General features: G+C 41.5%; 4 protein-coding genes across 7 annotated transcripts; 1 reads left to right on the top strand and 3 right to left on the bottom strand.

The window, feature by feature from the left end:
- The first annotated feature begins 7137 nt into the window (after positions 1-7137).
- LOC112249878 (growth arrest and DNA damage-inducible protein GADD45 alpha) lies at positions 7138-11434 on the top strand. Its single transcript, XM_024419590.2, has 4 exons — positions 7138-7326; positions 7538-7639; positions 7884-8097; positions 9287-11434. Exons 1-4 carry the CDS (start codon positions 7277-7279, stop codon positions 9392-9394), a joined length of 474 nt encoding a protein of 157 aa, XP_024275358.1. The 5' UTR covers positions 7138-7276; the 3' UTR covers positions 9395-11434.
- A 9812-nt stretch (positions 11435-21246) lies between these two features.
- LOC112249868 (guanine nucleotide-binding protein G(I)/G(S)/G(O) subunit gamma-12) lies at positions 21247-89988 on the bottom strand. Of its 2 annotated transcripts, XM_024419583.2 has the most exons (4): positions 89880-89988; positions 89699-89745; positions 24263-24374; positions 21247-24028 (listed from the first exon to the last, which is right to left on the bottom strand). In XM_024419583.2, the coding sequence occupies exons 3-4, from the start codon at positions 24341-24343 to the stop codon at positions 23903-23905; spliced, it is 207 nt and encodes a 68-aa protein (XP_024275351.1). In that variant the 5' UTR covers positions 24344-24374; positions 89699-89745; positions 89880-89988; the 3' UTR covers positions 21247-23902. The 2 variants fall into 2 exon arrangements, with proteins under 2 accessions (XP_024275351.1, XP_042176637.1); XM_042320703.1 differs by having other exon boundaries at positions 89699-89988.
- A 3995-nt stretch (positions 89989-93983) lies between these two features.
- On the bottom strand, positions 93984-97626 carry LOC112249851 (protein Dr1). 2 transcript variants are annotated; one of them, XM_024419574.2, is made up of 4 exons: positions 96786-97626; positions 96353-96516; positions 95829-95882; positions 93984-95777 (listed from the first exon to the last, which is right to left on the bottom strand). In XM_024419574.2, exons 1-4 carry the CDS (start codon positions 97003-97005, stop codon positions 95736-95738), a joined length of 480 nt encoding a protein of 159 aa, XP_024275342.1. In that variant the 5' UTR covers positions 97006-97626; the 3' UTR covers positions 93984-95735. The 2 variants fall into 2 exon arrangements, with proteins under 2 accessions (XP_024275342.1, XP_024275340.1); XM_024419572.2 differs by having other exon boundaries at positions 93984-95882; positions 96786-97623.
- An 8343-nt stretch (positions 97627-105969) lies between these two features.
- Positions 105970-126362, bottom strand: LOC112249834 (gelsolin). Of its 2 annotated transcripts, XM_024419564.2 has the most exons (17): positions 126217-126327; positions 125104-125181; positions 119542-119726; positions 119002-119156; positions 116174-116335; positions 115684-115833; positions 114446-114532; positions 114079-114300; positions 113599-113814; positions 112481-112614; positions 110354-110444; positions 109926-110096; positions 108757-108934; positions 108381-108496; positions 107884-107961; positions 107159-107219; positions 105970-107027 (listed from the first exon to the last, which is right to left on the bottom strand). In XM_024419564.2, the coding sequence occupies exons 3-17, from the start codon at positions 119720-119722 to the stop codon at positions 106867-106869; spliced, it is 2163 nt and encodes a 720-aa protein (XP_024275332.1). In that variant the 5' UTR covers positions 119723-119726; positions 125104-125181; positions 126217-126327; the 3' UTR covers positions 105970-106866. The 2 variants fall into 2 exon arrangements, with proteins under 2 accessions (XP_024275332.1, XP_024275326.1); XM_024419558.2 differs by lacking the exon at positions 125104-125181 and having other exon boundaries at positions 126217-126362.
- Between the last annotated feature and the right edge of the window lie 12550 nt (positions 126363-138912).

The following is a 138912-nucleotide window of genomic DNA, read 5'->3' as shown; positions in this document are numbered from 1 at the left end:
GGAGACATGAGGCGTGGGGAGTTATGATGGAGGCATAGGGCAGGGGTGAAGGAGGTGTGAAAGAACATGGAGACGTGGAAGGGTTGCAGAAGAACACAGTGTCAGGGGTTAGTGTTGGAGGAGTAAGAGGATAGTCCTGGTGTAACATTAGTCAGACAGTAATGTGTCAACTATGCTGTCTTTGTGGTTTTAATCAGTGTCATACACCATCTATTACTCTCAGAATACATAGGAGATGATTTTACCATTAATCTTACTAAATATCTCTGATATAAATAGAGAGGGGAACAGTGAGGAGCGAGACCAAAAAAGAGAGAGAAAGACACAGACCGACAAACTGAGACAGGGACAGAGAGTTTACCCTGACCTTCTTCCGTCCAGCCAGGAGAAGCTTGGCGTATCCCTGCATATCCTTCTCTGTGAACTCAGCCATACAGACACTAGTGGCTGCCCCTGTTAGTAGGTCTGCTCCATCCAAGGTGTTTGTCTCAGGACTGGGGCCCTCGCTCAGATCTATGAGGGTAATGTAAAAATGTAACATTTTTCATCATTAGCAATTATTTACAGGCTTTAAAAAAAATAAGTTTTACTTAACATAATATGTCCAGTAGACACAAAACATCTTCCTCGGTACGTGTGGTGTGGTGTCCTCTACCTATTAGGGTAGGGGCCTCTGAGCCTTCACTGCCTCCTGAACCATATTGTCCCTGAGAGTTCCTCAGCTCTACCATGTCTGAGCCAACAATACGCTGAATGAATCCAGGGAGATTTAAAAAAAGGGTAATGTTAGAATGAGTTTGTGGGTGGGCACAGCGCCTCACAGATAATGCAGATAATCCAAATTCCACAGACTGGGATAACAAATGTTTGTTGCGTGTAGTTTGGACCATCTTGGCCAATTTGTGATATTTCAAGAGCAATAAGAGAAAGGGGTTTCACCTAATATAAGAGCGTGAAGAGATGTTCACCTACTCCATTTTGGCTGAACAGCAGTACAAGTAGATTCCAAAGGAGGCCGGCAGAGCCCTTATCATGCAGGCTTCTGCCCTCTGGTGGACAAAACACATGGCATCTCCTTTGTGCAGGTCTTCCCTTTAAAGGAGAAGAAACTCAAATTAAAAGTAATGCACAGATAAGACTCATAAACCACGCTTCTATCCAGTTAAGTAAAGTCATACCGTATACAATTTTGTTGACATGGTGAGATCTTTTTGTGTCTGTAATATTAATTATGAAAGAAATGGTGGAAATGCCTTTATGCAGAAATATTCATATAATAACCATCATGCCGAAGTAAACTTGGAGTCACAAGGATATGGTGTGTGGTCTTCCCACTATGACTCGGGAAACCATACAGTTTATTAGGCTACAGATTAAATAAATGATGGGGAACTTCACAGGGTGTTGAAAGTACACAGTGATCTCCTTTCCAATAGATATCGAGGGTATTTTATTCTGGTGACATGATGATTGAAGCTTGACTGCCGTTTTGTAAATAAAAATAATCTTGCTCTTCTCCATAATAATCTCATCATGTCGACTAGCCGAGCTGTTGGCTAGAGCACACATGCAAAGACCAGAGTAGGCACATTTGCTATTTAACAACAACAGTTTTTGTGACAAAACTATCGGTAGAGTTGAAAATGCGATGGAAACAGTTTGAATATTTATTAAAACATAAGCGAAAAAAGTACATTTGGCGTACAATACATCATCACGCAATGCCATTACTGTAATAACAGCAATTAGAAACACACCACTGGTGGGAAAATACTTTATGCAGATTTTAGAATATTTGCATGAAAACCTGTCGACAATTGGATGGAAACCTAAATTAGCTACTGACAAAATTATGACAGTAAACAGTCAAGTTTTCCATGCGTTTTAAGTGCCTGTTTTTAGTGTCTCAAGAACAGTTTTGTGAGTTGTGGGGAAACATTTTTTTTTTTGTGTGAGTAGTTATTTGGTCAGTGTTTTCTACTTTGCATGCATGACCAATACATAATCACATACAACGTAGTATGCAAGTGCGGATATCGGGTTTGAGACTGTAAAATACCTAGCCAGCGGCCCAGGAAATTATCTCATGTCCCGCTGCTCCCGTTTCCCCCAGAATTATCTGCAGACAAAACAAACAAACAGCCTCTCAGTAACACAACAACAGAAACGTCTAACACTCCGGCTCAATGTTGATAAGAACAGCTCAGCAGCTCCACCAATCCAAACGAATCAGCCTGGATGCCTACTGTATTCACTATAATGATTGCGACTCCTTCCTCATAACCTGCTAATTCAACACAACAATTCTGCCCCGAAGATATACCCTACTCCATACTAATACTTTCCTGCTTTTTTTAACCTAGAACTGTACCTCCAGACTGTGTAGTTCCACCTTCCCTGGGTCTCCCTGCATGGCCAGACCTGGACTGACCCGGATCAACTGTTGGCATCAGAGCAGTGATGCCAATTTAGCAATTTTGTTGCTAGATTTATCAACTTTTCAGACTACCCTGGCAACTTTTTTTTTCAAACAGCACCTAGCAACAAATTTAGCTACTTTAAAAATGTATTTGGAACTTTTAACAACATTTGAAAAGCTAAAATGCATGCATTTCCCTCTAAATAACACAAAAACTATTTTTTCTGTCACAACACGCATGCCTGACTGCAAAAGTGCATGGTGAGTGACGTCAGCGGCAGGCAGGCAGCAGCAGGCCAGCAGCAATTTCAGCAAATTGCAAATCATTGTTGGCTGACTGCAGCAGTAGTAGCACGGGTTCGACGAGCCAAACCCAATGCATATAGTTGGCCACGAATGTTTGATCTTGAACAGAACTTACAACATCAATCAGCATGTTTCAATCAAAATTGTACAGATGGCAAGTCAATTTGAGTAACGTTATCGTGTATTCCACGTAATTACGCAGTTTTACGTTATCAAGCAATGACATCACAAAGTCATTTAGCAACAAATCAACCTGCCTCTAGCAACTTCCCCTGAAAATTAGTTGGCAACACTGGTCCAGAGCACGAGGTAAAGTGTATTTCAGAGGGGCAGTTGCCTTAGGAACTGCTGCATGCTCTAAAGAGAGAATATGCATTATTATCATAATTAATAGTATCACCTTCATGGGGGATATTGAAAGTGCTGTAATGAGTGTTCATTAGACTTGAGGATGACCTGTTAACATCATTGTGCTCTTTTGTTTTTAGTGGTATACAGCCCTACAGCTAAGTAAGTGTATACCATTATGTGACCCCTGTTTCTAAGAGACAAACCTACAATATTTGGGTGGAGATTATATGTAACTCAAGGCTTACCTGTGTCTGCTGTTCTCCAGGTGGCTTGTGGGGCAGGTTCAGTCTGTTCAGCACCGTTGATGTACTGGCTCAGCTCATAACTACTGGAGGACAGGCCTGACGCCTTGAAACTTGCCAGAGTCCCAGGAGCATAACAGGTCTGGAGGACAAGACCAGCCAAACCAAGATAGGAGAATGAGTGCGGATGGAGAACATCATACAACCAAGTTCCTAAAATAAGTATTAAACAGAGTGGGCAAACAGCAACACAGATCTGTACAATATCTTTGTCAGAAGAAATTCATATAATTTATTGATCATAATATTTAAATGTTTACCTCTGTACCAGCCTCCCCATTATCTCTAGAACGACCTTAGCTTGTTTGATTGCCTTGCGGAAGGAATAGCTACACTGTTTGTATTCGGTCATGTTTCCGGTCATACAGCTTCCTCAATTGAGTTCCCTGAATTCCTATCGGACCTTGTAATAGCAGATAATATTCACATTTTTGGTGACTTTAATATTCATATGGAAAAGTCCACAGACCCACTGCAAAAGGCTTTCGGAGCCATCATCGACTCAGTGGCTTTTGTCCAACATGTCTCTGGACCTACTCACTATCACAGTCATACTCTGGACCTAGTTTTGTCTCAAGGAATAAATGTTGTGGATCTTAATGTTTTTCTTCATAATCCTGGACTATCGGACCACCATTTTATTATGTTTGCAATAACTGTATCCATTTCCATGTTTTTCTTTAAGTTTATGAGGATTTGTCAGGACGGTCAGCACATGCCACGTTGCGTCAAACACTGTTGACTGAAAAATCATGCAGTGGAGAAAAGAAACAGCACTGCTGCCTTACATATAGCCGGGCTGGTATAATAAAACCTCCGTATTGGGAAAGGAAAAAGTTAGAGGACTCCAACAGATGGGAGGCCCATATCACTAGTGTATTTGGGGCGGCAGGGTAGCCTAGTGGTTAGAGCGTTGGACTAGTAACCGGAAGGTTGCGAGTTCAAACCCCCGAGCTGACAAGGTACAAATCTGTTGTTCTGCCCCTGAACAGACAGTTAACCCACTGTTCCCAGGCTGTCATTGAAAATAAGAATTTGTTCTTAACTGACTTGCCTGGTTAAATAAAGGTAAAATAAAAAAATTTAAGGACACACATATCTATGAATGATCAGTTAGGCAATGTTTTAGATATTTCAAGATAGGCTTCCTCAATACAAATCTCTGTAGACCTGAAGCCTATAAATAGTATTCAAATAGGATATTCGACTCCTTCTGCACTATTCTGCACACAACATCAAATAACTATAATGATACAAATGGTTAAATTCAAGTGAACAGAAACGTCCACACTACCACGATAACCACAATAACAGTAGAGAACGACAACGCTAGCCGTTGTTGGGATCACTTTTCAATAGCGCGTTCTATTGAAGCATTCTAGGTGCGTGAGGAATAGATGATAGGAGGGGAGAGGATGTGAGGCAGAGCGCACGGTGAGCTTTCCTGAATAACTGGGCATGTGAGCATATTGGTGTCATTCAACATTAATTATAGGACGGCTTGGGAGAGAGCACATCTCAGTATCAGAAGGCCATATTTCCCCAAGCCTCCTTCACTCACGCCGCCAAACTTACCCTAGTAAAACTGACTATCCTACCGATCCTCGACTTCGGCGATGTCATCTACAAAATTGTTTCCAACACTCTACTCAGCAAACTGGATGCAGTTTATCACAGTGCCATCTGTTTTGTCACTAAAGCACCTTATACCACCCACCACTGCGACTTGTATGCTCTAGTCGGCTGGCCCTCGCTACATATTCGTCGCCAGACCCACTGGCTCCAGGTCATCTACAAGTCCATGCTATGTAAAGCTCTGCCTTATCTCAGTTCACCGGTCACGATGGCAACACCCATCCGTAGCACGCGCTCCAGCAGGTGTATCTCACTGATCATCCCTAAAGCCAACACCTCATTTGGCCGCCTTTCGTTCCAGTTCTCTGCTGCCTGTGACTGGAACGAATTGCAAAAATCGCTGAAGTTGGAGACATTTATCTCCCTCACCAACTTCAAACATCTGCTATCTGAGCAGCTAACCGATCGCTGCAGCTGTACATAGTCTATCTGTAAATAGCCCACCCATTTTTACCTACCTCATCCCCATACTGTTTTTATCTATTTACTTTTCTGCTCTTTTGCACACCAATATCTCTACCTGTACATGACCATCTGATCATTTATCACTCCAGTGTTAATCTGCAAAATTGTAATTATTCGCCTACCTCCTCATGCCTTTTGCACACAATGTATATAGACTCCCCTTTTCTTGTGTTATTCACTTGTTAATTGTTTACTCCATGTGTAACTCTGTGTTGTCTGTTCACACTGCTATGCTTTATCTTGGCCAGGTCGCAGTTGCAAATGAGAACTTGTTCTCAACTAGCCTACCTGGTTAAATAAAGGTGAAATAAAATAAAATAATGTTATCTGATACATCCTGACAAAACATACCATATGAGTGACCTGCTAATGTAGCCTACCTTTCTGGACCTTGTAAACGGTCAATAGACCCATAACTGATCCAAATGGTTGCATAAGCAGGCCTAGGCTGTATGCAGTTGTTTCGGCATGAAAGACGCATTCAAAACAGGACCTTTGAGCTGTTATTCAAATTAGCCTATACATCACTGCACTAACAACATAGGCCTAACCAACTGTGGAGCATTGCGTGCCCGGGGACTGCAGAGTGCAGCCTGGAGGAACGCACAGATCTGACATTTCATAATCTAAATGTTCATATTTATATTATAGCCCTAATATTAAGCTAATTAATGGCCTAATATCTACTTAATATTTAGCTTCTTACTACACATCTCTATTCGCTCTCTTCCAGCTGTTCTCGTGCGACATAGGACTAGGGTATACGCAAGCCTCTCTGCCATTCCTCTACTCTTGAAATCCCAGGAAAGGCTATATATAGGCTACAAACGCTATATGACATTTATTTTGAACATGTTTTATACTAGGCATAATAGCCAATTCGAGGAGAGAAGGAGGCTTGCTCTTGTTAATAGTGGAATGTAAAATATGCCTACAGCATAGGACAAATTAATTGTCGGGGAAAGGGGAAAGTTGAGGAGAGAGGGTGCATTGAGATAATTTTGACCGGTGATCATAACATTGTTGCATGTAATTGCGAATGGTTGCACCGGACAGACACAAATAAGATTCAAAATAATTGACAAACATTAGAAAAATGGAAATCACTTGAAAGCCACTTGACAACAAGGCAAGCAATGACATGCTGTAAATACACAGGCTAAACGGTGTTTGTTGTTGATACATTTAAATATGAGTTTCAATATTATTTTTCATTACTTGTACATTGAAGTGTTATTTGCAGTTGTCACTGTGACAATGAACACACCCCGAAAGCCCAGATATCTGTGTTACCACCATATTAATAGGCCTAGAGGATGCATTGGATCAGTTGATAGACAGGTGTACAAAATAACCTTACACTTTCCTCTAGAGTGGATGTTTGCCAACAAGTTATTGTCATGTATATTTTCATCGTTATAGTTATCGTTCTTGGTGTGGATAGCCTACCATGTAAGCACGGAAATACAGTGAGCCACTGATCATTATAACTTTACTATTTTCGCCACCAGGTGTCGCAGTGTACCTCTCTGGTTTAATGACGTGGTGATAAATTGCGGGGCGCTGCGCATTCGCGGGAACCACTTTAAACATTAGCATGTAACCAATGGGATTGGATATGCAAATATGAGGCGCTCGAACTCCTGTTTCCGCGTTAAATTCGGGGATTGGGAAAGGTGAGAAGAGAGTCAGATACACAAAGACGAGACGTGCAGACACACACGGACACTAATTTGACTGGGACGTTACTGGAGGGACCATCAGTGAATATTCTGATTTCCACGTGGATAATTGTCCTATGTGCAATATGACTTTTGAGGAAACCAGTGGAGAAAACTCTATAGAAAGGTAAGATTATCTTTGCAACTTGTTGAATTTGTCACCGCTTGAGCACTAACTGTCAAACTCATCTCCCTGTATGCACGAGTTTGCCCAATCTAACTAGTTAGCAAGTTACAGTAACCTATATAGTTACTTTCTATATTGACGCAAACTGACTAAATAACAATACAGTCGTATACTTGTCTCAGTATGGTTACCTATTGTTTTGCACCCACAGGATGGATTCGGTGTCTAAAGCATTGGAGGAGGTTATCACCTCCGCGTTACCCCAAGGTTGCGTCACTGTAGGAGTCTACGAGGCAGCAAAGTCACTCAATGTGTAAGTGAAGCACGTTGAGAGAGATTATTAGTTACAGGCATAACGTGAACGTGAACTACTATCCAAAAATACCTATATTCTTAACCGACTAAATACGAGGAGTGAATGAAGTAGCTAAATTATTTTTCAATAGATTATTCTTAAATTATTAAGCAGTAATCCATCTACTCTGAAATAAATTCATGACTATTACTGTAATGTTACTTGATTAGCTAGCTAATTGTATTGACATTTAATTCACCAGGGACCCGGATAATGTGGTACTGTGCCTCCTGGCCACAGATGAGGAGCAGGTCGTGGACGTGGCTTTACAGATCCACTTCACCCTGATTCAGGCTTTCTGCTGCGAGAACGACATCAACATCCTGCGGGTCAGCAACATGAGGCGCCTCGCTGAGATACTTGGAGGAGTGAAGCCTGGAGAAGAGCCCATGGACCTGCACTGTGTACTAGTTACTGTACGTTTCATTAGATTGTTCCATATCGCTGGCTTTTCATCTACTTAACAGTGCTGGACTTTGATATCAGTTCCTCAGGTGGGGTCTCTGCGGGTGTGGTTCATTATACCAGCTAGGCTATAATAAAATGTTTCATGGATGCTAAAGATTTGCAGTTCAGGAGCTTTGAGTACAGCATGAAAAGCCTAGCCCTAGATGGATGCAAATACTTGATTTTAACAGCCACCACATCTGGCTTGGTAGTTATATCTTCATTCATTGCTCGGCTCTTTGAAGGTTGATCCAGCTGACTGCAGCCGCATGATCTGCAGTGGGTCTGTGATGTGGCTTTCCTAGTAGTCTGACGTAGCCTACGCTGGCTGCAGTACTGCGAGTGATCTGACTCCAGTTACTAGGGATGCGTCCAAATGGCACCCTATTCCCTACATAGTGCACTACATAGTTCAGGGGTAGGCTACCCTGTTCCTGGATTGCCGGAGGTACTGCGGGATTTTGTTCCAACTAGGCACCACACGTGACCAACTGAGCTAATTGATCAGTTCAGTGATTACCTAAGTTCAACACCTCGTCTTCCAGGTCAGTTAAACCAAAAACCTGAAGTGCCTGCGGCACCCCAGGACCAGGGTTGCCTACCCGTTATATCGAGAAAAGGGTGCCATTTGCGACGTAACCTAGACGTTTGTGGCCGAGTTAGCATAGCGATGTGTACTCTTAACTGCTCTTCCTGTGGGCCACTAGTACTTTTTCAAACCCACGTTCCAGGAAATAAAGCTTAGCTCATAGGAGAAAGAGGATGAATGATGGCACGTTTACAGAGAGACTCTTAGAATGCAGAAGTCAGCACGGAGACATTTTTATGCCCTGCTCATACACTTCCTTAGTAGTGATCTGATCTGTGAGGCCCACTATCAGGTCATATCTCACGCTGCAGAGAACCCTTATCTGATTATGGTTGTTAAATTGTGTATTCTTCTATTTGATGCATATGTTTAGAAAGCACAGCAATTGGCTAGATGTGTGGTTATTAACTGTGTGTGCAGTTATAATTACCGCACTTGTATAGAACCCTCAGGTCTAACTGATTAGGGCTGTTCTACATTTCTACGGCCTACATGTCTGTATTTTAATGTATACGTTTATAGAAAGCAGCATTGGCCTAACTGTTTTTGTTTTCCATTTCTTTTCACAGAAGTCAAGCACGTGCAAGGACCCAGCTCTGAGCAAAGTGAATCGCTTCTGTAGAGACAGTCGAATACTGGACCAGTGGGTCCCCATCATCAACTTACCTGACCGATGAACAAGCAGCATGGACTCCATGTGACCACGCTGTACACTTTATATTGAAGCACAGCACACTGCACTAGATCTGTGTAATAATGCCTTGGTTGGAACTCATGAACAAACCTCATTCAACAGAGGGAAGGAGAACAAGAGAACCTGCTGGATCAGTGTGGATTTTATGCTGAATATTTCAGCTGAGGTAGAGGGATTTAGCATTCTGGATTCCAGGACTGCCAAGGTAACAATGGTATGACTAATGCGAAGGTAGCGATTGGTCGTTGGCATGACTTGATCCTCATGCCCAGGCGCTGCCATTACAGGAAGCTGACTCATGTAAGCACACAGCAGAGCAGACATACACACGTAGTGGTGAGCAGAGCAGAGTGCACAAGGCAGCAGGGGATTGGAATCTCCTGGATGCTCAAAGGACTGACTCCAAGGACCATACTCAAGGACTGAACTTAACCAAACTAGAGTTTTCTGAACTGGACCGGAGTAGTCTGGACTAGTCTGGGACTACAGGATGGAAAATGCCTCAAGGAAAGTGGATCAAATTTCCATGTAGGTATTATCTGCATGTTAAAGGTTTATGCAATTTTATCAGTAACTTACTGCGTTATTCAACATTATGATACTGTATACAGTACATTACCATAGAATGCACAGTAAAATGCCATATGTTTGTTTTACAGCACACGCAGACCTTTCTGTAATTTCAACAGTAAATGTGTTTTACAGTATTCATATTGTGAGAAGTTGTTGTGGACGGGAAAAGAGTCTCTGGCTCATTAACATATTATGGTGTGCCTTGTAAGAGGCTATATTTGTTGCACCCGTGGTGAGAATGCTGAGCCCCCAAAGAATACAGTAATATACTGTATTTTAGGGATTCTACAAATCTTGTCCTGAAACTCTACAGTAGCCAATTGCTGCCAGTCATATACTGTAATTCAGAATACAGTACCAATACCTCATTTTTGGAGCGCCAAAAAACGTTGGAACACTCATTAACATATGTTGATGCGTGTCTTGTAAGAGGCTATATTTGTTGCACCCATTAGTGAGCGTACCAATTTACGTGATACAGTATGTGGTAGTGGTTCCCTAACAATGCAATGTATATAGGGGACAGATCAGTGTCAGCAAGTCTCAAACCTTTAATAGTTGAGTGGCGATCTATTTTGATCTGTTTTGCCCTTTAGTCACTGTCTGTTTAGAAGCCTTTGTTAAAGCATAAAGTGCAAGTAATATAAAACAGCTAGTATTCATTAATATGCTGTAATATGCAAATGCCAACAGCCAACCTGCTTTCTCTAATCCCTTGTAATTACAGTAAAATACTGTATTTTCTTACTGTTACTGTGTTTCATTGCTCTGACATCAAGTTACCATGAATATCTCTATTGTATTGGCACTATCCAGAGATTGTCAGCAATATATCATAAGATATCTTGTTGTAATTATAATTATTTTGAAGACCAATGTATCTTTAACTACAACATTTTCAGTAATGGTTAAAAAAAATGTTTTACTTGCTATGACTGTGATATGTATTATTTTATTTTTTTAATCAACCTTGGTTGAATGCACTGACTAAGTTGCTAAGGACAAGAGTACCAAAATGCTAAAATTAAAATAAAACATTTGCAAAGAACACTGGGTAATGTGCCGCTGCATGGGGAATTCCAGTAATATACTCTAAATTAGAATACAGTAACATTTTTGGTACTGCAAAATCTATTACCATAATGTATTACAGTAGTTGTACTGTAAAATAAATTACAGTAAATTAGTGTACAGGAAAGGTTTTAGTGTGGAAAAAATACATCACAACTGTAATTTATATGATCTTGATTATTTCTGAAATTGTTATTTTGAGAATTATTTAAATTAAGAGGGAAGGTCTTGTTTAGGTCATTGTCAGCACAAACCAATGTATTGACTTAAACATTAACTTTGTTTTGTTTAATTCAATGTTTATGTTAATTTAATGAATTGATGTCGCAATGTTCATCAACAGCTACCTTTGCAGAGAAATAAACAAAACTGAACTAAACATTTAATTGCTTTGCTTTTTTGGATTTTATGCAGTGAGTTATGAGCATCACTCAGCGGGTTTCTGAGTTACCTGTTAGGGACACATGAGTCCGGACTTATAATGCTTCTCTGTAAAGGCAGTGGAAATCAGGGCCAAATCAGGGCCCGCTGCAGGTGTTGACTAACAGCCTCCGTTCAGGGGAATGGCATGCAACGCTTTCAAGTGACCTCACATATTCAGCTGAGTAAAGAAAGGATCGAGGATGTGTGCACGGTTTAACCTGGTGCAAAAGGCTAGCACTTAGTTTAGCTTATATTTATAATGAAACATGCACCATGTCTTAACAATGCAATGCATCCCTCCATTGACACCAGTGGTAAACACTACAGCGTGTCTGTTATTAAAAGCCCTTGTAACAACCGTTCCACACTCTGCGCTCACATCTTAACAAAACATATCATTAACCATCACTCACGAAGGAGAATTCCCATACATGTAGCTTCCTTCTGTGAACAGCAGCATCTGTGTGTGTGATCACAATGACAGCCCTTGCTGTCACTGGGCCTTCTATTCAAACACACAAGGGAATAAACAACAGCCCCCTGACAGGGCCAAAAACAGCCAGAGAGGAAAGAAAATATATATTACTAGCCAGCACTCTCAGAGGACACCAGAACTTAATGTGTATGTGTGTGTGTGGAGCAGAGCAGGGGGACAAAGCCCTCAAAGAGCAGCTGATGAAACGATGAGTGTGTGACTATGAATCAAGGCTCATTTAGACTCACAGTGAGAGTACGGGAGGGTACTACTGACTTCATAATAGCTATAAATAGACCCTATGAATGGAGGTGATGCAGTCACAGTGACGCACTGATAGGAATAATAGTGTTACTATTTAGAAAGCAACACAAGCGGAGCTGGCTGTTAACCCCCTGTTGTCAGGGGGGGGGGGGAGTATAGAGTGAGTGAGAATAGAGGAGAGTTGCAGGTCTGTCCTTCTAGCCCTATGTGGAATGGAATGCAGGGGTGTATGAATAGGGTGGCTACTACCTTCTCCAGAGGTAGCGATCTAGTGGTTTTACAGGAGTTAAAATACTGCAAGTCAGGAATGGTGCGTCAGTCAGGTGGGTGACTGGAGGTTAGGAGAAGGCCAGTACACTGCAACCTCACTCCTCTGAACTTTAACTCCTATTTTCCATTTCCACAAGAGTCATGAAAAATAGCTGGGCTGGGGTACCACCAGTGAAAGTCAACACATGACACTGATGACGGGAATTCAGCAGGGAGGAGCAAGCAACGACAAATGAACAGAACAGAACCCTACTATCATTTTCTGATGAACTCTGAATGCACGGTTTATGCAGGTTTTCACTATGGATCTATAGGCCTAAATCGCAATGCCAACAGAATGGAAACATTTGATAAAGACACTGATCTGTAGGGTTGGGAATTGCCAGGGACCTCACAATATGATATTATCACAATACTTAGGTGCCTATATGGTATGTATTGCAATTATATATGTATGACAATTCATTGCGATTCTATATGTATTGCGATTTGATACTGAGATTTACATTGCGATTTGATGTTCCAAACATATTGCTCACTACAGTATATGCCTGCTACAAGGGGAACAAGAGAGAGCCATGAGAAAACTAGTTTTGATCAGTCATGGCAATAAAAATGTCTCACCGTTTAAGCAATGGTAGGAGAAATACCAGAGTTTTGGTGCAATTACAGACATCTAGCGCTAGCTAACGTTAACTACCTAGCAACCAAAAAAGTAGTGGGATAATTAAGAACAGTATCTTGCAGGATTCAGTAGTTCTCATTGAATCCAGAAAGAACAAAACCCTGTCTTCAAACATCTACATCAAAAGGTGCAAAGTTTGGGCAAAGAGACAAAACATGCACATCAAATTAAGATGGAAAACCACTTTTTGTGCAGTATTAATTTACCATCGTTACAAACGACTTAATATAATTGCAGTATTGTACATACAGTAGGCTGGTCATCTAGGTACCTGTAGACTTTCCATCACCAGGAAGAAAAACAATGCACAATACAGTAATTGAGTACATTGTGATATCAAGTGGTTTGTGATGATGTGGCTCAGTTGGTAGAGCATGGCGCTTGCAACGCTAGGGTTGTGGCGTGGGTTCCATTTCTACAGGCGACCAGTAAGAAAATGTAAGCAGTCACTACTGAAAGTTGCTCTGAGTAAGAGCATCTACTAAAATGTAAAAGGAATGAATGGACCATTTCAATTTACACATAGAAATAATTTGTATTTGCAAAGTATTTCAAGAAGCTGGGAAACATATCAAGCAAGTATTATCAGATTAATTGTTTTGTACATATAAATGTCAGGTAGACACTCAAATACATTTTGTTTAAATGTTTTCACAAAAGTAGTGCACTGGCCCCTGACTAGCCCTGTATTAGCTATTTAATTTCTTTCTGCAAATTATTCTTTAACTTGTCTCCTTCCCTTCATCTATACTGACTTGAAGGGGATTTAACAGGTGACATCAATAAGGGATCCTAGTTTTCACCTGGATTCACCTGGCCAGTCTATGTCATGGAAAGAGCAGGTGTTCCTAATGTTTTGTACAGTCGTGGACAAAAGTTTTGAGAATGACACAAATATTAATTTTCAAAGTCTGCTGCCTCAGTTGGTATGATGGCAATTTGCATATACTCCAGAATGTTATGAAGAATGATCAGATGAATTGCAAAGTCCCTCTTTGCCATGTAAATGAACTGAATCCCCAAAAAACATTTCCACTGCATTTCAGCCCTGCCATAAAAGGACCAGCTGACATCATGTCAGTGATTCTCTCATTAACACAGGTGTGAGTGTTGACGAGGACAAGGCTGGAGATCACTCTGTCATGATGATTGAGTTCGAATAACAGACTGGAAGCTTCAAAAGGAGGGTGGTGCTTGGAATCATTGTTCTTCCTATGTCAACCACGGTTATCTACAAGGAAACACGTACCGTCATCATTGCTTTGCACAAAAAGGGCTTCACAGGCAAGGATATTGCTGCCAGTAAGATTGCACCTAAATCAACCATTATCAGATCATCAAGAACTTCAAGGAGAGCAGTTCAATTGTTGTGAAGAAGGCTTCAGGGTGCCAAAGAAAGTCCAGCAAGCGCCAGGACCGTCTCCTAAAGTTGATTCAGCTGCGGGATCGGGGCACTACCAGTACAGAGCTTGCTCAGGAATGGCAGCAGGCAGGTGTGAGTGCATCTGCACGCACAGTGAGGCAAAGACTTTTGGAGGATGGCCTGGTGTCAAGAAGGGCGGCAAAGAAGCCACTTCTCTCCAGGAAAAACATCAGGTACAGACTGATATCCTGCAAAAGGTACAGGGATTGGACTGCTGAGGACTGGGGTAAAGTAATTTTCTCTGATGAATCCCCTTTCCGATTGTTTGGGCCATCTGGAAAAAAGCTTGCCCGGAGAAGACAAGGTGAGCAGACAAGGTGAGAAGACAAGGTCAGTCCTGTGTCATGCCAACAGTAAAGCATCCTGAGACCATTCATGTGTGGGGTTGCTTCTCAGCCAAGGGAGTGGGCTCACTCACAATTTTGCCTAGGAACACAGCCATGAATAAAGAATGGTACCAACACATCCTCCGAGAGCAACTCCCAACTATCCAGGAACAGTTTGGTGATGAACAATGCCTTTTCCAGCATGATGGAGCACCTTGCCATAAGGCAAAAGTGATAACTAAGTGGCTCAGGGAACAAAACATAGATATTTTGGGTCCATGGCCAGGAAACTCCCCAGACCTGAATCCTATTGCGAACTTGTGGTCAATCCTCAAGAGGCGGGTGGATAAACAAAACCCCACAAATTCTGACAAACTCCAAGCATTGATTATGCAAGAATGGTCTGCCATCAGTCAGGATGTGGCCCAGAAGTTCATTGACAGCATGCCAAGGCGGATTGCAGAGGTCTTGAAAAAGAAGGGTCAACACTGCAAATATTGACTCTTTGCATCAACTTCATGTAATTGTCAGTAAAAGCCTTTGACACTTGTAAAATGCTTGTAATTATACTTCAGTATTCCATCGTAACATCTGACAAAAATATCGAAAGACACTGAAGCAGCAAACTTTGTGTCATTCTCAAAACTTTTGGCCATGACTGTACACTCAGTGTATAGCGAATAGGTTGCTTATCCCAAAGTTCTCTCTGTCAAGGTAACACAATCACATCTCCACAAAGGCCCAATATCATCCATCATCAGATGGGAGAGTGGCGATTACATCCATGTGGTCCAACAAATATAGCCAGAGCTAGTTTCTGCCTGTAACATTAAACCCTCAGAGAGAAGGAGAGCGAGAGAGAGAGACCACTCGTAGGCACAGGGAGCATTATTGTCGCTAGTGAAAGTCTACACACACCTTGCAGTCTTCACATTTTGCTGTCCCAAAATGACATCTGAAAAAGGGAATACAATCAATTTTTTCCTTATCGATATAAACAATCTACTCCACATTTTCAAAGTGAAAGAATAATTATAGAAGCGTTAAAAAATGTCTAATAATAAAAACAAACAGATGTCTTGATTGCGCATGTCTTCACACCCCAGAGTTAATACTTTGTGAATCATTTTGAATATGATTCTACAAACTTTGCACAAAATCCTAAGGCAAGATTTATCCATTGTTTTTGGTATTAAAATGTGTTTAATTGCCCAGCATTTTTTAAAATTATATAGCAGAGTTTTTTTTCAGAAGACTGGGGGTTTCCCTCTAACTCCTTACTTGGGGTTTGCTCCTTTCATATTTATTTTGATCCCTGCCAGTGACTAGCATACCTATAACATAATGCTGCCACCACACTACTTGAAAATACAGGAGGGTTTCACTCTGTTATCTTGTATTGGACCCAAACCGTTTTTTTTTTATTCAGGCCATTTCTTTACCATGTTGTCTTGAAGTATTACAAATGGCCTTGTTGCAAACAGTAATGGATGGTTTGGAGTGGATTTACTAACAAAGTTGGTAGAATCTTATTCAAAATTATTCACAGCTGTAATGGCTGCTTCCACCAAACATTAACCCTGGGGTGTGAAGACATGTGCAATTATGATCTCTTTTTTTAATGTTGTATAATTTTTCTTTCACTTTAAAAATTGTAGGTTGTGGAGTGGAATCCAATTTAGTAAAGGTTTTGATATAATTTTAAGGCAGCAAAATGTGAAGACTGTGCAAGGGGTGTGTAGACTTTCACTTGGCACTGTAACATAACAGCCCTGCCTTGACTTTGGGACAGAGAACAGTACAACAAAATACAGCAAAAAATCTGAGCAAATGGGAAGGATTACAGTTCAGTGATTGACCTGATACTAGATAAACGGGTTTGTCTATTAGTTGTGACAATTAAACAATCTATACTCTCAAGTTATCCTCTAAAATGTATCTTATCATTGTAATAAATGTATTGTTTTTTTTACACACAAGCAATTTTTTTGTGCCAGGACAAGTATGTTTATAATTCACTCAAAAATCATCTAAATCATGTGTTTAAAGACCTTTATTAACATCTACAAATATAAGGCGTCAAAATTGGGAATATAATGCAAAAATTACATGACACAGGAAAAATATCCACATGGACAATATGTACCAGAGACCAAATCCAGTATCGGTATTTGTCACAGAGAGAAAAAAAAATGTTTTGCTTTAAAACTGTAAAATCCTCTTGTAACATGAATTGAGTCGGCAAAAATCAAATGGAACACCTACATCAAAATAACATATAGGGGAGAGCGAGGTAAGTTGTCAAACTGTTCATACCTCCAACACTAGAGGCGCTATCTAAAAAAAAATTGCTACTTAATCGCTACTTTGTGTGACTACATGTTCTATGGTCAACTTCCTGTTCACATGTGGTCAAGGTCACTCTAATCTGAGGTGAGCACAAGTTTATTATTTTTCCCCTTCAAAAGTAAAAAATTGGCACTTTACATTTTATGCAATAAAACTTTGTTAGGTATGAATGTTAAAAATGATAATTTTGCACTGAGTAGAGGAGACAATAATGTGTCTTTTGATACTTTAGCTGCAGTCCTATGTTGAGCTAACCTTGAGATTTAGCCAACAGTAGCACACGTCAGTTTGGGGCAAGTTGTTTTAATGACTTTGGGGCAAGTCTTTACATGTGACAACTTGCCCCAGTACACATATACACATAGAACAGGCTTAAAAAATGGTGATATTGTGTAATCAGCTCTGATAGTAGTATTAAATGTTACCATAAATTGATTATTATATATACTGTACATATAGTTTAGAGCAGCATACATATCCCTGGACTACAAAAGACAGGCTCTGGCTTGTGTGTGTGTGGTGTGTGGTGTGCGCGCACCTGTATCTACTAACACACTACATGTCTACTATATGAGACAGTATATCCACACACACACAGTCATGAATTTAGTGTGGTGTTATGAATTGCAATGCGGCAACAATGATAGTAGACAGGGAGGTGGGCATAGTAAGCCGGTAATGAGTATATAATTGCAATGAGGAAATGTGTTTTTGAAGGAAAGAAGAAAGGAAGGAAGGAAAGGAAAGAAAGATGGTTAGAAATGATAAGACAGAATGGCAGCACACCACCTGACACAATGTTAAAGGCAGTGAGGCAGGTGAAGTTTCAGAACAAATCAATCAGGAGTACAGCGAAGGATTTTTTACATAAATTACCGTAATCTGACTCTGTATTTTCAAAAGGTTACCAGAGAAGAAGGTGAAAGTCAGACAGCGATGCCAACAACAGTGGTTGGCTATTCAAAGCCACGATTCACCTGATTTGGAGATGCAGCTTGTTCAGTATATTACTAGGTCAGCTGACATTTATTTTGGTCTGTCGCCAAGTGAGGTCAGAAGACTTGCCTATTTGTTCGCTGTGGCCCCCCCCTGCTGAAGTTCGTGCCAATGTGGGCAGAAAAAGAAAAGACCAGCTTAGAATGGTTTACAGGCTTCTTAAAGCGGCACCCAGCGGTGTCATTGAGAAAGCCAGAGGCAACTAGCCTTGACAGGGCAAGTAGCTTCAACAGAGAAAATGTTAATGCTTTCTTCGACAATGTAGCAGAAGTGCTACAGAGATATCAGTTTGGACCAGGAGACATATGGAATGTCGATGAAACTGGGGTGACCACTGTACATACACCTGGCATAGTGGTGGGCAGACGTTGATTCAAACAAGTAGGGTCCCTGACCTCCGCTGAAAGGGGAACCCTTGTCAGACTGGCCTGTGCTGTCTCAGCCACAAGGAATAGTATACCTCCATATTTTATATTCCCCTGTGTCAACTTCCGCGATCATTTCCTGATCAACGGGCCACCTGGCAGCAAAGGAGGGGCAAATCCCTCTGGGTAGATGAAATATGTGCACTTTGTTGACTTCCTGAAACATTTTGTCCAGCATACGAAATTCTCAAAGGAGAAGCCCTATTTACTCCTTTTGGACAAAACCACGAGTCTCATCTGTCCATTGATGGACTCAATTATGGACTCAATTATCCCAACCCATTGCTCTCATCGGCTTCAACCCTTAGATAGGTTTGTCTACATGCTGCTAAAGAGGCACATGAACACTGCTTGTGATGCCGGATGAGGAACAATCCCGGGGAGACAATGTTACATTTATGACATTCCTGGGATTGTGGCAATCGTCTATCCTCTGGCTGCAACCCCCTTGAACATTCAGGCTGGCCGGGGTACAACCTTACAACAGGGATGTATTTATGGAAACTGTGTTTGCACCATCCTACGTTAAAGATGGCCCCATTCAGAACCCAACCCTACCAGGCCCCAGCACCAACCCTGCCAGGCCCCAGCAACATTCCAGCCCTGCCAGGCCCCAGCAACATTGCAGCCCTGCCAGGCCCCAGCCAGCCCTGCCAGGCCCCAGCAACATTGCAGCCCTGCCAGGCCCCAGCAACATTCCAGCCCTGCCAGGCCCCAGCAACATTCCAGCCCTGCCAGGCCCCAGCAACATTCCAGCCCTGCCAGGCCCCAGCAACATTCCAGCCCTGCCAGGCCCCAGCAACAGCCAGGCCCCAGCAACATTCCAGCCCTGCCAGGCCCCAGCAACTGCAGCCCTGCCAGGCCCCAGCAACATTCCAGCCCTGCCAGGCCCCAGCAACATTCCAGCCCTGCCAGGCCCCAGCAACATTCCAGCCCTGCCAGGCCCCAGCACTATTCTAGCCCTGCATAGCACGAGCTCAGACACACCCAGTTCTTATGCTAGCACCAGCTCACCCTTGCCCAGCAATGCCATTCCTGACAGCGGACTACCATCTCCAGAGGATATCCGGCCATATGCAAAAAGCTGGCCCCCGAAAATCAGCTTGCAAAGGAAGAAAACAGCACAAAACAGCAATTCTAAATGACACCAGTAAAGCAGGTACTAGAAATGGAAAAGAATAAGGCACAATCTAGCAAAAGGCTGTTTCCGAAGAAAGGGAAGCAAGGGGGAGGAGTCCAAATCTGGATCTGCAAAGAAAATGGCAGCTAAAAAAAAGAAAAAAATCATAGAAGAGTCATCAGATGAAGAGGAGAGCTTCTGCCTCGTCTGTGTGGAGACATCTTTAATCAGCCTTCCAAAGGAGACGTGGGTGAAGTGTGTGAGATGCAACAAATGGGCCCATGATGCTTGCACAACAGGCCAGGCAATTTATGTGTGCCAGAACTGTGACTCTGAAGATGAGTCTGATTAGTCAGATACAGATGTATGTCGGCTAGGCTGTTGCAAAACTGTGAAGATATGTAAGATATATAAGATATGTAAGATATGTAAGATGGAATGAATGCAACATATGTGCCCAAGACTTCCTTCTTTCATTTGTATGTCATTGTTACCATTGTGATCCATTGTGCCCAGTAGATGTTAGACATCATGAAAAGTGTGACAACATACCTCGCTCTCCCCTACTGTATTATCATCAATTTATCGTCAAGGGAAAGAAGGGAAAAAAAGTGTTAACACACATATAGTCAAGATTCGACTGTAGTTCAGCATGTCGTTGCAGTGACATTGTGACAGTGAGAAGAGGCAAGTGTAGAAACACATCATACAGCAACACGCAACTTCAAGCGAGCCTTCAAAGCCACAGAATATAATATCTTGTGGAGTGAGCGTAACATAAATAGTAGAATGTGAGATCTTTGGTTCTGGGTTGCCGAGATTGCCCAGAATAGGGAGACAAATAGCATACCATGTGGTGTGGGAACGTTTTAATTGGTGCTGCAGCCTGTCTCCGTGGCGGTCAGTTGACCATCCAAATAGCAGTCAGTCTCTATTATTTGAATAGCTAACAAAACAAATGACAGCGTAGATGTGCTCCCTGCATCCACTGGGAATGTAGTGATTCTGTTGTTCACAGTATTATCCTAGTGTTGTTTGAGGAGTGTGGCTGAAAGGTAGTGGTGAGATGCCGAAGCAAGACTACTTCAATATTAAGGCCCTGGATGGTTAAGCTGGGTCCTATTCATTGGGTGCAAAGTGAAGTGAACTGGGGAGGTACTACCTGAACTTGTCTAATAAGAAACTATAGTTTTAGCTACAGTGTGCCCTACTGAACATGACAATGGTTACCGAGTTGCTTTTGCCAGTCGCGTGCAAAGTCACACAGGTACACTTACACAAATGCATACTCCCACACACACAATAACAATTATTCAACCATTGTGACCATCATGACCATTGTGAGAGCATAAAATAAGAAATGATTATTGTGTTGTTATTGTAAACATGGAATGTTAAAACTCAAGAAGAAATTATAATAACAGTCTACACAAAGTTCACGGAATCCCTTTCAGGATAGAAGTCGTACATTTATCAATTTAACATTATCCGAATGAAACACTAAAAGTACTGGCAATAAAATACAATCAGAAAACCTGCACATTTCTAGCCTGGTACCAGATCGGTTTGTGCTCTTGCTTATTCCCTAGTTTTCACAATTGTTTGCCAAGAAAATGAGTCACAAGGAGTTTGCATGATAGCACATACAGACTGGCACTCAGGCTAGTACAGTATGTTTCCTCTGATGCTGGTACATTGGATAGATGTCATTGCGATGGCACAGACGGATCTTACCTCCTCTGCTTCAGCTATGTAGCGATAACATTATGGACCAACATCTTTTACATCAACGTAAGGCATATTACACTCATTTAAAGGGTTACATAATATTAGTGTACCGTGGTCTGCAATACTTCATATTGTTACTACATTATCTATCTACTGTACCACATACAAGCGAGACAACTATGCAAAGTCACAAAGGTTGGTTTCTAAGGCAAAGGTTAGTCTGAGTTTCATAACAAATACATAGAAGTGGGATAGTCTGAATTGATACCCCCCCCACCCTCTACCCACGCCTGAAAAAAGAAAATGATCTCTGACATTGTCTTTGCAGAAACAAAACAATGCTTGTTAGACATTGTGAAGTGGTCATCCTTTAACCTTCTTCAGGCCCTGTGGATGCAAGCTAGATGCTTTCCCTTACAGAATGACAGGCACCCTTTGAGAGTGTGTTAATTTGTCACAGAGGCCATGACCTTTTGGCCAGCCTGCCCCCTCTTGTTTTAATGGGACATTCACAGGCCAGTCCCAAATGGCCAACTTTTCCATTTAGTGCACTACTTTTAACAAGGGCCCATAGGGCTCTGGTCAAAAGTAGTTCACTATATAGGGAATAGGATGCCATTTGGAACAAAGACATACAGTGGTTTACCAGCCCATCAGCACTGGTTAGTGTACTCCTGTGTCATGGGACTGGCTGATTTACATAACAGGGTTATTCCAAGCTTATCAGTAGCATTCAAACTAGACTGATTGTTTTCCAAAGAAGCTACTGTGTGGGGACTGACTGACGCAATCAGGAGCTTAAAGGTTTAAACTTGTGTGGTGCAACTGCAATGCTTTAGGGCCATTGACATGATTTATGCTCTAGCTGATGTGCAATGTTAGATGTTTTTATAATTGCATCTGTACTTACAATATTAATCAACAGTATGATACTGTATAAACTGAATACAGTAGATTATCATAGAAGGCACAGTAAAATACCATGCATTTGTTTTACAGCACACTAAGACTTTTCTGTCATTTCAACAGTAAAACATTGTAGAGTGCAGAGTAAAATAACGTAAATTGTAAGAGGCTATATTTGTTGCACCAATGAGTTAGAATGCTGTACCCCTACAGAATATGGTAATATACTGTATTTTAGGAATTCTACAATCCTGACTGGCCAATTGCTACCAGTCATTTATAATACATTACCAATACCGTATTTTTGGAGAGCAAAAACCTTTTGAACCCTAACTGGTTTATCGTATTGTTGTTTCTCACTCATTAATATATTTTGAGGAGTGTCTTGTAAGCGGCCATATTTGTTGCACCCATTGGTGAGAGTGCTGTACCAATTTAAGTGATAGGTGGTAGTAGTTCCCTAACAATTAAATGTATATATGGGGTAGATCAGAGTGGCAGCAAGTCTCAAAACCATTAATGGTTGAGTAGCTAGCCCTGTCCTTTGATCTGTAGTCACTGTCAGTTTACCCATAGATTTCCAGTCAGTGTGCTGATGCTAGTTAGCATTGACTCACGAAACTACCTTTAAACGTCCGTCATACTGGACACAGAGACATAAAATGGTATCTACGGTTAAAGAAACGTTTTACTTGCTATGACATGTGTTTTTTTTTATCAACCTTGGTTGAATGCACTGACTGTAAGCTGCTAAGGTCAAGGGTGCCCGCTAAATGACCAAAATGTAAATCTAAAAATAAAAACTCGCAAAGAACACTGGATAATATGCTACTGCATGGGTAATTCCAGTAATGTACTGTAAATTGGATTACAGTAACATTTGTGGTACTGTAAAATGGATTACAGTGAAATGGATTACAGTAGCTGTACTGTAAAATACATTTGCTGTCAGTAAGTTGATGTATATTTTAAAGGAACTGTTTTAGTGTTAACATGACAAAGTTGGGAACCCCCATTTCAAACCCAGCTGGTCTTTAGTCTGCATAACATACGGTAACAATCTGAAAGAACACCAGTCTCTGTTGAGAGGAGCCTCATAATGAACTATCTATTTATGACTGACTGAACTATACTAACCCCTTTTTTTCTGGGTCACAAATGAATTGTTGTATCTGATGGAGAGAGAGGACCAATGATTCTGATTCTACCAAAATGGCACTAGTTTAAAAGAGAGAGTGAATGAGTCCCAAATGGCACCCTATTCCCTTTATATTGCACTACTTTTGACCAGAGCCCTAAGGTAACATTTTGAAATCAACCTAAAGTACAAGGAAACATGGGGAGTGGGACTGGGCTGGCCTTAAGGCAAATAGTGTACCGGTATTAACGTTGTATATTTCTCCCTATAAAATAATAAAAAATTTAAAAAGCAAAGATAATTCAGCTGTTCCGCTATACTATAATATAGTGCATGGCTTCTTGTCTTTGAAGGGGTTTTCAGAGGCTGGTATACCCATGAGTAGAGGGTCGTATTTACCCTGTTCTCCACAGTAGTGCATCAGGTCTGCTGAGGCCTTGGACACCTGCAGGAGAGAATCATACAGCCGGTTACAATTGGCAACACAAGGAAACACTCACACAGAGAGAAGGTCAGAGAAGGCAGGTCTTGCTAGCCTGGCTGATGCAACCCACGCGACTACATGGGAGGACTTTGAGAGCTGGTGTCAGCCAGACTAAGTACTTGCAGGATGGAAAATGTTATGTCATATACGTATATCTTGGTATATATGGATATATGGGCTGTTTGAGAAGCGTACCTTAATTCTCTCAATGCTGGCTTCTATTCTCAGCTGCTGGACTGCCCTCCTGGCACGGGCAGTGTTACTGGAACTCTGCATCTTCGAAAGATATGTTGGTCTCCACACACCTCTGTTAAAACACATACTGGATTCAGTCTTCACCTACTGTGTAACACCATGGAGAAGAATGAATGAACTGACTGAATGAATGAATGAACATTGTATTGTTATTGGGTATACCGTCCACAATTTGGGAGTAGCGGCAGTGTGTGATTGGCTTTATCTGGAAAAACTAAAGAAAAGCACAAGACATAATTGAATCACCAGTTGTACACTGATATAGGGCAGCAGTACAGCCAGTCCCTGTATAACTGTGTCATAAAAGATATCCCAGTTACATCAGCTGGCTCTTCTTACGTCTTTGCACAAGAGATGGTGTGTTAGAGAGTTACACAATATGGTTAAGTGTCAGGAACATAACTTTGAAAAGCTGCCAAACACAATATACAAAAAAAACAAGCCTAGGAGCAGCTGTTATTCCACTGTCTTTCTCCAGAGTAACTACCCAAAAGTGACAGTCGGAAGTTAATCTGCAATTTACTAAACCAACAACCTACAAACAAGCTAGTGGACGTAATCACATAAAGATTGGCCAAGATGGACACTGTTGCACAATCTCACACATCATGGGAAGTCTACATTGGTCCATAGCATTAAAGACATTGCCTGAGAGGACAGTCTGCTATAGTGGGTCTGTATATAGTAAGAAAGAGATTGCTTGGGGTGTTGGCACTGTTCAAAACACCCAGTCTGCCAGGTTTCTCTCTCACCTTGGAACCTGTGGATTCAGATTGACTGAGTGGGAATCTTGGTTAGAGATATTAGGGCAAGATTTCGCCTACTTGCGGTATTCTACTATCTCAGCCTGGTCTCAGGTAGACTAGACGTAACACAGACTAGACGTAACATAGTAAACATAACACCGGAAGACTCAAATAAAAGGGGAAAAGAGGGAAACCTAGTCAGTTGTACAACTGAAATGTGTCTTCTGCATTTAACCCAACCCCTCTGAATCGGAGAGGTGCGGGGACTCCCTTAAATAGACATCCACGTCTTCGGCTGGGAACAGTTAGTATGATTATGTTACGTTTGGTATAGTTAGATAAGACATTAGGTTACCTAACCCTCTAGAGTCTGTCTAAACCCGGGGAGATTCACTACATGGAACAACATATCGTCCAAAAAATTATTAAACAGGAAGTTTGTTCTAAAGTGTCTGTCCTATATCTGAGATTTTTGTAACATATATATATATATATATCCCCTTATTTTAGGCACTAAACCATATACTGTATACTTCTGCTGGTACTTCAGATGAGTCTTTTGAGGCTTGTGGGCGCTCTAGGGCAAAACGGAGAACATTGTGTTCGTGAGAGTCTCAGCCTTTAGTCGAGTGGTCATAATCGTGTGTAGGGCAAACCTTTCGGACGCTACAGACGTTTCTGTGAGAAGATTGAATTTCGGGATGTCTCAAGGTCTGACAAACACCGCTCTACCTTTCACCGCAGATGCAGAAGGGCGATATCGGCAGATGCGGTGGATTAATTAGATTTCCGCAGGGGCATGACCATTGTAGGCCAAGGGTTAAGGCTAAAGTAGGGCGGTTGGTCGGGGTGGGTGGGTGGACGCACAGGATAACATCTATCTTAGGGGAAGAGTTAGCTAACCTGCTAACACTTTAACCTAACTCCTAACCTTAACCCCTAGTCTAGCTAATGTTAGCCACCTAGCTAATGTTAGCCACCTAGCTAATGTTAGCCACCTAGCTAATGTTAGCCACCTAGCTAATCTTAGCCACCTAGCTAATGTTAGCCACCTAGCTAATGTTAGCTTTAGCCACTTAGCTAACATTAGCCAAAACAAATTGGAATTCGTAAAACATTTCATGCATTTAGCAAATTCGTAACATTGTACGATTGAAATTCGTAACACACAAAATGGATGATGGACATCCACAAATTAATACATAATGTACGAAACGGTGTCCCAGATTTACATTTACTATTTTTCGTCTACCTCTGAGTTCAGGTTGACTATCTGCACATGATGCAATTTTGAAAAAGACATACAGTATCTCTCGGTCAACAGTACAGTACATGAATGAGTCGGGCAAGGTAGACTAGCTCAGCAGCTGTGTTTAAGTCAGGGAAAGGAACATATGTATTACATTATAACAACAATACCATTGCACACACACACAGTGCAGTTAATTTGAGAAGAAGCCTCAATTATAACCTTTGTATTGAGGTCATCAAACTGTGATTCCACTTCTATTACAATAGCTGAGAGGTTTACGGAGGACGAGGATGCCCGTAAGGAAGCAGAAACAATGAAGTCATTGGTAGCCAGCCACAGTACAGCTGAGTACAAAGTGGATGAAGAGACCTCCATCGGAAGCATACATCTCACTAACCACCCCACCAACCCACTCCTTTCCTTTCCTCCTTCCCTTCATCCCTTCACAGGAAGCTGTATCCCCAGCCAGACAGCCAGTTCAGTTTCCCTCTGAAGTATAAATTCTTAAATATGTTCCGGTTTTAAAAATAGAGCCCGGCGGAAGAAGAAAGAGCTGCAGAGGTGGTTACTCAAACAAACCGACAAGAACATAAAGCTTAAGACCACGGGGAGTGAGTACAGGAATAGCATCACAGGATCCTGACCAATAAACATTTGAAGACCATAGTCTCAACAATCTTTTCTTCACGTGAGAGGATCTTCACTGAATCATTGACATAATCAAAGATACTTCATCCTCTTCCACACTACAGGTTTCCTTAAAATGTATACAAGTCTCTTTCATCCTCATGTCTGCCTTAGTGCCTTTTGTGTGCTTTGCTTGGGCAGACACTGGAGTGGTTTAATGCGCATATGTCTGTGTTCTTTGCACAAGAGCAGGTTTTAAAAACACACCGATGGAGTGAACAATGGAAGAATCCCATTATCCGAGGGCTGGGTCAGACAAGGGCTACTAGCCCAGTGTTTAGTGTCTACAGCTCTGCACGAGACACAACGGGACCCTGGCAGCTCTGCATGAGACGTGTGACGCTAGCAGTTAGGGCTTGAAGAGTAAAGAGGAAGTACATCACTGACAACCTGAAATGGTCCCTTCACAGACAGTTTGGCGAAGAAGTCGCAACAGCGTCTCTTCAACCTCAGGAGGCTGAAGAAATTAATCTTGGCCCCTAAGACCCTCTTGGCCCCTAAGACCCCCACAAACTTCTACAGATGCACCATTGAGAGCATCCTGTCGGGCTGGAATCACCGCCTGGTATGGCAATTGCACCGTCCACACCCACAAGGCTCTCCAGAGGGTGGTGCGGGCAGGCCAATTCATCACCAGGGGCACACTACATGCCCTCAGTCACCCGAGCCACGGCCTGTTCACCTTGCTACCATAGAATGTGGAGACAGTACAGCTGCATCAAAGCTGGGAGCGAGCTTCGATCTCCAGGCCATCAGACTGTTAGTCACCGCTAGCTGGCCTCGGCCCAGTACCCTTAACTGAACCTTAGTTACTGTTCTAGCCAGTTACGACCAGGTACTCTACTCTGCACCTTAGAGTGCTGCCCGTTGAAGTCATTGAAGACTGGTCACTTTAATAATGTTTACATACTGTTTTACCCACTTTATATGTATATACTGTATTCTAGCCATGGCTCATCCTATATACACTGAACAAAACTATAAACTCAACATGTAAAGTGTTGGTCAATGTTTCATGAGCTGAAATAAAATATCTCAGAAACGTTCCATACGCACAAAAAGCTTATTTCTCTCAAATGTTGAGCACAAATTTGTTTACATCCCTGTTAGTGAGCATTTCTCCTTTGTCAAGATAATTCATCCACCTGACAGGTGTGGCATATCAAGAAGCTAATTTAACAGCATGATCATTACACAGGTGCACCTTGTGATGGGGACAAAAAAGGCCACTCCAAAATGTGCAGTTTTGTCACACAACACAATGCCACAGATGTCTCTAGTTGAGGGAGCATGCAATTGGCATGATGACTGAAGGACTGTCCACCAGAGCTGTTGCCAGAGAATGTAATGTTTATTTTACTACTATTTTAACAGCCTCCAATGTCATTTTAGAGAATTTGGCATTGCGTCCAACCGGCCTCACGACCACAGACCACATGTATGGTGTCTTGTGGGTGAGTGGTTTGCTGATGTCAACTTTGTGAACAGTGTGCCCCATGGTGGCGGTGGGGTTATGGTATGGGCAGTCCTTAGCTACAGACAACGGACCCCTTTAGCATTTTGTTGGTGGCAATTTGAATGCACAGAAATAACGTGACAAGATCCTGGGGACCATTCTTTATTATCTGTGACCAACAAATGCACATCTGTATTCCCAGTCATGTGAAATCCATAGATTAGGGGTTAATTAACTAATTTCAATTGACTGATTTCTTCATATGAACGTTAATTCAGTAAAATCAATGAAATTGTTGTATGTTGCATTTATATTTTTGTTCAGTGTAACTACTGCTTTAAACACCTTTTCTATTCATATACTGTCCATACTGTCTTTACAAGCCATTATATGTACACTACATTGCCAAAAGTATGTAGACACCTGCTCGTCAAATATCTCATTCCAAAATCATGAGCAATAATATGCAGTTGGTCCTGCCATTGCTGCTATAACAGCCTCCACTCTTCTAAGAAGGCTTTCTACTAGATGTTGGAACATTGAATGGTAGCAACGCAGCAGCCACAAGGGCATTAGTGAGGTCGGGCACTGATGTTGGGCGACTAGGCCTGGCTCCCAGTTGGCATTCCAATTTATCCCATAGGTGTTCGATAGGGTTGAGGTCAGGGCTCTCTGCATGCCAGTCAAGTTCTTTATCACCGATCTCAACAAACCATTTCTGTATGGACCTCGCTTTGGGCACGGGCATTGTCATGCTGAAACAGAAAAGGGCCTTCCCCAAACTGTTGCCACAAAGTTAGAAGCACAGAATTGTCTAGAATGTCATTGTATGCTGTAGTGTTAAGATTTCCCTTCACTGGAACTAAGGCCCTTAGCCCGAACCATGAAAAACAACCCGAGACCATTATTCCTCAGCCACCAAACTTTACAGTTTACACTATGCATTCATGCAGGTAGTGTTCACCTGGCATCCACCAAACCCAGATTCATCCGTCAGACTGCCAGATTGTGAAGCGTAATTCATCACTCCAGAGAACGTGTTTCCACTGCTCCAGAGTCCAATGGCTTCTAGCTTTACACCACTCCAGTCGACGCTTGGCATTGCACATGTTGATCTTAGACCTGTGTGCGCCTGCTCGGCCATGGAAACCTATTTCACTAAGCTCCCGACAAACAGTTCTTGTGCTGTCGTTGCTTCCAGAGGGGGGTTGGAACGCGGTAGGAAGTGCTGCAACTGAGGACAGACGATTTCAGCACTCAGCGATCCCGTTCTGTGAGCTTGTGTGGCCTACCACTTCGCAGCTGAGCCGTTGTTGCTCCTAGACGTTTCCACTTCACAATAATAGCACTTACAGTTGACAGGGGCAGCTCTAGCAGGGCATACATTTGTCAAACTGACTTGTTGGAAAGGTGGCATTCTATGACGGTGTCACGTTGAAAGTCACTGAGCTCTTCAGTAAGGCCATTTTACTGTCAATGTCTGTCTATGGAGATTGCATGGCTGTGTGCTTGATTTTATACACCTATCAGCAACGGGTATGGTGGAAATGGCTGAATCCAGTCATTTGAAGGGATGTCCACACTCTTTTGTATATATAGTGGATATATATTTATATTCAGGTCTCTGACAATGCTTATTCTGATATTTCTTCATTTTCATGAATTATGTGAGTATTTTGTATTGCTAGGTGTTAGTGCATTGTTGGAGCTAGAGACACAAGCATTTTACTGCACCTGCGGTAACATCTGCAAATCTGTGTATGCGACCAATAAACTTTGATTTGATTTGATTACTTGAGGGCAAAGGGCTGGGTGCTGCTGTGTGCAACACTCACAACCAGATTTATGATTCATGATTTTATGAGGATCCCCATTAGCTGACGCCAATGGCTGACACAATGAAAAAGACATTAGACAAAAATACTTTACAATTTACATACATTTTAAAAATTAAGATAGACATTACAGACATATAAAACAATTATAATAAAGAAATACAATTAAAAACACAAATTTACACACATTGAGAAAAAATAAACAATACAAATACTGAGCCTGCAGGACTTGTTTGGTTTACTGTGGTGTTAAAAATGCAGAGCATCTCTTTATTACAGACATACCTCTCTCTCCCAATCTTTACAACAACTGATTCAACATTCCTTGACCATGACAATTTACAGTCTAAGGTAACACCAAAACGTTTAATTTCCTCAGCAGTCAGAGACCAGATTCAGAGGTCTAAAACTTAGGGAATGATTTGTACCAAATACAATGCTCTTAGTTTTAGACACTATGTTCAGGACTGGATTATTACTAGCCACCCTTTCCAAAACTGACTGCAACTCTTTGTTTAAGTCTGCAGTGATTTCACTAGCTGTGATGCTGAAGTGTATAATGTTGAATCATCAGCGTACATAGATACACAGGTTTTGTTTAAGGCTAGTGGTAGATCATTAGTAAAAATAAAGAGTAAAAGGACCATGACAGCTGCCTTGCGGAATACCACACTTTACATTAGAGAAGCTTCCATTAAATCATCTAATCTGTGTTATATTGGATGATATGGTAGAGGATGTACAGCCATAACACATTTTCTCAATGATAGATTATGTTTAATAATAAAGGCTGCAGTAAATCTAGTCAACTCAATGACATGTGTTCAGTTGTAGCTATTTAGAGAGGCTTTAAATCTAATCATACCTTGTATCTCCTTGAAGAAAGTACTGAACAGTATTAGTATGTACAGTATTAGTGTGCCCAAAATATCCCCCAATACCCTATTTAGTGCACTACCTTTAACCAGAGGCCTATGGTTCCTGGTCAAATGTAGTGTACCTAATATGGAATAGGGTGACATTTGGGATGCAGATTTAGAGTCGTCCTGTGCTCTGATTTGCAGCTGGGTGTCTTTGTGCATCATGTTTTTGTACTGGATGGACTCGGACGCTCCACACCTGGTCAGACCACCTAAGGACATGGGCCACAAGGACACAGTAAAATGCGCACCTGGCACAACTAGGCTGGCAGCAGAGGTGGCCACCACCACCAGACCACACATACAGTACACCTCTGAGCTGGCAGTGTAATTTCCCTGTGGCTTTGGCACAAGCTGAAAGCTGTTGTCCTTGGCCTTGCTATGCATCAATAGCAGTAAATAAGTAAAGGAAGGTAGTTTGGCACAAGCCGTGCTGATTGGCTTTCCTCTAGGAACAGCCTGTATGCGTCCCAAATTGCACCTTATTCCATATTTAGTGCACTACTCTGACTAGAGCCCTTTGGCTCTATGGCACCCTATTCACTATATAGTACACTGCTTTTGACCAGGGCCCTTTTACCCTATATACATGTGGCGCAATACTTTTGACTAGAGCCCTATGGGTCCTGGTCAAAATAAGTGCACTATAGGGAATAGGGTGCCATTTGGGACACACACCCTGACGGACAGAGGAGGTACCTTCCAGGCCTCGGATGTATCTCCCAGGCCTCGGATGTATCTCCCGGCCCCGAAATAACTCTGTCCTCCGTTCCCCTGTCGGCAGTGCTGGAGGGACTTAGTCAAGGGATTCACAGATTCTCACTGACAAATAAATAGCCAGTCAACAGGACCACCCCCCTTCTCTACTCTCCCATCCAGGAAAAGGCAGCCAAGACTCAGGGATTGGGAATGTCTGTCTGTAGGAATGCCATAGCTAGCATCCCATCCTGCTCCCCAGCCACCTCTCTGGACCTGAGATTGGAGTCTTTAGTAATGCCAATTAAAACCATGTAAGTATATACCACAACACACTGCACCATTGATACTAATGACCTTCTAATGATATGTATAGACTGCTCTGAGACCACAGAGGCACTGCTTTCCTGTGCCTGTAGTGTACACAGGTGGGTTCTCGCCACACCAGAAGAAGCAGAGGTCGAACGAACGGCAAGCTCTAAACTGTGGTGTGAAACTATAATCAAATGGTTGAGATATTTAAGGCCTCGTTTGTGAAATTATGGTTATTACTATGATTACTTGTAGGTATTACCAATTACTATATTGCTAATACACTCTGAAATTTACACTGGATTTATTCAGTGATTGAGGGATGATTGTAAGAAGAGAGACTTGGCGGGGCTGTGAGATTGATTTATTATCTATTATAAACTGGGTGGTTCGAGCCCCGGATGCTGATTGGCTGACAGCCGTGGTATATTAGGCCATATACCGCAGGTATCACAAAACAGTTATTTGTAATGCTCTAATTACATTGGTAACCAGTTTATAATAGCAATATGGCAGCTCAGGGGTTTGTGATATATGGCCAATATACCACGGCTAAGGGCTGTATCCATAAGAACAGCCCTTAGCTGTGGTATATTGGCCATATACCACACCCCCTCGGGCGAGAACAGGAGAAAAAGAAGGTCCATTATTTGTCCTCTCCACTATTAAAATGCCTAGCAACAAGATGGCCTGGCTTCACGCCTGGGCCTAAATATGTGCCTGTTGCCAGATACTACAATGAGCTCTGAGGCCTCATGGGACATTACATTCCCACAGGGACAATGCAGATGTGTTATCAGTAGGACTAGACGCACCAGAGTCAGACACTGTATTACTGACTGCTCGTGAGGTGTAAAATAGTGGAAGCAAAAATAGGGGCCGGGAGATTTCTTACAAGTTTAACTGCGCTCTCGTGTGCTAATCTCACACAGCCTGACGCTATCTGGGACTGGAAGACAGACTGTCCGAGACGAGAGCAGGCAGTTTGTCAGGCGTGCAGAGAAAGACAGGTTCCCAAACATAGTAGGACTATTGATAACTCAATGACGACCAAAGTAACAAGAACGACAGTCAAGCAGGGTTTGAGCATTAATTGTAGGAGTCAACATTGGTAAGTAATAATGTTTATGGCAGATTTACAGTGCAGTTATTTGTGGTTCAAACTGACTTGGACGCCTAAGGTGTATAGTCAGCCAAGATGAAAGGCGATATGCAACAAAATGAATGCCTTTGGCGTCCCTTTGTTATATTAAGTAGAAATTGTGCAGAAATATAGAATTTTAAAAGCCTGTTATATTATATAAAGTGCCCTTTAACATTGACCACATGAAATATTCAGTAAATCTGATTTTTTTTGTATGAATTAACACTTACTAAAGTGCTCAAATTCAGCATTTTGCCATGTCCCTCTGTGCATCCTCTGTGACTTCTAGGAAGATTTTAACCCACGTAACCCCACATTTCTTCCCATTTTACCATAATTGTAAAGCCCTAATGATTTTGTTGCTTTAACCAAGTCCTTTCTGAAGATTATTGTTTATTTAATGTGATTAGAGACTAATTTTAAGGTAAAAAAAAAAAAAAAAAACCTGTCCCTCATTTTAAGGTCAACCCTGTTGAACTAAACCCTTTTTTCAAAAGAAACATTTAATCTAATAGTCTAATCATAGTGTTGTAAAAGCTGGTGAGCTGGTTCTAGTCTTTTTGGCTTGTGTAACGGTCGTCGTCGTCGGTGGAAGAAGAAGAGGACCAAGGTGCAGCGTGGTATGTGTCCATATCTTTTAATAAAGAACTTGAACACTGAACAAAACAATAAACCGACAACCGAAAACAGTTCTGGCTGGTGCAGACACACAACAGAAAACAGAAAACAATCACCCACTAAACACAATAGAAAACAGGCTACCTAAGTATGGTTCTCAATCAGGGACAACGATAGACAGCTGCCTCTGATTGAGAACCATACCAGGCCAAACACAGAAATAGCAAATAGAAAAACTAACATAGACAACCCACCCAACTCACGCCCTGACCATACTAAAACAAAGACATAACAAAATAACTAAGGTCAGAACGTGACAGCTTGTGTTTGGTGGTGGAAAACTGAGCAGGACGAGCATAACATGTCAACTCTTTTACCCATAGATAGACAGGCTAGAAATGTTATCACAATTGTATATTTTTTTTGAAGCTCGCATTCAATTGTCCTTCCCTGTTGCACAAAAACAAACTTCAATTCCCCATCACAAGGAGAATTATGGCTGATTTAAGATGAAATCTTATGGTTAACCCTGTTATTTTATTTGGCACTTAAGTCGTTTTTTAAAATCTAACCTCGAGATGGTAAAAAAAAAAGATTTAGTTGAACATGTGGTGTTTATGACAGAATGTTAACATTTTGTGAAATATATATATATATATATATTATTATTTTTATTTTTTCAGAAGGTTACACTACTCAAAAGGCACATAATTGGTGGAACGACCCACCTCTGTCCCAAATGGCATTCTATTCCCTATTTAGTGCACTACTTTTCAGGTCAAAAGTAATGCACTATATAGGGAATTATGGTGCCATTTGGAACATAGACTGGGTGTTTTATTTACAGTCTACTCAACAGGATAGAAGGCTTCTTTGCCACTGAGTCACTTGCTACAGGTTTCACTCTTGGCTCCAGAGAATAAGTCTCCTCTGTTCTCCCACTGAGCTCTGCAGAGACAAGTAGCGAATTAGGTGTGTGGGTAGTGTCAAATGCAGGACAATAATGCGGACAATAGTCTTTTCTCACCCTTTCCTCTCTCTCTTTCCACCTGCCTTGCTTTGACTTTCTGTATTGCAGCAGAGGTGAGCTGTGTGTGGCCATCCCACACAACACAGACAGAAAGTGATCAAAGCTTTGTGAGTAAGATGTCTTTGATGTAAGATTTCCTAAGATACAGCCGCAGTCCATCAATGGCTTCCAATGCATGTACACCCTGCAGAGAGAGGGAAGGTGAGCAATGTCCATGGATTAAGGCTTGCTATGAAGTGGATTTACTCTCCATATAGTACATCTGTGAGCCAGTCAATAGAGGGTGGCAAGCAAAAGGCAAGAGCCAGGTGCGGTTACACATTGACATACATGTGCATCATTTCCTTTCAGGAAGCACACTGTATATTTTATCCTGATTCAATGTATTTGTTTTCATTCGATCATGATCAGTGTCTGCTCAAAACTGCGGCCATTTGTAGCCTAGCTGTAAATATGAGATAACCTCTGCATATGCACTTCTTTCAGCAGGCAACAAGGTGGCATGTAAGAGAGAGGGGTAGAGAGTCTGTCTGGCACAGTGTGTATGACCAGATGCAACATCAATGAAACGCTCCACCGTTTGGTTCTATTAGTAGATGCACGCACGCGTGCACAAGCACGCACACACACACACACAGTGGAGGACAAAGGGGGAGGAGAGATGTCATGCAAACTAAACCTGTTGCATGCCTTCCATTTACTTTGAAGCAGCGTAATGAAAAGGGACTTGCACGCAACAGTCTCTCCAGCTCCATTAGAGGCTTTTCATCTCCGCTGAGACCAACCCAAATGCTTACTTTAGAACAATCAGGACAATGAAGCAAATAAGACAGGTTCTCTTCCTCTAGAAAATCTCACAAGCTGGTAAGGGTGGTGGTGAGGGACATTCATTTTCACGTGTCAAGCCATGTTGCTTACTTGCTTTAACGTCATTCTGCATACTTTCCTAGCCGCTACAATTCATAGACACACTCTAGCTGTCATCTTGTAGAAAAATCCCCCCCCCCCCAAAAAAAGACTGCACAAAGTGCGGGTGTTCCTTTTCTTGCAGAGAGAGAAAGAAACACCCTCAAGACATGGTTCAGAATTACAGATAAGATCATGAACCTTTAGTCACACTGTCTGCTCTGGCACATCTTAACACTAAGCCTGTTTTTATTCTTATGTCTTATTCACAGCCAAAATAGTCAAGCCAAATGACGGCAACTGCAGAGAAGTGTTTGACTGTCTCTCATCCTTTTGTCAACTTGCCCTAATCATGTGTTCTGGCGTTGGCTTTATGAAAGATGAAAGTGTCTGTGAGCCAGGGCTGAGGTGAGGTCAGAGCTCATCTTTGTGTGTGGCAGGTTATCAGAAGTCAGGTGGCTAGTAACAAAAACAAACGTTGTGTGTGTTCGTGTTCAGGTAGCTATGACAAATACTGCACATCTTGAACAGAGCCCCTGATTGGCTGAAGCTCTACTGATCTAACACCCAATGCCGAACCTCAATTTCCAGCTTTCTCACATTCCTTCTGAATCAACCTTCAAATATCCGAGTGATGAACAAAGATTTGGAAGTGAAAGAAATACCTAAACCATACCGGTCAGTCATCCTAAGCCAACAAAAATCTGAGCTTTCGTGTCTGACTCTTGCTGACACCTAAAGTGACACAGAACAAGCTCACAGGATCTTAATAGCTCTTCTCAAGTGACAAGTTGTCATGTAACTTTCAAAATCGTGTAACTCTGTAACAACCACGCCATTATGAAGCAGCTGTGATGAGATCATGTCGCTATCACTTCTTCTAATACGAACAGTGAGTATCTCAATCCAAAAAATGACTTAAACAGTGAGGTGATGCTAGCCTGGTCCCAGATCGATTTGTTCGGTGATGTCATACAACGACCATAGGAGTTCTGTGACCAGGCTAAGATGCTGCTGCTTGTGGATGTTTCTTTAATTCCCTTTTTTATTTTCTTCCCAGCAGTGATAAACACTGTTGGTCAGTAAGAGGAAATCCATGTTTGTGTGTGTCCATGCAAGCAGGGCAGTAAGTGTTGGTAACTGCTTACTGTGTCTGACTGTGTATTACTTTGCTAGACCAGACTAAGGCCACTGTTTCCTATTGAGTAAGAGAGTTGAAAGGGCTGAGGCCTCTCCATACTACTGGTCTGATACAACGGACTGTGAAAACCTGCCTTGGCTGGCTTGCTTTCTCCACCCTCTCAGAATTGGAGAGAAGATCTTGCATGACTGCTCAGCACACAAAGCTGTCTGGAAGTTAGAGTAGTTGGACCGTATATGCTAAAATCCCACAGAGGAGTAAGAAATTAGCTAAGCGGAACCCCTCTTCACACTCACATGCATGCGTGTGCCCGCACCTATAATACCAGTCGTTAGATATTACTGCAGTTGGAGCTAGAATCACAAGCATTTCTCTACACCCGCAATAACATCTGTTAAACACGTGTATGTGACAAATAAAAGTTGATTAGATTTGAGTCAAAAGTTTTTAAACACTTACTCAATTGCAGGTTGTTGTTTTTTTTACTATTTTCTACATCTTAGAATAATAGTGAAGACATCTAAACATTGAAATAACACGTGTAATCATGTAGTAACCAAAAAAGTATTAAACAAATAAAAATGTTATATTTGAGATTCTTCAAAATAGCCACCCTTTGCCTCGATGACAGCTTTGCACACTCTAGGCATTCTCACAACTAGCTTCACCTGGAATGCTTTTTTTTAATAGATGTAAATACATATCCCAAAATTGTAAATAATAACATTATGAATTTTATATTAGAATATTTCATATTAAAATATATGCAATAACAATGAATTAAGATTTTCATTTGATGAACAGGTATGACATTTACTCTTATGGGTGGCCTAAAATAATTCTCAAAGCCACGCCCCTAATAGGCCACGCCTGCTGAAAATAACTCACGGATTACATTTTAAAAAAGAGCTAGCTGCTGTGTCAACCTAACTGATGTTTAACAAAAAAATAACTGATGGTTAAATGAACCTGTTTGTATAACCCAACATGTTTGGTTATCCACGCAACCCAACTGGCTGGGTCAAAATAACCCAGTGTGTTCAACTTCTGTCCAATATTTACCCAGCGCTACGTTGCAAACAACCAAATTGGGTTGTTTTCAATCCAGCATTATTTTTAGTGTGGGTCTCACTGACCGACGGGCAACGGCTCGCCTGTGTCTAGACAGAGCAGAGTGCCCCGACTGCAGTACTAGCTCACTGGATAGGAATCCAGCTAACCCACAACCCCTCATTGTTATACTACTACCTTGTGCTGTTTCTCTCACGCTGGCTGCACCAGACAGTTAGTTAATTCACAGTCCTTATGCTACAAAAGGTCTCTCTCTTACTCTACAACACCTTAATGCAACACTATCTGGCAATACCACATATTTCTTATTAGCTTGATTGGACCATTTTGCTGAACAACACAATTCTGTCAGCATTATGAGAAAATATAACTTTTCAGTTCTCGTGTAAAAAGGAAGTATTGTTGAGTATCTGCAGCAAAGCAGACAACACATTCTCACCCGTTTGAATGCTCACTGAGAGTATACCAAACTGCATGTGGGCATACGAGTACTTATGAGATAACAATATTCAATAGTACAAGTCTCTTCTCTCGAGGCGGTTCCACTAACAGATACTGAGTGTCTCTTTTGTTCCTCCCATTCCATAACAAAAAACATTGGTGTACAAAGTTCAACCCCTAGGTGTAGTCCCTTCAAGGTAACTTGCGGAGAGCATTTCCTCTATTTACCTCCAGACATTCCTCACTCCCAGAGCGGGAAATAAAGGGCAGGCTGTGTATATCACAATTTCCAGGGTACATGCACAAGGGGAATACAGGGTGCATGATTTGTAAAAAAAAAGGACTGTCCTTCCTGCTGCATTCAAGATTTCAGTCCTATTAACTATTCCAGGTACATCCCAAAGGGCAGCCTATTCCCTATATAGTGCAGTACCTTTGACCACTATATAGGGAATAGGGTGCCATTTGGGACACTTAGGACTTCCTTCCAATAGACCAACATAATGCTATTCACATGAACTGGCAATTATCAGCCAAATAGCCTAAGGCCTGTGTACCTTTAGACTATTTGACTAAGAATGACTGACATTTATATTGCAAATGACAACATCAAATACAATTTTAATTTGTCACATACGCTGAGTACAACAGGTGTAGTGGACCTTACAGTGAAATGCTTACTTGCAGCCCTTAACCAACAATGCAGTTAAGAAAATACAGAAAAAAAGTGAGAGATAAGAAAAACAAATCATTAAAGAGCAGCAGTAAATAACAATACAGGGGTTACCGGTACAGAGTCAATGTAAGAGGGCACCGGTGTCGAGGTAATTGAGGTAACATGTACATGTAGGTAGAGTTATTAAAGTGACTATGCATAGATGATAACAGAGACTAGCAGCGGTGTAAAAGGGGGGAAATGTAAATAGTCTGGGTAGCCATTTCATTAGATGTTCAGGAGACTTATGGCTTGGGGGTAGAAGCTGTTTAGAAGCCTCTTGGACCTAGACTTGGCTCTCCGGTACCGCTTGTCGTGCTGTAGCAGAGAGAACAGTCTATGACTAGGTTGGCTGGAGTCTTTGTCAATTTCTAGGGCCTTCCTCTGACACCGTCTGGTGTAGAGGTTCTGGATGGGATGGCAGGAAGCTTGGCCCCGGTGATGTACTGGGCCTTACGCACTACCCCCTGCAGTGCCTTGCGGTCGGAGACCGAGCAGTTGCCATACCAGGCAGTGATGCAACTCGTCAGGATGCTCTCTATGGTGCAGCTGTAAAACCTTTTGAGGATTATGCCAAATCTTTTCAGTCTCCTGAGGGGGAATAGGTTTTGTCGTGCCCTCTTCACGACTGTCTTGATGTGCTTGGAGCTCTCAACCTGCTCCACTACAGCCCGTCTATGAGAATGTGGGTGTGCTAGGTCCTCCTTTTTCTGTAGTCCACAATCATCTCCTTTGTCTTGATCACGTTGAGGGAGAGGTTGTTGTCCTGGCACCACACGGTCAGGTCTCTGACCTCCTCCCTATAGGCTGTCTCAGCGTTGTCGGTGATCAGGCCTACCACTGTTGTGTCATTGGCAAACTTAACAGTAGTAATCAGACGCGAAGGTAAGGTGTATGTCAGGTTGCCTGATGGGGGAAAGCGGTTAAGTCTCGAAACCAAACAGAATACATAATACCGGGCGACCCTTTTTGTATTGTAATAATGACGCTGAAAATGTAGAGATGAGACACGTCCTAAATGACACCCTCTTCCTCCAGGATGTACATGCCAGGTGGTGTCTGAGAAAGGCCTGAACATTTTTCAAAGACTTCAGCCACCTGAGACATGCACTGTCCTCCAGTCCGGCAGATGGTACTGGTGCATCAAGGCTCAGACCAACAGACACCTAAACAACTTCTATCCCCTGGCCATAAGACTGTTAAATGGCTAACTCCTACTGCGTCCCCTGAGACCTACGCTGCTGCTAAAATGATGACAGATACTAATGGTATTGGCAATGAACAGCAGCGTAATGGTATATAAATATATAAAATCAATCTATTTTATCCTGCTACTGGTCACTATATTACTCCTGTTTACATTACCATAACTATTTAAAAAACATTAGGAACACCTGCTCTTTCCATGACATTTCCTGACCAGCTGAATCCAGGTGAAGTTATGATTCCTTATTGACTTCACTTATTAAATCCACTTCAAATCACTGTAGCTGAAGTGGACGAGACAGGTTAAAGAAGGATTGAGACATGGAATGTGTTTGTGTGCCATTAAGAGGGTGAATGGGCAAGGCAAAATATGGAAGTGCCTTTGAACGGGGTATGGTAGTAGGTCCCAAAACAGGTAATTAATGAAAGAGGACAAAGGAGGCTGACACGAATTGTGAAGAGCAACAGATCGGCTACAGTTAGTCAACTGACAGTCCAGTACAACATTGGTGCCCAAAGATCCATAAAAGAATGCACAACTCATCACACCTTGACATGAACGGGGTATGGCAGCCGATGACCATACAGAGTTCCACTTCTTTCAGCAAAAAACAAGAATCTGCAGCTGCAGTGGGCTAAGGAACAAAAACACTGGACACTGGAAATTTGGAAAAACATTGCCTGGTCTGATGAATCCTGGTCCCTGATGTTTCATGCTGATGGGATGACTAGGGTATGGAGAAAATCACGATGAGTACATACATGCTCAACATTGCAGTGTGGTGTGATGGTGTAGCGTATGTTTTCATTGCACACATTGGGCTCCTTGATAAAAGTGGAGCAACATATGAATGCCACAGAATACCTGAACATCATTGCCAATCAGGTGCATCCCTTTACGGCAGCAGTGAACCCATATGGGAATAGAATTGTTTCAGCAGGAAAAAAGTTGACAACTGTTGACACAACTGTGGGAAGCATTGGAGTCAACACGGGCCAGCATTCCTGTGAAACGCTTTCGACACCTTGTAGAGTCCATGCCCTGACGAATTGAGCCTGTTGTGGGGGCAAAAATGGGTGCAACTCAACACTAAGATGGTGTTCCTAATGTTTTGTACACTGTGTATACTGTACCAGCCACTTTTCAGCTCTGTTTACATGCATATCTGCCTATCACTCTCACAATAACATTCACACACACACACACCAATTATGCTGATGCCATACTGTTTAGTATTATTATCAGTGGTGTAAAATGCTTAAGTAAAAATACTTTAAAGTACTATTTGAGTCATTTTGTGGGATATCTGTACTTAACTTTTTTATTTTTTTATTCACTACATTCTAATAGAATATAATATACTTTTTACGCCATACATTTTCCCTGACACCCAAAAGTACCTCATTACATTTTGAATGTTAAGAGGACAGGGTCCAATTCACACACTTATCATGGCAACATCCCTGGTCATCCCTACTGCCTCTGATCTGGCAGACTCACTAAACACAAATGCTTACTTTGTAAATGATGTCTGGGTGTTGGCGTGTGCCCCTGTCTTTCCGTAAATGTAAAAAAAATGTTTTTTTAAATGCTGCTGTCTGGTTTGCTTAATAAGGAATTTTAAATTATTTATAATTTGACTTTTGATACTTAAGTATATTTGAGCAATTACATTTACTTTTGATACTTAAGTATATTTACAACCAAATACTCAAGTTGTATTTTACTGGGTGACTCACTTTTACTTCAGTCATTTTCTATTAAACGCATCTTTACTTTAATTCAAAAATGACAATTGTGTAGTTCTTCCACCACTGATTATTATTATTATTTATCCTGCTACCAGCCACTTTCTCCTAATCCCCCACCTACATGTACATACTGTATCTACCTCAAACTACTCCAGTATCCCTGCACATTTGGTATTGACACCATCCCTTTAAATAGCTTCCCCCCTTATTCCTTATTATATAGATATTTTTATTAGTTATAAAAATAATATATATTGATTACTGCACTGCTGGGTAGAGCTTGCAAGTTGAACATTTCACTGTATTTTCACTGTGCATGTGACAAAACCTGAACAGAACTATTCCCTATGTAGTGCACTATTTTCCACTCGGCCCTTGGTACTCTGGTCAACAGTAATGCGCTATATAGGGAATAGGATTCAATTTGAGATACATCCATTACCAGCAGGCTGAGGTGGGGCCATTGTTGATGGCACGTAATTTGGCCAAAGCTCTCTGAGCATGATGACCTCACACACGTACACACATATACATGTTTACATCTCTTGGAAGTTTACATACACCTTAGCCAACTACATTTAAACTCAGTTTTCACAATTCCTGACATTTAATCCTAGTAAAAATTCCCTGTTTCAGGTCAGTTAGGATCACCACTTTATTTTAAGAATGTGAAATGTCAGAATAATACTAGAGAGAATGATTTATTTCAGCTTTTATTTCTTTCATCACATTCCCAGTGGGTCAGAAGTTCACATACACTCAAATAGTATTTTGTAGAATTGCCTTTAAATTGTTTAACTGATAGAGCTGGTGTATCTAGGTCAGGTTTGTAGGCCTCCTTGCTCGCACACGCTTTTTCAATTCTGCCCACAAATTGTCTATGGGATTGAGGTCAGGGCTTTGTGATGGCCACTCCAATACCTTGACTTTGTTGACCTTAAAGCCATTTTGCCACAAGTTTGGAAGTATGCTTGGGGTCAATTTCCATTTGGAAGACCCATTTGCGACCAAGCTTCAACTTCCTGACTGATGTCTTGAGATGTTGCTTCAATATATCCACATAATTTTCCTTCCTCATGTTGCCATCTATTTTGTGAAGTGCACCAGTCCCTCCTGCAGCAAAGCACCCCCAGTGCTTCACAGTTGGGATGGTGGTCTTTGGCTTGCAAGCCTCCCCCTTTTTCCTCCAAACATAACGATGGTCATTATGGCCAAACAGTTCTATTTTTGTTTTATCAGACCAGAGGACATTTCTCCAAAAGGTACGATCTTTGTCCCCATTTGCAGTTGCGAAATGTAGTTTGGCATTCATATTTCGGGCCGGTTTTGAAACAGTGGCTTCTTCCTGAACGGCCTTTCAGGTTATGTCGATATAGGACTCGTTTGACTGTGGATATAGATACTTTTGTACCGGGTTCCTCCAGCATCTTCACAAGGTATTTTGCTGTTGTTCTGGGATCAATCTGCACTTTTCACACCAAAGGACGTTTATCTCTAGGAGACAGAAAGCGTCTCCTTCCTGATCAGTATGACGGCTGTGTGGTCCCATGGTGTTTATACTTGCGTACTATTGTTTGTACAGATGAACTTGGTAGATTCACATATTTGGAAATTGCTCCCAAGGATGAACCAGACTTGTTGAGGTATCCAATTTTTTTCTGAGGTCTTAGCTGATTTCTTTTGATTTTCCCATGATGTCAAGCAAAGCGGCACTGAGTTTGAAGGTAGGCCTTGAAATACATCCACATGTACACCTCCAATTGACTCAAATGATGTCTATTAGCCTATCAGAAGCTTCTAAAGCCACAATTGTCTGGAATTTTCCAAGCTGTTTAAGCTATGCTTTGTTAACAAGAAATGCGTGAAGCGGTTGAAAAACGAGTTAATGACTCCAACCTAAGTGTATGTAAACTTCCGACTTCAACTGTATTCCGTGCATCATTTCACATGCATGCTGCAGTCCTTAGAGTTCTTTCTGTTATCTAATCAAATGCTGGAAGTCCTACAAACATGACTATATACGGTAGTAACTGTGCCGTAACTCACTTAGATGAAAAAAAACTAAATGTATAGCTACTTCTAAGCACAATAACATTGTCTTTCTATATATGAGGAATGACACTTCTTAAGGTTTGTGAAGCAAAAGGAAAGACAATTGTAAAAGAGTGAAACAGTACAGTGTGACAGTACAGTAACAGTACAGTGTGTTTTACAGGGCCTTCTGTAAAGCGGGTGAAACAGTACAGTGTGTTTTACAGGGCCTTCTGTAAAGCGGGTGAAACAGTACAGTGTGTTTTACAGGGCCTTCTGTAAAGCGGGTGAAACAGTACAGTGTGTTTTACAGGGCCTTCTGTAAAGCGGGTGAAACAGTACAGTGTGTTTTACAGGACCTTCTGTAAAGCGGGTGAAACAGTACAGTGTGTTTTACAGGGCCTTCTGTAAAGCGGGTGAAACAGTACAGTGTGTTTTACAGGACCTTCTGTAAAGCGAGTGAAACAGTACAGTGTGTTTTACAGGACCTTCTGTAAAGCGGGTGAAACAGTACAGTGTGTTTTACAGGGCCTTCTGTAAAGCGGGTGAAACAGTACAGTGTGTTTTACAGGACCTTCTGTAAAGCGGGTGAAACAGTACAGTGTGTTTTACAGGGCCTTCTGTAAAGCGGGTGAAACAGTACAGTGTGTTTTACAGGACCTTCTGTAAAGCGGGTGAAACAGTACAGTGTGTTTTACAGGACCTTCTGTAAAGCGGGTGAAACAGTACAGTGTGTTTTACAGGGCCTTCTGTAAAGCGGGTGAAACAGTACAGTGTGTTTTACAGGACCTTCTGTAAAGCGGGTGAAACAGTACAGTGTGTTTTACAGGACCTTCTGTAAAGCGGGTGAAACAGTACAGTGTGTTTTACAGGACCTTCTGTAAAGCGGGTGAAACAGTACAGTGTGTTTTACAGGGCCTTCTGTAAAGCGGGTGAAACAGTACAGTGTGTTTTACAGGGCCTTCTGTAAAGCGGGTGAAACAGTACAGTGTGTTTTACAGGGCCTTCTGTAAAGCGGGTGAAACAGTACAGTGTGTTTTACAGGGCCTTCTGTAAAGCGGGTGAAACAGTACAGTGTGTTTTACAGGACCTTCTGTAAAGCGGGTGAAACAGTACAGTGTGTTTTACAGGACCTTCTGTAAAGCGGGTGAAACAGTACAGTGTGTTTTACAGGGCCTTCTGTAAAGCGGGTGAAACAGTACAGTGTGTTTTACAGGATATTCTGTAAAGCGGGTGAAACAGTCAGAGACGGTATGCTAACACAACTCCAAACACTCCAAACTCCAAACACTGTTCACAAACAAGATGAATCCTGCAGATTTTAGAACGCGCATGCGAGGAATCGCTGGGAGAAAACACAAGCACGTTAAAAGGATTACATGAAAAGTCAGTGTGCTTGCACAAATTCAAGAAGAACCTGTTCACAGATACATTTATAGTACATACAACATGCTCATAAAAACAACATTCCAGGTGTGTGGGTGCGTTGTTTGAACGTGATCGGTGATTGGTTTTAGTAGGCGTGTCTTGAAGTCATAAAAATCTAAAGCGTTGACAATGGGAGACATGGGCTGGACCACAATCCCTGAAACTTGACTTAAGACCGGCGTAATGACACTTAGCACACAAATGAATATATGTGATAAGTCATTATTATGCTGCCAGAGACACAGTAGCAACAATAGTTCAAAAATAATACTCCACAGATTCCACTCTGGGACACAGGTCAGACTTGAAGCTCACAATGCCTCTTGTGGTCAGACTGTTGAGCATGCACTAATGCACAGCTACTCCAGGCATAAGAATAACAAAAAGTATTTTTTCATGCAGCATGCAATTTACAGGCTACACCTGAGTGAGTAGTATGTTAAAAAGTGTCACGCCCTGGTCTTAGTATTTTGTGTTTTCTATAATTATTTGGTCAGGCCAGGGTGTGACATGGGTTATTTTGTGTTGTGTTTATGTATGGTTTTTTTTTCGTAGGTTTGGGGATTGTGGCTTAGTGGGGTTTTCTAGCAGAGTCTATGGCTGCCTGAGGCGGTTCTCAATCAGAGTCAGGTGATTCTCGTTGTCTCTGATTGGGAACCATATTTAGGTAGCCCGGGTTTCACTGTGTGTTTGTGGGTGACTGTTCCTGTCTCTGTGTTAGTTGTCACCAGACAGGCTGTATTAGGTTTTCACGGTCCGTTTCTTGTTTTTGTATTGATCGTGTTTTGTCTTTATTAAACATGTATCGAAATAACCACGCTGCATTTTGGTCTGACTCTCCTTCGACGGAAGAAAGCCGTAACAAAAGGTTAGTAAGGTCGACCCTAGTTCAGATTTGAAGAACAGTTGGAACTGGAACATTCTTTCCTTATTTGGAAGGATGAGAATGATCCAATCATGGCATCATCAGTAGCACTCTGAGGAAGGGGTGGTGGTTGGGATGCATGATATCATTCGCTATCACACCACTGCAGAGGGAGAGTTCCTCACGAGGCCGACAGCCTGACTGACTGCTTATCACTGCTAACAGAAGGCAGAAGTAGAGAGGGGACAGAGGGGAAAAGGGAGGGGTTGAGAATATCAGAACTGGAATGCCACCCAACCTCCTCCCCCTCTGTGGTCTTTGGAACTTCCCAATGCCCCAGAGTTCTGTGGCTGTGAATACTGAGTGTATATACACAAACCTCTTCCCCTCCCCTCCCTCCCCTCTCTCCTTCCGCCCCACCGCTCTCTCTGTGGAGAGGGCAAGAGGGTCAAATGAAGGAGATGTGGTTCTCATAACAGACCAGCATGACTTCTCTCTTCTTGGAAGCCACCGGGCTGACTGCTCCCTGCAATCCTGCACGATTACTCACCTCTAGTCCTTCTTACAACTCACACAAAGGACAAAGTCGGAGGCTGTATACAATGCAGTGCATGCACACACATATATTCAATTGAGCAACATGGGGAAAATAGTACTACTGTTGAAAGCTATTTCTGCACTGTAAAAAGTAACTGCCTGACTCATTAAAGAAATTGAGTAGTGGCTTCTCAAACATCTCCAAAAGGTCAGTAGAACTCAAATCATGAAAGTGGTACCAACTCATTATGTCAATAAGATTTCTTATTGCTTAATGTGTTTGAGTACTGTTCACAAATATTAAGCTATTGAGTAAATATAACTTGAATTATGTGTTCTGCTAAAGTTTTTAAAAGTTATGATTTAATATTTTAAAATCAGTATAACATAAAATAAGTTGTTCTTACTTGATTCTATTGTTTTATGTCTTTACAATATAAAGTAGTAGTCAGACACATTGATATTTGAAGACATGTACAGCACCCGGTGTCACAGGAAGGTCACGGAGGTCATTGAGAACCTCAGCCACCCGAGCCATGGCCTGTTCACCCCGCTACAATCTAGAAGGCAGAGACAGTACTGGTGTGTCAAAGCTTGGACAGGGAGACTAAAAAACAGCTTCTAATCTCCAGACTGTTAAATAGTCACCACTAGTCAGCCTCTGCACCGTACCATACCCTGAACCTTAGTCAAATTACTAGCCGGCTGCCACCCGGTACTCTACCCTGCACCTTAGAGACTGCTGCCCTATGTACATAGTCATTGAATTGGTCACTTTAATAATGTTGACATACTGTTTTACCACCTTAATATGTATATACAGTATTCTAGTAAAGGCTCATCCTATATAACTCCTGCTGTACACACATTTTCTATTCATATTGTCCATACATTATATACATACAGTGCTTTGAGAGAGTATTCACACCCCTTGAGGTTTTCCACATTTTGTTGTATTAAAATGTTTTTCAATTGTCTGTTTTTGTCAACAATCTACACTAAATACTCTAATGTCAAAGTGGGAGAACATTTTACATTTAAAAAAACATCAAATTAAAAATAATATATCTTGATTAGATAAGCATTTAACCACGAGTCAATACATGTTAGAATCACCTTTGGCAGCAATTACAGCTGTGAGTTTTTCTGCGTAAGTCTCTAAGAGCTTTGCACACTTGGATTGTATAATGTTTGCCCATTATTCTTTTAAAAAATTCTTCAAGCATTGTCAAGTTGGTTTTTGATCATTGCTAGATAGCCATTTTCAAGTCCTGACTTAAGTCGATTTAAGTCAAATCTGTAACTAGGGCACTCAGGAAAATTCAATGTCGTCTTGGTAAGCAACTCCAGTGTGTATTTGGCCTTGTGTTTTAGGTAATTGTCCTGCTGAAAAGTGAACGTCTCAGAATGTCTGTTGGAAAGCAAAGTGAACCAAGTTTTCCTCTAGGATTTTGCCTCTGCTTAGCTCTATTCTTTTTCCTTTTATCCTAAAAAAAACACCCTAGTCCTGACAAGCATACCCATAACATGATGATGCAACCACCATGCTTGAAAATATATAGCAGGACTCAGTGATGTGTTGTGTTGGATTTTCCCCAAACATAACACTTTGTTTTCAGGACAAAAAGTACATTTCTTTGTAGTATTAGTTTAGCGGCTTACTGCAAACAGGATGCATTTTTTTAAATATTGATGTATTCATTCATTTATTCTATACAAGCTTCCTTCTTTTCACTCTGTAATTTATGTTCATATTGTGGAGTAACGGCAATATTGTTGATCCATTCTCAGTTATCTCCTATCACAGCCATTAAACTCTGTTTTATAATCAACATTGGCCTCATGGTGAAATCCCTAAGTGGTTTCCTTCCTCTCCGGCAACTGAGTTAGGAAGAATGCCTGTATCTTTGCAGTGACTGGGTGTATTGCTACACCATCCAAAGTGTAATTAATACCTGCACCATGCTCTAAGGATATTCAATGTCTGTTTAGTTGTTTTACCCATCTACCAATATGTGCCCTTTTTTGCGAACCATTGCAAAACCTCCCTGGTCTGAGAGGTTGAATTTGTGCTTGAAATTCATTGCTCGACTGAGGAATCTTACAGATTTTTGTATGTGTCGTGTACAAAGACGAGGTAGTCATTTAAAAATCGTTACGTTAAACACTATTACTGCACACAGAGTCCATGCAAATGTTTACATCTGAACTTTTTAGGCTTAACATAACAAAAGGGTTGAATACTTGAATGGCTCAAGACATTTCTACTTCTCATTTCTTTTACATTTGTTAACATTTCTAAAAGCATAATTCCACTTTGACATTATGGGGTATTGTGTGTAGATTAGTGACACAACATTTAAATATAATACATTTTAAATTAAGGCTGTAAAAGACAATGAGTGTAAATGCTTTCTGAAGTATTTATATTCCGGAATTGGACGTTGCTTGTTCAGATATTTCTGAATGTCTTTCTTTTTATCTTTTGGGATTTGTGTGTATTGTTAGGTATTACTTCACTGTTGGAACTTGAAACATTAGCATTTCACTGCACCTGTGATAACATATGCAAAATATTTGTATGTGACCAACAACAATGTATTTTATTTTGAGTTTTAAAAAAAAACACTTGATTTATCTGTATTGTGCTGATATAGAATTATTATTTTATTGCAAGTTATAAATACTTAATAGTGCCACGTGGCTCTTTTTTTTCTAGGCTTGCGGGCAATTCAAAACGTTTTGACTTCATGATACTTTTCCAAAAAAATATATGCATGTCTGAAGAAAGAAAAGTATATTGCTAAAATAGTTTTAACTCGTTTATTGTGCTATGATGTGTAATTGGTCATGATGAATGATATCAAAACCGTCGAGCTAATTGATGTTCAATAATGAGACAAGCATTTCCCACCATCAACAAGGCCATGTGCATCACTCTTAACGAGAGGCTAACGCAGCATTCTGTAACGCTTAGAGCTCTAGCTCCAGTTGTTGCTAGAGAAATTAGCTACATAAACAATGTTAAACATTAGGACATGACCACTAATCAGAAATACTTACTACTTATACTTGAATAATTTTTTTTACATTAAGGTTAGTAATTTAAGTACAGTACATGGCCAAAAGTATGTGTACACCTGCTCGTCAAACATCTCATTCCAAAATCATGGGCATTAATATGGAGTTGGTTCCCCACTTTGTTGCTATAACTGAGGTCAGGGTTCTGTGCGGACCAGTTCTTCCACACCCATATCGACAAACCATTTCTGTATTGACCTCGCTTTGTGCATGGGGGGGGGTGCGTGTTTTCATGCTGAAACAGGAAAGGGCCTTCCCCAAACTGTTGCCACAATGTTGGAAGCTCAGAATAATCTAGAATGTCCTTGTATGCTGTCTTGTTAAGATTCCCCTTCACTGAAACTAACGGGCCTAGCCCGAACCATGAAAAACAACCCCAGACCATTATTCCTCCTACACAAAACTTTACAGTTGGCACTATGCAGTCATGCTGGTAGAATTACCCCGGCAAACCCAGATTCGTCCATCGGACTGCCAAATGGCGAGGTGTGATTTATCACTCCAGAGAAAGCGTTTCCACAGTCCAATGGCGGTGAGCTTGAGACCACTCCAGCCGACGCTTGGCATTGCGAATAATGATCTTAGGCTGATCGGCCGTGGAAATCCATTTCATTAAGCACCCGACGAACAGTTCTTGTGCTGACATTGCTTCCAGAGGCAGTTTGGATCTCGGTAGTGAGTGTTGCAACCGAGGACAGACACGTTTTATGCGCTACGCACTTCAGTACTCAGAAGACCTGTTCTGTGAGCTTGAGTAACCTACCACTTCACGGCTGAGCCATTGTTGCTCCTAGACGCTTATTAAAGTTCAGAATACGTAATGCAATTTAGTGTCAAAAAGTTCATAAAACAGTTTAAGTAATTACAATTTAAAAAGACAACCATAGGGGTGTTGATGTCACTTTATTACTTTAAGTATTGAACACTGAAATACCTTTAGTTGGCTGACTCAAAAGGTTCTAGGCAACAGGGTTCCACAAAAAAAAAGGTGGCTAGCAGAACTTATGACTTTTTAGAGTGTGTGTGCACCGTGCTAAACTTGGTATACAGTATTTGAGAGTCAGTGCAGACAAGATGCACACGGGCAGAATGCAGAGTCAGCATAGGAAAACTTCCTTGACCTTCTCCACATGCTGTACATTCAAAGACACCATTCATACAAAGCTGCTGCATATGTTCCTAATTTACTCATGGTCATCTATTCATCATTCTGGGGTCTTCGAGAGTATCCGAATATCTGCAAGTGTAGATGTGCACACTTAACTCTGATGATCACCTAAATCATGCATTCATGTCAATGGAAAATTTGTGCAAAAAAACTCTAGTTACACGCACAGATCTCGTGTTAGAAATCAGGCCTATGATATGTGTAGTGAAGATTATGTGGAGATCTGAACCTTGTTGTTGTATTAATCTTTAACTTTAATGGCACATGGATCATGGCCAAGCATTTTCTTGGAAATCGTGACATGACTAGAACAAACTGAAAACGAAACGGATCCTCAAACTGAACACAAGGCCAACATCCCCTTTCTCCCAGTGAGACTGAGAATGTCAGATTACAAGGAGAGAGAGAGAGAGAGAGAGGACAACTACTGCCCTTTACGTGCATTAGATTACACAAAAGGCTATGTAGTTAGATTTAAAAAGGTTTGCAGTGCTTAGTGTTTGAGTGAGGGCGGTAATAAATTCCCTTTTCTTTTGTAGGGTAGGAATCAGCCGACATAAAGTTTATCACACTCTCTCACATTGCATTTGTGTGTCACAGGCTGAGAGCCAAGTTTGTTTCCCTGATTCACAATCACATGACTTGCCTAGTTAAATGAAGGTTAAAACATTTTTTTTCAAATATGATTTTAATTCACATCAGGAAGTTGCTTTAACAGGAGCAATTTGTCACCTGACCAGAAGCCCGGCCCAAAAACAGAAGAACAAACCATGCAACTTTTGTATTCGGGGCAAATACAAACTTCAAATGATCACTATGTTTCCAATTGACATCAATGCATGACTGACCAGGCTAGTAAGGATTTGCCACATGGAATGAATAGTATAGTGAATTTTTCCTTAATTGGTTCAAATGCTCTAGCTTTGACCTCGTTATAGAATCAGTGCCCATGGGAGTGTATTACCACAGGGGGGTTGTTAACAGGTTGTAATGGGGCTGTGTTACACTGATAACAACCAGCAAGGGAAGCAAGGAGACCAGAGAATAGCCCCCCTCCTGGAATGAGACAGAGGTACCTCCCTCTCCCCCTACAAGAGGCCCTTTGTCTGGTTATGGTGGTAGGAACCAGTCTAAGTTTACCTAAGTGACACCTCTGCATGCATCAGTGGGCTAGGAGGATGGGCCTGATCTGACAACATATCAATCCCATTCCTTACATCCTACCCAGACAAAGTAGGCTACTTTTTAACTATAAGATCATTGAAAAGAATATATTTAAAAAATAACTTTTATTGTCAATCTAGGGTGAGGTACCTTGCTAAAAGGCCCCACAACAAGCAATGACCGACAGACACATTCCAACAATCAAAGCACCCGTCGCATTCACCTGGTCTAGGCACTGTAGGCAATACTGACAGCTGGCACCGGACACACTCATCAGGCCCAGCCATGGGAGTGGCATCAGCATGCCGCACCCACCTGCCACGCATGACATAGACTCCAATGGCTCACAGTTTTATTTTATTTTATTTATTTATTTCACCTTTATTTAACCAGGTAGGCTAGTTGAGAACAAGTTCTCATTTACAACTGCGACCTGGCCAAGATAGTGACAGGTGTGTTTGCCCGTGTAAGAGTGTGTATGTGTAGTGTCTCCTCCAGACAAGACAGCATAACAGGCATGGTGCTGACACAAACCAGCCTTGAAGCCCTGTTTGGTCTGGTCCTCAGATCAGCTGCCAGGGACTACTCTCTCAGACAGACAGCTGCACATGTGACTTAGCTGCAGAACAACATTCTTCCCTGATGCCATTCGTGCAAATAATCTCGCTTTTTCGTTTCCTTATTCTGATGGCATTCGGTTAAACAAGAATGCGTTCATAACAAAGGAGTACAGACGGACTTGGCTGTTCAACATCTGTCACATGGCCTTGTGGCATAGCATCTGGTGCCACAACATGCAAATCATGTTCAAAAGAATTTGCATCTTGAATGCTAAAATTCAAACTAAGTGCAATAAGGACACTGAGTAAACACTTGCATGTGCACATATAATCCCCCCCCAACCAGATCCAGAGGCCATGCAGTCAGTCAAAGCCCCTCAGATGTATTTGCCTAGCTGGGAGCTGGTCTTATCAGACAGGAAACAGAACCCCCTCAACGGTCTGTCTCTCTCCCAACACTACTTTGGCAGGCAGCAGCCCTGTGAACACACACACACACGCACACAAACTCCCATGCACGTTCCAGAAAAATCATCCATTGGACAGGCAGAATGGACATGTGTGAGTCAGTAAGAGATCAAGCCCCATCTAAACAGGTACAGAGGAGGGAGTCTAACAGCTCCGCTGTGTGTGTGTGGGTCTGACAGTGTGGGTGTTCATGAGTCCGTTTTATCTATAACTTACTGGTGTGCCAAATATGCAACAAATTAGCCTTCACATTCCTAGACCTACACTGTGTATACAAAACATTAAGAATACCTGCTCTTACCATGACAGACTGACCAGGTGAATAGGGTGAAATATATGATCACTTATTGATGCCACTTGTTAAAGCCACTTCAAATCAGTGTAGATGAAGGCGAGGAGACAGGTCAAAGGAGGATTGTTAAGCCTCGAGACAATTGGGACATGGATTGTGTGTGTGTGCCTTTCAAAGGGTGAATGGGAAAGACAAAAACATTTGTTGCCTTTGAATGGGGTATGGTAGTAGGTGCCTGGCGCACCGGTTTGTGCCAAGAACTGTAAAAGCTGCTGAGTCTTTCCCACTCCAGTGTGTATCAAGACTAGTCCACCACCCAAAGGACATCCAGCCAACGTGACACAACAGTGGGAAGCATTGGAGTCAACATGGGCCAGCATCCTTGTGAAATGCTTTGGACACCTTGTAGAGGACATGCCCTGGCGAATTGAGGCTGTTCTGGGGGCAAAAGGGGGGTTCCAACTCATTATTAGGAAGGTGTTCCTAATGTTTGGTATACTCAGTGTGTGTTCCAAATGACTAAGCCATCACATACTGTCGTAGTAGTATATGACCTAGCTATCACATACCGTCGTAGTAGTATATGACCTAGCTATCACATACCGTCATAGTAGTATATGACCTAGCTATCACATACCGTCATAGTAGTATATGACCTAGCTATCACATACCGTCGTAGTAGTATATGACCTAGCTATCACATACCGTCGTAGTAGAATATGACCTAGCTATCACATACTGTCGTAGTAGTATAGTATATGACCTAGCTATCACATACTGTCGTAGTAGTATATGACCTAGGTTAGACTAACCACTGATGCAACAGCAGCCCAAGTCGACATACTCTTAATTATTGTGTTTTACTGCATGTTGACATATTCCTCCAGCACTGACGTGCATTAGCACACCAGACAGTGATGTAGCTCATGAGGTAGAAACAGAAAGGATGTGTTTTCCTGGTGTCGGGAGGGAACTCAACTGGGAGAACAAGGAAGTATTCATTAAAGTTCAGGAGATCTCACTGAGAAGGTATGTGAGGGCTGATGGTGGTGGTTAGTTGGGAGTTACTGAGTATGCGACCCAAATGGCATCTTAATCCAGATATATGCCCTGGTAAAAAAGTAGTACACAAGGAATAGGATGCCATTTGGGACGTATCCACAGTAAAACGCCAATGGAATGCAGCATCTGCACCTGCAATGCTCTGCTGTACCACCCAGCTTCAACCCCTAATGAATATCAATTTAAAAAAAATGTTTTACAAACTGCAGACCACCAACTCCGCAATGCTGGGCAATGGATGCAATTATTTCTGGACTGACAAATATTTATTTTTCCCCGTCTGTCTGGTCTGCTAGGATCTAATGGTTGGTTTCAGTCAGCCAGAGTAGGAAAACAGAATCAAAAGGCAACAGGAAAAAGAAGCTCCGGCAGGAATTCAAGGCATGTGGTCGGTTGTGGCTGGGCTGATTTCTCCAGGCAGAGCCACTGTAGGATCCTGAGTCCCAAATGACACCCTATTCCCTTTGAAAGTCTATTACTTTGAACAGGGCCCATAGGGAATAGAGTGCCATTGGACTCTGGTCATAAGTAGTGCAATATATAGGGTGGGAATAGGGTGCCATTTGGGACAAAACTCCTGACTGCAGCCTGTGATACGCTAGGCTGCCAGACTCGTCTGCGTCTGCTAGAAACTAAGTGACGGCCGACTGGGCGGCATTCCCGGGATGACTCCTGCAGCGGAAGCTGGAATTCTTATCCACTTACAGACACGGATCACTAGATGTGGGGGGACAGGCTTTTAGGAGTGGACACAGCCAGGGCATGTGCACAGATAGAGCTGACTCAGAATGCTTTGGTTGTTTAATGTCAGAATGTTTCATTCAGACAGTCAGACATTTTCCACAAAGACTTTCTAGACATTGTTAGACGGCCGAGGCCTGTTAGTCGAAAAGGTATTGTTTAACACAAGGCCATTTTAAACACAGCCTCCAAACAAAGTGTATCTAAATCACAAACCCTGGCAGTGGGATAACATTATTCTGTGAGAATAAAGCAGCCCTGGGAACCTGATTTGCTGTTACCTAGTTGCACTGGGAAGTCTTTTAGTGCACGGAGTAGACAATAAGGGGGCCAGGGCCACATCTACAATGCATTCAGGAAAGTATTCAGACCCCTACCCCTTTTCCACATTTTGCTATGTTACAGCCTTATTCTAAAATGGATTACATATTTTTTCCCCTCCTCTACACACACTACCTCAATGACAAAGTGAACATAGGTTTTTAGAAATGTTTGCAAATGTATCAAAAACATAAGTATTCAGACCCTTTGCTCTGAGACTCGAAATTGAGCTCAGGTGCATCCTGTTTCCATTGATCATCCTTGAGATGTTTCTACAACTTGATTGGAGTCCACCTGTGGAAAATTCAATTGATTGGACATGATTTGGAAAGGCACATGCCTGTCTTTATAAGTTCCCACAGTTGACAGTGCATGTCAGATCAAGGTGACCAAGAACCTGATGGTCACTCTGACAGAGCTCCAGAGTTCCTCTGTGGAGATGGGAGAACCTTCCAGAAGGATAACCATCTCTGCAGCACTCCACGATATGGCCTTTATGGTAGAGTAGCCGGACAGAAGCCACTCCTCAGTAAAAGGGATATACAGCAGCTTGGAGTTTGCCAAAAGACAACTAAAGGACTCTCAGACCATGAGAAGTCTGATGAAACCTCTTTGGCCTGAATGCCAAGCGTCACGTCTGGAGGAAACCTGGCACTATCTCTACAGTGAAGCATGGTGGTGGCAGCATCAGGCTGTGGGGATGTTTTTCAGCAGCAGAGATTGTGAGACTAGTCAGGATCGAGGGAAAAGTGAATGGAGCAAAGTAAAGAGAGATCCTTGATAAAAACCTGCTCCAGAGCTCCTAGGACCTCAGACTGGGGTGAAGGTTCACCTTCCAATAGGACAACAAGCCTAAGCACACAGTCAAGACAATGCAGGAGTGGCTTCGGGACAAGTCTCAATATCCTTGAGTTGCCCAGCCAGAGGCCGGAGTTGAACCTGATCGAACATCTCTGGAGTGACCTGAAAATAGTTGTGCAGCAAATAGTTGTGCAGCAGAGCTTGAGAGGATCCACAGAGAAGAATGGGAGAATCTCCCCAAATACAGGTGTGCCTAGCTTGTAGCGTCTTACCCAATAAGACTCGAGGCTGTAATCGCTGCCAAAGGTGCTTCAACAAAGTACTGAGTAGAGGGTCTGAATACTTATTTAAATGTAATATCAGTTTTTTTTCTATTACATTTGCAAGTAATTCTAAATACCATACCATTGTCATTATGGGGTATTGTGTGTAGATTGATGAGGTTAAAAAACAATTTAAATCAATTTTAAAATAAGGATGTAACGTAACAAAATGTGGAGTAAGTCAATTGTCTGAATACTTTCCAAATGCACTGTATATAGGGAAGGGGTTAATAAGGTGCAGAGGAGACAATAACAGATACACAAGTCCCTGAAGAAGTACTCCCACTATGTACAGGCACAGAACTAGACCTCGGGCTATAAATAAATGCTACATTTTTTTATTTTTTATTATATAAGTGCATTGTCCATTGTTATGCATACATTATCACATAAAGAAATTAAAACTCAATTCACTGCAAATCATATTTGTTATCAATGAGGTTCACTATACTATTCATACAGTCCAAAAAACAACAACAACAAAAAGTCACACAGGGCCTCCAGAGTGGCATAGCAGTCAAAGGCACTGCATCACATGCAGTGCTAGAGGCGTTACTACAGACCCAGGTTCATTTCCCAGGCTGTGCCACAACCGGCCGTGGCCGGGAATCCCGTAGAACAGCACACAATTGGCCCAGCATCGTCCGGATTAGGGAAGGCTTTGGCCGGTGGGGCTTTACTTGGCTGATCGCGCTCTAGCGACTAATTTTGGCAGGCCGGGTGCCTGTGGGATGAACTGGCCGGGTGCCTGCCAGTTGAACTGTGTTTCCTCCGTCACATTGGTGCGGCTGGCTTCCAGGTTAATCTGGTGGGTGTTAAGGAGCGAGGTTAGGCGGGTCATGTTTCAGAGGACGCGTAACTTTACCTTCGCCTCTCCCGAGCCCGTTGGGGAGTTGCAGCGATGAGACAAGATCGAAAATTGGGGAGAAAAATTAGGTAAAATACAAAAAGAATTATAATACAAAAATCCACACAGTGATAACCATCTGTGGTGCGCTGCACAGTACAGTGTGTCGTCTGAATGAGTAAGATAGATTTATGAAGCTGTTGCTGCTGTCCTACTTCTATAAAGCCCACAGTGGGCTACATTACAGCTGTGCAGACAGGAGGGAGGACATGCAATCCTAAACAAGGCATGCACACGTCACGTCACGCCACGTGTGCGAGGTTACAGAGCAGCCATCTGACACCTAGACTGCATGCCAAACACTTAAAAAGACACACCCTATCCCCTCAAATTAAGTGGACACTTCTGATGACGTACCATAACGTCTGATGCATGTACACTTGCAGGGCAAGGGGCGGGGGAGGAAGGAATGATTTATAAATGGACCGCCCTTTCCCAGGAAATCCGTCACTCGTTCATCCCACGATGATTGTGTTCTCAGCCACCAGTGCTTAATTATCTACAGTGCAGAAAGTATTCAGAACCCCACCCTCTTTTCCACATTTTGTTATGTTACAGCCTTGTCCTAAAATTGCTTCTTTTTTTTTTACCCTCAACTACACACAAGACCCCACAATGACAAAGTGAAAACGGGTTTTTCAAAATGTTTGCAAACATATCTAAAATAAGAAACAGAAATACCTTATTTACATAAGAACTCAGACCCTTTGTGATGAGACTTGAAATTGAGCTCAGGTGCATCCTGTTTCTATTGATCATCCTTGAGATGTTTCTACAGCTTGATTGGAGTCCACCTGTGGTAAATTCAATTGATTGGACATGATTTGGAAAGGTACACAGGTTTGGCAGACTTTTGTTAGCGGATGTACAATCATTGCAAATTGAATTGTGGTGCGTTTCAGGCTCCGAAGTGAACATAATTGTACACTCGTAAACGCCATTAAAAATGAGGGCTGGCATCCTGAGTGGTGCAGTGGTCTAAAGCACTGTATCGCAGTGCTAGCTGTGCCACTAGGGATGCTGGTTTGAGTCCAGGCTCTGTCGCAGCCGGCCGTGATTGGGAGACCCATGGGGGTGGCGCACAATTGGCCTAGGGCCTTCCGGGTTAGGGGAGGGTTTGGGCGGCAGAGATGTTCCTGTCCCATCGTGCATTACGGAACCCAAACCGTGCGCTATCGTGCATAAATGTATTTTGTCCCCCTACAACAAACGCGATCACAACACGCAGGTTAAAATATCAAAACAAACTCTGTCCAATGTCATTAATTTGGGGACAGGTCGAAAAGCATTAAACATGTATGGCAATTTAGCTAGTTAGCTTGCACTTGCTAGCTAATTTGTCCTATTTAGCTAGCTTGCTGTTGCTAGCTCATTTGTTCTGGGATATAAACATTGAGTTGTTATTTAACCTGATATGCACAAGGTCCTCTACTCCGACAATTAATCCACACATAAAACAGCCAACCGAATCGTTTCTAGTCATCTCTTCTCCTTCCAGGCTTTTTCATCTTTGAATTTATATGGTGATCGGCATCTAAAGTTTCATAGTATTACCACGACCACCGGCAAAACAGTTAGTCTTTCAATCACCCACGTGGGTATAACAAATGAGATGGACCATTGAGGAGATGGGAGAGGCAGGAATTTCAGCGCCACCTGCATCAGAAATAGAAAGGAGTTCTATTTTAGCCCTTGGCAGACGCTCGTTGGCGCGCGCGAGCGGTGTGGGTGCAATAATAGAATAACATGGATTTCGAAATGTATTTTGTGACGCTCGCGCATGCGACGTGTCCGGTCTGGTCAGCGACTCCTGTGCACGCTGACACGGTCGCCAGGTGTACAGTGTTTCCTTCAATACTTGGCAATACTCGGCTGGCTTCGGGTTAAGCGGGTGTTATGTCAAGAAGCAGTATGGGCTTGGCTGGGTTGTGTTTTGGAGAACGCACGGCTCTCGACCTTCTCCTCTCCCGAGTCCTAAATGGAGTTGCAGCGATGGGACAAGACTAACTACCAACTGGATATGACGATATTGGGGATAAGAAAAAAACGAGGGCTGAGGGGCTTACATTGCAAACTTCCCTTGCTTGGCTAATCATTTTGACCGATGACAAATATGGCTGCGGGGATTCCCCCAAAGGGACACCCAAAATCTCTAGAGTTTACAGGTGTAGAATCTTAATTTGTGCCAGTTTGCTTCAGCAGGAAAATAATTTTACAGGAAATGTGAATTATTATGTGGATTATAATTAATGGACATTTCTGTAGGGGTTGATACATTTTTTCATTAGGGCAAATCAAGTCTGAAATTTTAAAGTGGAAATAAACTTTAGAAGCCTTTGTAAACCTCAAATACACTACAAATGTGCATTTCCTGCTGAGCAGGAAAATTCTCAGCAACAAATCAAATTAAGATCCTACATCTGTAGTTAGTGGTGGATATCATACCAACATATAGGTAGCTTTCTAACTATACCCATTGCCTTTACATTCCAAATAAAAAGGCTCTACCTGCACCCATGGATCATCTGGATAATAACTGACAAGCCACATGTAGCACAGAAAATGTCCTCAGAAAGTTCATGGTAAAGTAGTTCTGCAGAGGAACAGATAGCCAGCTGTTTGAACATCAGGGACTGCTCTGCTGGCCTTGTATCTCTGTGAGCCACCTGGCAGTGACTGAGAGAGGTGAACAGCCTCCTGTTGTCCTCACTGAGATATAGGAACAAAGGGAAGCAGTGCCTCAGGGGCAAGGTCTGGGACAGGGAAGGGGAGCTGGGGAGAGGGGAGGAGAGCGCCTTGCACTGTGAGGGCTTCTGCTTGACCTCTGCTCTGCCTATCTTTTCGAGATCAAAACAGACCTCGTCCTCCCTCGCTCACTCTTTCCGAAAAAAAGAGAAGCAGTTGCAGCAACATGTTCCTGGTTCCCGGGAAGCACAAAGTCCATATATGCACATGAATAATCCTCTTTCACAAAGAGGGAAACACTCATCCATCCCAGAACATGCAGTTACAGGTAGGGTTTGTTACAGAGTTCCTATGAATGCTTCCTCCCTACGTCAACAAAACAGGGTGGGAAGGGAAAGAAACTGAACAAGCACATTAATGCTGGGCCATGGTTTCTAATATGAGAGATGAAAAGTGATGATCAAAAGGAGAGTATCAACCACATCACTTCCTCTTTCAGGAGACCACGCCTGTATGTCTGCTTCACCCTTTGCTAACAGGGAGGGGGGCATGGGGGGGAAGGGTGGTGCAGGAATTGGACCTAGAGGAACCTAGAGCCAACACAGGAGGAGGATGGGACGCCCATATATGAGCGTAGGCTTAAGGATCAGGATAGAATTACATACAGTAATGTATACAACACATCCTACACATAGATCCATCATTAGACACATAGATCCATCATTAGACAGAGGCAGGCACACGCACAAAGAGCTCAGGTTCTCATAGCCTCACAGAAACTACTCAATTGACTCTGTCTGACACATGCACCATTACAGGCTATCCTGTACAGTACAGTATGTGCTTCCAGAGTGTGAATGAAACCTTGGCATTATGCAACAAAGACACAAACCCAAGTGATGAGAGAGCTGAGAGTGTCTCACATGATTAAATCAATCATATCACGGGTTTGGTATAAACAGTCGTTTTTAAAATAGTAGATTGCAGCTGGATTCTCGTGCTCATGAAAGCACTACTAGAGTACGTATGGTATGATAACCAGTCGCTTTAACTTTACAAGAGCAAAAAGCCTGCCTTACTTCTTCTTTCTGAAAATATATACAAAAGTAGGAAATGTAACACAATTCTAACAGGAATGACGTCTGTTTGTAGTCATCTTTAAAAAAAAACTGCAAGGAGTCAACAAAAAAGGGTTTCTTTGGAACAGGCTTCAGTCAATGCAAGGCTGATGACATTGAAACATCCATCAGTGTTCAGGCAAAAGACACTGGTCCCCTCTTCAGTCTGTGCAGAGAGGCAGAGAGAGGCCCCTCAGCCAGCCTGGCTAGCCCATCCAGCCTCACACCTGTCTAGTCCTCCAAGCAGGAGAAAGAGCTATTGTTGAACACCTGTGCTGTCAGCCTTGCTTGCTCTATCCTCTCACTCCGCCTCTGCAATTACATGGGAGGGACACTGACACACAGTACACACTCTCCTGGTGCCAGCCGCCAGGCCACCTGTACCTGAGTGAGAACACACCTTGAGGCCTTTTCACACTGCATTGTTCTTAGCCTCGGGCTACCTTATCCCCAGAATACGACTGGCACTGGGATAAATTATCCTTTGTTCACGCAAGCATTTGTTAACCCTAGGCTAAACTTTAGCCCTGGGTTAAGAATTGACACTTGTATTCCAAAGTCCCGGGCTAATGGACAAACACACATGCGACCAACATTCCCTCTGTACCACATGACCAATGTTAAGCAATAAGGGATTTTTTTAACACATTACTTCCTCTTGCTTCGAGTATAGCATTTTATTTCCATCAGTGATGGTTTGAATAAACCTTGCCATCTGGCTGTCCAACCTTAGAAACAATGTTTCTCTTTTGAAATGCAATCTTGTTCTCACCCCTGTAGAGAGACTGCTGTGCATGGACCAGACACAGTTTTATGATCCATGAAACAATATTATTGTCACGGATAGCTAATAAAATTAATTAAATGTCAGTAGAAAAGCTATAAAAACAACAGAAATTGAGTATTTGCTGCCCTTCAAGCTGTAGTTTGTTGCTTCAATTGAGAGCTATACATAAATCCAGAAATTAAGTGAAAGGCTACAAATGCACTGAAAAAGTTGATGGTTAAAAATGCATTTGCTTGTTTGTCAGGAGTTGCTTGCTGTCCAGTATTGGGCTATGCATCGGGACTACAACACGGAAGTTCAACTAGTGCTCAATACTGCCATCATGTGGATAACAGGTTGTAGCACAGCTCTGGAAACAGACACAGTAATGCTTTTTCTAATCACCAGTAGAGGGAAGTGTTCCCTCAGGTGTCTTTAGGAGTGACCATTTTCCAGGGCCCAGTTTGTCAAAAAGTAATCTGATCAGATTTCAGCAATCAGATCGGATTAAATGTTAGAATTGGGGTTAGAATTGGGGGGGTTTCAAAACTGAAAAATGTCATTCTGATCCTCTGGATAGGGATAAGGAATTGGTATCCAATCTGAGCTTTAAAAAATGAATAAATAATAAAATACAACAAAAAAAAGTATTGAATGTAATTTTTGCATTTTTCAAAACTGAACATAATGATTATGATAGTTTTGATGCTGAAAATCTGGATTATTTTGATCCCATTAGAAGGGTGGATTCAGAAAGGTGAAAGGCACTACAACCAATACATGTCAATGTCACTAAAATGAGGATTAAAAACGAAATCGTACATAAAAATAAAAGTGCTATAATTGACTGCAGTTTAGCCATGTGGTCAGTTTTATAATGAGTGTGAAATAAATGTATCTACTCCTTATAAGTGATGTGCAAGCTCTTTCACTTTTAATCAAGGTCTTTCATTTATTAGTGTAGTTCACTCATCTTTGTTTACCTATTTACAATGACATTTTAGTCATTTTCTAGTAGTGATGGGGAAGAAATTGATACAGTAACATATTGGATATTATTTTTGACGATATATCGTATCATACCATTGACACTATCCCAATATCATGTTTGATCTAGTTGGCTGTACCTGCACCAAACCTCCTGTATTTTTCCTTTATATCGAGTTGCAATACTCATAGAATCGTGAGAATTGCAATACATATCGACACAGAGGTATCGTGACAATATTGTATTGTGAGGTCCCTAAGAAATTCAAGCCCAATAGCAAAGTGACAACCACATACAGTTGAAGTCGGAAATTTACATACACTTGGTCATTAAAACTCGTTTTTCAACCACTCCACAAATTTCTTGTTAACAAACTATAGTTTTGGCAAGTCGGTTAGGACATCTACTTTGAGCACGACACAAGTAATTTTTACAATAATTGTTTGCAGACAGATTATTTAACTTGATCACAATTCCAGTGGGTCAGAAATTTACAAAGACTAAGTTGACTGTGCCTTTAAACAGCTTGGAAAATAACAGAAAAGGATGTCATGGCTTTAGAAGCTTCTGATAGGCTAATTGACATCATTTGAGTCATATATTGTGGATATATTTCAAGGCCTACCTTCAAGCTCCGTGCCTCTTTGCTTGACATCATGGGAAAATCAAAAGAAATCAGCCAAGACCTCAGAAAAAAATATTGTAGACCACAACTCTGGATCATCCTTGGGAGCAATTTCCAAATGCCTGAAGGTACCACGTTCATCTGTACAAACAATAGTATGCAACTATAAACATCATGGGACCACACAGCCGTCATACCGCTCAGGAAGGAGACGCGTTCTGTCTCCTAGAGATGAACGTACTTTGGTGCAAAAAGTGCATATCACTCACAGAAGAACGCCAAAGGAGCTTGTGAAGATGCTGGAGGAAACAGGTACAAAAGTATCTCTATCCACAGTAAAACGAGTCCTATATTGACATATCCTGAAAGGCTGCTCAGCAAGGAAGAAGCCACTGCTCAAAAACCGCCATAAAAAAGCCAGACTACAGTTTGCAACTGCACATGGGGACAAAGACCGTACTTTTTGGAGAAATGTCCTCTGGTCTGATGAAACAAAAATAGAACTGTTTGGTCATAATGACCATCATTATATTTGGAGGAAAAGGGGGAGGCTTGCAAGCTGAAGAACACCATCCCAACCGTGAAGCACGGGGATGGCAGCATCATGTTGTGGGGTGCTTTGTTGCAGGAGGGACTGTTGCACTTCACAAAATAGATGGCATCACGTGGTAGGAAAATGTTGTGGATATATTGAAGCAACATCTCAAGACATCAGTCAGGAAGTCAAAGCTTGGTCGCAAATGGGTCTTCCAAATGGACATTGACCCCAAGCATACTTCCAAAGTTGTGGCAAAATGGCTTAAGGACAACAAAGTCAAGGTATTGGAGTGGCCATCAACAAAGCCCTGACCTCAATCCCATAGACAATTTGTGGGCAGAACTGAAAAAGCACGTGCGAGCAAGGAGGCCTACAAACCTGACTCAGTTACACCAGCTCTGTCAGGCAGAATGGGCCAATATTCCCCCAACTTATTGTGGGAAGCTTGTGGAAGGCTACCCAAAACGTTTATCTCATGTTAAACAATTTAAAGGCAATTCTACAAAATACTAATTGAGTGTATGTAAACTTCTGAACCACTGGGAATGTGATGAAATAAACAAAAGCTGAAATAAATTATTCTCTCTGCTATTATTCTGACATTTCACATTCTTAAAATAAAGTGGTGATCCTAACTGACCTAAGACAGGGATTTTTAGTAGGATTAAATGTCAGGAATTGTGAAAAACTGAGTTTAAATGTATTTGGCTAAGGTGTATGTAAACTTCTGACTTCAACTGTATCTCCGTCATAGTAAGTACATGTTCCATAAATAAAGTAGTTATCAGCAAAGTCGGTGTTAGTAATGTAGTAGTACCACAACCTGCCAAGTAGATGGCAAGGTGTACAGTAGGCCTGTTCAAAGCACTGGAAATCCTGATTCTGTGATCTTGATATTGTGGTATCTGTATCAAAATGATCCTATCCGATTATTTTCTGAAAAAACGTCTCAAAAACAGCCAGATCGATCTGACCCTAAATAGCAATTTTTTTTTAATCCATATTCAAGGTTTTGAAAAACTGGGCTCTGGAAAGTGATAATGTATCTTCAGTTAACTGCCAAATTAATGAAATGCTTGAGTAAATGAGGGATAGAAAGTATATTGAAAGCAGGTGCTTCCACACAGGTGTGGTTCCTGTGTTAATTAAGCAGTTAACATCCCATCATGCTTAGGATCTAGTATAAAAATGCTGGGCAAGCCATTATTTTGGGTACCATAACTATGCCCCCCCATAGGATGACAATGCCCCCATCCACAGAGTGGTCACTGAATGGGTTGAAGAGCATGAAAATTATGTAAACCATATGCCATGGCTGTCTCAGTCACCAGACCTCAACAGCGCCTGAGGCAGCGTATTCCACCTCCATCAACAAAACACCAAATTATGGAATTTCTCGTGGAAGAATGGTGTCGCGTTCCTCCAATATAATTCCAGATACTTGTAGAGTCTACGCCAAGGAGCCTCAAAGCCGTTTTCGGCTCGTGGTGGCCCAGACACCCTATTACTTTATGTTGGTGTTTCCTTTATTTTGGCAGCTACCTGTAGATTGAAAAGGATGATGTAGCCTACAATATGTAACCTGACCAGCTCTAACAAAGACCTCAATCACAATATGGGGTCAGCAGGTATATAGTAGAGATATACCTGGTGGTAGAAGGGGAAATGTGTGTCTATCTGGAAAGAGAGAAGACTGCTCTTGCTGTGAGGAATTGCCTGGGACAATTGTTCTTTTTTGTTTCTTCTGGTCCCTCACAAATAGGGAAATGAGTGGAAAGGAAGTAACAAAGTAGGATAAATTACATACATCTACTGTGTAACGTGTGATGATGAACAACGTTATCATCAGAGCAACCCAAAGCATAAGCTGTCTCATCTTGTCTTCATCATTTGAAGTACAGTAAATGATGACTGGTGACCACACATTTCGGGTGGAGTCAGCCTCCACTTGCCACCCTTGCTAGTCAGTCAGTGAGTCTCACGTTCAACACATTCCAGTGAAACTAGTCTGTTTCAGAGCTGATCACAGATTTGGGTAAATGCAATTTCAGTCAAATCAGGAAGTACAATGAAATTCTAAACTCCAATTCCTTTCCCAATGCATTTCAAGGAGGAACATTTGGAATCGGTTTACTTTCTGAATTGACTAGAATTGAAATGGAATTGACCCCAACCCTGGTGCTGTGTGTATACTCTCGGAATCAACATAAAGAAGGGTATCCCTCAGTACACAATGCTTTCCTCTTATGTAGAACAAGGAGGAACTTGTTACAGGGGAGGAAGTTCACTACATATGGTAGCAGTACTCCCCAACTGAGCAAATTAAACCATGACACTCACTTTTTGAGCTGTCAATGATGACAAGAGGCGAGAGTCTGATGGGCCAACAGGACCATCTATGATCTATAGGCTAAACCCACAAAACAATCAGTTATTGGGTGCATGGGACCATTTTTGGTCCTCATTGATCTTCCATAGGTTTATACTGGGGCTGAGGTCATTCAGTGTTGAGTACTTCCAGGTCCATCAGAGCTGTAAAATGGAGCAATTTGTTTAAGGCAAACATCTACAAACATTTTGAGTGAACAGCAACAGACGGAGCAAAATAAGAATTCAGCATCAGGGTGGTATTTTGTTTTTATGGGTCAAAGATAGTTAAGGGAGTTGGAGCGGGCGACATTAACAAAGCAACAGACATTGCAAAGCAAGTATTCAGTATCAGGGAAGCATCGTTTAACTTTAGGGGTCACTGGGAAGGAAAGTCACAAAACACAGGAGAGCGAAATAGGAGTAGCCTAGTCAATAGGGCAGGATTGCTCAACTATTATTTGAGAAGGTCCGGTCACACATATTTCCTAGATGGCAACGTATGGATATTGTCATTTATCGGCAAAATCACTTTGCGACCCTAAACTGTTTCCACCCCTCTTGTTGCCGAAGATAACCTTTTGGCATTTTACAGATTATTTCCCTGCAATTCTACACATTTTGCCGTGGGGCGGAGAGAACATTTAGCAGTTTTAAAGCTATTTTCATGCAATTCTACACATTTTGACATGTCTTATGCATGTTATGAGACATGAGTGACTCAAAACAAAAAACTCTGTGGGCCCCCTGGGGACGTAATCTGGCCATGATAACTACAATATTTATACTGAACAAAAATATAAACACAACATGCAACAATTTCAAAGATTTTACTGATTTACAGTTCATATAAGGAAATCAGTTAATCATTTTAATGAATTCATTAGACCCTAATCTATGGATTTCAAATGACTGGGAATACTGTGGGTCACAGATACCTTAAAGAAAAGGTAGGGGTGTGGATCAGAAAACCAGTCAGTATCTGGTGTGACCACCATTTGACTCATGCAGCGTGACACATCTTCGCATAGAGATGATCAGGCTGTTGATTGTGGCATGTGGACTGTTGTCCCACTCCTCTTCAACGGTTTGACGAAGTTGCTGGATATTGGAGGGAACTGGAACACGTTGTTGTACACGTTGATCCAGAGCATCCCAAACATGCTCAATAAGTGACATGTCTAGTGAGAATCCATTTCCAGCTTCCATCAGGTGATGGTTGAGAGAATGCCAAGAGGACGGACACCCCTTCAATCAGTGGATTGGGCTATTTCAGCCACACCCGTTGCTGACAGGTGTATAAAATCAAGCACACAGCCAAACAAACATTGGCTGTTGAATGGCCTTACTGAAAAGCTCAGTGACTTTCAACGTGGCACCGTCATAGGATGCCACCTTTCCAACAAGTCAATTTTCTACCCTGCTAGAGCTACCACTGTCAACTGTAAGTGCTGTTATTGTGAAGTAGAAACGTCTAGGAGCAACAACGGCTCAGCTGAGAAGTGGTAGGCCACACAAGCTCACAGAACGGAACTGCTGAAGCGCCTAGTGCATAAAAATCGTCTGTCCTCAGTTGCAACACTCATTACCAAGTTCCAAACTGCCAGTGGAAGCAAGGTCAGCACAATAACTGTTCATGGGGAGCTTCATGAAATCAGTTTCAATGGCCGAGCAGCTACACACAGCCTAAGATCACCATGCGCAATGCCAAGCGCCGGTTGAAGCACGCCGCCATTGGAATCTGGAGCAGTGGAAATGCTTTCTCTGGAGTGATGAATCACGCTTCACCAGCATACAATGACAATCTTCACGATTCTGTGCTTCTAACTTTGTGGCAACAGTTTGGGGAAGGACCTTTCCTGTTTCAGCATGGCAATGCCCCCATGCATAAAGCGAGGTCTCTACAGAAATTGTTTGTCGAGATTGGTGTGGAAGAACTTGACTGGCCTCCACAGAGCCCTGACCTCAACCCCATCAAAACACCTTTGGGATGAATTGGAACTCCAATTGCGAGCCAGGCCTAATCGCCCAACATCAGTGCCTACCTGACTAATGCTTGTGGTTGAATGGAAGCAAGTCCCCACAGCAACGTTACATCTACTGTTGCGGAAAGTCTTCCCAGAAGAGTGGAGGCTGTTATAGCAGCAAAGGGGAGACCAACTCTATATTAATGCCCATGATTTTTAAATGTGATGTTCAACAAGCAGGTATCCACATACATTTGAATGTACACAGTGCATTCAGAAAGTATTCATACCCCTTGACTCATTCTACATTTTGATGTGTTGGACTGAATTCAAAATGTATTAAATTAATTGTTTTTCACTCACCCACCTACACACAATACCCCATATTAACAAAGTGAAAACATGTTCTGAGACATTTAAAAAGTGTAAAAAAATAAATATACAGAAATATCTAATTTACATAGAGTATTCACACCCCAGAGTCAATGCTTTGTAGAAGCACCTTTGACAGCCATTAAAGCTGTGTGCCTTTATGGGTAAGTCTAAGAGCTTTCCACACCTGGATTGTGCAACATTTGCCCATTATTCTTTTCACAATTCTTCAAGCTCTGTCAAGGGGTTGTTGATTATTACAAGACACTATTTTCAGGTCTTGCCATATATTTAAGCAAGACCTGAAGTGTAGATTTGGCCTTGTGTTTTAAGCTGAAAGGTGTCTGGTGGAAAGCAGACAGAACCAGGTTCTCCTCTAGGATTTTGCCTGTGCTTAGCTCCATACCGGCAGGTATGTTGAAATGTTGCTAGATCAAATCCCTGAGCTGACAAAGTAAAAATCTGTCGTTCGGCCCCCGAACAGGGCAGTTAACCCACTGTTCCTAGGCAGTCTTTGTAAATGAGAACTTGTTCTTAACTGACTTTCCTAGTTAAATAAAAGGTTAAATAAAATAAAAAACATGCAAAAATCCATTTATTTGTTATCCTGAAAAACTCCCCCGTCCTTAATGATTACAAGCATATTCATAACATGATGCAGTCACCAATATGTTTGAAAATATGGAGTGGTACTCAGTCATGTGTTGTATTGGATTTGCCCTGAACATAACACGTTGTACTCAAGGCAAAAATGTAATTGCTTTGCCACATTTTTTGCAGTATTACTTTAGCGCTTTGTTGCCAACAGAATGCATCTTTTCGAATATTTAAATTCTGTACGGTCTTCCTTCTTTTCACTCCGTCAATTAGGTTAGTATTGTGGAGTAACTACAATGTTGTTGATCGCTTCCTCGGGTGTCTCCTATCACAGCCTGAAACTCTAACTGTTTTAAAGTCACCATAGGCCTCATGGTGAAATCCCTGAGCGGTTCCCTTCCTCTCCGACAAAGCTACTTCTCTAAAAGGGCTGGGGCCTTATGTGGGCTTCTGGATTATTAGGCAACGGGCAGGAAACTTGACATGGAGACCAGAAAGAGCGCCACTCCAGATGAAAAGTTCAAACAAAATAACAGGGTATAAAGTGTAACGGCTGGCAAAGTTTAAATGCTACACTATTACTTTATGTCAGTGACGCAACTCTGTTATATGATAGGCCCCACAGAACTTTTAGTGTCCCTTTTAGTGCCCATGAAAGGCTTGAAACTAAAATAAGCTCTTCATAATAATGACAAGGTTTACAATTTAATTTACATTTGAAGGGAAACAGGGGTTTAACTTTGGAGTGAAAGGCTACTCTTTCCCAGGATGTGGTACTTATGTGCTACTCACTCATCTGTGATGATGTTCCCATTGGGGGTTTCCCCCAAATCACCCCAATGACAAGGGAGCATTGTAACAGTATTGGGTGACACAGAGAAGTTGCTCTGTGGGTTGTTTACTGAAAACAACAGTTGGCATTGTGCTTGTATAATTGGAGGGAAACAGGGAAACCACGGTATGTCAGCACCATTTCAAGCTGCTCAAAAAACAACAGCTATTAATAGAGCTGGGAGAAGGGAAATATGGTATACGTCCGAAATTGCATCCTATTCCCTATAGTGCACTACTTTTGACCAGGGCCCATAGGGACAACCACTAGGCTACGCTGCCGACCCACTATAAAGAGAATAGGGTACCATTTGGGACCACACATGGCATTGTTCTTTTCTAAATATGCAAAACATTTTAGGTTCCCACATCACAATCCCTATTATACAGTAACATGCACTAGCCCAACACAAAATACTTGACCATGATAACCTACTAAACCTAGTAACAACCTGTTCTTTCTGAATATGCAAAGGACATTGATTAATCTACAAGTAATTCAAAGAGTTTTAGGTTCCCATAGGACAATCACTTTCCAAAAATACAGTAAGTACATGAATTTGGCAGGTAGCCTAGTGGGTAGAGCGTTGGACTAGTAACCGAGCATTTTCAGGTCTTTCCAGAGATGTTCGATCGGGTTCAAGTCCGGGCTCTGGCTGGGCCACTCAAGGACATTCAGAGACTTGTCCCGAAGCCACTCCTGCGTTGTCTTGGCTGTGTGCTTAGGGTCGTTGTCCTGGCTGTGTGCTTAGGGTCGTTGTCCTGTTGGAAGGTGAACCTTCACCCCAGTCTGAGGTCCTGAGTGCTCTGGAGTAGATTTTCACCAAGGATCTCTCTGTACTTTGCTCTGTTCATTTTTTCCTCAATCCTGACTTGTCCCTGCAGCTGAAAAAAAATCCCCACAGCATGATGATGTCACCACCATGCTTCATTGTAGGGATGGTGCCAGGTTTCCTCCAGACATGACGCTTGGCATTTCCGTTTTTTATTTTGAATAATTGTGCAAAAATGTCTAAAAACCTGTTTTCGCTTTGGCATTACAGGGAATTGTGTAGATTGCTGAGTTTTTTAAATGCATTTAGTCCATTTTAAGACATTTTTCGAAGGCACTGTATGTTATAATGTAGTTGTTTGACTCAATTCGTGGTCGGATGGCTATTGTTGTAAGACTCTGAAACCAAATATGTTTTATTACCCACTGTGTCTGGCAGTTGCTAAGCAACCTGTTACTTCCTAATCAGGGTACATTCAGTTGCTAAAGCTGCTCCAATCTTATACAGCATCCCAAATGGCATCCTATTCCCTTTATAGTGCTCTATACAGGGAATAAAGTGTAAATTAGGACACACCCTTAGTTTTCAGTAAGTCAAGTGTCAGCTCAGCTCTTGTTGCCACCACAACATAAACAGCAGCATTACCATGGCACTGACGACTAGAGTCTCTGCTCTGACACATATACATATATGTAATAAACATGTAACAGGCACCCTATTCCCTATATAGTGTGCTAATTTTGACCAGGGCCCAGGGCCCTCAAGGCTCTAGTCTATATAGTGTACTATGTAGAGAATAGGGTACCATTTGGGACTCAAGCTGAGGGTGAGTAGCATGTGTTGTGTTACTAACCCTTTACACTCGTGGGAATTGGCCTATATGGATAGGGGTACCTTTAAGTGTTTCTTACAGAAGAAATATGGAAATGCATAACCATGGTGACAATAAAATGGGAACAGTTTGGAGATTACGGGAAATGATTAGACTGAAGGTGAGGACACAACAGTTCACCTGACACAAGATTGTTGATTTTATGTGCATTTTAGATTCATTATACGTTTTACCAGATTTGTTGATAACGAAATATGAAAATACTCTGGATACATTCAGTAACATAAGAATATTCTTGGAACATTTCGGGTAGGCGCAACATAAGACAAACAAATGACAAAGGTTAGAGTGAGTGAGAGGTCTAACTGTTTTTTCCAAGTGGTCACACCTCCCCAGTTCCTAAGTCATTTCAAAGCACTTCTATGACTCAAAGAAGAGTCTTCAACTATAAGGTGATTTTTTGCGCTCTCTACCTGTGCCGTTTCGGAACTAGAGCAAGCACATCTTGTAGTTGTTTTGAATGGAACACAACCCTGCGTACCCATCTTTAAACATTTACAGTTGTTGTTTACGCAACTGTAAAAAACGGGCCATTATAAATCGCAATCTGGGTCAGGTAGGCATAATTTGAAAGCTTGTTCTATTGCCAACATGACTAGCTAAATTATAAAATACGATCTTACAGTGTAAGACTTTAGCAAGGCAATTAATTGAAGCAGAATGTAATTTTGGTGGGCATGGAATGGAGTCATGAGTGTACTCAGATGCATGGTCCCCGGCAAATTTGATTTACAATACGATAAAAATAGGCACATTCTGTTCAGGCCAACCCAGGGTATAACGCCATGTCATCTTGTAACTGTACATCAAACATAGTGATCATAAACGTTGACACTGTATATTACACGCTTTGGATGATATGGAAATGTACACAGGTGTTTGGCTTGGAGGGGCCAAACTGATGCTTGTCATTTTCTGCAAATAAATACTCTAAATGACAATTTTTCAAATATTTTTATTTGGAATTCGGGAGAAATGTTGTCAAATAGTGTACAGAATAAAACAAACATTTTCATTTTACCCAAACATATACCGATAAATAGTAAAACCAGAGAAACTGAATTTTGCAGTGGTCCCTTCAGGAGAAGTTGCTAGAGGCAGGTTGATTTGTTGCTAAAAGTTGCTAAATGACGTTGTGATGTCATTGTATGATGGTGTCATTCCATAATAACGTAAAACTGTGTCATTACGTAGAATACACAATAATGTTACTCAAATTGACTGGCCATCTCGGCGTCAAACATGATTTGACATTTGTTAGTTTCGATTTGTTTGTTTATAATTACATATTTGTAAAAGTAATAAACACAACACTTTATATGATCAGATATTTTTTAAACGCATTGAATTATTAAACAATTACATATTATTGAACCATTACATTTCATTTATTTACTTTTTTACTGGTAAACCTACACATTCTGAACAATTATAGTTTTAAGCAGTGTATTGGTAGTTAGTTAACATGCTACCTAACTGATCAACAATTATAGGTACAAGCTAATAACAAGGTATATATGCTAACTTATTGAATAAGCATCTTAACTCAAATAATGATGTGTGCGCTAGGCCTCTCTCTCCAGGTTGTTGTGCTGCTTGGCTGGTTAGCTGCTCACTGGTTTCCTCCAGATATTGTGACTTTTCTTGCTCACACTGCAGTGCACACTGCCACCATCAGCTGTGTGTCTCCGCCAGTTCCAGAAAGTCCACTCCTTGCATATGTACTGTAAATATGATGGGATCATAGATTGGCAAGAAAATCCTCTTCATCTTCACTGTCGAACGGCATTGTCATGGAGCTGGAACCAGCAGAAGAGGGTGGAGTGGCCTTAAAGCTCGATGCGTCTATGGTGCCAAGCTGCTGCAGAACTTCACTCCGTAGTTTATGCTGGTAACAGGTATCGCCAGCCAGCTTCAGTCCATACCGCACTAGGAGTATGGAGTTGAGAGTGTGCAGTGACAGTCTATTTCTTATCTTTGACTTGACCACAAATATTTGTCTGAACAGCCATTCAACCTCCACATTCGAGTGTGGCAAGGATTGCATCTTTGCACACATCTTCAAATGGATTTGACCCGGAAGAGTTTGTGTAGTGATTCACTCCAAAACGTGACTATTTTCAGTTGAGTCCCACCTAAACAGATGGATGTTTCTCCATCGAGAAACAATTGTATCAATTGTTTGGGGCTGGTACCCCAGTAGCTCAGCTACTTTAATCATTTAATTGGTGCCTTTATTGTGCTTTAGCGTTTCCTTAACACTGAACAAGGCCATGTTTCACAAGGCTTCAAGGTTGTCTGGGAGCCTTGCTTGCAGCTCCTTGCTTAAAGCAACAATGTAGTTGATGCACCGTCTCCGAATGACCATTTCGTCCTCTGGCGCAAGACTTAGTTGGTACACCGTACTCTCGAAAAAGGTACCCAAGGTATGGTGATGGACTGAGATGTCCATCAATGGCATCCTTCAGGACATCAATTTTTGCCATAGGGTTGACTACTCTGCTGCAAATTGATGTTAAGAGGTGTACCAGATTGTCCAAAAGCTTGACAGGATCTGTTTGCTCTCTCCCTCAAATGACCTCACTGCAACTTATACGTCAGACAGGATTGATTTCAAGAATGTCAGGTAGACATAGTTGGTCTTGTCCATGTACATGGAGTGGAGCACATCCACCATGTAGCAATGCTCACTGGCCTTGGTCAACTCAAAGTGGAGTTTCAGTTCTCGGGCCTCCCGGGTGGTGCAGTGGTTAAGGGCGGTGCCACTAGAGACTCTGGGTTCGCGCCCAGGCTCTGTCGTAACCGGCCGCGACCGGGTGGTCCGTGGGGCGACACACAATTGGCCTAGCGTCGTCCGGGTTAGGGAGGGTTTGGCCGGTAGGGATATACTTGTCTCATCGCGCACCAGCGACTCCTGTGGCGGGCCGGGCGCAGTGCGCGCCAACCGAGGTTGCCAGGTGCACGGTGTTTCCTCCGACACATTGGTGCGGCTGGCTTCCGGGTTGGATGTGCACTGTGTTAAGAAGCAGTGCGGCTTGGTTGGGTTGTGTATCGGAGGACGCATGACTTTCAACCTTTGTCTCTCCCGAGCCCGTACGGGAGTTGTAGCGATGAGACAAGATAGTAGCTACTAAAACAATTGGATACCACGAAATTGGGGAGAAAAAGCGGTAAATTCACACACAAAAAAAAAAGTTTCAGTTCTTCCCACTGGCTCAATATACGAGTTACCGCAGACTAAATCGATAGCCAACGTGTGGCACACACTTTGGCGATCTGCAGGGGTTTCTGGCCACAATTAATGGTGGCATACACTGCTTTGTACGCCTTGCTCCATTTTGGGGAAATCAAAAACCAGTTGTAGGTTTCCCTGATTAAGTACTCAACACTCCAAGGGATGGTTTCTTTGGATGCTGCACTGACAGCCAATTGTAAAGAATGGCACACACATAGCGAATGATTACCAAATTGGGCAATCACATTCTTCCTTTAAAATCGTGTGCACCCCGTTGTGCACCTCAGTCATCACGGACACATTATCAGTGCCAATACCCTGAAGAAGGTAACACTTCTCAAAAAAACTCAACTACCGCCTTTGCTATTGATCTGGCATCGCCCCCCTCCAATTCAACCAGCCCGAGAAATGTGGACACAACAGTTCTTTTTTTAGCACTGAAACACCGAATCACCACACCCAGGTATTTCAAGACACTGAGATCAGTGGACTCAGTGGATCAGTGGAACCAAAAGGAGACTGAACTTCTCATCCCCCACATCTGATGTTACACTTTTGAGAAAATAAGGAGCCAGTACTCCCCTAATGATTTCTGTGCACTTGGTGCGGTGCATTTGGAAGTTTGTTGCTGCCAAAGAATCTGAAAAAGCAGCTTTGCAAGTCATACCTAAATGGTCACATGGTAGCAGCGAACAATGCTCCACAATGGCCAGTGCAATAGTAGCTTCTGCAGTTATCCACTTTCATAACCAACCATGGTAATGTAGACTGCGTTGTGGGGTTCTACGGTTTTGATTTATTTATATGCTTTGCTGTAGTACAATGTTTTTTGTTGTCATACATTTTTTGAAAGCAGTACGCACAGTATGCCCAACAATCATCCCCAATTACGGGCTTCAGTCACCCTTTAAATTCATGTACAGACTCCCACTCGTCTGTACAATTTTGATTGAGACATGTTGATTGATGTAAGTTCTGTTCAAGATCAAACATTCGTGACCAACTATATTCATTGGGTTTGGCTCGTCGAACTCGTGCTACAACTGCTGCAGTCAGCCAACAATGATATGCAATTTGCTGAAATTGCTGCTGGCCTGCTGCTTCCATGTGCACGAGCTGTGCGCCTGCTGCTGACGTCACTCACAATGCACTTTTGCAGTCAGGCACGTGCGTTGTGACTGAGTGTATGACAGAGAAAATCTTTTTTGTGACATTTAGAGGGAAATTGTGTGCATTTTAGCGTTTGAGTCACTTGTCAAAAGTTGCTAAAAGTTCAAAAAATATATATTTTAAGTAGCTACATTTGTTGCTAGGTGTTGTTTGGAAAAAAAGTTGCCTGGGTAGTCTGATAAGTTGGTACATCTAACAACAAAATTGCTAAATTGGCATCACTGGCTGCGCAGTCTAGATGTCTGGCTCAGAGTTTAGACAATGGTCCTTCTCCCTCATGGTTGAACATTGAAAAGTTTGAGGTAGATGAGGACACTGGGGCAGAATTATTTTACAAATGGGACAGGAAGTCTATAAAAACCATCACCGACAACCCTTTAATTATACATTCTGTCCTGGCATGGGGCAAACTGCATGAGCTGTTCAGATGAGGGATTTTTTTCCCCTAAAACCCCACTATGGAACAATAGATGTATTCCTATGTTTTCCCAGAATAGTCATTTTAGTCCATGGTCTGATAAGGGTATCACTCTTCTGGAACATTGTTATGAGGGAATTATGTCTTTTGAATAGCTGAAACAGAAATACCACTTGTCTAACAGGAACTTCTTTAGTTACCTGTTATTAGGGTGACTCTCAAAAGGACAATGGAACCTACCTAAGATGTCACCTATTGAACAACTCTCCCATGCAGACCAACCACTGTCCAAGACCAGTGACGTACTGTATGCAGGGATGGTGTTACTTCCACATTGAACTCCAGATACAGACTGATCCAGTTTAATTTCCTCCATCAGCTCTATATCATCCCATCTAGATGTTCAACCCTGATATCTCCTCCTTATGGCTCAGATGAAGGAACATTCCTCCATTCCACTTGGCAGTGTTCAAAACTACACCGTTTCTGGCAGGGGAAATGCGATACTATATCCTCAATTAATGGGGTTGCATTCCCTTTAGAAGCAAAGGTTTGTCTCCTGGGTAATTTTACAAATTACAATCTTAGGCAAAGCCATACTATAAAGCTAACAGAAATATTGCTAGCGATTACCAAGAAATGTATTGCCTTGAAATGGAAAATCAGATTACCTCCTGCCAGTTGCAATGTGGCTATCAGAAGTTAATAGTTGTATTGACCTGGAGAAAAATCACTTACTGCTTGAGGAAAAAGTTAGAGACATTTGAAAGAATTTGGCAACCTTTTGACTATATGGAGAATCTCCCCTCACATCATATTGATTGCATCTCTATAAAATCCTCACGTAATATTTCACATTTAATGTATAGTATGTAGCTTACGGCAGGTAACCATATGATCAAATGTCTCAATTTTTTAAATTATATATATATATATATATATTTTTTTTTTTTTTTACACTCATCTGTTGTCTTGTAAGGTTATATTGTTGTCTAATATATTTTCATTTGTTGTGAATGTTCTTAACTGGAAAAAGCAAATATAAAATATTCAACAACAAGACAAGTTTGATTGAGCCTCTGCCATGTATACACTTGTCTTAGATTATGTGCTATATTGTTGAGACCATAAAAATAATTGTACCAACCTTATTTATTGGACCTGTCGAAGGCGTTTGATACAGTTGACCATTTCTTACTTGTTCAAAGATGGTCTGAAATAGGCCAAGATCAGGATTTTTCACAATTGGTCCAAGAACTATCTAAATGGACAGAACACAACGTGTTGCTTACTGACCATTTCAAATGTAGTCCTCGATGTTACGAAAGCTGTGCCGCACGGGTCGATTATTCTCTTCATTATTTAAATAAACTATTTATATAAATAATATAGGTCTATCTGTTGAAACCTGTAACATTCATCTCTATGCAGATGATACAGTTATGTATTCCTGTGCCCCCTCAGTACAGCAGGCCATTCATGACCTTCAACATGGTTTTGACTCAATTCAAAAATCTTAAACTAGTGCTAAATGCCAATAAAACCACATGTATGTTGTTCTCTAGGTCTTGTAATATTGACTCTGATGACCTGCACATTTGAACATTAAAGCCCAAAGTGAGCAAGTTCCCCATTATAAGTAGTGATTAAGCCTAGTCCTACTATGAAGGATTGGGGTGCTGGTGGAAAACCTCTTCCTGTGGTCCTGTGTGGCTCAGTTGGTAAGAGCATGGTGCAAGCCACTCCAGGGTTGTGGGTTCAATTCCCAGAGGGGATGCATGCACTCACTGTACATCAGTCAGTCAATGCCCCTGCAGACAAGCACTAGTGATTCATGGGAGGAAGTAAATAGGCAGAGGAGTAGTGGGAGTTAAAGAGTAAATGACATGTTCTTTATTACAGAACGCAGCAGTTCCAAAGCAGCTAGAGATGCACTTAGGAGACTTAGTGCACTGTACATAATATAACTGTGGCTGAGTGTTTTCCCAATACAATGGTCGGCAGGACGCTGGGTCCTCAACATGTTATCACAGGAAAACATCATCCTGTCATGTTTTTTCTAAACGTTAGGCATCAACCAATTGACCATGCTCCCAGCAGGGTTTGTGGTGCCAATTGGAAAAGATGAGCGTCAACCACTTGATACTTATGTCAATACATTGCATTCAATGGGAAAATGACAGTGCCACAAGGTTGATGCTTATGTCAATACATTACATTTAATGAAAAAAAAGGTCACAGGGTTGATGCTTATTTCAAGATGTCCCTCTCTTCCTCCCTCCCTCTACTTCTTTGCCTCAATGTTGCTCTTCTCTCCCACCTTCTTTCACCTCCATCCTTCTCTCTCGCCTTCCCACATTTCACTGACATCCCTCTCTCTCCCCTCCCTCCCTCCTAGGGCTATGGTGGTCATGACATTTTGTCAGACGGTAACTGTCATGCAAATGACTGCTGGTCTCACGGTAATTGACAGTTAATTAGCATAAACACATTTAGCATCTTCAGGCCTCCACACCGCTGATGCGCGCCTTTGGAACAACTGTTTAAACAACATTTTAAAAAATTTAAAAAACATTAATATATACCTTTCACCATAAATCCATTGTTTATTTTAGGTAGGTCAACAAAATATATATACACATTACATTATAAAGAAAATGCATTTCAGACGAACAGAACAGTATATTCTGAATCGGCCTAATGTATTTTATCTGGTTATGCGCCATGCCAATGGCAGCCTAGGCTGTAGGCTAGTTCATTTAGCAGGCAAGATATGCATATAAATCCCTTGCCATTATTTTATGTTCTATAATTTAATAGTAAAAAGAATATTAAAAAAATAGAAAGGATTTTTTTCCTATTCCCGAGCAAGTGTGAATATGAAGTGGCTAAGCGGTCATTTGAAACAGGTTCTATACACTAGATTGAGTTATTTGGCAACTTTAGTTGTGAATGATACCAACCTTAGAAATCAAAACATACAGTGCAGTCGGAAAAGTATTCAGACCTCTACACTCTTTCCACATTTTGTTACGTTAGTCTTCTAAAATTGATTAAATACAATCTTTTCATAATCAATCTACATACAATACCCCATAATGACAAAGCAAAAACAAGTTCTCAGTTTTATCAAATTGATCAAATATGAAAACAGAAATACCTTATTTACACAAGTATCCAGTCCCTTTGCTCAGAGACTCGAAATTGAGCTCAGGTGCAACATGCTTACATTGATCATCCTTGAGATGTTTCTACAACATGATTGGAGTCCACTTGTGGTAAATTGAAATTGATTGGACATGATTTGGAAAGGCACACACCTGTCTATATAAGGTCCCACAGTTAATAGTACGTCGGAGCAAAAATTAAGACATGGGGTTGAAGGAATTGTGTCGAGGCACAGATCTGGGGAAGGGTACCAAGTATTGTCTGCAGCATTGAAGGTCCCCAAGAACACAGTTGGCCTCCATCATTCTTAAATGGAAGAAGTTTGGAACTACCAAGTCTCTTCCCAGAGCTAGCCGCTTGGCCAAACTGAGCAATCGAGGGAGAAGGGCCTTGGTCAGGGAGGTGAACAAGAACCCGATTGGACCTCTGACAGAGTTCCTCTGTGGAGATGGGAGAACCTTCCAGAAGGACAACCATCTCTGCAGCACTCCACCAATCAGGCCTTTATGGTAGAGAGGTCAGGCGGAAGCCACTCCTCAGTGAAAAGCACATGGCAGCCCGCTTGGAGTTTGCCAAAAGACATCTAAAGACTCTCAGACCATGAGAAACAAGATTCTCTGGTCTGATGAAACCAAGATTGAACTATTTGGCCTGAAATCCCTTCTGGAAACCTGGCACCATCCCTACGGTGAAACATGGTGGCGGCAGCATCATGCTGTGGGGATGTTTTTCAGTGGCTGCCAGACTAGTCAGGATCGAGGAAAAGATGAACGAAGCAAAGTACAGAGAGATCCTTGAAGAAAACCTGCTCCAGAGCGCTCAGGACCTCAGACTGGGGCGAAGGTTCACCTTCCAATAGGACAACAACCCTAAGCACACAGCCAAGACAACGCAGGAGTGGCTTCGAGACAAGTCTCTTAAAGTCCTTAATTGGCCCAGCCAGAGCCCGGACTTGAACCCAATCGAACATCTCTGGAAAGACCTGAAAATAGGCATCGGAGTCATGTCTTTCCCGGGTATTTTACAGCTTGGTTCTAGCATAAAGCATCGCAGACCAAAGCTCTGTTATAGATCACTTTATACAATCTGATCCTTATTCTTTCAATATCTTAAGGAGGGTGGAAGAGATGAATGAAGGGGAAGGGAGAGAGAAGAGGGGGATAAAGAGGAGGTAGAGAGAAAGATAGAGGGAAGCAAAGAGAGAGAGGGAGGGAGAGCGAGCGAGCGAGCGAGAGAAGATGGTGATTAGAGAAGAGAGAGAGAGAGACGTGTCTCATATTGACTGCAATATATTGACATAAGCTTCAATAGATTGACGCTCATCTTTTCTTATTGGCACCGCAAAGCTTGCTGGGAGCATGGCCAGTTCACATAAGCGTTGGTTGATGCCTAACATGTTGCAAAAACATGACAGGATGACGTTTTAAGGCGGATAATGGGCAGAGGTCCTTGATTATGTTAGTTAGAGAAGAGGTGGGGCAGCTAACACGCAAGCACACAGACATACCACACAAGCACAGACACACAGCAGGAGTCTATAAATACCCCCATCACATCAAAGCAGTCACAGCAGCAGCACCAAGGCTCTCTCGTACTGTCTGAAGGTGACCTAGCCAATGTCAGTTACAGTATCGTGAAGAAGGCGCAGCAGCGCCTCTTCAACCTCAGGAGGCTGAAGAAATTTGGCTTGTCACCAAAAGCACTCACAAACTTCTACAGATGCACAATCGAGAGCATCCTGTCGGGCTGTATCACCGCCTGGTACGGCAACTGCTCCACCCACAACCGTAAGGCTCTCCAGAGGGTAGTGAGGTCTGCACAACGCATCACCGGGGCAAACTACCTGCCCTCCAGGACACCTACACCACCCGATGTCACAGGAAGGCCATAAAGATCATCAAGGACAACAACCACCCGAGCCATTGCCTGTTCACCCCGCTATCATCCAGAAGGCGAGGTCAGTACAGGTGCATCAAAGCTGGGACCGAGAGACTGAAAAACAGCTTCTATCTCAAGGCCATCAGACTGTTAAACAGCCACCACTAACATTGAATGGCTGCTGCCAACACACTGACTCAACTCCAGCCACTTTAATAATGGGAATTGATGGGAAATTATGTAAAATATATCACTAGCCACTTTAAACAATGCTACCTAATATAATGTTACATACCCTACATTATTCATCTCATATGTATACGTATATACTGTACTCTATATCATCGACTGCATCCTTATGTAATACATGTATCACTAGCCACTTTAACTATGCCACTTTGTTTACATACTCATCTCATATGTGTATACTGCACTCAATACCATCTACTGTATCTTGCCGCTCTGTACAATCACTCACTCATATATCTTATGTACATATTCTTTATCCCCTTACACTTGTGTCTATAAGGTAGTAGTTTTGGAATTGTTAGCTAGATTACTTGTTGGTTATTACTGCATTGTCAGAACTAGAAACACAAGCATTTCGCTACACTCGCACTAACATCTGCTAACCATGTGTATGTGACAAATAAAATTTGATTTGATTTGATTTTTCAGTACAGCCATTTGCCTGCATTCACAACACGCAGTGCATTAAGAACACACCATATAGTCCTGAATAACCAGGGTTTACCTTCACTAAGCAAGCACCAGGTTGTCTGCGTGCCTCTACAGGGTCGTGACAAGGAAATCCAACAAGGAAGTGCTGAGGATGCACAACTGGGCTGTTCTGTTTCAGAAGCTCCCCCACTTCAGTGTGCAGACCACAGATCAACACACACACACACCTTTGCATCCAGTCAACAGTGTGGCCCTAACACTTGTATGTTTTTTTTGTTTTTTGTTTTGGAGAACTGAAGAAAAAATAAAATTGTGTTTGTTTTCAAACACGATTGTGTGTACAAGTAATTAATCCTTTAAAAAGGGTGAAGCTGTGAACAGAATCGTGTGCTGCTATTGACGCAGTCTGACCTGTCACTATTGGGCTGGAACGGTTTGGGCATACAAAAAAAGAGGCAATGTTTAGAATTATAATGAAAAACTCATTAATTGACTCAGACAACAGAATGACACTCCAACAACAGTACCAGATTCCATAGAGATTTGGCAACCACAAGCATGACCGCCCAGCGTCATACTGATGTCTGCTTCCAAAAATAACTTCCTCCCATCACCCCCTCTTCACCACTCACACCCCTCCCAGTGGACTAGCCTCTTTAAACATTAATTCACAGGAGCAGAAAGCAATTTTCAGCTGGTTTCCACTAGGGAGCCCAACATATGGCAAACTATGGTTCAGGGCCCACTCTCCCACAGTACACTGCTATCTCAGTAAAGCTCTGGTAGTGGAGGAAAACATGTCCTTTGTCTAATCTCTTAAAATAATACACCAACAAGAACATGCCAAGTCAGTCTCCTTCTGCTTCTCCTCTCTGCTCCTCCTCCCCTTCTACATCCCTCCTCTCCCCCACATTACCCTCAACAGTAATTTCAGAGTGTGGTCCTTTTTGCAAATCAATGGTCTCATTAAACTGAAGGGCGATTCCATGCTAGCTTAGGCCAAAAATATTTCACATGCTCTTTACATTTGTATTAGAAACCATTTGAGAAAATCATGGTGAAAAGGGGCCATTTTAGCCTCCTGTAAGAACCTAATATCTCTGAACTGTACATGATAAAGACAACATCTGGGTGTCATTGTACTCCTTCTAGTGTTCTCTAAAATATGGAGAATGTCTTGATTCTGATTTTTTTTGTTGATTTATTCAACATATTGATCTCTCAAAAGTACCCTTTTTGATTCTGTTCATTTTAGGACATTGTTTTGTACAATATACTGGAAAGGGAAAGGGGATACCTAGTCAGTTGCACAACTGAATGCATTCAACGGAAATGTGTCTTCCGCATCCAACCCAACCCTTCTGTATCAGAGAGGTGCAGTGGGCTGCTTTAATCGATGTCCATGTCATTGATGCCAGGGGAGCAGTTGTTTTTGGGGGGGTTAACTGCCTTGCTCAAGGGCAGAACTGCAGACTTTTCTACCTTGCTCCCTCTGAGATTCGAACCTGCGACCTTTCGGTTACTAGACTAATGCTCTTAACCGCTAATTCTGATACATTTTATGAGCAGTACTAACAGAGTGAATGGAAAAATGGATTCAACTGGAACTCCCTCTGCTGGTGATTTTCTGAATCTGCAATCATAAATGAGGGCTGTGATTGGTTATTGACCTATAATGTCAGAGCACACTATAGTGAGTATAATGGAACCAAGATGTCTGTATCAGATACGGTTCAAAGATAATAGGCTCTTACAGGAAACATGTATTGGTCTAAAAACAGCTTAAAAATGTCCACTCATCATGAATTTCTCAAAAGTAATTTGTTACAAATGTAAAAATCATGTCAAACATCCTCACTCCCAATTAAGTTTCTATGTTAGATTTGCAAGAACAATCTCAGATACCAAAAATATGGAATCGCCCTAAAGGTCACACCTCCTCTTTTCATTCTACTTGACGTTCATCCTCTTGCATTGATCCAAGAAACACACAAAGAGGGAGGGAGCAACACAAAACACTACTGCTGACTAACTACAGTGTGTGTGTTCCTGCGGTTGGTGTGAATTAATGGAAGACGCCCTGGTAACCCAATGACACAGATGAGGAGAGACATGGAGGGTTTTAATTCCATCTACGCTGCTCAGTTGTCCAGGCAACGCTCTCTATGACGTCACCATTCCGTCCCATTCCGGATGAAAGAACTGTGCTCCAGAGCCCTCGGGGGAAAAGGTGAGATTGTCCCTCTTAACGCTGTCATGGTTGCTTCCTGCAAGCTGCTTGTCATTCCTCTGTGATACAGAAGGTTTGATGCAACAACACCCATTTAGTTTAGTCACTTACATCACACACGTAAGGTGACAAGACTTTGGACATTTTAATCAGGAAGCTGAATTTTCTTTTAAATAATATATATATATATATATATATATATATATATATACACACATACAACTGTTCAAAAGTTTGGGGTCACTTAGAAATGTTCTTGTTTTCAAAAGAAAATCTTTTTTTTTGTCCATTAAAATAACATCAAATTGATCAGAAGTACAGTGTAGACATTGTTAGTTGTAAATGACTATTGTAGCTGGAAACGGCTGGTTTTTAATGGAATATCTACATAGGCGTACAGAGGCCCATTATCAGCAACCATCACTCCTGTGTTCCAATGGCACGTTGTGTTAGCAAATCCAAGTTTATAATTTTAAAAGGCTAATTGATCATTAGAAAACCCTTTTGCAATTATGTTACCACAGTTGAAAACTAATCTTCTGATTAAAGAAGCAATAAAACTGGCCTTCTTTAGACTAGTTGAGTATCTGGAGCATCAGAATTTGTGGGTTCGATTACAGGCTCAAAATGGCCAGAAACAAAGAACTTTCTTCTGAAACTCGTCAGTCTATTCTTGTTCTGAGAAATGAAGGCTATTCCAAGTGAGAAATTGCCAAGAAACTGAAGATTTCATACAACACTGTGTACTACTCCCTTCACAGAACAGCGCAAACTGGCTCTAATCAGAATAGAAAGAGGAGTGGGAGGCCCTGGTGCAAAACTGAGCAAGAGGACAAGTACATTAGTGTCCAGTTTGAGAAACAGGGTAGCCTAGTGGTTAGAGTGTTGGACTAGTAATCGGAAGGTTGCAAGTTCAAACCCCCGAGCTGACAAGGTACAAATCTGTCGTTCTGCCCCTGAACTGGCAGTTAACCCACTGTTCCTAGGCCGTCATTGAAAATAAGAATTTGTTCTTAAGTGACTTGCCTAGTTAAATAAAAGGTTAAAAAAAATAATAATAATAAGTCCTCAACTGGCAGCTTCATTAAATAGTACCTGCAAAAGACCCGTCTCAATGTCAACAGTGAAGAGGTGACTACGGGATGCTGGCCTTCTAGGCAGAGTAGCAAAGACAAAGCCATATCTCAGACTGGCCAACATAAATAAAAGATTAAGATGGGCAAAAGAACACAGACACTGGACAGAGGAACTCTGCCTAGAAGGCCAGCATCCTAGAGTCACCTCTTCACTGTTCTGGATGCCTTGTAAGGATCTGATGACGAGTGGGTAATCAGATCACATCAGATGGTGCATGAAATCTAAGGAAGTCGCAAGGTTTTTCCTCGCCTGAGGTAGAGTATCTCATGATAAGCTGTAGACCACACTATTTACCAAGATAAACTTTCAGCGATATAATTTGTAGCTTTCCACCACAAACCGATGCTGGCACTAATACCGCACTCAATGAGCTGTATACGGCCATAAGCAAACAGGAAAACGCTCATCCAGAGGCAGCGCTCCTAGTGGCCAGAGACTTTGATGCAGGAAAACTGAAATCTGTTTTATCTCATTTCTACCAGCATGTTAAATGTGCAACCAGGGGGGGCCCTCTAGACCACCTTTACTCCACACACAGAGACGCGTACAAAGCTCTCCCTCGCCCTCCATTTGGCAAATCTGACCATAATTCTATCCTCCTGATTCCTGCTTACAATCAAAAACTAAAGCAGGAAGCACAAGTGACTTGGTCAATAAAAAAAGTGGTCAGGTGAAGCAGATGCTAAGCTACAGGATGGTTTTAGTAGCACAGACTGGATCATGTTCCGAGATTCTTCTGATGGCAATGAGGAGTACACCACATCAGTCACTGGCTTAATCAATAAGTGCATTGATGATGTTGTCCCCACAGTTAATGTACGTGCATACCCCAACCAGAAGCCATGGATTACAGGCAACATCAGCACTGAGCTAAAGGGTAGAGCTGCCGCTTACATGGAGTGGGACTCTGCCCTCTGAACCATCAAACAGGCAAAGCGCCAATACAGGACTATGACTGAATCGTACAACACCGGCTCGTGTATGTGGCAGGGCTTTCAAACTATTACACACTACAAAGAGAAGCACAGCCACGAGCTGCCCAGTGACACAAGCCTACCAGACAAGCTAAATGACTTCTATGCTCGCTTAGAGAAAAGTAACACTGAAACATGCATGAGAGCATCAGCTGTTCCGGACGACTGTGTGATCACGCTCTATGTAGCCAATGTGAGTAAGACCTTTAAACAGGTCAACATTCACAAGGCAGACTGATTACCAGGACGTGTACTCTGAGCATGCATTGACCAACTGGCTCATCACAAAGCTAAAGGCCCTCGAACTAAACACCTTCCTCTGCATCTGGATCCTGGACTTCCTGAAGGGCTGCCTCCAGGTGGTAAGGTTAGGTAACAACACATCCACCATACTGATCCTCAACACGGGGGCCCCTCAGGGGTGCAACAGCCTATAGGGAGGAGGTCAGACACCTAGCCGTGAGGTGCCAGGACAACAACCTCTCCCTCAACGTGATCAAGACAAATGAGATGATTGTGGACTACAGGAAAAGGAGGACCGAGCATGCCCCCATTCTCATCGACGGGGCTGTAGTGGAGCAGGTTGAGAGCTTTAAGTTCCTTAGTGTTCACATCACCAACAAACTAACATGGTCCAATCACACTAAGAAAGCCGTGAAAAGGGCACGACAAAACCTATTCCCCCTCAGGAGAATGAAAAGACTTGAATGGGTCCTCAGATCCTCAAAAGGTTCTACAGTTGCACCATAGAGAGCATCCTGACTGGTTGCATCACTGCCTGGTATGGCAAATGCTTGGCCTCTGACCACAAGGCACTACAGACAGTGGGGTAGTGCGTACGGCCCAGTACATCACTGGGGCCAAGCTTCCTGCCATCCAGGACCTCTATACCAGGCGTGTCAGAGGAAGGCCCTAAAAATTGTCAAAGACTCCAGCCACCCTCGTGATAGACTGTTCTCTCTGCTACCGCACGGCAAGCAGTACCAGAGCGCCAAGTCTAGGTCCAAAAGGCTTCTTAACAGCTTCTACCCTCAAGCCATAAGACTCCTTAACAGGTAATCAAAGGGCTACCCAGACCCCTCTTTTAGGCTGCTGCTACTCTATACCGGTACCCCCTGTATATAGCTATTCTTATTTTACTGGTGCTGTTCAATTATTTGTTACTTTTATTTTAATTTTTTTACAGTGTAGTTTCAAGAAAAAAAGCTTTAAAGGGCTTGTAAGTAAGCATTTCACTGTTGTATTCGGCACGTGACAAATACAATTCGATTTGATTTTAAGCACTTGAGACTTACCAGAAAGACTCACAGCTGTAATCAGTGTGAAAGGTGCTTCTACAAAGTGACTCTATTTAAAATAGATATCTATATTTCATTTTCAATACATTTACAAAAATGCGTTTTCACTTTGCCATAATGGGGTATTGTGTGTAAATGGATGAAAAAAAAACATATTTAATCCATTAATTCATTTTGAATTCAGGCTGTACCACAACAACATGTTGAATAAGTCAGGGGACCCAAATTGGTGTTATTCAGTTAAGCATCATATGACAGCTTTGTGTCACCTACAGATGTAACATTATGGAGTCTCAAAGGAGGCCTGGGTAAGGCCAAAATGTCACAAATATACCAACTTCAATTCATTATTTCTCAATTATGCTTGAAGATAGAAAAGTGAAATATATGTCAACAATCCTTCCTCCAAAAGGAACTGTGTGTTGATAACATTTCGTGAAAACACAAAAAAATATATAATGGTCCTGTTTCGTTCTAGTTTAGTGAGGAATCACCCGTAAGGTAGAGAGAGATGGGCAATACATTGATTTTGATCAAAGAGTACCATTGGTAACGTTAGTATTCAACACAGGTTTTGAAGTATAGCTATAAATTCCTCAATAAAAGTCAGCATTCAGGATAACATCAACTATTTTCTCTACCAAATGGCAAAAACTTTGGCAAATTACAATGCAATTAAATACATGTATACTTTAGTGTAAAACGAACACATTTACAAAATGCAATGTTGTTACTGGAGTAAACCAGTGATGCTACACATTTGCTTACACCCATATGAATAACAAACTGGCCATGACAAGACAGACAACGGCATCATGCAAAAGTGAAAGAAACCCTAGTCCTGTGTAGCACAAAGATAAGTATCCTAATCCTACACATCCATACCGACTATATTCCGTGGAAGTTCAGTTACATGTGCTGTAGTCGCCTATAACATTAGAATAGTTTATTCTCACCAATCTGGTTGACACCTCGATAGCTCTACACTCACCTGTGTTATGGACTCGGTTCCAAGCGCAAAGTGGAACGGGTCTAGGGCTGTAAATAGTCAAAAATCAGTTTTCATTGCCTTCTTGGAATCGATAAAGTATGTTGAAGTCAGTGAAAATCGCGTCGTGTAGACTTTCTTGTGTAAAAAGTAATTAATTATTTTTCAATCAACATAAACCTACCGTTATGACCAACTCCGTCGCCTTTGCGCCTACCGCGATTTCGCTAAAATGCGCAGCTGGTTGACAGACGGGGAACGACCTTCTCTCTGAATACACGGAATCGTGGGAACGCTGACTGGAGGACTGAAGTTGTGACATTTCTTCCCATCCTCTCCTTCTCAATATGTAGAGCGCCCTCTGCCTGTAAATCTGCCTGTGACTGTGAGTCTGCCTGCCTGCCTTTTGCTCAATCTCATAGCTCACCCTCACCCTACATTGTTCAGTCTGACACCAGCTTTCGAAGTCCTATTCCTACTGTAGAGAAAATTGGAAAGAGATTTAACTCCTGGTTATTAAGAGATCTTTCTTTATCTGGACGTGTACTTTTATCAAAATCTGAAGCTCTGTCCAGATTAGTTTATACCCCCCTTGACTTGGATGTTCCTCTGTCAGTGACTATAATGGTTGATTCTAAATTATTTAACTTCATATGGAGGAATAAACCTCATTATTTAAGAAAATATGTTGTAATATGTAGGAACCAACGTGAGGGATGGTTAAATGCTCTGGATTTTAAAACCTCTAATATAATATTTAAGATGAAATGGATACAAAACTATTTAATAAAAATTATTGCATTTGGAATATCATCCCTGTAATATTCCAACAGATTGGTGGTCTAGAATTCTTACTCAAATGCAACTTTGATATGGGTAAAATCCCTATTAAGCTTGCAAACTTTCATAAACAAGTACTTCTAACTTGGAACCTCATGTACGAACACAATTTTTCCCCACATAAGTATACAATCTGGAATAATAAAGGCATAAAATACAAAAACAAGTCTTTGTTTTTCCAGAACTGGTTTGACAGCAACATTATTTGGGTTGAACAATTAGTGAATAGTGATGGACAACTATATGATTATCCAGAATTTATTACAACACACAATGTTACATTCACTCCTGAGGAGTATCAAACAGTTGTTAGAGCTGTCCCTAAAGGTGCTATTCTTCTTTTAGGAGAAGATGACAATACTCCCAAGTGCAGCTGTTGAGGATTTTGTAGCCTCCATACAATTAGAAGGAATTGACATTTTAAACTATAATAACATGTATATAAGGGGAAACTATGTCAATATGTTAAAATGTACTGGAATGCAGCCCTAGGACAAGTGAACTGGAACAAAGTTTTGTTGTTGTCTGGTAAATATTGTATATCTAATAGGGTGAAATAAGTATCATACAAACTCTTTCATAGAATCTACCCTGTAAAGACCTTTATTATACACAGATTTAAAATAGCTATTGATAACAAATGTGTATTTTGTGGTTATGACCCAGAAACTCTTGACCATTTATTTTGGGACTGTTCTCATGTAAGAAGATTTTGGAGTGAGTTAGAAGATTTTATTTGAAAAGAAACGACTATTAATGTTAATCTGATAGACTGATATTATTTTATTTTGATCCAAATGAAATGGACCATGATTTAACTCTCATTGTTAATTTGTTTATCTTTCATGGAAGATTCTTTATCCATTAAATGAAGTGGGCAGAGAACAAACGCCTTTTCACATTATTAAAGATCAAATTTAAATATTATTTTGAAATGATTAGTAAATGTAAAAACAAAAAAGCAATATGCACCAAAGAAGTATTTAACAAATTGAAAATGAATGTTGATATGTAATACCCTGTCTGTTAGGTTTATGTACTCTTGTTTGTATATTTCTGGTTTTTTTGTGTGTATTTGTTTTGTATTTGTTGTGTTCATAATTCAAAAGAAAGAAAGAAAAAGCTATTTGCTGTGTAGTCACGTGAGCCAGGCTGTACCGATGCTTGAATGAAATGTAGGCAATCTATTAAAATACTTATCAAGTTCAAGTTTATTTGCACCCACATACTGTAACAGTCAATACCAAACAGGAATGCATGGGCATGACAAATCGCATATCATAAATTTGACAATGCACATGTATATAACGATAAGGTAAAATATCATATATCATTGGCAAAGTTAATAAATTGACAAATCATGATATGCATGTCATAGCGTTTTACTACATGTATGACGATAATGCTCCCAACATCAAGTCGTAGGCAGAGTGCGAGTTTGTATAATATATTTATATACAATGGGGTACAAAATTATTGGCACCCTTGATGAAGATTAACAATAATGACTGTCTACATAAAATAAATAATGCAAATACTGATCTATATTGTACGATCAAAGAAGTTAGGAAATTATATTATACTTATACAATTTCTCAGAGAAAGAGATTTAGTTTAACAAGTAATAATAGTGTTTCTCAAAAAGGTAGGGGTCCAAAATTATTGACACCCCTAAATGACACAATACATTACTTACCATTAATTTCTATTTGGCACAAAATAATCTGAAACACAAACCAAAACGAACAAATCTGATCTAACAAAGTGGATATTTGTCAAATCCGTAATGATGTATGTATTGTAACAGGTCCACAATGGTTGGTTACTTAAGTCTACATTTACATTTTGTTCATTTAGCACAGGGGTTCCCAAACTTTTTCACTCGGGCCCCCCTTCCAGCATTGGGGAACATCACGCGGCATCCCTGCTCGCGCACCACGTCTATTTCTATGGGCACAAGCATTGTTCATCACACCCCTCTTGGTGGAAAGAATTTTGCAGGAATAAATTGTATTTCCTGCAACCCCCCCCATAAAAAAAAAATCAAGTATTTCTATGCATTTTCCATGTCTAATGTGTATTCGTGTAATATTTGAGTGACAAAAGAATGTCAACAATATCTATGGGCTAAAAAAACGAAACAAAAATATGCTAGTTAATCTGGACATTTCTGACAAGTTATAAATAGATCTGTAAGGTATGCAATAACTAACATGACAAGAGAAACTGATGATGCACTACCCAATTTCAAAATTGCAACTTGCACATTTTATTATAAACATTTTCAAGAGCAAGTTTAAAGCTGGACTGAGTTACTTTAATATATACAGCACATTCGGAAAGTATTGAGACCCCTTCCTTTTTCAACATTTTGTTACAACCTTATAGGAAAATTTTTGCAAATGTATAAAAAAAAAAAAACTGAAATACCTTATTTACATAAGTATTCAGACCCTTTGTCTTGAGACTCAAAATTGAGCTAAAATGCATCCTGCTTCCTTTGATCATCCTTAAGATGTTTCTACAACTTGAGCGATCAGGACCTCTTACTCGGGCGAAGGTTCACCATCCAACAGGACAACGACCCCAAGCACAGACAAGACAACGCAGGAGTGCCTTCGGAACAAGCCTCTGAATGTCCTTGAGTGGCCCAGCCAGAGCCCGGACTTGAACCCGATCGAACATCTCTGGAGAGACCTGAAATAGTTGTGCAGAGACACTCCCCACCCAACCTGACAGAGCTTGACAGGATCTGCAAAGAATGGGTGTGCCAAGTTTGTAGTGTCAGACCCATGAATGCTCAAGGTGCTTAAACAAAGTACTGAGAAAAGGGTCTGAATACTTATGTGAAGTTGATCATTTAGTGTTTTTTTTATATACATTTGCATACATTTCTAAAAAGCTGTCAAAAACTTTTTGCATTATGGGGTATTGTGTGAAGATTGATGAGGGAAAAATAATTGAATCCATTTTAGAACAAGGCTGTAATGTAACAAAATGTGGAAAAAGTCAAGGGGTCTGAATACTTACCAAATGCACTGTATATATATCAGTAGTTATCCAATAGGAAACACTCTTCAGTATCCGTTGTAAACTGGGGGGGGGGGTTCTCACACACCAGTTTGGAAACCACTGATTTAGCAGACTCTTATGCAGAGCAACTTACAGTCAGTGCACATTAGACTCATTGCAAATATTTCACATTCTAGTATATTACAGTTTTCCCATTTAGAATAATTTAGCCAGATGTGTGAACATTGGATTTACATTGCTTGGAATATGGTGGAAATGTATCATAACAGCATATTGTATGACTTGTTGGTCATAGTAAAAAAAAAAGTACAGCTTTTGTCCATGAGGATGAAAAACTGAGAGGGCTAACATAGTATAGTTAACAAAAAATTAGGAAAGGACTGTAAATAACTCCACAAAACATTAAGAGGAAGGATTGGTCTCTATAAAACATGTTAACTTTATTGCTTAAAGAATACAACTTTATAGAAGGCATGTGAATGTGTATCACACCTAGAGGTTACCAATCTTTACATTTTTAAACAATTCACCACACATTCACAATGAAACTTTTTCCTTCCACACTGGAGAAAAAAAAGGAGTACACCCCAAATGGCACCCTATTCCCTACATGGTGCACTACTTTTGACTAGAACTAAAGTATGCATATGCACTAAAGGAAATAGGCTGCCATTTGGGATGCAACAAAACAGATTAAGCCAAGATAAAGCATTTTTACAAAGTGAAAGTTACCATCAGCATTGTGAACAGTAACCTGAGTGCACACTGCATCCAAGTCTCTTTGTTCTACACATGGAACATACACCTTGGCCTCATCTCATATGCTCAGGGTTGTTAAGTTGTGTCCCACATTGCACCCTATTCCATATATAGTGCACTATGACCAAGGCCAATTAGGTTCTGGTAAAAAAGTATTGCACTACATAGGAAAGAGGGTGCCATTTGGGATGCAGGCTATATATTTGGTTCTATGAGTCAAAAAATATTCTGAAATGAGTAGCTAATCAATTAGCAATACTGTAGGTGAACATAAGAAAAAAAGCATCAACCTACTTTGATAACGACTGAGCTAAAATAAAACAAAAAGCATTTTCAAACCCAATTTTACAAATCAAATACAGTCACAACCCCCCTAAGTGTTTCAGAAATATTTTGTGCATCCCAAATGGCACCCTATTCCCCTTATAGTGCAATACTTGACCAGGGCCTATAGGGTTCTGGTCAAATGTAATGCACTATATAGGACATAGGGTGCTGTTTTAGACACATCCGTCCTGTTAAACAAACATACAAAGAAGGGGGTAAGGAACTATTCATGTCAAAACTACTACCAAAAAAGGACCACAAACAGGTAGGAGGAATAAGTAAAGCCCACCTTTGGCAAAGAGGAGCTGTTCTCCTGAACCCCCAAATAATCTAGTAGAAACAATCTAAAGGAGCAGTACCTGAACTGTACTAATGTTCTTTTCTCAACATAGCCAAAACCATGATACTTTTTTCCCAATACACTTTCTACCTTCAGCATTGTCCATTCTACCTTGCATCCAACAATAATCTCCAAATCACACAGCACATGACAATTCCATGACAGAGTTAACATTTGATTTGTGATTGGCAAAAATAAAATTTCAGCTGAGTGGAGGTAATGCTTGAAAATGCATCTTTATCCAAATAAGTGCATTTTCAGATACTACTGTCAAATTTTAAAAAAAATATGTCTATCTATATAGCTTGAAACTGTCCATAACAACATGTACGCCTGATACTGGACTGGTGGGATTGCGTGTCAAATTTAAAAAAAAATATGTCTATCTATATAGCTTGAAACTGTCCATAACAACATGTACGCCTGATACTGGACTGGTGGGATTGCGCGCATTATGCCTCTACATAGCTCAGATCTCTACCAATGAGAGCGTTGGAAGAGAGAGGGCTGCTTGCTGACACTGTCCAAAGAAAAGGGATATGGCCTGGGTCGTGTTCAATAGGCACGAAACAGGGAGAAAACAGCCCGGAACAGGGTGGTAGCCTACTATCTGTAGTGATCCAATAAGAAACGCTTGCTTTCAGTATCCATTGCAAAATTGTTTTGCTAAGGTGTGCCCTTATGAAGATGACCCTGCCTTCTTGTTGTTGCCCAAATTCCAGGCCCCAGGGGTCATCATCATCACATGTCATCCTCGTCATCCTCGTCCAGTGAGGAGCCAGCCTGCTGCCCAGCACTGGCAGATGCTGCAGCCAACTGGGCCTGCTGGGCAGCCTGCTGCATCTGGAGCCACTCCTGCTGGGCTAGCTCTGCTTGCTGTTGCCGTGCCTGGAACATAATAAACAGGTTAGTCAGGGTTAGTGATTCAGGTTGTGTGTAACACCACAACTCTATGCATATACTGTCCCCCACCAGAGACCGGGGTTCACTTCCCAGTCCAGGCTCTCATTTTTGTACAGTCTCTCCTGTAGAAACTGGTGTTGGGAATTGACATGTTCATGTATGAAGGGTATTAATCAAAGATGAGATCATCAGGCAATGTACACTTACCATGTGATCTGTGTGTGAAAGTATAGAGTCAGACATGCAACAGGAAATGGTCTGACTCCTATTAGGTTATGCAACTTGAACCTCCTAACACAGGTTATCAGTCTTGATCTTATTACTGTGTCTTGATAGCCTGGTCCCAGATTGTTTTGGGCTGACAGCTTAGTCCCAGATCAGTTTGTGCTTTTGCCAACTCTATTGTGGCATGACAGCACAAACAATAGCACTCAGACTACAAACTTGAACATTACCTTTGCAAAGAGTTCCTGTTGTTGTCTAAGGAGCTCTTCCTCTGGTATACCCAGATTTTCCAGGCGAGAGCTGGCCTTTCTCCTCTTAAGTGCTACAGTTTTACATTCCTGCAAGACATCCTTCACCTCTGTGATGTACGACGCAAAACCCAGGCTTTCAAGTGCTGTGGAAAATTATGAATACAAGGTTAGGGGGGGAAAACTGAAAACTATCTTGTCACTTGATTATTGAGGACCTAATAGTACACAGCTAGCCTGGATCGAGATCTGATTGTTTTGAGCTGGTAAGACAGAACAAAATGTGGGACCAGGCTAGTTGATTGCTAACAGACATCAACTTCAAAACACATGGCAAGAATGGGAAACACCCACACAGTACAATAATGCATTGAAATATGTTGGCACTGACTAGATAAAGACAATAATCACTAACCATTAATAACATGTTCAGGAGATATAGTCTTCTTTTCAGACTTGTTACATATTTCATTCGCCTCTGATGAAATTAGATGTATGAACTCTGTGCAACAGTTCACAACAAGTTCTCTCGCATCGTTGGCAACCCGTACGTTGGGCAAAGTTTCTTTGATCATTTTGTTGATAGCTGCCCTGGGAATAGTGAGGTCGTCATCGTTTCCCGACGAAGAAGCCATCGTATTCCAGACAACTAGCAAGCTTGTCAAGTTAACGTAGTACAAACGAAACTGGAAGAAAGCCTTGCGTTGATAGTAGGGTTTCGTAGCGGTCTTTGCGTTGAACAATGTCGTGAGTTAGAAGCTAACGTTAGCTAGTTAGCCGAACTCGGAGTAGTTGGTTTCGAAAAGTTATTAAACTAAACAACGTTTTCTATGTATAGTAAACTAGATAGTTACAAGACAAATGCCCATTGACACAGCACACCATAATGCTACTGCAGAGGCGTTGGATGTAACGGAAAAGTCAACATAAATATGATGGCGAGGAGAAAACTAGCTATCGAGTTACGTTAGCTATGGTCCCTCTCGCAACGTCGTTAGCTAGCAACAACATTGCTTTGCAGCGGCTTTTGAGGACATAGCTACGCTAGCAAGCGTTTCGTTGGGATCATTTCGTAACGCAGTGCTGATCCCCCCCAAAAATGTCAAACAAAATATTGTATCCACTGAAAGATAATTGCTGTTCCTTTATCGCCCGAATTAAATACTTTAATTAATTTATTATCTTATGTCTGCTTCATCAGCAGTGAAATGTCTCCGGAAACGACTCCACGCGAACAAAATCCATATCCGGTATATATTTTTTTTCACAGTGCCTGTGCTGCCGACCAAAGGCACATGTCGCCGTCTACTGTATTGGAGGCGAAATAATACTGTCATAAAAATGTGGGCCAAGACTACAAGTAGACCTATGGCTATAATACTTGGATTTGCAAGATTTATTTCGCTTTCCACATTAGACTGAAACAAGGGTTGCTGTGGACTTTTACCATTTTAGTTTCATCACGTCACCATATTCCTATTTTGTGTTTGTTCAGACAAACACAAAGTGGATATAATAATGCTTAGGTAGTTTTTAATATTGGATTATCCTTCAATACAACAGGGCCTTTGAATGCTAGTGCAATATAACCTCTGAATCATTACTGACTCAGTAGATAACATTGTTACATAATTGGATCTCCACACAATTTATCAGTGGATACTTTTATTGTAGAATCTGTCAATACAAAATTCCATTGAGATTACCCAGTAAAAATAAAATCAAAAATTCAAAGGTAACTTTTCCGTCAGCATTTGAAGCTGTACATTTTCAACATAAACACTCTTCAAGACACAACCATTAAACTTTTATGTTGCTTTATAATTGATAATAAAAAAGGTAATTCATTTGATCACAACATGTTGTGTTTAATGATTTTGCCACTGTCATTTTTTGTTCTGCTTATGTAGCATAAAAGGGTGCATATAGTGAAGGCTTTAAAAGGCTTGAAGGGAGTATCATGTATATGGGATAGGGATATCATGTGGACGTGGAAGTTTGTGGTCTATCTGTACTCTGCAAAGTAACATACAGTTCATGCGGAAAGTATGTAGACCCCATGACTTTTTCCACATTTTGTTACCTTACAGCCTTATTCTATAATTGATTACATGTGTTTTTTGTCCTCATCAATCTACACACAATACCCCATAATGACAAAGTGAAAACAGGTGGTGGTTGCAAATGTATTAAAAAAATAGAAAACAGAAATACATGATTTACATAAATATTCAGACCATTTGCTATAAGACTCAAAATTGAGCTCAGGTGCATCCTGTTTCCATTGATCATCCTTTAGATGTCTCTACAACTTGATTGTAGTCCGTCTTTGATAAATGTAATTCATTGGTCATGATTTGGAAAGGCACACACCTGTCTATATAAGGTCCCACAGGTGACAACGCATGTCAGAGCAAAAACCAAGCCATGAGGTCGAAGGAATTGCCGTAGAAGGGCCTTGGTCAGGGAGGTGACCAAGAACCCGATGGTCACTCTGACAGAGCTCCAGAGTTTCTCTGTGGAGATGGGAGAACCTTCCAGAAGGACAGCAATCTCTGCAGCACTCCACCAATCAGGTCTTTATATGGTAGAGTGGCCAGACTGAAGCCACTCCTCAGTAAAAGGCACATGGTTTTATAACGGCGCCGGAGGAGATGGCTGCCTTTTATGGTCCCCTAACCAATTGTGCGATTGTGTGTTTTTTGCATTATTGTAACTTATTTTGTACATAAGAGACAGTAGCAGAAACATTATAACTGAAAAGAGCTTCTAGATATCAGGACAGTGATTACTCACCCCCTAATGAAAGAATTATTTTTGTTTATTTTTGCATTTTTTATTATTTACATATACACTACCGTTCAGAAGTTTGGGGTCACTTAGAAATGTCCTTGATTTTGAAGGAAAAACACATTTTCTGTCCATTAAAACAACATCAAATTGATCAGAAATACAGTGTATACATTGTTAATGTTGTAAATGACTATTGTAGTTGGAAACTGAAGATTTTTAATGGAATATCTACATAGGCGATAGAGGCCCAGGGAACACTCAAATGGTGATAGACCCGTGGCAGAGCAAGGAAGGGTGTTAAGGGGGCTGGGCTGTCTACTTGGCTGAGGGTAGTTTGGGGAGAGGAATGAAGTGGGCGGCTTTGGAAAACCGGTCGACCACAGTCAGGATGGCAGTGTTGCCTTCAGACGGGGGGAGACCCGTGATGAAATCCAGGGATATGTCGGACCAGGAAAGGTGAGGTACAGGCAGTAGATGCAGAAGACCAGCCGGAGCTTGCCGAGGAGTCTTGTTCTGAGCACAGACCGTGCAGGCTGTGACAAACTCGCCGACATCCAGAACCACAGTAGGCCACCAATAGCGTTGTCGCACAAAGGCCAGGGTCCGACGGGAGCCCGGGTGGCAGGCAAGCCTGGAGGATTGGGCCCACTCCAGGACCGCAGAACGGACAGCGTCAGGCAAAAACGTCCAGTTATCTGTGCCCACCCCAGGGTTAAGCTGGGACCGCTGCGCCCCCCGGACCTGTTTCCCTATATCCCAGCTGAATGCCGTCACCAGACACGAGGTGGGAAGGATGGTCTCGGGCACCGGGGTGGTAAGCGTGGAGCTATAGTGGTGAGACAGGGCATATTGCCGGCCGGTAAGAGAGGGAAAAGTTGGACCCGGGTAAACAGCAGGGCCCATCTCACTTGCCTGGAGTTGAGGAGCTTGGCGGTGCGGCGTTACTCCAGGTTTACGTTGGTCGGTCCACGTAATGAACAGATGTTCCGCCCCATCCAGCCAGAGCCACCATTCCTCCAACGCCATCTTCACCGCGAGAAGCTCCCGATTCCCAACATCATAGTTCCTCTCCGTGGCGTTGAGGCGGAGGGAGAAGAAGGCACAGTGATGCAGCTTATGGTCCAGGGCAGAACGTTGGGACAGGACAGCCCCTACTACTACATCCGAAGCATCGGCCTCCACCACAAACTGACGGGAAGGGTCAGGATGAGCCAGGATAGGAGCAATGGCAAAGCAGTTTTTGAGGTCCCAGAATGCCTGGTCAGCGGCAGAGGACCACGAGGTGGGTGCAGACACGGGGGATGCCAGGGTGCTGTATCCACAGATAAAGCAGCGATAAAAGTTGGAAAAGTTGGAAACGTTGCTGCTGCACTCTGGACGTAGGCGGAGGCAAATACACCACCGCTCTCACCTTCCCGCAATCTATCTGGACACTCCCAGAAGAGATGATGTAACCCAGAAAGGGGATGGTGGAGCGATGGAACCCGCACTTCTCCGCCTTCACAAACATCTGATTCTCCAGAAGGCGTTGAAGTACCTGTCGGACGTGGAGCACGTGTTCTTGTGGGGGGCGGGAGAAGACGAGGATGTCATCAATGTTGTCACGCCTTGGTCTTAGTATTTTGTGTTTTCTTTATTTATTTGGTCAGGCCAGGGTGTGACATGGGTTTATTTTGTGGTGTGTTTTTGTATTGGGGTTTTAGTAGGTATTGGGATTGTGGTTGAGTAGGGTTGTCTAGCATAGTCTATGGCTGCCTGAGGCGGTTCTCAATCAGAGTCAGGTGATTCTCGTTGTCTCTGATTGGGAACCATATTTAGGTAGCCTGGGTTTCACTGTGTGTTGGTGGGTGATTGTTCCTGTCTCTGTGTTTGTTGTCACAAGATAGGCTGTATAGGTTTTCACGTTCCGTTTGTTGTTTTTTGTATATTTAAGTTATTTCATGTTTTGTTCATTTTCATTAAAGAACATGAGTAACCACCACGCTGCATTTTGGTCCGACTCTCCTTCGACGGAAGAAAGCCGTTACAAATGTAGACGAAAATGAACCGGTTCAACATTTTGCGGAGAACATCATTTACCAGAGCCTGGAACACAGCAGGGGAATTGGTGAGGCTAAAAGGCATGACCAGATACTCGTGGCCACTGGCCATGTTGAAGGCGGTCTTCCACTTGTCCCACTCTCGTATCCACACCAGGTGGTAGGTGTTCCGTAGATCCAGCTTGAAAAACACAGTGGGCCCCTGGAGCGGCTCTAAGGCCGAGGAAATGACTGCTAGCAGGTAACGGTTCTTAACCGTAAGTGAGTCCCCGGTAGTCAATGCACGGGCACAAGGTCTTGTCCTTCTTCTCCACAAAGAAGAACCCTGCTCCAGTCAGAGAGGAAGAGGGACGGATAAATCCAGTAGCTAGGGAGTCCCCAATGTAGTCCTCAATGTAGTCCTCCATAGCCTTGGTTTCAGGTCCCGACAGTGAGTACAGATGCTCCCAGGGCAGTGTGGTTCTAGGGAGAAGGTCAATCCCTCAGTCATAGAGGCGATGCAGCAGAAGAGAAGTGGCCCGGGACTTGCTGAACACCACCAGGAGGTCCTGGTACTCCGCGGGAAGGGCGTCCCAGGGCAGGTTGAGCCGACTTCAGACAATGGGCCTCACCTCTGTACAGCACTTTGAGATATCAGCTGGTGTACGAAGGGCTATATGAATACATTTGAATTGATTTTGGCGTGGCAGAACGGACTCCAGCCCATGATGGCACCAGTAGACCAGTGTATGAGTGTGTTGCGTTGCTAGAGCCAGGAGAATCCCAAAACCACAGGGATCTGGGGGGACTTGATGAGCATGGACTGAATGGTCTTGCTGTGATTCTCTAACATCTGTAGGTTGATGGGATGGGCTGAGTGGAGATGTTCAGCTCGGAAGCCAGTGTGGCGTCCAAAAAGCTCTCATCGGCCCCAGAGTCAATGAGGACCTGGAGAGATTTGGACTGGTTTCCCCACAGCAGAATGACATGAAACGGGGTGCAAGTAAGGGAAGCAGAAAAGTTCCCCATGTGGCCCACCAGAGTACTCGCTCCTACCGGTGAGCCTGGTCTTTTACCAGGCACGAAGACACAAAATGACCAAAAGTCCCTCAATACAGACAGCTCCTTGTGCTGCCGTTCCGCTGGCGAAAGCCCAGCCCTACCTAGTTGCGTGCGCTCGAGAAACAGTGCCTCAGTCCTCCACGGTGACTCTTGAAAAAGGTGGGGAAATCTCAGGTGCTCTCGGCCATGAGACTGTCGGGGACTTCTGGGATGACTCAGAAGCAAGGTGGAATCCCTGGACGTGAGAGTGAAATTGAATTTCCTCTCCAACCGTCGGTCCCGCAATCTCCCATCGATGCGGCTGGTCAAAGTAATGAGGGAGTCAAAATCTGTGGGTAACTCCTGAGCTGCAAGCTCGTCCTTAACCTCCTCTGAAACGCCGTGCAGGAACATGTCGAACAGTGCTTACTGGATCCACGCACTCTGCACTGCCAATGTACGGAAAACCACCGCATAGTGGGCCACAGTGCGGGCGTCCTATCGGAGCTTGATTAGCTTCAGGGCAGCTTCTCTCCCGGAGAACAGGGCATCAAAGAACTTCCTCACCTCTCCCACAAACCCTTCCAGGCTCACACATATGTACGGCTGCTTTTCCCATACGGCGGTAGCCCAGGTGAGAGCCCTTCCAGACATCAACATGATGAGGTAGGCTATTTTGGAGCGATCCGAGGGGAAGGAGGAGGGCGGAAGCTCGAAAATGAGGGCACACTGAGATAAAAACGCCCAACAGGTGCTCGGCTCTCCATTAAAGCGTTCTGGAGGAGGTAATCGGGGCTCCCGGGAAGGTGGAGTGGCCGGTGGGGCGGCAAATTCTTCGTGCCCATCAATGGAAGCTCCTTGGGAGGAGATGACGTTGAGCAACTGGTCCGGGTCTGCTGGGTCAGTCATGGCCAGTTCGTACTATCAGGTATGAAGGTAAGACCCAGATGCATACCACGTCGAAAAAACAATAGTTTAATATTCCAACAGTGGCAGGCAATAGACAGGTCTAGGCAGGCACGGGTCAGTAAACCAGAGGTGGGGCAACAGTACTGGGCGGCAGGCAGGCTCCGGGTCAGGGTAAGGCAGAGGTCGTTAATCCAAAGGGGGGCAAAGGTACAGATCGGCAGCAACCTCAGGGGCAGGCAGAGTGGTCAGGCAGGTGGGCTCGTAGTCAGGACAGGCAAGGATCAAAACCAGGAGGGCGAGAAAAGAGAGACTGGAACAAGCAGGAGCTGAGACAAAAAACGCTGGTTGACTTGAACAAACAAGACGAACTGGCAACAGACAAACAGAGAACACAGGTATAAATACACAGGAGATAATGGGGAAAATGGGTGACACCTGAAGTAGGGTGGAGACAATCACAAAGACAGGTGAAACAGATCAGGGTGTGACAAGGTCTTAATGAATTTATTTCAATTTACTGATTTCCTTATGAACTGTAACTCAGTAAAATCGTTGAAATTGTTACATATTGCATTTACATTTTGGTCAGTATAGATCTAAGTGAAGGCTTAAATTAAACCTGCCTAGAGGCAAGTTTAACTTCAGATGAATGGATCAGGCTTAACTTCAGATGAATGGATGTTGGCTCCCAGGTTGACCTTGGCAATGGAGGAAAATCGGTTACCTGGACTATTTCAATGATGATCAAAGAGCAGCACCAAGGCCAGACAGAAGGGTGGTTATAGACAGGAGCAACCCACTGAATGATTTTGATTAAATCAAATTTCCGTGACCGTTTTTGCATGTACAAAGAAACTGTAGATGACGTCATTTGTTTGCTTGAGCCAAGGCTTTCATCTGAAGACCCATTCCTCCTTCCCTACAAGTACTGATCACCTTGAGGTTTTTGGCATCTTGAACCTTCCATCGTGAAACAGGAGATTTGTGTGGTGTAAGTAAACATGCAGAATAGTCCACAAAGTCTGCAGTGCTTTAAATCAAGTGAAAAACAATTACATCAAGTTCTCTGACGCTGCTGCCCAAGACAACTACAGTACAAGGCAGAGCTCTATGGATATGGGAACTTGCCCGGAGTCATTGGCTGTATAGATATACCGTTCACGTTTCCCTCTACAGCAGATGTTGAGGAGTACAGGAATCGTAAAAACTGGTTCTCAATAAATGTACAAAGTGTGTGCACTCCCAATTTGCAGTTCTCCAACATTGTTGCACAGATTTTCACAGCTTTTCATACTTGGTGACAGTGGGTATGCAGCACCCACTTTTTGTTCAACCCCTATCTTCATGCAATAGGGCCTAAGCAACAACGGTACAACCAAGCTCATATCCAGAGGTGTCGTGGATCGCATGTTTGGTGTATGGAAGAGACATTACCAGTGTCTCAGAAAAACATTGCACTTTCAACCAATAAGATGCTGCATTGTCATAATTGCAACAGCAGTGCTTCACAATTACTGCAAACAGCATGGCTGCCCAGATCCTCATGTTGAAGATGAGGATGACCCAGATGTTCCCGTGGTTGACGCAGATAATGACAGAAATGGACTAGCCTGCAGAAATGCTTTTGCTATGGAGCACTTCTCTCCCAAAGATAGCTCAAGTGATTGAAGCAAGCAATATCCATGGATTGGTAACAAAGATTGTTTTAATTCACAAATGGAAATATCGGGACCCCTAAGAACATTGGTAATGCTTCTTCATGTTTCGCTCTTCCTCCTCTTCATTCATGCTTCTTTTAAATAATTGTCTCAGCAAATTCCATTGCTAGTTTCTCATGCATGCTCAGCCTTTTTGTCTTTGTCCTCTGGCCCAGGATATTGACACAGTCTTCACTCCTGGCTACTGCAGATGCAGCAGGCTGACCTTCATCCCGTCTTATCCCTTCCAAGCTATGGTGATCATTTGCCTCTAGAAAATGATTACATTGCTGCATTATTGAGTTGAGTTCATTACAAGAATTGAGTTGCAAGAGATGACTGACAACATTACATATTCGCTACAGTGCGGGAATGGAACATGTTGAATGAATGTGTCCAACTGAAGATTGGAGCGGACCCCCATCTGAACTGTCCAAATACCACCCAGGGGCTGCTCGCTATCAATAATCCCGGTCAACTAGTCCCCCAGTTCATTTGTCTCTGGTCTCACTGGGGGTCCGCCACCAGTCTTGAAACACTCCCTGTGAGCAAGAACATTTGTCTTATTTAAGTAGGTTTTTATGTTTTTCCACAGGACATTGGAAAGACAAGAAACTATAAAAATTATATTAGTAATTATGTATGATATTTGTTTGTGTTACATTTCTGTCACACAAATAGATTTAGGCCCAACTGTGTTGTGTTACGCAAGAAAACTAACATTTAAAAGGGACTCTGATTTGTAAAAGTGGACCAAGAATAAATACAGTATCTTACCTGAAGTTGTTGTAGTGTCATTTTGTTTACTTTTTTACTTCTAATTGAATTCATTACAAATGCTTAACACAATTAACACAGTTTAACACAATTCGCTTCAAGGGTTCACTGGAATTCCTCCGTCCATTGTTTGGTTGGTAAACACTTTACTTGACACAGTCATAATCATGTCATAATATGTCATAACAGCAGACATAATGTGACATAACCTATCAAACCTTACAAAAAATGTAAATAATTATAATCCACATAATAATTCACATTTCCTGTTGCTGCAGGATTATTTTCCTGCTGTAGCAAACTGGCTCAAATTAAGATCCTACATCTGTACATGCAAGACGCAATAAAAAAAAGCACAACCTTCTTTCAAAAAACAGGATGTTTTATTACTAACAAAAGTTAATTTACTACAGTATACAAGCATGAAATAGACTTTGTTAGGCAAATTTTACAATAGCAAAAGTGTATTTTTTAAATGCCCATCATTGTTAAAGTGGAAATCAGCAGAAGAAACCATAACAAAGCGGTCTCCTCAGCCCTGGTTTGGTAAATTAAATTTTATCTGTCATATGCGCTAAAATGCTTACTTACAAACCCTTCACCTACAATGCTTTAAGAAGTGAAGAACATTTTTTTAATAAGTGTTAAATAAAAAATTGAAAAGTAAAAAATTGAAAAAGAAGTAACAAAAAGCTGAGAGATGGGGCTGGAAAAATGCAATCACTCTCAAATTCATAGACAGAGCTATGGACGCAAGGATTGACCATCCATTATATCAAAATTATAGTTTTAACCAATGTTTTGAGGCTATATTGTTTACAAACATTGGAGTAAAAATAAGCTTATATTGGGGTTCTAATGGGGTACGTCAGTTGAACTAAGCTAATGAGGTATTTATAACATATATTCTTCAAGAATCAATGGGTACACATAATTAATCTCTAAGTCCAAAAATGTATGTCGCAACTTCTGATTGCCCCTTGAAGGCCACATTTACACGTGTAACTAACATATTTGAGAATCCACACAGTTATACATGAAAATAGTAAAATAAAGACAATACTCCTTGTCACTCATTGTTATATCAAACATTTGGCTTGACAATCACAGCAATGGAGTAGGCTAGAACACAAACATATCCGCAACAGAGCTAATCCAAGCAGTAAACTGTAAACTGGTCCAATATAATGGAGATGAATCCATGCGAGGGTAAAGAACGGGAGGGAGAAGGGGGAAGTGGTTGTCCTAGTGACAGTACATTTTAAAAACGGGCACGGATACGCTCCAGAGGGTCTGTTTCCCACATCTTGGGGTCCCATGCCTGGAACCAGCCGGTGAAGGTTGCCGGTTCCATTCCCTGCTTGATCGTGGTGATGGCAATGCCCCGGCGACCAGAGGGGTCCGAATCCAAGTAGTCTTTGGCTGAAAGGCAAGAAGAAAGCTCTACATTAAGTCCTATAGATTGACACTTTTTGTCAATGACTACAATGAGGTAGTGATAGAGTGTATGTATGAACAATGGCCAATAAATCCAGATTATTAATCAATCGTACCAATTTTTGCTGATCCGGTGCTCTCCACTTCGTTGGCCTCGTTGCCTATCCAGAGGAAGACCTATTAAAATAATAGAAAAAGAGAGTGGATCATCAATAGAAATAGAATAACTAGACAGACATTCCCAGTCAAGTCAATGCTACACTAGATGACAGACAGGAGGTGCTGTTTTGAAGTAACCACGCCTCCATCATGGCATTCCCCAACCATTGTAAATAAAATATTTAACCAAAAGAAATACATGTATTAATGTTTACATTTGTTTTTGCCACCTTTATTCTATTATAGACACCTTAATGCACACTTTTAAATAATGTTATGTGAGCTACTAAATATATATATTTTAAAAAGTCCTTAAAGTCAAGTTTTTTAAATCTTATGTTACTGTTCCCACTACATCAAAAACATTCTTAAATACATGTCATTTTGTCCTTTCAACATTTATTTGAAATACTGTAGAATTCCATTCATTCCTATGGATGACTGCCAATACGGCTGACCGATAACTTCAAAGCCTCATGATATTTCTGTGGGATCAACTCTGCACACTCAAATTATTATACAGAAAACAGTAAAAGCAGGATGTGAAGAGGGATTGGAGGATTGGATCACTTCCTCTAAAGACTCATGGCAGGACTTCAGTTGTATCAGAGCCACTGGGATCATGCGGATTATAATGTATAATGGTTTTATAATGGTCTTCCACATCATGCCAAGACCTTACCTGATCCCAAGTGTCCAGAAGCATGACATCATCGGTTGCCAAGTCTGACTGGGTGAAATCTCCAGGCACCTCCTCAGCCTGCGAAAGAGAAAGAGAAAGAGAAAGAGTAAGAGAAAGAGTAAGAGTAAGAGAAAGAGAAAGAGTAAGAGAAAGAGTAAGAGAAAGAGTAAGAGTAAGAGAAAGAGTAAGAGTAAGAGTAAGAGAAAGAGAAAGAGTAAGAGAAAGAGAAAGAGAAAGAGTAAGAGAAAGAGTAAGAGAAAGAGTAAGAGAAAGAGTAAGAGAAAGAGAAAGAGAAAGAGAAAGAAAGAGTAAGAGAAAGAGTAAGAGAAAGAGTAAGAGTAAGAGAAAGAGAAAGAGTAAGAGAAAGAGTAAGAGAAAGAGAAAGAGAAAGAGAAAGAGAAAGAGAAAGAGAAAATTACAGAGTATCCTTTGATGTCTCCAACCTTCACAACCAAATAGTCCATCCCTTCACTAAGAGAAAGCATTCCTCTACTCACTATGAGTCTGCCAGTCTTGTTAGAGCAGCCAAACAGGCGCGGTGGCTTCACCATCTTCTGCAGACCGCTGGAGGTCTGGTACTCCTTCTTCCCTCCCAGAGCAGACCAGAACCCAGCTGGGGAAGAGAGCAGAATATGGTACATCAAAACACTCATCATACCAGTTTCATTCAATACAAATGAAGAAACATCAGAAAAACACAATAATAAATTATAGTGAGTACAACATTTTGTAATGGTCGTTCAAATGTAACATTTGCTAATAAAAGCACTACAATAAAAGTATTTAAAATAGAAACAAATAATGTAAAATAAATCCTATCACTAAGGCACGTTTTGTTATGACAGTCACCAGGTGTAAGACTACAACACCCACCAGGCTCCTTGCCCTCTGACACCACAGTGGCTTTCCCTCCTCCCAGGAAAGAGGTGACATACTGTGCCGCAGCCATCTCCGCCTCAGTGGCCCCCACTCCCCTCCACAGGAACACAGTGTCAGGGGATTTCAGCACAAACACATCATTGGTGTTCAGGAATGTAGCAGAGGGCTCCACCTGAGGAGAGGATTGGAGACGGGGGGGGCATGAAGTCTTGAATCTTGCGTCGTTTTATAAATCAACTCATACACCCTGTGCCATGGAATCGGTACATCAAAAATCTCTTCCCAACTATTTTTCAATTTGTATGGCACAGCTGTCAACATCCTGGTCCTCAAATGAAACTGGTATACTTTCCTATTTATGCTATTTTTATTCCTCCGCCAGTTTTGATCCTTTATATTAGGAAGACAGACCAGTTCCCTACCTCCTCTCGCTGCCACCCGCCTCCTCCATTTTTGGGGTAATGCTGTAATCAATTGGTTTTCATCTTGGATTGTTGGATTGAGTAGACCTTCCCATACAATTCTGATAACTCCATAAAATACATAACTCTACCATTCCAATTTACAATGTCATTTAATAACAAAATATCCTTTTCAAACATCTTTTACATAAATACAGGTTTTTATTTTTAACCTTTAATTACCTAGGCAAGTCAGTTAAGAACAAATTCTTATTTTCAATGAAGGCCTAGGAACAGTGGGTTAACTGCAACAGATTTGTACCTTATCAGCTTGGGGATTTGAACTTGCAACCTTGCGTTTACTAGTCCAACGCTCTAACCACTAGGCTACCTGTCATTTATTAACCGTTTATTAACCGTTTATTAACCAGCACATTTGAGTTCAGCCAGGGGGATGAAATTGAAATTGTAACCAGCTTAAAAAAGAGAGATACTTGAAAAATGTTTAACTTTAAATTAATCGAAAATGGGACATGGCAATCTGCACAAAGGCAAAAAAACCACTTTTAAACAATGGATGAGCTTTTCTTAGTAATCTACTTTAGGGTTCAAGAAAAACTTGAAGCTTTTAGAGAGAGGTTTAGTCCTTTTATATTTAATAACCTCAACCCACACAATTCATATTCATTATATAGACAGACATGCTTTATCTTGTCTGGTTTAGCGTCCCAGATATACGTGTATGTTGTGTGACAGACTGACCTCTACAGCCCGTGTAGCCTTGGTGGAGCTCTGGCGGATGTGGAAGAGGCGTGTGGAGCCCACCTTGCTCTGGCCCCCCTTACGGGACGTTCCACCCAGGTGGATCACCATGGGCTTCCCCTTGAACAGACTCATCAGGTGGGCCGGCTCCTGGCCCTGAGTCACACGCACCTGGAAGAAATAGGAGAGGAGACACTTCAACACATCCATTAGATCATGGGCTTTCACAGCCATGTTGTTATTGTAAAATAGATTTTGTTCTCAATGACTTACCTGGCTAAGGTTAAATAAATAAATCACACTTCCAAACAACAAAGACAAGAGGACACTTCTCTGAGTGTTTGAAAGACATATGAGGTGTGTTTAAATCAGATTTATCTGAATGGTGAGCAATTGTTCTTGGATTGTCTTTGTACAATAAGTGTTACCTGGACAGGTGAGCCTCCCATGGAGTCGTCCAGCTTGACCGTCAGGAAGGCGGAAGCAGCCAGCTCATCCTGAGTACACTTCCGCCCCTGCCTGAAGACATCAATCAATCAATATATCAATCCATCAATCACTGTTATGGGTATGGGATAACATAGACACAAACAGAGATCTTAACTTATTTGGGACTGAGTAGCTTGGATGAATAAGGTGCCCAGAGTAAACTGCCTGCTACTCAGGCCCAGTTGCTAATATATGCATATTATTATTATTATTGGATTTGGATAGATAGAAAACACTCTGAAGTTTCTAAAACTGTTTGAATGATGTCTGTGAGTATAACAGAACTCCTATGGCAGGCAAAAACCTGAGAAAAAAATCCAACCAGGAAGTGGGAAATCTCAGTTTTTTAGTTTTTCAAATCATTGCCTATCAAATATACAGTGTCTATGGCTTCATATTGCACTTCCTAAGGCTTCCACAGTCTTTAGAACCTTGTTTGATGCTTCTACCGTGAAGGAGGGGGGAATGGGAGCTGAAGGAGTCAGAGGTCTGCCAGAGTGGCATGAGCTGATCACGCGCGCTCACGTGAGAGTTAGCTTGAGTTCCATTGCATTTCTACAGACAAAGGAATTCTCCGGTTGGAACATTATTGAAGATTTATGATAAAAACATCCTAAAGATTGATTCTATACTTCGTTTGACATGTTTCTACGAACTGTAATATGACTAATCGTCTGAACATTCGCCTGGACTTGCTCGCATGTCGTGAGTTTGGATTGTGTACTAAACACGAGAAAAGGGAGGTATTTGGACATACATTATGGACTTTAGCAAACAAATCAAACATTTATTGTGGAACTGGGATTCCTGTGAGTGCATTCTGATGAAGATCATCAAATGTAAGTGAATATTTATAATGCTATTTCTGACTTCTGTTGACTCTACAACATGGCGGATATCTGTATCGCTTGTTTTGTTGTCTGAGCGCTGTACTCAGATTATTGCATGGTGTGCTTTTTCCGTAAAGCTTTTTTGAAATCTGACACAGCAGTTGCATTAAGGAGAAGTGGATCTAAAATTCCATGCATAACACTTGTATCTTTTATCAATGTTTATTATGAGTATTTCTGTCAATTAATGTGGCTCTCTGCAAAATCACCGGAGGTTTTGGAACTACTGAACAAGTCCTATGAGTGTCATCTGATGAAGATCATCAAAGGTTAGTGATGAATTTTATCTCTATTTCTGCTTTTTGTGACTGGAAAAATGGCTGTGTTTTTCTGTGACTTGGTACTGACCTAACATAATCGTTTGGTGTGCTTTCGTCATAAAGCCTTTTTGAAATCGGACACTGTGGCTGGATTAATAAGAAGTGGATCTTTACAATGGTGTAAAATACTTGTATGTTTGAGGAATGTTAATTATGGGATTTCTGTTGTTTTGAATTTGGTGACCTGCAATTTCACTGGCTGTTGGCGAGGTGGGATGCTACCGTCTCACATATCCCAGAGAGGTGCTACTGCAGTTACACTGAGTATATAACAAATTAAGAACACCTGCTCCTTCCATTACATAGACTGACCAGGTGAATCCAGGTGAAAGCTACGTTCCCTTATTGATGTCACTTGTTAAATCCACTCATATCAGTGTAGATGAAGGGGAGGAGACAGGTTAAAGAAGGATTTTCATGTGTTGAGATAATTAAGACATGGATTGTGTGCATGTGCCATTCAGAGGGTGAATGGGCAAGAAAAAAGATTTAAGTGCCTTTGAACAGAGTATGGTAGTAGGTCCTAGGGGCACTGATGTGTGTCAAGAACTGCAATGCTGCTGGGTTTTTTCATGCTCAACAGTTTCCCTTGTGCATTAAGAATGGTCCACCACCCAAAAGGACATCCAGCCAACTTGACACAACTGTGGGAAGCATTGGAGTCAACATGGGCCAGCATCCCTGTGGAACGTTTTTGACACCTTGTAGAGTCCATGCCCAACTAATTGAGGCTGTTCTGAGGCCAAAAGGGCACAACTCAATACTTGGAAGCTGTTCTCAATGTTTGGTATACTCAGTCTATAGCTCCAGTCTGATGAAGGCTCTCTCTTATGGTGACCTGGTGAACAACACTAACCAGGTGTAGATGATATGCTGCTCCCTGCCTCCTAGGCGGTAGCTGTACAGGACCAGGTAGCAGTCACCTCCATAGAACTGGCCGTAGCTGGAGGGGTCCACTGGCACCTGGGCACCATCCTCCACACGCCACACCTGAGGAGGAGAGGCATCACCTTTAGTTACCAAGGTGTAACTCTCAGTGTGTGGTACATGAAAAACAATTCACATATGGGCTGGGTGGTCTAGTGGTCGGGACGGCAGCCTCCAGCACACATGCACAAGTTTGCCTTCCTTGTAACACATTCTCCCTCTGCCTGTTATTCTCTCTATGGCTCAATGGCACATTGGAGAAGAAGGTCTGAGGGGGATGGACCTTGGATGTTCTCCTCTAATACAGTTCAGAAGTAGAGGAGATAAGATGAAAGTATTTGTGGAAAGACAAATTGAGATTCACTCGTTTCACTCCTTTGAACAAAACAAAAAAACAATTCTCACACCACCAGGAGTAGTAGAATTTGACAGTGGTGTAAAAATATTTTTGGGGTATCTGTACTTTACTATTTATATGTTTGACATATTTATATTTACTTCACTACATTCCTAAAGAAAAGTATGTACCTTTACTCCATACATTTTCCCTGACACACAAAAGTACTTGTTACATTTTGAATGCTTAGCAGGACAGGGAAATATTCTAATTCACACACTTATCAAGAGAACATCCCTGGTCATCCCTACTGCCTCTGATCTGGCGGACTCACCAAACACATGCTTTGTTTGTAAATTATGTCTGAATGTTGGAGTGTGCCCCTGGCTATCCATACATTTTTTTAAAACAGGAAAATGGTGCCGTCTGGTTTGCTTAATATAAGGAATTTGAAATTATTCATACTTTTACTTTTGATTTTTAAGTATATTTTAGCAATTACATTTACTTTTGTTACTTAAGTATATTTAAAACCAAATACTTTTTGACTTTTACTCAACTAGGATTTTACTGGGTGACTTTCACTTTTACTTGAGTAATTTTCGATTAAGGAATCTTTACTTTTACTCAAGTATGACAATTGGGTATTTTTCCACCACTGGAATTAGATCATCATACTGATTCTCATCACTAGATTCTTTCAGCAGTACCTGAACCTTCCCAGATCCGTCATCCACCATGCCGTGTTGGGCAACCATGGTCTTGTTGGTGTGTAGGGAGGAGGAGTCGAAGGGGACCTGCTCCACCCTGGCAATACGTCCCACACTGTAGGCCTGGCCTGGGCCCGTGGTCTGGTCCTTGTCCTTCCAGTTACAGAAGAACTGCTTAAACAGGGTAGTCTCTCCTCCGCACGGCAACACCTGGATCTATACAGGACAGAAGAAAACATCAAAGGGCTTAAATCATTCAACCCACACATCTGTAAAGGGACATGATAGCAGTAGATACAAAGGAATTGGTCAATACACAGAGCTGAGTGAGTGGTGATGGGATGTGGAGAGGTTGTTCTTGTAGTGTATGACTTTTGCACAATTCAGCAGCAGTAGGGTAGAAAGGTTACTGTCATGGTGCATAACTTTGGCATACGAATTCACGGCAGCAGCATGAAGACATGTTTGCTGTAACGTTACCTGGGTGTGCTTGGGGTAATTCTTCTCCTTGATGAACTGTTCTGCAGCATTCATGGCAGCCTTGCGCTCATCTGTGGAGGCACTAGGTCCTTTCCAGACAAAGATCTTGCAGTCCGATCCGTTGTCCAGAATGTAACACTCGCTGGGGGAGAGCATCTCTTGTTTGAAGGGGCTGGTCTGGGCCACCACTGACACCTTCATGGAGCCTGCCGCGTCAGAGATCTACAACCCAATGCAATACATCTGTGTTCACCCACATTATACAGAGACAACTGAAATGGACCATTGTGCTTTCACAGTACACAGCGCCACCACAAAACATACATATATGACAGACTGGGAGCAGCACAGGGCTGCGAGTTTTTACCATGTAGAGAGCTCCCTTCTTGTTGGCTCTTTCAACAGTCTCGTCATCAGGGCTTCCTGCAGGGATGTTTGGTTTGGGCCCTAGAGCCTTAACATAAAAGCAAACACAGCAATTATTAATACCGTGAATAAGGAGAAATAAGTCATAGCCAAGTTTATCAGCTCTGCCTGAGGAGTCCCATTGCACTCATCTACAATTCCACCATTGCATAAAAACCCTTGTATAGAGCTTGTGACCACCGTGCAAGACCAGGAACAACCCCTTGCCTTTTAAAAATGCATTAAATGAGACAAAATAGAAGACAGCTAAAATGATTCAAGTTAACACTGCAATGTCTTAGTGTGCTAAAAGGGCATAATAATGCCAGATGCCAGTAACCCTCGCTCCCATATTCCCTTCCTGTATTACAGGGACAGGAAGTGGTGGTGAAGGTGACTCACGTCGATGACAGCCTGTCGGTGAATCCCAAACTTCTCCCTCGCCCCTATCAACTTGCTCGGAGCGTCACGTGTTGCTAACTAAACTCAGACGGTGACCTCCAGAGACTAGTGATGGGATCAATAAACCCATCAACTTTGGAACACACTCCTTACTTGAATGATGAAATTCATGTTCCACTTTTAAACAATAAAACAAGCATGAAATTCAAATTAACGAATCCCCCTGTTGTTTTACAAGATATAAACCACAGTAACAGTTAAACATTTAATTTGGGAGGTATGTCATCTGTTACATGTATCAAGTCTCGAAATCAGACATCAACAAATGCAAACAACATATAATTAGGAATTCCTCTCTATTATTTTATGAAATTGCGCAGACTCCAAACATATCGCAGTGCTTGTCGGGATAGCACTTCGCTCTGAAGCCTGCAGCCTTGCTGGCTCGGTCTAAGTGACTATCTGAATGTCTAATTAGCCCCTACACCCTCGATCATCTTCACTCCCTCAGCAATGAGACACTTGTGCAAATGGCAGAGGTGCGTGTGAACGTGCAATTGGAGGGGGAGCGGTGAGGGAATGATTTGGGATTCAGTCAGCTGTTCTCCTTCCTCCTCGATTATCTGTGTGTGTGTGTGTGTGTGTGTGTGTGTGTGTGTGTGTGTGTGTGTGTGTGTGTGTGTGTGTGTGTGTGTGTGTGTGTGTGTGTGTGTGTGTGTGTGTGTGTGTGTGTGCGTGCGTGCGTGTCTGGATAAGAAAGTGTTAAATGACTAAAATGTTAAAATGCAAATGTCTCACGTTGATGATAGCCTCTGGCTCTCCTCCCTCCTCAACAATTTGCAGCTTGGCACGGCCATTCCTCTCGTTGTCACGGACATCGATGGCTACCTCGGACGCCTTCAGTCGCTCGAAGCGGTTGCACTCACTGCCACACCACTGGAAGATGTCCTGAGAATAGAAACGAAAGTTGTCGTCATGGCCACGACTCAGACTTAGGGTAAGGGAGGAGTCTTGCCTCTGGATATAACTACTTATGCATGCTCATGTATGCGCCACAAAATAACAACTGGGGTATTTTACTGCCCTCTCCTTCTTTAGAGCCCTCATTCCTCCCATTGCACATATGCAAACATTGTGCATGTGGGATCTTTGTGCTTCTGCCTATGTGACAATCCCCCTATGTAGCATCGGCTAAGTTCAATGCACGTGGGTCTGGTTTAGCAGATCTAACTCCTTAACTTCTAATTTCATCGTTGAGCTTAGTCACTGATACCCTGTCCCAACTCACCTTTCCCAGGTCGATGATAAAGCAGTCCCCATTGTTGAAGCTGGACCAGGACATGTCCACCTCCGTGGCTCTGATGACCCTGCGGCCCTTGATGTGCAGCAGACGCTTGACGTTCATCTCATTGGTCACCACGTGCTGGAAGCCAGAGGCCACCCCACCTTGCTGAAGGACAGAGAATTTAAATAATGTGTCAGGTTAACGAAGCTAACAATAAAACATAGTTTATAAGAAGTTTATATGCCCACTGAGTATACCAAACATTAGGAACACCTTACCAACTATTGAGTTGCACCCTCCTACTTTTGCCCTCAGAACAGCCTCAATTAGTCGGACATGGACTCTAGAAGGTGTCAAAAGCGTTCCACAGTGATGCTGGCCCATGTTGACTCCAATGCTTCCCAAAATTGTGTCAAGTTGGCTGGATGTCCTTTGGGTGGTGGACCATTCTTTATACACACGGGAAACTGTTGAGTGTGAAAAGCCCAGCAGCATTGCAGTTCTTTACACAAACCAGTGCGCCTGGCACCTACTGCCATACCCCATTCAAAGGCACTTAAATCTTTTTTCTTGCCCATTCACCCTCTGAATGGCACACATACACAATCCATGTCTCAATTGTCTCAAAGCTTTAAAATCCTTCTTTAACCTCTTAGCCTGTCTCCTCCCCTTCATCTACACTGATTTGAGTGGATTTAACAAGTGACATCAATAAGAGATCGTATCTTTCACCTGGATTCACCTGGTCAGTCTATGTCAGACGTATTGAACTCTTACCCTGTGAGGTCCGGAGCCTGCTGGTTTTCTGTTCTACCTGGTAATGAATTGCACCCACCTGGTGTCCCAGGTCTAAATCAGTCCCTGATTAGAGGGCAACAATGAAAAAAAGCAGTGGAACTGGCTTCAAGGTCTAGAGTTGAGTTATAGGGATCTATGTCTTGACAACTTGATTGCTGAGAAGCAAAACATTTTAGGACTATGTCAACAATTAACTAATGAAACAAATACCAAAAGATAGTTTTTGGGTGGAATTTTCCATAAATGTTTTGTATACTCATTCTATATTACATATGTTACAAACTCCAACTTCAAAGTTCATTGTGAGTAACTTTGTCCAGAGTAGTAAGTAAATATGTACTTCCAAGGCTTCCTTCCTTTGCTTTCCAATTCAGAAGCCAATATAAAATCTTCCAGACATGCAGCCATTTGGCTTTCTGGAAAAAGACCCAGATGTGTCCTCCCTCAGCCTTTCTGCCATTTCAAACTCTCCATAGCAACCTTCTATGGAAAACTTTAACCACTGTAGAAACTAAAACTTAAAGACACAGTCCTTTAAAAATAGTACAGTTAGCTTTTTGGCAACATGTGTCGAGACTCATTAGTATTTCAACACAGGATTGGACCCTTTTTTTCAATTTTCGCCTAAAATGACCTACCCAAATCTAACTGCCTGTAGCTCAGGACCTGAAGCAAGAATATGCATATTCTTGATACCGTTTGAAAGGAAACACTTTTCAGTTTGTGGAAATGTGAAATTAATGTAGGAGAATATAACACATTAGATCTGGTAAAAGATCATACAAGGTAAAAAACGTTTTTTTTTTAATCATCTTAGAAATGCAAGAGAAAGGCCAGTATCTAAATTTAGGACTCCAGGCACAATTTATATTTTGGCCACTAGATGGCAGCAGTGTATGTGCAAAGTTTTAGACTGATCCATTGATCCATTGCATTTCTGTTCAAAATGTTGTATCAAGTCTGCCCAAATGTGCCTAATTGGTCAATATATACATTTTCATGTACATAACTGTCACGACTTCCCCTGAAGTTGGTTCCTCTCCTTGTTCGGGCGGCCTTCGGCGTCGAAAGTCTTCTAGCCATCATCAATCCACTTTTAATTTTCCATTTGTTTTGTCTTGTCTTCCCACACACCTGGTTTCAATCCCCTCATTACATGTTGTGTATTTTAACCCTCTGTTCCCCCCATGTCCTTGTCCAGAATTGTTTATTGTAAGTGCATTGTGCACGTTTATCTGGTGTGCGATGGGTTTTGTACCCATTGATTATTTGTAAGGTTGGTTTTATTTATTAAACTGCTCCGTTGTAATCCAGTTTTGGCTCTCCTGCACCTGACTTCCCTGCCGCCAGTATGCACCCCTTACAATAACAGTGCACTCTCCTCAAACAATTGCATGGTATGTTTTCACTGTAATAACTACTGTAAATTGGACAAGAATTTAGCTTTCTGCCGATATAAGACATGTCTATGTCCTGGGAAATGTTCTTGTTACTTGTCTGAATTGTGACACTGATTTGAACCAGTAGGGGGGGACATAACCCACACAACCGTTTTAAAACTTCTGAAGTGACTGCAAGGGGAACTTACATGTACACACTGTATGTACATTGTCATTCTCTGGCTATATGAGTTTGCGGGTGGGACGGGTGGGACACCAATCTGAAGAGATCCTTAACTTAATGGGAGTGTTGCTGTTGGGGTGGTCCTCACTAGAGAATACATTACTACACCTTTGACCACCTATTGTAGGACCCTGTAATTCAATAGATCTAAACTTCAGTCTCATTAGTCACCAAGTTCAAATTGGAATCTACTTCGTTGTTCATACTTGGTTATCAATACTTAACCTAATAATGCCGAACCCACACACATTGTTTACCTTCCCTTCACTGCATTGGGTTTCAATGACATTGACATACACAGAGAAGTATAGTAGTGGGCTGTACAATAACAGAGTAAGCTTCTAAGTGCTGGAAAGGAAAACAGAGACTTTCAGTCATTTTTAATGATACAGTTTTCAGTAATACCTCACCTTGTACTTGATGCCAGACTTGAAGTATCCCAGGAAGGTGATAGACTCATTGTTCTGGACCTCTCTGAATTGTACCGGGCCTCCACCCAGGAAATCATCCAGTTGGGAGCTAAAGATGGCCGCCGCACCCATCTCATCCTGAGAACTTTCATTTCCTGTGGTATCAACCAATAGAGACAGAGATGAGGAGGAAGATTACCAATGGGAAAGGCCATAGAACATACAGAATGATGTAGGGTGAAGTTCCCCCTTAGGCAGTGTTCTTGGGTCAGTTTTGCATTTTTCCTACCAATGACTAAGGTTAGAATTGCTGAACCTAGATGTGTACCTAGGGGAAGCTTCACCCTGGAGCATCCAAAACATCAAAGGGAGGAACCATTCAGTCAATTATCAAATAAATATGACAGGTGAACTGGCATGTGTCTTTTGATAATGCTTATCATTATCATTTTCTGCACGTATAGCATAGCAGTTAAAGGCTCAGCTTGAGTGACCCTGGTGGTAGGATATATCAGTGGGGTAACTAGCTCTCTCTCTCACCCAGCCACATGTGGATGTAGTATGAGGGGGCGGCGGTGGTGTAGAGCAAAACGTAGCAGTCTCCAGTGAAGAAGTTCCCGTAGAGCTGTTTAGGAACCGGCTTCAGATCCATCTTCTCCACACGCCATACCTGAAGACCAGGCCCCTTTCCTGCAATCTGGAACTCCTTATGGAACACCATGGTTCTGGAAGGGAGGAGCAGGAGAAAGCAGAGGGGTGATTAGGAGGAGGAGGAGGAGGAGGTGATGGAGAGTCAAGGTCATACACAAGATGACTGTCATTATCACTGACAAACACAAAAAAAAACTCAGAATCACAGTAAAGTCAAAGATATGATGTAAACGTATGGCTCTTTATCACCAGTTAACGAGACCTTGGAGAGTGTCTGTAGTGTTAAAGGCTAACATATAGTGCTAATAATGGAATCTGTGGGGAGTACACTCTAAAAAGAAATGCTGGGTTAAAAAAAACAATGTTGGTAAATATTGGACAGAAAACTCATTGGGTTATTTTGGAACAGCCAGTTGAGTCACTTAGTTGGGTTATTGATGCTGGCTTATTAAGCTATGACCCACTGGGTCAGATCAAAAGACTGGAAGCGTGGCTTAGTGGGTGCGTGGCTTTCAAATTGTTATTTTTTGCCTCCCATGAGAGTAAATATCATTCTGGTTCATGTTATGTTACATTATATTGTCATCACTAATGAGGTTGAGCACTGACAATTTTGTGGCTTTTATGAGGGTTCAAATCAAATCAAATCTTATTGGTCACATGCAGATGTTAATGCGAGTGTAGCGAAATGCTTGTTACACAAGAGTGTGAGTTGCTCAAGTGCCTATGCATATCCCAATGTTGGGAGAGTTACCACTTTGTTACAATATTTAAATAATGTTAGAACATTTATATTAACATATGTAACTTACAAAAAATATTGAAGAATATTTCAAATTTGCAGTGCAAACATCTCATGATCAACAGGAATGACATTTACTCTCACGGGTGGCCAAAACTAACTATCTGAAAGCCACATCACTAATAAGCCATGCCTTCAGTCTTCAAAGAAAACCACCCAACTAAGTGACCCTGTGTCAAAATATCCCTATCTGTGTTCTGTCCACTATTTACCCAGCATTTTTTGAAGTGTAGATGTACCAAAGCCCTAGGTTTCATAATACACCACGACTTTAGTATTGTGTCATATGTGTAATAGGATAATTACTGTACGTCGTACGTCAATTAGGTTAGTTAATGTTTGACTGAATCGTTAGAGGCATTTATTACACAACACAAGTCAAAGCTCCAGGTAATATTTTCTCCAGGTAAACAGAGGTCACTATTGGCTCACTGAAGAGAAGGCCATATCACATGACTATTGACTTTAAACAGTATTGTTTACTTAAGACAGGTGTGTGTTCTGCTGAATGACCCAATATTATGTCAGCAGATCCCTGTGTCAATTGCAAAACAAAGGAGTGGTTGCAGTTTCGGATCGTCTGGAAACCGTTTTGCTGGGACTAAAAATACACAGATTTCTGCCCAGGTGAAGGATTTACATTTTATCTCCTGCCATAGAGATCCTATGAAATTACTAGAGGGGCTATGTCATAAATCCTTAATGTTAAAGAATGGAGTGAAATTGGCAGCCACATTCGTCAGGGACAAATCCAAACCAGTGTAATATAAGCTAATGGCAGTAGAGGCGTAATCCATATTTGATTTATGCAGGAACATAACTGTGTGATATATCAGAAATTGTGTAATAGAATTACTGTCAACCAAAAATATTGTTATATAGTTATAAATACAGTTTATAAAGGTTTTTACAAATGTTCTGAATAAATAGCCTCTAAATTATATTCAAAAAGACCCTAAATGACTAAATGATTTGTTTTCTTGGTAAACTGTGAGTGCTATTATATGATACATTATCAGTACTTGTTGATTTTACAACTTGTCTAAGTCTTATCATCAACTGATTTCAGCCAGTGTATTGCTGTGGATTGACTGCCTTGTTTGAATGGAATGTTGGCATATTGGCACTTAATCTGAAAAATGAATGGAATCATTCCTCTTAAACTGTCTGGTTAGCTAGCTGACAAACATACAGTGAGGATAAATTCTTCAAATTATTTTAAGCATGATTTCATGTTCTTTTTTCAGAGTTTGGCTACATGCAGCTGTTTACATGTTGTCCAAAAAAGACATGACCAACATGTTCGCACATACTCCCAGATAGTTTTTTGCAGCAACACAAAACCCAAGTGGGGAGTTACATGTAGCTATCTAGCCAACAAATCAAACACAAGCAAGTCACAGACACAAGGTCTAATATTTTTTTTCATCATCATTGCAAACTTTGGCTAAGCAGGAAGCAGACAGGCAGTCAAAGCAGTAGTGTTATTTTTCAGCAACTCTGGCTAGTGACTATGATATGGCAGCAACTACAAATATAAGCCTACATCATCACACAAACAAAGATTGTTTTACTCCAATGGAATGTATCAGGACAGTATCCTGCTTGTGCAGCTGCAATATCCCTTACAACAGACAGAGAAGGCTGTAGCCTTCACATTGGCCTTGAATGTTTGCTCAAAACATCACAGAGCTTTTACTTCAGCTGTCCGGAAAAATGAGTCAGAGACATAGGCTACTTCCTCATAGGCTACTTCCTCATAGACTACTTCATTTATTTGGAAACAGTATTTAGTCTTTCTTTACTATGGATGTCATCCACATAATTAAAGCAAAATGTCATGATTTTATCATTGTGTGTGAAACCTTATAGAATGTTGTGTTGTCAAATAACCCCTCTGTATCACAGAGACAGTATATCTCTCATACCTCATGTTTTTGTATCAATATCAGACTTACACCTGATACTTTACCATTACTCCTTAATGAGAAGGGTGTCTATCTCTAACTCTGACAGTAACTCAATGTTGATCTAGGGTGGTGGTGCAAAGGAGAGAGTGAGTCACATGAGCCTGACTGACTCAAGAGAGAACTGTTTCTCTCCCTTTCTCTCTCTACTTATCTCTCTTTCTTTCTCTGTCTCTCAAACTGACTGTTAGGACGACTTATCCATGTCTCAACATTTCAGCATCTGAAAATGTATTGTAGTCCATATTCACCATACAAGCATACCTGATATGATTGCGTTCCAAACTTGGAATTTGATGTACATAAAGACGTGATAGAAGATATTTTTTCATTTTATTGATCTGAGCAAATACAGTGTTTGATTGAAGCGTCTCATGAGACTGGATTGGAATAAGAAGAAACATTTTCCACAAGACGGGAATCTGTAAACATAAGCCCCTGTGGCCCATGTGGTCCTCTAACCAATTACTCTCTCAGTATTCCGAAAGCAGTTTGATTCCTCTGTGGTTCTACTGGATGGGTTCTAGGCTAATTCACAACACTTAGCCACCTCAGACTCCAAACAGTAAAAACTATAGGATGACAGACCACAAAATGACATATACACTACATGACCAAAAGTATGTGAACACCTGCTCGTCGAACATCTCATTCCAAAATCAAGGCAATTACTATAGAGTTGCCCCCCCCCGTAGCTGCTATAACAGCCTGCACTTTTCTAGGAAGGCTTTCAACTAGATGTTGGAACATTGCTGAGGGGACTTGCTTTCATTCAGCAACAATTGCATTAGTGAGGTCGGGCACTGATGTTGGGTGATTAGGCCTGGTTCGCAGTCTTTGATCCAATTCATCCCATAGGTGTTCGATGGGGATGAGGTTAGGGCTCTGTGCCGGCAGTCAAGTTTTTCCACACCGATCTCGACAAACCATTTCTGTTTGGACTTTGCTTTGTGCGTGGGGGCATTGCCATGCTGAAACAGGAAAGGGCCTTCCCCAAACTATTGCCACAAAGTTGGAAGCACAAAATTGTCTAGAATGTCATTGTATGCTGTAGCGTTAAGATTTCCCTTAATTGGAACTAAGGATCCTAGCCCGAACCATTAAAACAGCCCCAGACCATTATTCCTCAGCCACCAAACTTTACAGTTGACACTATGCATTGGGGCAGGTAGCACTCTCCTGCCATCCATCAAACCCAGATTTGTCCATTGGACTGCCAGTTGGTGAAGCATGATACATTACTCCAGAGAAAACATTTCCACTGCTCCAGATTCCAAAGGTGGCAAGCTTTACACCACTCCAGTCACCGCACGGCATTGCGCATTGTGATCTTAGGCTTGAGTGCGCCTGCTCAGCTATAGAAACCCATTTCATGAAGCTCCCGACGAACAGTACTTGTGCTGACCGTGCTTCCAGAGGTAGTTTGGAACTCGAAAGTGAGTGTTGCAACCGAGGACAGACAATTTTCATGGTGCTACGTGCTTCAGCACACGGCGGTCCCGTTCTGTTAGCTTGTGTGGCCTACCACTTCATGGCTGAGCCATCGTTGCTTCTAGAAGTTTCCACTTCACAATAACAGCACTTACAGTTGACCGGGTTAGCTCTAGCAGGGCAGAAATTTGACAAACTGACTTGTTGGAAAGGTGGCATCCTATGACGGTCCCATGTTAAAAGTCACTGAGCTCTTCAGTAAGGCCATTCTACTGCAACGTTTGTCTATGGAGATTGCATGGCTGTTTGCTCGATTTTATACCCCCGTCAGCAACAGGTGTGGCTGAAATAACTGAATCCATTCATTTGAAGGTGTGTCCACATACCTTTGTATATATAGTGTATAATTTATGATATCTGTGTGACACACCCTCCCACAAATATTTACACACTGCTACTTTTACATAAAATGTAATGTAATATTGAGACATAAACGACATAATAAAATATGAAATAATATGTGGAAAATAGAATAAATAATTAATTATCTGTCATTAGTTTATTTAGTTCACAATATCATTGTGTTAAAACATATCAATATACAGAGATATATGACAGAGATAGGCCTATATTTTTTTTTACCTCATATACCAATGTGTGTAACTTTCCATACTATTTATTCACTGCAGCATGCTAATACAGCAACTCAATTGAGCAATACAATTGAAAAATGGCTGTAGTATACAATAAAATGAATGTATTCTAAAATACAATCTAATTTTTTTTTTTGTAAAAGTCTTTCCAATATGCAATCATACTGTTAATTCCTCTGTAAAATATGAATATGACTCATATGGACGGTTTTTGCGTAGGTTTCTTCCCTCCTGGATCCGACTAGCTGAGCCACCAACTACAATTTAAAGGCACAGTGCATTACTGAAACAGTTCTTTTTCTTTCCTTTTCCTCTACCATTCTACACATTTTGTGGGAATTAACCTATTAACATGTATGCATCTATTCAAAAGAATAGCTAATATATCTAGCCAACCCAGAAATGTGTTTGCAAGGCAACTGCGATATGATAAAGAATAGACTGGCAGCAACATGTTACTTTCACACCAAAGATTCTGCTGATAAACAACAACAAAAAATACTTTTAAGTTTAGTTCTCGTGTATATCTGTATCCTAATTGGATGAGAATTGCTGATGTAAGGATATAAATCTTCTGTATTTAAAAAAAATAAAATACCTGATAGTAGAAAACTTTCGAAGATGAACTCAGCAGCAAAGGCAGATGTGGATGTTGTGTAGTAGCCTATTCAAGATTCTGCAAAGATTGTGAGTGAGGCTATTATAAAGCTAGAGCATCTTGGAAAGAAGAGGCATATCAAGCCCCACCCAATCCAACTTGCAAGTAACAACACGTGTAAACTAGAGCCGGGTGACCAAAAATAACTATCTGAAAACCACGCCCCTAATAGGCCATGTCTTCTGAAAATAGCCCGGTTAATTTAACCATCAGTTGGGTTTTTATGAACTTTCATGCTGGGTTGACCCAGCACCTGAGGAGGTGTGCCCTATTGGGGGCGTGACTTTCAGATTGTTCGTTTTGTCTATCAGTCGGAGTAAATGTCATTCCTGTTCGTCATGTTAAGTTTGTACACTGCTGATTTTCTTCAATAGTTCTGCACATCACATATTTGAATATACATGTAATGAAAAGATACATAATGTGCTTGACTCCACCTTACAGAAACATGTTGCTGGATATTTGCAACATTACCTCTTCAATATTAAAACAAAGTGGTAAGAATCCCAACATTAAGATATGCATAGACATTTGAGGAACTCACACTCTTGTGTAAGCCTCGTTAATACTCATTAAGTCTGTGCTCAATCTTAGCAGGACCGATTAACTGGAATAAAAAGGACTCTCACGGGTGGCAAAAAAATGAGAAAGCCACACCACTACTAAGCCACGCCTCCATTTTTGGGAGCGTATAAACAATTGATGTGAACAAAAAGTTATTTAATATTTCCCTCGGACATTGTACACATTTTGTAGGAATTAACCTATTGACATTTATTCAAAAGAATACCCAATACATCTGGCATACCTCAGGTGAGTTTGCAAAGAAACTGCGATATGATAAAGAATAGACTGGCAGAAACGTTTCTTTAACACTAAAAATGCTGCTGAAAAACAAACAAACAACTTTTACATTATACAGAAAGTCAAGGATTATCTCTGATATAATTTAATGTAAATGAGTGGAGCCAATTTGTTTTACAAATCTATCTATTTCCTGATTGTATGATAATTGCTGATTATACAACTTGTGTATTTTTTTATTTTTTTTACCTGATAGTAGAAAACTTTTCAAGATGAACTCAGCTGCAAAGTATGTGGATGTAGTGTAGTATTTCAGATTCTGAAAAGATTGAATGTGAGTGAGGCTATTATATAGCTGGAGCTTTGCGCTCAGAAAGAAGAGGCGTCTCCCGCCCTGCCCCAACTGAACCTGCAAGTAACAACACATGGTAAACTAGTGCTTACCACTGTAGGCCTACTTTGAGTAGGTAGTACAGGGCCTTTAGAAAGCCTACACACTCCTGAACCTTTTTTTCACATTTAGCTACGTTACAAAGTGGGATTGAAATATATTTAATTGTCATTTTTTTGTCATTGATCGACACAAAATACTCCTGTAATGTCAAAGTGAATAAATATATATATATTTTTTTACAAATGAATAAAAATGTAATAACTAAAATATAGTTGTTGCATAAGTATTCACCCCCTTTGTTTAGCCAAGCTGAAATTAGTTCAGAAGTAAAATTTGGCTCAAAAAATCACATAAGTTATATAGACTGATGACTCTGTGTGAAATAATAGGGGTTGACATGATTTTTGAATCTTATTCTGTCCCCCATACATACAACATCTGTAAGGTCCCTGAGTCAAGTAATGAATTTCACAGATTCAACTACAACGACCAGGGAGATTTTCAAAAGCATCATAAAGAAGGGCAGTGATTGGTAGATGGGTAACAATAACAAATCAGACATTGAATACATCTTTAAGCATGGTGTGGATTATGCTAAACCACCCAGACACATCAAATATGCAGTTTTCCTTCTGAACACACTCCCCCCCCAAACCCACTCCTCTCTTCATCATACTGAGCATCACCGAAACCAAACCCTTACCTTACCCCTTACCCTAAACTGGGTTTGTATCCTAACCCCGATCCCTTTTTTAACCCAAACTGGTTTCATATCCAAATCCCAATCCCGCATTTTACCCTAAACTAGGATTGTATCCAAATCCCTCCCCTCCCTGTATACTGACACACCCCACTCTTTCCCTTCTTTGAGCCCACCCCTCTCTTTATTCATGTTTTGTTAAGTCTGATGTTTTGTTTTGACTCCTGTTTTGCTGTTTTTCCTTTTCATTCCTATAATTGTAAAGCGACTTTGGGTCCTTATTAGATTACTTGTAGTTTTTCATGTTGTCTGTCTGTAATTTTTTAGTAATGACATGGTGCTGTCTATCTTGGCCAGGGTGCTCTTCAAAAATAGGTTTTAATCTCAATGGGCCCTTCCTGGTTAAATAAAGGTTAAATAAAATAAAAATTATTATTAAAGTAATACTGAAAAAAAGTGTGGGCCTAAATTCAAAGCCTTATGTTTGGGGCAAATCCAACACAACACTGATTAATAACTGCTTCCTTATTTTCAAGCATAGTGGTAGTGCATTTTCTATTTTTTATTTTATTTAACCTTTATTTAACTAGGCAAGTCATGGTATGGGTATATGCGTGACATTAGCAAAGACTGGTGAGTTTTTCAGGATGAAAGAAACGGGATGGAGGGGGACGGGATGGAAACGGGATGGAAAACCTGAGTCAGACTGCTTTAAACCATACACTGGGAGAGGATTTCACCTTTCAGCAGGTCTATAACCTACAAAACAAAGCAAAATATACACTGGAGTTGCTCACCAAGAAGACAGTGAATGTTTATAAGTGGACAGTTTTCACGTAAATCTGCTTGAAAATCTATGGCAAGACTTGAAAATTGCTGTCTAGCCATGATCCCCAACACCTTGACAGAACCTGAAGATTTTTTAAAAGAATAATAGGCAAATATTGCACAATACAGGTGTGCAAAGCTCTTGTGATATTTACCCAAGAAGACTCACAGCTGTAATTGCTGCCGAAGGTGTTTCTAACATATATTGACTCAGGGGGGTGAATACTTATCTAATCAAGGTACTGTATATTAGTGTTTCACTTTTCATTCATCTTAAAATACATTTTAGAATTTGTCTTCCATTTTGACATCAGAGTACCTTGCGTAAATTGTTAACAAAAAAATTACAAATAAATCCATGTAATACCCCTTTCTAAGACAATACAATTTGAAGAAATCCAACGGGGGTGTAACCTTTCTGTAGGCACTGTAGGTACATACCAGTCATACAGGTACACAGAACATTTATGTTTACATGAAGTTCAAAAAAGTGTTTTTATCCTTATTTATGTAACTTTACAACTACTGTCACTGTATGATAAATTGCATTAATTCCATAATTCATTCTCACACCAATGGAGCACACATCAATATTATGACATTGTTATGTTATAAACTTGTATTTATGTGTAATAAATTATGTTCTGAGTTGTTATTTTTATTATGGTGGTGTAGGTGGTTGATGGCATGTTTTTGCAAACAAAGTGGCATTTCAAACAATGTCAACAACTGCATAAATAACATAGATGTTGAACAAAATGGGTCTTGAGAGAATATCTCTCTAGAGAATAACTAAATCTCTGCTGCCATGAGATTGGTGCCTTTCTCTTCTCATTGTCACTGATATCAGGCATCATGCTGTACTCAAAGACGTTAAACCTATTGTGTATGAAACTGCATTTTGTGGCACATTCATGTGAATCACTCATGAGTGAAATGTGATTTCCAAGTGTTTAAAAACATTGTCCTACCAAGAAGAGGTTTTAACTAGGTGGAACTTCCTTCCCAAGCCTTTACATACCAATTGTATTATTAATAAATCCTATGTGATCAATATGATAATTTCTCTGTATGTATTTTTCTATAAAAAATTGGGCGCCTACTGGTACATGTGGTATAAACTGTGTAAATTGTAGTGATAGGGAAACTAAGCTTCCTGAAGCACTGAGGCATTCCATCCCATTGTGTCGAAAATAGGTTAATTATTTGAGGCTTTGATTAACAAAGTGTACACTAGTGGCACCTACTGGTCAAAAGAATTTAGAGCAGCCAAATGATCATAGATGATGTCCCACACACAGTAGCACATGCGCAGAGTAGCTTTTTGTCTTCAACCGAAACCAATACCAAACCAATCAGGTGGTTGTTCGACAAAACTAAGCTTTGGACGACCTTGATTATGTGCTTCTGATAAAGTGATACAGGCATAAGCACAGTGATTTGAAGTAAACTACTTAGTCATTTTGATGCATGCCTCGGAGCTTCGGTATCAAAGTTAACATCAATAGTTAATTGACGTCAATATTACACCTATAACTCCCCCAGACAATAAAAAATGACAAAAAGTAAAACTCAGTCAAATTAGAAATCTTAAAAACCACCAGTAATTTTCATATTTTGAACTGTTTTAATCAAAATATCATCAAACATCATGAAAATATGGAATTCTTTACTGTCCAGGACATTTAAGACTTGCTGCCACTTTAATTTGTCCTATAGACATCTTCAACTGATTGGTGTACAATAACCACACATGAGGTGAATTGATACAGCATTCTCACTCATGGGTACAAATACAGTATAACCTCTTACAAGGCAGGCCTCAAAATATGTTAATATGCCAGAAACAACAATACAAAGCCCCCACTAGTTAAACGTTTTTTACACTCCAAAAATACAGTAAGGCACTATTATTCTGTGGGATGGAATTACAGTACCACTCAAAATACAGCAATACAACATTTTCCCACAACATTTTCACACAATGCACCATAATTTACAGTTTGCTGCAGTCAAATGTTTCAGGGTATTTTACTGTTCATAATACAAACAATTACTGTATAATTTACAGTTTTCCTTTACAGTGAAGAAAGTTAATTCCTTGTGTTTTTCCCTTATAGCCCTGTAAACAGGATATATTTACATGTACCTTCCCCTGCATATGTTCATGTAGCCCTATGTACAAAGTACAATCTTAATTCAATTATCAATTTCTCACAGCAGGGAAATAACCCTGCAGCAACATGAAATGTGAATTATTGTGTGGATTATAATTCATGGACGTTTTTGTAAGGGTTGATACCAGTTGAGGCTCCTCAGAGGAGGAAGTGGAGGACCATCCTAATCAGAGAATTTCATAAAAATAAAAATAGTGGAACATTAAAAAAGTTGTTATACTTATACTTTTTTAGATAAAACTATACTAAATATATTTACATGTCATCAAATAACTGATTAAAACACACTGTTTTACAATGGTCTACAGTAGCATCAACAACACCTTCTAGGCTAGCAACATTTTGTTGCTAGAGCACAGCTATTTTCCTAAGAGGCTCATGGTTCTCACCCCGTTCCATAATGTTACAGTAATTATGATTACTTCTGGAGGACATCCTCCAACCTATCAGAGCTCTTGCAGTATGAACTAACATCTTGTCCACCCAATCAAAGGATCAGAAAATGAATCTTGTACTAAAAGCAACCATTACAGTTAGCTAGCACTGCAGTGCATAAAGTGTGGTGAGTAGTTGACTCAAAGAGAGAGAAAGACAATAGTTGAAGAGTTTTGATCTGATGCATTTCTTCAAAAATTAAGGAGAAGCAGAAGAGAGAGAGAGAGCTAGCGATATTTCATTGTATTTTTTTTATTCTTGGTTGTCTTTCCACTTACAGTGCCTTCAGAAAGTATTCATTCCCCTTGACTTATTCCACATTTTGTTGTGTTACAGCCTGAATTAAAAATGTATTAAATATGAGTTCTCACCCATCCACACACAATACCTCAAAATGACAAAGTGAAAACATATTTTTTGAAATGTTATCAAATCTATTGAAAATGAAATACTGAAATAACTCATTGACATAAGTATTCATACCCCTGAGTCAAACATGTCACCTTTGGCACCGGTTACAGCTGTGAGTATTTCTGAGTAAGTCTCTAAGACCTTTGCACACCTGGAGTGTGGAATATTTGCACATGATTGTTTTTTAAATTCTTCAAACTCTGTCACGTTGATAGTTGATCATTGCTAGATAGCCATTTTCAAGCCTTGCCATCGATTTTCAAGCTGATTTAATAAATCAAAACTGTAACTAGGCTACTCAGGAATATTCAATGTAATCTTGGTAAGCAACTCCAGTGTGTATTCTGCCTTGGATTTTAGTTTATTGTCCTGCTAAAAGGTGAATTTGTCTCCCAGTGTCTGTTGGAAGGCACACTGAACCAGGATTTCCTCTAGAATTTTGCCTGTGCTCTATTCTGTTTCTTTTTTATCAACTAAAAAAACTCCCTAGTCCTTGCTGATGACAAGCTGACACATAACATGATGCAGCCACCACCATGCCTGGAAATATGAAGAGTGTGTCGGATTTTCCCCAAACATAATGCTTTGTATACAGGAAACAAACAGTTATTTGCCACATTCTTTGCAGCTTTACTTTTGTATTATTGGAAACAGGATGCATATTTTAGAATATTTTTTATTCTGCACAGGCTTCCTTCTTTTACTCTGTCTTTTAGGTTAGTATTGTGGAGTAACAACAATGCTTTTGATCCATCCTCAGTTTTCTCCTATCACCGCCATTCAATTCTGTAACTGTTTTAAAGTCACCATTGGTGACCATGGTGAAATCCCTGAGTGGTTTCCTTTCTCTCTGGCAACTGAGTTAGGAAGTATGCCTGTATCTTTTTTAGTGAAGGGGTGTATTGATACATCCAAAGTAATTAATAACTTCACCATGCTCAAAGGGAAATTCAATGTCTTTTTTTTTACCCGTCTACTGTACCAATACATTCCCTTCTTTGTGAGGCATTGGAAAACCTCCCTAGTCTTTGTGGTTAAATCTGTGTTTGAAATTCACTGCTGGACTGGGGGACCTTACAGATAATTGTATGTGTGTGGTACAGAAATAAGGTAGTCATTCAAAATTTTGTTACACACTATTATTGCAACTTATGTGATTTGTTGAGCAAATTTTTACACTCCAGAACTTATTTAGACTTGCCATAACAAAGGGGTTGAATACTTACTGACTCAAGACATTTTAGCCTTTCATTTTATCTTCATTTGTAACCAATTCTGCAAACATAATTCCACTTCGACACAGTCAGTGACACAAAATCTCAATTTAAAACATATTATATTCAGGCTGTAACACAACAACATGTGGAAAAAGTCACAAGGTGTGAATACTTTCTGAATGCACAGTACTTAGCTAATGCAGCTAATTTAGCCTACTCAACAACTTGACGATAACAGAGTGAAATGCTACTTATGCTAGCTAACTGGCTAAGGCTAGCCAACACTGCAACTCTTCCATGTCAAGGGAAGCTTTAGGTTTTATTAATTTATTACCACCAGCCGGAGCCAACCTCTACGGGATCGGTGTCCCACCCATGGGACGGTTGAGCTAATGTCGGCTAATGCAATTAGCATGAGGTTGTAAGTAACAAGAACGTTTCCCAGGACATAGACATGTCTGATATTAGCAGAAAGCTTAAATTCTTGTTAATTTAACTGCACTGTCCAATTTACAGTAGCTATTACAGTGAAATAATACCATGCTATTTTTTGAGGAGAGTTTTGAATATGATAAGTTATTAATAAACAAATTAGGCACATTTGCGCCATCTTGATACAGAATTTTGAACAGAAATGCAATGGTTCATTGGATCAGTCTAAAACTTTGCACATACACTGCTGCCATCTAGTGGCCAAAATCTAAATTGCACCTGGGCTGGAATAATACATTATGGCTTTTCTCTTGCATTTCAAAGATGGTACAAAAAAAATACAAAATAATTGTTTTTTTTCTTCTTTGTATTATCTGTTACCAGATTTATTGTGTTATATTCTTCTACATTCCTTTCACATTTTTCACAAACTTCTAAGTGTTCCTTTTCAAATGGTACCAAGAATATGCATATCCTTGCTTCAGAGCCTGAGCTATAGTCAGATTTGGATATGTCTTTTTATGCAAAAATTGAAAAAAGGCTCCGATCCTTAAGAGGTACGGAAGCAAAACGGACGAAACAAGGAGGGACCTACCTGAATTTGTCTTATAGAAACTCTTGTTTTAGTTTGGACTAATGATTACACCCTAGATCAGCTAAATGCAGGCAAGAGTTTGCAAGGCGGTATTGAATGTGTAACTGTCAGTCACTTTGATTACTCCAAGTTGTTTCTCAACCTGTGCATCTATATTATAAACTTTCATTTGCAGGTTGAAGCAACCTCATGATGGGCATAGGGCAAATTCGAGCAAAGGGCAAATCAAATTTCCTGCAACAACAGGCTGATCAAATTAACATCCCACACTCAAAAAAATGCTGGGTTAAAAACAACCCAATTTGGGTAAGTATTGGATAGAACACACGTTAGGTCATTTTGACCCAGCCAGTTGGATCACATACTTACTTACTTACTGACTTTATTGTCCCCATGGGGAAATTTTGTTGCAGTGTCATGTACATGTTTAAAGTGGCATTTAAATACCAAACAAAATTGACAATAAAACTTTCATAACAGTTACATACCAATATAAATGTATTTTTTAATTGCCTGTTGGCCTTACTGAGTCGATAGGAACATTAGCCCAAGCTATTTAGGAGGGATATCACACCTGGCACAAATTATTGTCTAGTTCTGTTTTTCCTGCTGAGGGGTGCCCTATACCTGCACCCAGAGGGGAGCAGTTCAAAGTCTGGGTACAGGTGGTGGCTTGGGTCTAAAATGATTTTGTGAGCCTTGCGGAGGGTCCTGACCTTAAAGATCTCATCCAGGCCTGTCTGTTTGACTCCAAGTACCTTGCTTGCTGTGGTGATACTCCTTCTCAGCATATTTCTCTGGCTGACAGTGGCATTGCCAAACAAACAAACAATACAAAAAGTTAAAATACTCTCAATGAAAGATTTGTAAAACAGAGTCACCATAGTACAGTCTACATTAAAAGATCCCAGCTTTTTGAGAAAGCATAGTCTCTGTTGCCTCTTTTTGTAGATTAGGTCTGTACATTTACTCCACTGAAGCTTATTGTCTAAGAGGACACCCAGGTATTTGTATTGTTCTACAATCTCTATATTCTGACCTCTGATAGATGTTGCAGAGGTAAGTGTTGTACGCTTCCTGAAGTCTCTGCACATCTCTTTGGTCTTGTTGGTATTGAGGACCAAGTGTGATTCCTCACACCAATCTACAAAGTCATCTAGGACCGGGCCATGATGATCCTCGTCATCATGCAACAGGCTGATCAAGGCAGTGTCATCAGCGAACTAAACAAGGTGTCTGTCCGGATGGGAACTAGTACAACTATTAGTGTACAAGATGTACAGGAATGGGGACAAAACACATCCCTGAGGAGAGCCTGTGTTGGTATTGCGTATGTCCGACACGCAGGGACCTATTTTGACTCGCTGTGAGCGTTGGCTCAGGAAGTTCAACAGCCACAAAACCAGCCCCCCATCTAAGTCGCGAATGAGTCCCTGTGCCAGAATGTAGGGCTGGATTGTGTTGAAGGCAGAAGAAAAGTCAACAAACAGAACCCTAACATGGGATTTGGCACCCTCTAGATGTCTATAGACCATGTTAAGGAGGGTAAGAATGGCATCATCAAATCCTCTGCTAGGCTGATAGGCAAAAGGAAATGGGTCGAGAAGCCTCTGAGTGACGCTGAGAATATGACTTTTCACAAGATTCTCAAGGCATTTCATTACTAAGGCGACAACACAGTATGCCTTGTTCACACTGCGGGTGCTTTGGTGTGTTGCAGCAGCTACGAAGCTCCAATTTAGCTTCTCACAGCAGCTACGAAGGCAGCAGCTATAAAGAGTAGGTCTGTGACAGGTAGCACGTCCAGTGAACAGGTCAGGTTTCCATAGCCGCAGGCAGAACAGTTGAAACTGGAGCAGCAGCATGGCCAGGTGGAATGGGGACAGCAAGGAGTCATCATGCCAGGTAGTCCTGAGGCATGGTCCAAGGGCTCAGGTCCTCCGAGAGAGAGAAAGAAAGAGAAAGAGAAAGAGAAAGAGAGAATTAGAGAGAGCATACTTAAATTCACACAGGACACTGGATAAGACTAGAGAAATACTCCAGATATAACAGACTAACCCTAGCCCCCCGACACATAAACTACTGCAGCATAAATACTGGAGGCTGAGACAGGAGGGGTCAGGAGACAGTGTGGCCCCATCCGATGATACCCCCGGACAGGGCCAAACAGGTAGGATATATCCCCACCCACTTTGCCAACGCACAGCCCCCACACCACTAGAGGGATATCTTCAACCATCAACTTACCATCCTGAGACAAGGCTGAGTAAAGCTCACAAAGATCTCCGCCACGACACAACCCAAGGGGGGGCGCCAACCCAGACAGGAAGAGTGGGTTGAGTGGGTTGAGTCAGTGACCCCCCCTAGGGACTGCATGGAAGAGCACCAGTAGGCCAGTGACTCAGCCCCTGTAGTAGGGTTAGAGGCAGAGAATCCCAGTGGAGAGAGGGGAACCGGCCACGCAGAGACAGCAAGGGCGGTTCGTTGCTCCAGTGCCTTTCCGTTCACCTTCACACTCCTGGGCCAGACTACACTCAATCATAGGACCTACTGAAGAGATGAGTCTTCAATAAAGACTTAAAGGTTGAGACCGAGTCTGCGTCTCGCACATGGGTAGGCAGACCATTCCATAAAAATGGAACTCTATAGGAGAAAGCCCTGCCTCCAGCTGTTTGCTTAGAAATTCAAAGGACAATTAGGAGGCCTGCGTCTTGTGACCGTAGCGTACGTGTAGGTATGTACGGCAGGACCAAATCGGAATAGATAGGTAGGAGCAAGCCCATGTCATGCTTTGTAGGTTAGCAGTAAAACCTTGAAAATCAACCAAGCCAGGTTTTTTTTCTTTTTTTTTAACATTATTGTGAATGACAACAGTTCCACTCTCAATGCAAAAAAAAATCTTTCTCTGGTTGAATATGATCTTTTACATGTGAAATATTGTCATTTGGATTTAAGGTTACAAATCCTTAAGAGTCGACTGACGCACCACACCCATGCATCAATCTGAGTAAGGTAATACAAAAATCCCCATCAAAACCTGTTTAAGCTAGAGATATCTAGCAGAATATTTTTCAGGCATCATGCTGTGCTCATCTTCAATCCATCTTGGGAGAGGATGTGTGGTGTGCAGTCTCAAAATTCTTTCGACACTCACCCGTCTATCTCTGTGATGCAGCTGCAGACACCAAGCAATAGGCCTATCATTTGGGATATGATAACAATAGGGAAAGTACCTGCTCAAACTACTCAAAGACTTTAAACCTATTGTGAATGAAACTGAATGTTGAGGCACATTCATCTGAACTAACTCGTGAGACAAATGTGATTTCCAAGTGTTTCAAAGAAACATTGTCCTACCAAGCATACACTGAAGTTGTAACTAGGTGGAACTCATTCCTTTCTTTTACAATTAAACGGCCGCTTCTCAAGCCAAACACAATCAAACAAGCCCAAAGTCAACACGTAAAAGACATACAGGTAAGACAAGATTCCTTGTGTCTTGTGGGTCCAGTACACACCCAACAATTATGTCTAGCTGAAACTGAGAGCAATGTGTTTCCCAGACAAAGTACATGAGTACACAGTTAGCGTTTTTTCTCATTTCCTCAGTAACTTACAGTATTAATCAACCGAACTAGAGTGTATAAACTGAATACAGTAGATTACCCGAAGAATGCACAGTAAAATACCATACATTTGTTTTACAGCTCACTGTAAGACCTTTCTGTAATTTCAACAGTAAAACACTGTAGAATGCACAGTAAAATACTGTAAATGTGTTTTACAGTATTAATTATGGTTCAGCATGGGAAACATTGTGGGCGATGGGAAATCCTTTGGCTCATTAACATATTTTAAGGCGTGGTTGGTCAAAGGCTATATTTGTTGCACCCATGAGTGAGAATGCTGTACCCTCACAAATACACTAATAGACTGTATTTTATGAGTTATGTTGACTCTGTCCTGAAGTGCTACATTAACTTATTTGTAAATTGCTGGCAGTAATTTACTGTAATTCAGAATATAGTACCAATACTGCAATTTTGGAGCACCAAAATATGTTTCTCTCTCATGAACATATTTTGAGGTGTGTCTTGTAAGAGGCTATATTTGTTGTCCCTGTTAAAATAAGTCCTGTACTTATTTATGTAATATGTAGTGGTAGGTCTCCAACAATTAAATGTAAATAGGGGACAGATCAGAATGGAGGCAAGTTATCTTTATTACGCACAACACTGCGTGGTGGAGATTTCTGGGGTTGTGTACCTCTCTCTACCCTCTCTCTCTCTATCCTCTTCTTTGGATGGACCAGGAGGCAGCAACAGCAACAATGGCTTGACAGTTGGCACTGGCACTGTCTGTCTGGTCCAGCGGACAAGGCTGGGATCTCTGGAAAGTTAACAGTGGCTTGACTGTGGCCTGACCTGACTCCCCAGTCTACGGACCCCCCCAGCATCCAGAACCTGTCTGTGGTGGGGAGTAGAGTGCTGCAGAGGCGAGCCTTATGCCCTCTACCCTTAGCCTGCAGCCCTCCTCCGCTACCTTTATTTTTCAGGTCCCCACCGACCAGACCAGGACCAATTTACCTCAACCACCCAGAGGAAACCAACAGAAGGACAGACCAGACACCATCACCAGCCGAACCAGAGGGAGGACCACAGACACCAACCTACAACTGTTGCGAGGAGACCACAGGGGAGTGCCTCCATTGACCTCCAGGTCACAGGCTTCCAGGTATGTCTGTACGCTCTGAGGTTTGTCCTTCCTCCCCTGCAGGACCGGAGCAGACTAACAACCAGACCCAAAATTCACCACCCCCCACCTGAACGGTATGAACCCAGGAGCGATGCGCATCTACAATGCGGTGAGACTGACGCTGATCCCCAATGAGCAGGCTGCCGAGGACGGAGCCACCAGGGAGCAGCAGCTACAGCAGGAGAAGCAACATAATGAAACTCGATAACGGCACCGGAGGAGATGGCTGTCATTTTACAGGCTCCTAACCTTTTGTGTGTGTTTTTTCAAGTTATTTGTCAATTCTTTTGTACATAATGTTTCTGCCACTGTCTCTTATGACCAAAAAGAGTTTCAGGATATCAGAACAGCGATTACTCACCTCGTACTTGACGAAGATTTTTTCTTTAACGAGTCGGACGCGAAGGATTTACTTCAGACACCGGACAAGGCCCAAATCCATGTCATTCGCATGAAGAAGAGACGGAGATATAAAGGATGTAGGTCGCGGTGACTTGTAAGTAGCCGATGGAGAGATGGTAATCCGCCTCTATCATCCATCCTACTAGCCAATGTGCAATCATTGTATAATAAACTGGATGAGCTCCGATCAAGACTATACTACCAACGGGACAATAAATACTGTAATATCTTATGTTTCATCGAGTCGTGGCTGAACAACGTAATGGATAGCATACAGCTGGCTGGGTTTCCTGTGCATCGGCAAGATGGAACAGCTGCCTCCGGTAAGACAATGGTTGGTGGTCTGTGTCTATTTGTCAATAACAGCTGGTGCACGAAATCTGATATTAAGGAAGTCTCAAGGTTTTGCTCGCCTGAGGTAGAGTAGCTCATGATAAGCTGAAGACCACACGATTTACCAAGAGTTTTTATATTTTTCGTAGCTGTCTATTTACCACCACAAACCGATGCTGGCACTAAGACTGCACTGTATAAGGCCATAAGCAAACAAGAAATTGATCATCCAGAGGCGATGCTCCTAGTGGCTGGGGGCTTTAATG

This window comes from Oncorhynchus tshawytscha, linkage group LG01, assembly GCF_018296145.1.
Source record: "Oncorhynchus tshawytscha isolate Ot180627B linkage group LG01, Otsh_v2.0, whole genome shotgun sequence".
Classification (NCBI taxonomy): Eukaryota; Metazoa; Chordata; class Actinopteri; order Salmoniformes; family Salmonidae; genus Oncorhynchus; species Oncorhynchus tshawytscha.
The sequence above is the reverse complement of the archived record's forward strand: the minus strand, read 5'-3'. Positions and strand labels throughout refer to the sequence as shown.

Bases quoted from the DNA above. Each gene is read 5' to 3' on its own strand.
- LOC112249868 (XM_042320703.1), bottom strand. From the start codon at position 24,343: ATGCAGAGTTCCAGTAACACTGCCCGTGCCAGGAGGGCAGTCCAGCAG. The intron at 24,029-24,262 runs GTACGCTTCTCA...TCTCTCCTGCAG, and splicing joins CCAGCATTGAGAGAATTAAG to GTGTCCAAGGCCTCAGCAGA.
- LOC112249878 (XM_024419590.2), top strand. From the start codon at position 7,277: ATGTGCAATATGACTTTTGAGGAAACCAGTGGAGAAAACTCTATAGAA. The intron at 7,640-7,883 runs GTAAGTGAAGCA...TTAATTCACCAG, and splicing joins GCAGCAAAGTCACTCAATGT to GGACCCGGATAATGTGGTAC. The intron at 8,098-9,286 runs GTACGTTTCATT...TTCTTTTCACAG, and splicing joins TGCACTGTGTACTAGTTACT to AAGTCAAGCACGTGCAAGGA.
- LOC112249851 (XM_024419572.2), bottom strand. From the start codon at position 97,005: ATGGCTTCTTCGTCGGGAAACGATGACGACCTCACTATTCCCAGGGCA. The intron at 96,517-96,785 runs GTTAGTGATTAT...AATTTTCCACAG, and splicing joins TCCTGAACATGTTATTAATG to CACTTGAAAGCCTGGGTTTT. The intron at 95,883-96,352 runs GTAATGTTCAAG...ATTATGTTCCAG, and splicing joins AACAGGAACTCTTTGCAAAG to GCACGGCAACAGCAAGCAGA.
- LOC112249834 (XM_024419558.2), bottom strand. From the start codon at position 119,722: ATGGTGTTCCATAAGGAGTTCCAGATTGCAGGAAAGGGGCCTGGTCTT. The intron at 115,834-116,173 runs GTGAGTTGGGAC...TTCTATTCTCAG, and splicing joins TTATCATCGACCTGGGAAAG to GACATCTTCCAGTGGTGTGG. The intron at 107,220-107,883 runs GTAAGGTCTTGG...TTATTTTAATAG, and splicing joins TTCTGGACACTTGGGATCAG to GTCTTCCTCTGGATAGGCAA.